Source organism: Oncorhynchus mykiss, chromosome 18, assembly GCF_013265735.2.
Source record: "Oncorhynchus mykiss isolate Arlee chromosome 18, USDA_OmykA_1.1, whole genome shotgun sequence".
NCBI classification, from domain to species: Eukaryota; Metazoa; Chordata; class Actinopteri; order Salmoniformes; family Salmonidae; genus Oncorhynchus; species Oncorhynchus mykiss.
Window position 1 is genome coordinate 31,576,483 of NC_048582.1, and position 144,179 is coordinate 31,720,661.

The 144,179-nt window shown below is 42.2% G+C and overlaps 5 protein-coding genes across 10 annotated transcripts; 3 read left to right on the top strand and 2 right to left on the bottom strand.

The window, feature by feature from the left end:
• Positions 1-1,613: 1,613 nt before the first annotated feature.
• Positions 1,614-3,837, top strand: LOC110496008 (ictacalcin). The gene is made up of 3 exons (XM_021571619.2): positions 1,614-1,767; positions 2,923-3,065; positions 3,511-3,837. Exons 1-3 carry the CDS (start codon positions 1,647-1,649, stop codon positions 3,649-3,651), a joined length of 405 nt encoding a protein of 134 aa, XP_021427294.2. The 5' UTR covers positions 1,614-1,646; the 3' UTR covers positions 3,652-3,837.
• Positions 3,838-10,445: 6,608 nt separating this feature from the next.
• On the top strand, positions 10,446-81,637 carry LOC110496010 (sorting nexin-27). 3 transcript variants are annotated; one of them, XM_036952496.1, is made up of 14 exons: positions 10,446-10,870; positions 22,472-22,703; positions 29,711-29,903; positions 35,778-35,842; positions 35,921-36,025; positions 39,661-39,739; positions 40,059-40,222; positions 45,702-45,791; positions 46,116-46,265; positions 46,417-46,545; positions 46,770-46,829; positions 50,296-50,344; positions 81,249-81,335; positions 81,503-81,637. In XM_036952496.1, exons 1-13 carry the CDS (start codon positions 10,560-10,562, stop codon positions 81,320-81,322), a joined length of 1,701 nt encoding a protein of 566 aa, XP_036808391.1. In that variant the 5' UTR covers positions 10,446-10,559; the 3' UTR covers positions 81,323-81,335; positions 81,503-81,637. The 3 variants fall into 3 exon arrangements, with proteins under 3 accessions (XP_036808391.1, XP_036808392.1, XP_021427296.1); XM_036952497.1 differs by lacking the exons at positions 81,249-81,335; positions 81,503-81,637 and adding an exon at positions 51,042-54,936 and having other exon boundaries at positions 10,447-10,870; XM_021571621.2 differs by lacking the exons at positions 81,249-81,335; positions 81,503-81,637 and adding an exon at positions 51,102-54,936 and having other exon boundaries at positions 10,450-10,870.
• LOC110496009 (neuronal acetylcholine receptor subunit alpha-7) lies at positions 52,381-77,754 on the bottom strand. 3 transcript variants are annotated; one of them, XM_036952494.1, is made up of 10 exons: positions 76,885-77,754; positions 73,490-73,629; positions 73,226-73,270; positions 72,968-73,077; positions 72,776-72,855; positions 67,964-68,131; positions 67,627-67,821; positions 65,803-65,889; positions 64,655-64,764; positions 52,381-60,254 (listed from the first exon to the last, which is right to left on the bottom strand). In XM_036952494.1, the coding sequence occupies exons 1-10, from the start codon at positions 77,057-77,059 to the stop codon at positions 59,553-59,555; spliced, it is 1,812 nt and encodes a 603-aa protein (XP_036808389.1). In that variant the 5' UTR covers positions 77,060-77,754; the 3' UTR covers positions 52,381-59,552. The 3 variants fall into 3 exon arrangements, with proteins under 3 accessions (XP_036808389.1, XP_021427295.2, XP_036808390.1); XM_021571620.2 differs by having other exon boundaries at positions 77,008-77,716; XM_036952495.1 differs by lacking the exon at positions 76,885-77,754 and adding an exon at positions 73,996-75,907.
• A 358-nt stretch (positions 81,638-81,995) lies between the features above and the next one.
• LOC110496011 (small conductance calcium-activated potassium channel protein 1) lies at positions 81,996-120,315 on the top strand. Of its 2 annotated transcripts, XM_021571623.2 has the most exons (10): positions 81,996-82,877; positions 83,395-83,490; positions 83,800-84,081; positions 91,229-91,350; positions 96,225-96,366; positions 104,642-104,752; positions 104,992-105,119; positions 105,364-105,433; positions 105,569-105,793; positions 119,633-120,315. In XM_021571623.2, exons 1-9 carry the CDS (start codon positions 82,023-82,025, stop codon positions 105,791-105,793), a joined length of 2,031 nt encoding a protein of 676 aa, XP_021427298.1. In that variant the 5' UTR covers positions 81,996-82,022; the 3' UTR covers positions 119,633-120,315. The 2 variants fall into 2 exon arrangements, with proteins under 2 accessions (XP_021427298.1, XP_021427299.1); XM_021571624.2 differs by lacking the exon at positions 104,642-104,752.
• On the bottom strand, positions 108,358-116,251 carry LOC100136047 (40S ribosomal protein S27). The gene is made up of 4 exons (XM_021571625.2): positions 116,149-116,251; positions 115,310-115,418; positions 110,889-110,999; positions 108,358-109,462 (listed from the first exon to the last, which is right to left on the bottom strand). Exons 1-4 carry the CDS (start codon positions 116,152-116,154, stop codon positions 109,434-109,436), a joined length of 255 nt encoding a protein of 84 aa, XP_021427300.1. The 5' UTR covers positions 116,155-116,251; the 3' UTR covers positions 108,358-109,433.
• Positions 120,316-144,179: the final 23,864 nt, after the last annotated feature.

Here is a 144,179-nt window from a genome sequence, read left to right on the forward strand (position 1 = left end):
GGAACTCAATTTGCAGAGCTTTGTCTGGAACTAGTATACATGCACATTAAGCTTCCTGACTGAGTCAGACACACACATTCAGAACTAATTGTAAGGAGAACCAGCCCCTCACACAGTAATAGAGAAACTGATTTGTAGGTATGAAGGCAGGGAGTTATGGGAGTGGTACGCAAAGCATGCACCATCTTTCTCTGTCTCCAAGTCAAGATTTACAGTAAAAGAGCCTGGCGACGACGTCTGACTCGAAATGCTAAACTCAATAATCTGTTAGAATATTTTATAGTGTTTGGGTCAGGGTGTCTCTTCTTCTTGCAAGCTTAAGAAGAGTATCACAAGATGAAGTTGATGATAAATTGCTCAAAGCAACAAAGGAAGAGCACGGGACAGGGACACTGCCTAGGACTAACTGTGTGTGTGTGTGTATGTGTCTGTGGCATATCTTTGTGTAATTAACAGCAGAGATAAACGAAAGGCTGCACAAAGTGCTACAATACAATGATGTAAGATGTGTTGGCGAGTAAATACTATTTTCTGCTCTGTAAATACAGTAGTATTAGGTTTATTACAGTTTACCTCATCACATAATTGTAATAAGGCGCACACACACACACTCAAATGTGATGGAAATGGCACTAAACAAGTCTATGCTTTACAGGGTTTATGTTATGCCCTTACATTTGATACAAATCACAATTACACGATTGATACAGAGACTATTTTCATCCAGTCAATACAGCCCATGCCTCCCAGTTAAAAGCTTTGTACAAGATGTTGGCCAAGTTGTGAAGCAATTCCTATAAGTGCATCTAAGAATCTAACTTGTGACTGAAGTTAATCGTGACCAAGGAAACCGCAGGCTTTTGGGACATGTTGTTATTATATAAATGATACTGCATGACTCACACAAACAAGCAGGGGTGTGAAGCTATGTTCATTTCCCTCTGTCAAACACATATCCTATGTAGGGAATAGGGTGCCATTTGGGACGGAGACCTGTGGTGAAATGAAATTCGAGATCTGCTGCCATACTACACTTAAATAAGTGAAATGTTTTCTCAGAAAGTCTACTTTGCAATGTGCTACCTTTTACTTTTTGAATGGCACTCGTGTTACACGTAAACAACAGTATATTTATGGGTATGTTTATCTTATCCATAAGTACCATGTAATACAAGTCTGTAGGACATTACACTGTATGTGAACTAAACCACCAGTGCACAGTATCAATGACGTATTGTACGTAATGCAGTGGATTAAGACATATGGGTTGGCAGATTCAATGTTAGCATCATCTAATTCATTGTAAACAAGTTAAAACACTAGACCTATTTGGAAGCCCATTTTGGGCTTTAATACTTTGCAATCAAATCATTTCTAAAGCAAATCCATTCTCTGTAAACGTACAATAACAACTAAAGAACACTGGTCATAAACTCAAAGTAAACTTAATCTAAATGCATCGATTCACCTGTATTGTGAGAAGGGCAGTGGATTCTAAGTGTATTTGTATTGCATCTGAAGTCAAGGGGAATGAATGGTTGGATATGAGAAATGAATGAAGAGAATAGTTGAAGAGTAAAATAGTTAATGTTACAGAGAGAGAAAGAGAGACAGGGAAGAGAGTGTAGGGAAGAAAAGAGGGAGGGATGGAGGGTGTGGTGATGTATAAAACAACCCTTTACATCCCAACCTCCACCACTCTCTCTCTCTCTCTCTCTTCACTTTTCCCTTTGCTTTCTCATTCCCCACAATTCTTCCTACATCTCGGTGAGTAGCAACTTTAATCTTGGGTTTCTTAATTGTGCACCCTAATGTTTAAACGTCAATGTTACTGTGGTGGTTTTAAAATGTAATCCCTACTCGGTATGTTTTGTTTTGTGCACTTACATTTTTCTCTTGGTTTTTGGATTTAACCCTTCGCTCACCTGACTTCTGTTTCGGAGTTTTGCACTTTTAAACAAAATGTCCTTCTTTTGGTTCCTAATGTGGTTGATTTTATTATGAGGACTTGATTCTGTAACGGAGGCTTGCAAACCAGTCATTCTGTACCAATGTGTTTTGCATTGCGGAGGACAAGTTGGGTTTCACTTATCGCTGTGAGTACTAGTCAGTAGTTGTAATATCGCAGCAGTTTGTGGTTCTCCTATTCTCATTCCCTTTTCCCTACTCCCCCATCTTTCATTATTTCCTTCTCTCTCTGTCTCATCTGGCTAACATTCCCTTGGCTCTACCCTTTGCTCCCTCAACCACATCCTCAAGAGCAGACACACACACGCACACACGCACACACACACACACACACACACACACACACAGAGAGAGGAAGACAAGAAGATTAAAGAAGTAACAATTGGGGTAAACACACAGCATATGGAAAAATATGGTGAGGTGTTATTCAGTAGAAGAGTAATCCAGAAGGGATTTGCCCAGACCGTTACATGTTTCCTCATCTGGAGCCATGTTAATTACCAGGAGAGCATGGCGTTGCCATAACAGTGCTTGTGTTTTTCACCATAGAACCTGTGGTAGAGACCATGGTTGCCTCCCAAATGGCACCCTGTTCACCATGTAGGGCCCTGGTTAAAAGTAGTTAACTATGTAGGGAAAAGGGTGCTACCATGGGCTCAGAGGAAACCAGGTTTTATTTTGATTCCTTTCATTGGAAAATGCAGAGAAACACACAAGAGACAAAAGCTATGATGATGAAGCTACAGTATCATGCAATGCAACAACCATATGCTTTCAGTGAATTCATTGAAATAGTTTAATGCCCCACCGAATTGAGTTTTCATACTTTGAGAGTGAAAGAACGGACAAATAATATTCTTATCTATAGTGAGCAAGAACAGCAATGTCCAGAAATGTTTTTTTTTGTGCTTCACTAGGTTCTGTGTCCCTCTCTGTTTTCCCCTTCAACTATAGTCACCATGTCTGGGATCCAGCAGGCCATGTCTCTCCTCATCGCCTCCTTCCACAAGTACTCTGGGAAGGACGGGGACAAGTTGACCCTCAGCAAGGCCGAGCTGAAAGAGCTGCTCCAGGCTGAACTAGGGGAGATGCTTGGGGTGAGTGAGACTGAGCATACAATTCCTAATGATCTGGGATCAGATTTGTTTTGTTGCACTACAGCAGTGATGTCAAACTGAATTCCTGGAGGGCCATGTGTCTGCAGATTTTTGTTATTTCCTTAAATTAAGACTGAGAGATCCAGGTGAGGGCCCTCCAGGAAGTGTGTTTGACACCCCCTGCTCTAGAGGCAGGGTCAGTGCTCTCTCTTCCGAGATCTGTTGGGTCGGGCAAAATAGGAATGCCGGAAAGATTGGGTCCATTTCTGAATACAGCTCAAATAAACAATGCTTGCTAACTCCAGCAATGGCATCCCAAAATATTTAAATTCACTAAGATGTATATCACCTTTATATCATCTTTGGCCAGAAATACAGCTTGTGTGTCAAGACAGTTTTCTTGTTAAGCTCCCCCTTCTTTCTTCTGCATTCTGTCGGTTTTCAGAAAGCCAGTGACAAGTCAGCAGTGGACAGAATCTTCAAGGACCTGGACTCTAACAAAGACAACACTGTTGACTTCAAGGAGTATGTCACCCTCGTGTCCTGCCTCACAGTGATGTGCAATGAGTTCTTCATAAAGAAGTAGAGCACGTACACCACCTAGTGGCCATAATACAAAACTGCAGGAGGAGACCACTCAATTTAACAGAGATTAAACAGTGAAGCAGTCTAGAGTAGTAATATTGCAGTAATATATAATAGACAGGTTGAATCTGGGAAGTTGTCCTTGTAATGCAAAGTCCATCGATAAAGAAATTAGATGAGTATGTTCCACCTGGTCTGGTGTCATTTTTTTGTGCTGCTGTCACTTCTTCATATCACATGTTTCTTACTGAGGTTTTTCTTACTAAGATTATGTTTAAAGCCTTTCTTGTATGACAATGTGCATCCATTTCACACGATGGGAAATAGTTGGGTTCATTCTATGCATATGCAGTGGCTTAGGCCTACATGCTATTGAGTACATATGATATGAGACATCTGCCTCTGGTGAATGGTATAACTATTAAGCTAAACAAGAGATCGGTGGATCTGTTTAATCACCACCAAAGGGTTTGGTATAGCACATGTGTAACTTGTTAGACCCCTCAAGAATCAGGGCATGTGTCCTCAAACCTCTCTTTCTCTGTCTTCACTGAGAAGAGTTGGGTCCAGGTAGGCATGTTTCTAATAGGCAACTTAATCCTACTCATATTGGAAAATGGATATTGTAATAAGCAATAAGGTACAAGAGGCCGCACTATTATTTAATGAATATCACAGGTAAAATGACTCTGTTCAGTCCGACACAGAAAGACAATGGAGGACAGGTTTAGTATACGGCTGCAGGTAGCCTAGTGGTTAGAGCGTTGGGCCAGTAACTGAGAGGTTGCTAGATCAAATCCCTGAGTTGACTATTTAAAAATCTGTCGTTCTGCCCCTGAACAAGGCAGTTAGATCAAATCCCTGAGCTGACAATGTAAAAATATGGTGTTCTGCCCTTGAACAAGACACTGTTCCTAGGCTGTCATTTGTAAATAAGAATTTGTTTAAGAAATACTTGGACCCTCATCAACATCTCAACAAACATATAGAATTAACTGCAAAAAAAGACAATAGGCCTACTGCAGTGGCATGACTTTCAAATTGGTTCACTCCTACAGACAGTGTAGCTTGCTACGTAAAGCAGGCAGACAAGCATCAAGGCATTCAGTTATTGTTTGTTAGAATGGGCCAAATGAGTGACCTACGTGACTTTGAGCTCGGTATGATCATCAGTGCCAGGCACACCGGTTCTAGTTTCTCAGAAACGTCCGGCCTCCTGGGCACGCAGGACAGGTTCAATGGTTCACCAAGAATGGTGCTACAAAACAAAAAACATCCAGTCATTAGCAGTCCTGTGGACGAAAACAGCTTGTGGATGAGAGAGGTCAAAGGAGAATGGCAAACAGGCAAATAATGTGGTACGTCAGTGGTGGGCAGAACGGCATCTCGGAACGCTTCCTTTTTACTGATAGGCGTTTGCAGCAGACAACCACACAGGGTTCCACTCCTAGCCTTGATGATATCGGAGCAAGTATGTTGTTGCTGGGATCCTTATTATGGGTGATTTTGACCATGTTAAGGTGTGTCTGGACTATTCTCAGGAAATGGATTACAACCATTTGTTAACATTCCAACTAGACAGAATTCCATCATATACTTTGTCATTGCCAACTTTGCAGACTTTTATAGTACCCCTACAACAATGTCACCTTTGGGTCTCAGTGATCATAATATTGTAGTTCTGTCACTAACACAATCATCAAGAAAGTAATTCAACCATTGAAAGAGTTAAGCATCAGTGGATGTGGCTAGTGGTTTTCCCTCATAGGAGGTTGGTGGCACCTTAATTGGGGAGAACGGGCTCGTGGTAGTAGCTGGAGCGTAATATGTGAAATGGTGTCAAATACATCAAACACATGGTTTCTATGTGTTTTGATGCCATTCCATTTACTCTGTTCCAGACATTATTATGAGCAGTCCTCCACTCCGTGTCCTCCACTCCGCGTCCTCCACTCTGCATCCTCCACTGCTTTCCCTCCTTAAATGGCCGGAAGTAACAAATGTGGAGAGCACACAGCAGAAAACAGACCATTTCTATAACACCCTCAATCACGCCATTGCAGCTTACTTCCCAGAACAGGTGGCTAGGATGCATGCACAGGATAAGGAGTGGATTTCACCTAAAATCAAAGAGCTGATAAAAAGCAGACAGAAAGCCTTCAGTGAAAAAGACTGGCCTTCATGGCACGCTCTGAGGAACAAAACCCAGAGAGAGATCAAGACAGCAAGATCAACAGTCTACCACACTGAAATCCAGAAAAACAAGAGGGAGAACCCAGCAACATGGTACCATCAAATTGAATCTCTGACCAGCAGTAAAAAGACCATTTCCATCAAAGTTGACGGGCTCGACCCAGAAAACCATTCTGCTATTGTCAATGCTACACTCTTATAACAAAAGGTTATTCGGCTGTCCCCATAGGATAACCCTATTTGGCTCCAGGTAGAACCCTTTTGGGTTCTATGTAGAACCCTCTGTGGAACTCAAAAAGGTTCTACCTGGAACCAAAATTCAAAAGGCACTCACATCTGAGCTATCTTTGTTGCAGGTGCATGGTAACAGTTGAACAAAATGAGAAAAAATAAGAAACCCGCACACTGCTCTTGCTAGTATCACTGCTCTTTATTAAGCTCTACGTATTGGCCTCTATCTGGAACCAAAAACATTTTTTTAAAGGGTTCTCCCATGGGGACAGAACCCTTTTAGGTCCTAGATAGCAGCTTTTTTTCTAAGAGTGTATAAATTACAAGTTTTAATCTGTCACCACATCAGTACCACAACTAATGCTTTCAGACCTACATGCATCTTACCAGCTATGCCACTCCCTACTGTTGAACCATGGGAAATGCACATGAGACAACTCTCCGTTCAGAAAGGCCCCAGGTCCTGGCCTCATCAGTGGCAGATTCATTAGGCTTGTGAAGGTTTTGTTGCTGAATGGGTAACACAGGATATCGAAAAGAACATCTTCAACCAACAGTTCAGCTGCTTCAAGGGTAGCTCAACCACCCACTGCCTTGTAAGCATGGCAGACCAGCTGACATCAGAAGCACTTGGGTCTTGACAGACTACAGCAAGGCCTTTGATCTTGTGGATCACACCATTGCAATGAAACCTTTTGCAATTATCTGTCCAACCAGAGACCATGGATTTTTTACTTCCTTTTCCGACCAGAGCTAGGTGACAAGATACATAAGACTGTACCCCAAGCACTCTCTTGTGGCCTCCCCCAGGGCACACAGCTTGGTCCAATTGTATTGTGGCTCACATCATGGTGCATCAGAGGGCACCCTGTCCAACTCCTGGACCTTTGTGGAGGATCTGAACCTTTTATTTAACTAGGCAAGTCAGCCTACCCCAGCCAAACCCTAACCCAGACAACGCTGGGACAATTGTGCACCGCCCTACGGGACTCCCAATCACATCCGATTGTGATACAGCCTGGAATTGAACCAGTGTCTGGTTCCCAAAATATAGCAAAACCTTAATCAAGAGTGTGCATGTCACGGTCGTCCTCCTCTTCATCTGAAGAGGAGAGGCGAAAAGGATCAGAGGACCAATATGCGGCGTGGTAAGTGTCCATGGTAAAATCTTTAATAAAGAAAGACTGAACACTATACAAAAGAGTAACAAAAACAATAAACCAAATTTGACCGTGAAGCTACAAAAATGAGACCTGTGCTGACACAAGCCACTAACATAGACAATCACCCACAAACAAACCCAGGCTACCTAAGTATGATTCTCAATCAGAGACAACTAATGACACCTGCCTCTGATTGAGAACCATACTAGGTCGAAACATAGAAATACCCAAATCATAGAAAAACAAACATAGACTGCCCACCCAACTCACGCCCTGACCATACTAAATAAATACAAAACAAAGGAAATAAAGGTCAGAACGTGACAGTGCAGAGCAGTCATCAAGGCAAAGGGTGGCTACTTTGAAGAATCTAAAATGTATTTTGATTTGTTTAACACTTTTTTGGTTACTACATTATTCCATATGTGTTATTTCATAGTTTTGATGTCTTCACTATTATTCTACAATGTATAAAATATTAAAAATAAAGAAAAACCCTTGAATGAGTAGGTGTGTCCAAACTTTTGACTGATACTGTATTTATAATAGTAGAGGAAAGACAATTAACATTAAGGGGCAATGCAAATAGTCTGGGTAGCCATGTGATTAGCTGTTCAGGAGTCTTATAGCTGTTGGTAGAAGGTAGAAGCTGTTGAGAAGCTTTTTGTACCTAGACTTGGCACTCCGGTAGCAGAGAAAACAGTCTATGACTAGGGTGGCTGTAGTCATTGACAATTTTTAGGGCCTTCCTCTGACACCGCCTGGTATAGAGGTCCTGGATGGCAGGAAGCTTGGCCCCAGTGATGTACTGGGCCATACGCACTACCCTCTGTAGTGCCTTGAGGTCGGAGGCCGAGCAGTTGCCATACCAGGCTGTGATGCTCACGATTGTGCAGCTGTAGAACTTCTTGAGGATCTGAGGACCCATGCCAAATCTTTTCAGTCTCCTGAGGGGGAATAGGTTTTGTCGTGCCCTCTTCACGACTGCCTTGGTGTGCTTGGACCATAAAAGTTTGTATGTGATATGGAAACAAAGGAACCTGTAGCTCCCAACCTGCTCCACTACAGCCCCTTTGATGATAATGGGGGTGTGCTAGGTCCTCCTTTTCCAGTAGTCCACAATCATGGGGCGGCCCGTCAGGAAGTCCAGGATCCAGTTGCAGAGGGAGGGGTTTAGTCTCAGTGTCCTTAGCTTAGTGATGAAATATGAGGGCACTATGGTGTTGAACGCTGAGCTGTAGTCAATGAATTGCATTCTCACATAGGTGTTCCTTTTGTCCAGGTGTGAAAGAGCAGTGTGGAGTGCAATATAGATGACATAATCTGTGGATCTGTTGGGGCGGTATGCAAATTGGAGTGGGTATAGGGTTTCTGGAATAATGGTGTTGATGTGAGCCATGACCAGCATTTCAAAGCACTTCATGGCTACAGACGTGAGGGCTACGGGTCGGTAGTAATTTAGGCAGGTTACCTTGGTGTTGTTGGGCACAAGGACTATGGTGGTCTGCTTGAAACATGTTGGTATTTCAGACTCAGACAGAGAGAGGTTGAAAATGTCAGTGAAGACACTTGTCAGTTGGTCAGCGGATGCTCGGAGTACACGTCCTGGTAATCCGTCTGGCCCTGCGGCCTTGTTAATGTTGACCTGTGTGAACACGCTGCAGAGAGCGTGATCACACAGTCGTCTGGAACAGCTGTGCTCTCATGCACATTTCGGTGTTACTTGCCTCGAAGCGAGCATAAAAGTTATTTAGCTCATCTGGGAGGCTCGTGTCACTGGACAGCTCTCAGCTGTGCTTCCCTTTGTAGTCCGTAATAGTTTGCAAGCCCTGCCACATCCGACGAGCATCAGAGCCGGTGTAGTGCGATTCAATCTTAGTCCTGTATTGACGCTTTGCCTGTTTGATGGTTTGTCGGAGGGCATTGCAGGGTTTCTTATAGGCTTCCGGGTTACAGTCCCGCTCCTTGAAAGTGGCAGCTCTACCCTTTAGCTCAGTGTGCATGTTGTGTGTAATCCATGGCTTCTGGTTGGGGTATGTACGTGTAGTTGTTTTTCTTTCAGAGTGTAATGAATTCCTACTAAAGAATAGTAGGCTGATACACATTCAATACATTAGGTGGCACATGCACCTGTAACAATTTGTTTGTGTATCGCCATAATACCGAAGATGAACTCACGGAAGGTGACCTCACGGAAGGCCCTTTTCCTTCCTCTCTTTTTGTGTGGTGTGAGAAAGTGCCCATTTATTATGTTGGAGATAAGTAAATAGTATATTCATATTTTGCATGTAGTTCACTACTCCCCAACACTATAAGCTAAATGTAGTTTATAGGAGGTGCTATGTCCCTGTTCTCTAAGGGGTAACAGTAGAGTAACCATAGTCTTGTGTTTCTCTTTTCCAGCCATGCCTCAGTACTACTTCTATTCCACAGGTGTCGGATCGGGCAGTAGCAGTCTACACTCAGACTGGGGAGGGGAGGGTCACTATTGTGCGCAGATGGGAGTACATCAGAGGGTAAATACCATCTAATCTTCTAATTAAGAAGAGGATGCTGCACTATAGCTGGGTTTAGACAGGCAGCCCAATTCTGATATTTTCTTATGCTAATTGGTATTTTGACCAATCACATCAAGTCTTTCACGTCAGATCTTTTTCAGAGCTGAGCTGATTGGTCAAAATGCCAATTTAGTGACATTTTTTCATCAGAATTGGTCTCCCTGTCTAGATGACCATCAAAATAAAGCACATCTAAAGAATGTTCACTAACTGGCTTGAAATTGAATTGAATAGCAATGTGAGTGCATTTACTCACACCTTTATCCATATTTACAAAGAATTTTGCATTTACAAAAAAAAATGCAATTCAAGAGGTTGTGTGTGGATAGTAAATTATACTTGTGCGTTGTTTTGTTTATGGTACACATTTGTGAGTTGTACTCTATCTCCGTATGGGGTCTCGTGATGCCATCGAGGGGCTGGTTAATAACAAGGAGCTCGTCTGAGTGTATTTCTGAGGGAGTTATTTTACGCTGGCCGGGTTGAATTGTAATCACGTTGGCATGGGAAAACCATAGGCATTAAAACCAGAGGAAAACATCATGCTTCTACGTCACTTTGATTCTGAGCCGACTTCGCCATATGACAGTGGGGGGGGGGGGGGGCACTTGCTTCACGCCCGGGAGGTAGCCCGTCCCCGATTCCAAATCGAATGTAATCTTTCAGCCGGTGCAAAGACGCGTACACGGGCGGGATTAATCGAACTCTCTGTTGTTTTGAATCCGCTAGACACAGACTGGAGGGGGTACGGTTTTGATTAGAAGATGGCGGATGTTGAAGGCGATGAAATTCGGTCGGCTCTCCTTTCGGCTTCCAGTAATGGACCCGCTGCAGGTTCGGTAGTCGGTACCGGAGGCCAAAATGCTACCCAGGTGACGTCAGGTCCACGGATGGTTAGAATTGTAAAGTCGGAATCAGGATATGGATTCAACGTTCGTGGACAAGTTAGCGAAGGAGGACAACTGCGAAGCATTAATGGGGAATTGTACGCCCCTCTTCAGCATGTCAGTGCTGTTTTGCCTGGAGGGGCTGCGGACCGAGCTGGCATATCAAAGGGTGATAGGATTCTTGAGGTGTAAGTCGGCTTTCTTTACCCATAATAGCGGTCGTTAGCTTCCTAGCTGGCATATCCACCAAGACTGGCTAGTTAACGTTAGCAAGCTAGCTAGCTATCTAGCTACGTCTAACTTAGCTAGCTAGCTAGGTTAATTGTCAACTCTACCTCTGATTTTTAAAACTAGCTAGCTAAGTTAGCTGTCCAGAGTCAATATATACTATATATACGCAAGTATGTGGACACCCCTTCAAATGACTGGTTTCGGCTATTTCAGCCACACCAGTTGCTGACAGGTGTGTAAAATCGAGCTCACAGCCATGCAATCTCCATACACATACATTGGCAATAGCTAGTGGCACCGTCATAGGATGCCACCTTTCCAACAAGTCAGTTCCTCAAATGTATGACCTTGTAGAACTTCCCTGGTCAGCTGTTATTGTGAAGTGGAAATGTCTAGCAACAACGTGGTAGGCCACACAAGCTCGCAGAACGGGACCACCGATCCAAACTGCATCTGGACGCAACTTGAGCACAAGAACCGTTCCTCGATAGCTTCATAAAATGGTCTTCCATGGCCGAGCAGCCACACAAACCTAAGATCACCATGTATAATGCCAAATGTCGGCTGGAGTGGTGTAAAGGTCACCGCCACTGGACTCTGGAGCAGTGGAAACTGGTTCTCTGGAGTGATGAATCACGCTTCACCATGGCAGTCCGACGGACGAATCTGGGTTTGTCGGATGCCAGGAGAACACTACCTGCCCCATTGCATAGTGCCAACTGTACAGTTTGGTGGAGGAGGAATCATAGTCTGGGGCTGTTTTTTTATGGTTCGGGCTAGGCCCCTTAGTTCCAGTGAAGGGAAATCTTAACGCTACAGCATACAAATAACATTATAGAACAGGGGTAGGCATCCCTGGTCCTGGAGTGCTGCAGCATGTTCATGGTTTTTGATTTAACCAACTTGGACCAGGTGTGTGGAATTTAGTCAGTCACTGAACTGATCATTTAGCTCAGTTGGTCAGGTGTGGTGCCTAGTTGGACCAGTCCTGAGGCACTCGAGGAACAGGGTTTACTTACCCCTATTGTAGATTATTCTGTGCTTCCAACTTTGTGGCAACAGTTTGGAGAAGGTCCTTTCCTGTTTCAGAATGACAATGCCCCCAAGCACAAAGCGAGGCCCATACAGAAACGGTTTGTTGAGACTGGCGTGGAAGAACTTGACTGGCCTGCACTGAGCCCTGACCTCAACCCCATCGAACACCTTTGGGATGAATTGGAATGCTGACTGCAAGCCATACCTAATCGCCCAACATCAGTGCCCGACCTCACTAATGCTCTTGTGGCTGAATGGAAGCAAGTCCCCCCAGCAATGTTCCAACAACTAGTGGAAGTCTTCCCAGAAGAGGGGAGGCTGTTATAGCAGCTCCATAGTAATGCCCATGATTTTGGAATGAGATGTTCGACGAGCATGTGTGCACATACTTTTAGCCATTTAGTGTATGTATCTGGGGAGGACATTTCTCAATGGACAATTATCATTGTTAATTGCTGTAAATATGGACAGTACCAGTCAAAAGTTTGGACACACCTACTCATTCAAGTTTTTTTTACATTTGATTTACTATTTTCTACACTGTAGAATAATAGTGAAGACAAACTATGAAATAACACACATGGAGCACATGGAATCATGTAGTAACCAAGTTCTAAACAAATCCAAATGTATTTTATATTTGAGATTCTTCAAAGTAGCCAACCTTTGCCTTGATGACAGCTTGGCATTTTCTCAACCAGCTTCATGAGGAATGCTCTTCCAACAGTCTTGAAGGAGTTCCCACATATGCTGAGCACTTGTTGGCTGCTTTTCCTTCACTCTGCGGTCAAGCAAAGCACCATCACACCATACATGCTGAGATCATCCGTTCACCTACTCTACGTCTCACAAAGACACAGCGGTTGGAACCAAAAATTGCAAATTTGTATTCTTCAGACCAAAGGACAGATTTCCACTGGTCATGTTTCTTAGCACAAGCAAGTCTCTTATTATTATTGGTATCCTTTAGTAGTGGTTTCTTTGCAGCAATTCAACCATGAAGGCCTGATTCACGCAGTTTCTTCTGAACAGTTGTTGAGATGTCTGTTACTTGAACTCTGTGAAGCATTTATTTTGGCTGCAAACTGAGGTGCATTTAACGATAATGAACTTATCCTCTGGAGCAGAGGTAACTCTGGGTCTTCTTTTCCTGTAGTGGTCCTCATGAGAGCCAGTATCATCATAGCGTTGGATGGTTTTTGCAACTGCACTTGAAGAAACTTTAAGAATAGAGTTCTTAGTAATGATGGACTGTCATTTCTCTTTGCTTATTTGAGCTGTTCTTGCCATAATATGGACTTTGGTCTTTTACCAAATAGGGCTATCTTCTGTATTCTACCTCTACCCTGTTACACCAACTGATTGGCTCAAATGCATTAAGAAGGAAAGAAATTACACAAATTAACTTTTAACAGGCACACCTGTATATCGAAATGCAATTCAGGCGACTACCACATGAAGCTGGTTGAGAGAATGCCAAGAGTGTGCAAAGCTGTCATCAAGGCAAAGGGTGGCTACTTTGAAGAATGTCAAATATAAAATTATATTTTGACACTTTTTTGGTAACTACATGATCCCATATGTGTTATGTCATAGTTTATGTCTTCAGTATTATTCTACAATGTAGGACATAGTAAAAATAAAGGGATCTGTGTGTAATATATATAAACTTTTAGTGCATTTACGAGGCATTACAATACATTGTGAGATACACGTTGCCGACTTCAGATGAGTACCGTGGGGCTTGGACTCTAGACATTTTTGTGAGAAGACCGATATCTGGTATGTCTCATGGTCTGACAAACAGTTGTAGCTCAGCCATCTTCCACTGCAGATGCGGAAGGCCCACATAGTTGGATGCGAATTGAGATGCAGCCCTTGCCAAAAAAACTATAGCTTAAACGGACAGATTTTGATGGTTATTTAAAAAAAAATAATATATATATATATATATATATATATATACCGTTCAAAATTTTGGGGTCACTTAGAAGTTTCCTTATTTTTCAAAGAAAGAACATTTTGTGTCCATTTTAAAATAACATCAAATTGGTCAGAAATACAGTGTAGACATTGTTAATGTTGTAAATGACTATTGTAGTTGGAAACAGCTGATTTGTTAATGGAATATCTACATAGGTGTACAGAGGCCCATTATCAGCAACCATCACTCCTGTGTTCCAATGGCACGTGGTGTTAGCTAACCCAAGTTTTATAATTTTAAAATGCTAATTGATCATTAGAAAACCCTTTTGCAATTATGTTAGCACAGCTGAAAACTGTTGTGCTGTTTAAAGAAGCAATAAAACTGGCCTTTAGACTAGTTGAGTATCTGGAGCATCAGCATTCGTGGGTTCGATTACAGGCTCAAAATGGCCAGAAACAAAACTTTCTTCTGAAACTCGTCAGTCTATTCTTGTTCTGAGAAAGGAAGGCTATTCCATGCGAGAAATTGCCAAGAAACTGAAGATCTTGTACAACGCTGTGTACTACTCCCTTCACAGAACAGCGCAAACTGGCTCTAACCAGAATAGAAAGAGGAGTGGGAGGCCCTGGTGCACAACTGAGCAAGAGGACAAGTACATTAGTGTCTACTTTGAGAAACAGGCGCCTCAGGTCCTCAACTGGCAGCTTCATTAAATAGTACCCGCAAAACACCAGTCTCAACGTCAACAGTGAAGAGGCGACTCCAGGATGCTGGCCTTCTAGGCATAGTTGCAAAGAAAAAGCCATATCTCAGACTGGCTAATAAAAATAAAAGATTAAGATGGGCAAAAGAACACAGACACTGGACAGAGGAAGATAGGAAAAAAGTGTTATGGACACACAAATCTAAGTTTGAGGTGTTCGATTCACAAAGTACATTTGTGAGACTCAGAAAAAATGAAAATATGCTGGAGGAGTGCTTGACGTCTGGTGTGTGCTTTGGTGGTGGTAAAGTGGGAGATTTCACCAGGGTAAAATACATTTTGAATAAGAAGACTATCTCTCCGTTTTGCAACGCCATGCCATACCCTGTGGATGGCGCTTAATTGGAGCCAATTTCCTTCAACAGGACAATGACCCAAAGCACAGCTCCAAACTATGCAAGAACTATTTAGGGAAGAAGCAGTCAGCTGGTTTTCTGTCTATAATGGAGTGGCCAGCACAGTCACCTGATCTCAACCCTTTTGAGCTGTTGTGGGAGCAGCTTAACTGTATGTATGTATGTATGTATGTATGTATGTATGTAAGAAGTGCCCATCAAGCCAATACTACTTGTGGGAGGTGCTTCAGAAAGCATGGGGTGAAATCTCTAGAGATTTCCTCAACAAATTGACAACTAGAATGCCAAAGGTCTGTAAGGCTGTAATTGCTGCAAATTGAGGATTCTTTGACAAAAGCAAAGTTTGAAGGACACCATTTTTTATTTCAATTAAAAATCATTATTTATAACCTTGTCAACGTCTTGACTATATTTTCTATTAATTTTGCAACTCATTTGATGTATATTTTCATGGAAAACAAGGACCTTTCTAAGTGAACGGTAGTGTATATATTACTTAGATTGATGCACGGGTGTGTCAATACCCTTCAGCATTCAAATCAAATCTAGCTAGCTAACGTTAGCTCGTGGTTTACAACAGGATTTTTGGAGTCAACTCCGACACACAGAAATGGATGAGCACACACATTACCTAATTATTGCGGAGTCTTACTAGGAAGACTACATTTGCATTCTAGAGGACTGACATGAGCATAATGCTGCTCATTTGCTCATCAATTTAGCATATAAAAGGCCTATTTTGTTTGAATATAGCTGGTCTGTAGGAACTAAAATATTTTGGTGATATTTTTGCTCTGCGCAGCCTTGACGAATCCTATGGGATGATGTGGCGCACTATACTCCAAGCCTATTCTTTGCCACTTTATAGCCCTATTCGGACCGGTATTACTAGAGACATTGGTTATGTAATTATTATCCAAGCATGCACATTAAACCTCTAACTAGGGGGCACCTGATGGCTCTCAGAGAGATTCTTGCGTAAAATACAGAGGTAGCCATTTTTCCTCTTGGTCCTACTGAAAAACCAATTGTCCCGGTGGATATATTATCGAATAGATATTTGAAAAACACCTTGAGGATAGATTATAAACAACGTTTGCCATGTTTCTGTCGATTATTATGGAGCTAATTTGGAATATTTTCCGGTCGATTTCTCAGCCAAACGTGAAGAACAAACGGAGCTATTTCGCCTACAAAAATAATATTTTGGGAAAAAAGGAACATTTGCTATCTAACTGGGAGTCTCGTGAGTGAAAACATCCGAAGCTCATCAAAGGTAAACGATTTAATTTGATTTTCGTGACCAAGTTGCCTACTGCTAGCTGGACATAATGCTATGCTAGGCTATCAATAAACTTACACAAATACTTGTCTTGCTTTGGCTGTAAAGCATATTTTCAAAATCTGAGATGACAGGGTGATTAACAAAAGGCTAAGCTGTGTTTCAATATATTTCACTTGTGATTTCATGAATAGGAATATTTGCTAGTAATATTTATGTCCGTTGCGTTATGTTAATTAGTGTCAGATGATGACAACGATCCCGGACACAGGATGGGTAGTTACAACATTAAGGGGACAATACACACAATTTTTTTCAAACTGAATTGACTCATGATTCAATCATGGAGGTTTTAATTCTAGACGGGAAGATATTTCAGTCATTCTAGAAGTTAATAGGCTACACTAACTCATGCTTGGCGGCCAAATGTGTAGGTTTCCCCATCCATAATATTTCAATTGAAGTGTGATCATAATCATTATTTTAGCCAAATCCCCCCAAATCTTCCCTACAGGAAGGTAGCTCTCCAGGAACAGGGTTGGAGAGCCCTTCCCTAGGATATCAACAGCCAGCCAGGGTTTCTTTAAATAAGCTATAGCCAAAATACTTTTTATTGCACATTTTAGACCTAATTAAACTGATGCATTTGGTGACGTTCGACTTCAATTCACTGGCACTGAATAGCTTAGCCATATTAATTAATAGCCAAATGTCACACACATGCATACAGTACCAGTCAAAAGTTTGGACACATACTCATCCAAGGTTTTTTTTTTCTCCTTTTTTCTATGTTGTAGAATAATAATGAAGACAAACTATGAAATAACAAATATGGTATCATGTAGTAAGTAAAAATGTGTTAAACAAATCTAAATATATTTGACATTCTTCAAAGTAGCCACCCTTTGCCTTGATAACAACTTTGCACCTTCACCTGGAATGCTTTTCCAACAGTCTTGAAGGAGTTCCCACATATGTTGAGCACTTGTTGACTGCTTTTCCTTCCCTCTGCGGTCCAACTCATCACAAACCATCTCTATTGGGTTGAGGTCGGGTTATGGTGGAGGCTAGGTCATCTGATGCAGCACTCCATCACTCTCTTTCTTGGTCAAATAGCCCTTACACAGCTTGGAGGTTAATTGGGTCATTGTCCTGTTGAAAAACAAATGATAGTCCCACTAAGCGCAAACCAGATGGGATGGCGTATCCCTGCAGAATGCTGTGGTAGCCATGCTGGTTAAGTGTGCCTTGAATTCTAAATAAATTACAGTGTGTCAGAAGCAAAGCACCATTTTACCACCTCCATGCTACACGGTGGGAACCACACATACGGAGATCATCCGTTCACCTACTCTGCATCTCACAAAGACACAGCAGTTGGAACCAAAAATCAGACCAAAGGACAGATTTCCACCAGTATAATGTTCATTGCTTGTGTTTCTTGGCCCAAGCAAGTCTTTTTTCTTATTATTGGTGTCCTTTAGTAGTGGTTTCTTTGCAGCAAAGTTCTTGAAATTTTCCACATTGACTGACCATGTCTAAAAGTAATGATGGACTGTCGTTTCTCTTTGCTTATTTGAGCGGTTCTTGCCGTAATATGGACTTAGCCCTATTTGGTAAAAGACCATCTTCTGTATACCAACCCTACCTTGTCACAAAACAACTGATTGACTCAAATGCATTAAGAAGGAAAGGAATTCCACAAATGTACTTTTTAACAAGGCATACCTGTTAATTTAAATGCATTCCAGGTGACTACCTCATGAAGCTCTTTTGAGAGAATGCCAAGAGTGTGCAAAGCTGTCAAGGCAAAGGGTGGCTATCTCAAATATAAAATATATTTTCATTTGTTTAACACTTTTTTTTGGTTACTACATGATTCCATATGTGTTATTTCATAGTTTTGATGTCTTCACTATTATTCTGCAATGTAGAAAATAGTAAAAAAAAATTAAAAAAGAAACCCTTGAATAAATGTGTCGTGTGTGTGTGTGTATACATACAGTTGAAATCGGAAGTTTACGTGCACTTAGGTTGGAGTCATTAAAACTCGTTTTTCAACCACTCCACAAATTTCTTGTTAACAAACTATAGTTTTGGCAAGTCGGTTAGGACATCTACTTTGTATTTGGTAGCATTGCCTTTAAATTGTTTAACTTGGGTCAAACTTTTTGGGAGCCTTCCACAAGCTTCCCACAATAAGTTGGGTGAATTTTGGCCCATTCCTCCTGACATAGCTGGTGTAACCGAGTCAGGTTTGTGGGCCTCCTTGCTTGCACATGCTTTTTCCGTTCTGCCCACAAATTTTCTATAGGATTGAGGTCAGGGCTTTGTGATGGCCACTCCAATACCTTGACTTTGTTGTCCTTAAGCCATTTTGCCACAACTTTGGAAGTATGCTTGGGGCCATTGTCCATTTGGAAGACATTTGTGGCCAACTTCCCGACTGATGTCTTGAGATGTCGCTTCAATATATTCACGTAATTTTCCTCCCTCGTGATGCCATCTATTTTGTGAAGTGCACCAATCCCTCCTGCAGCAAACCACCCCCACAACATGATGCTGCCACCCCGTGCTTCATGGTTGGGATGGTGTTCTTCGGCTTGCAAGCCTCCCCCTTTTTCCTCCAAACATAACATAGTTCTATTTTTGTTTCATCAGACCAGAGGACATTTCTCCAAAAAGTACAATCTTTGTCTCCATGTGCATTTGCAAACCGTAGTCTGGCTTTTTGATGACGGTTTTGGAGCAGTGGCTTCTTCGTTGCTGAGCAGCCTTTCAGGTTATGTTGATGTAGGACTAATTTAACTGTGGATATATATACTTTTGTACCTGTTTCCTCCAGCATCTTCACTGGGTCCCTTGCTGTTGTTCTGGGATTGATTGGCACTTTTCTCACCTAAGTACGTTCATCTCTAGGAGACAGAACACGTCTCCTTCCTGAGCGGTATGATGGCTGCATGGTTGGTGCTTATACTTGCGTACTATTGTTTGTACAGATGAATGTGGTACCTTCAGGCGTTTGTAAATTGCTCCCAAGGATGAACCAGACTTGTGGAGGTCTACAATTTTTTTCTGAGGTCTTGGCTGATTTCTTTCGATTTTCCCATGATGTCAAGCAAAGAGGCACTGAGTTTCAAGGTAGGCCTTGAAATACATCCACAGGTACATCTCCAATTGATTCAGGCTAATTGACATCATTTATCAGAAGCTTCTAAAGCCATGGCATAATTTTCTGGAATTTTCCAATCTGTTTAAAGGCACAGTCAATTTAGTGCATGTAAACTTCTGACCCACTGGAATTGTGATGCAGTGAATTATGTGAAATAATCTGTCTGTAAACAATTGTTGAAAAAATGACGTGTCATGCGCAAAGTATATGTCCTAACCGACTTGCCAAAACTATAGTTTGTTAACAAGAAATTTGTAGAGTGGTTGAAAAATGAGTTTTAATGACTCCAACCTAAGTGTATGTAAACTTCCGACTTCAACTGTGTGTGTGTGTGTGTAATATATAATATATATATATCTATATCGTTCCTGCTTTTGTGGCACAGTCCTCGGGCTAGAAGGTCGGGCTAGAAGGTCGAGGGTTCGAGACCTGCTCCCTGCTGTTTCATTACATTGGTGTCAGAAGTGATTGGACCTTGCATCCACAACAGAGCGTGTGCTTGGATGGTGCGCGTTCGTGTAAGACGTAGAGTCGCAAGCTAGCGTGAGGACACGCTCTTTGAAAGGAGGGAGTAGTGTAACGACCCTGGGTTTATAAGCGAGGAAATCAACCCTGCTGCACGAGCATGCTTTTGCGGCACAGTCGATAGCGCGCCGGACCTCGGGCTAGAAGGTCGAGGGTTCGAGGCCTACTCCCTGCTGTTTCATTACTATATATATATATATATATATATATATATATATATATATATATATACATATATACATATTTACATATACATTTAGTGAATTTACAAGATGGCACAACTGGCGCTGCAGGCCACACCCCTGCCATATTTCTGAGTGTATTTGTGTGCAAGTCGGTGTGTCTGGGTGGAGTTGAAACAGGCATGGCTGGACCCTTGAGACACTGTACAACAATGTTTTTTTTGCCAAGGCCAACACCTTAAGTCATAAATAGCCTATTTTAATCAACCTCGGAGGAGATAATTAACTTTTCATACCATCCTTTAAAAAAATAAAGGCTGCAAAGGATATGGTCTTTCTGTACCACATTACTCCATTTATGTCTCTTCAGGGCGCACATTTTTCTGCTTTTATATGAAATATTAGTTTCCCTTACTCTTGAATAACATGAGTGGAAAATGGAATTGATACCAAACTTTTCTCTCTCAATGAAAAATCGAGAGAAAGAATGAGGAACATGGTAGACCCAACTTGAATCATCAACAGATTTACTGTGTCCCAAATGGCACCCTATTCCCTACGTAGTGCACTACGGGCCCTGGTAAATATATAGAAAATTAGGTGCCGTTGGGATTGCCTTCCTAACGCTAGGCTATATTTTTATCAACAACTAGTGCAACTTGCCACTCTGCCTGTGTCGTGTGATCGATACTGTTCATGTGACACATTAACCAGCTACTTCTGCTTTCCCAACGGTTGGAAATAAACTTTGTGTGGTCATCAAGTTATTCTCCCGGTGCCGACACCACCTCTAGCTCACATGTCAGTGGATCAGGCCTATAGGTTGACCAAAGTTGGTTTTATTTGTGCATGCACATTCTCTGTTTTACCAGATGGCTTTAGGCTGATGTCAGTCGCCGCTATTGATTGTGCAAAACTTAAAATCTAGGCAATGTTTTAATTCGCGATTTCAATTAATTTAGATCCACCCTTGTCAATGTGTGAAACATGTCTTATGAAGTAGCCTAGTATCAAGAAGTTGGGCAACTCTTTCTTGGTACTTTTCCTGTTTATTTTGTCTTCATCCCTATTCAGTTCCCTACCTTCTCGTTTCTCTTTAGGATATTCGTGAGATGAATTTGGTGCTTCACTTAATTGTATTTCTGATTTGATAGAAGGATTAGGCTACATCAAAGCTGTGTTGTGGAGAGGGGTTATCCTACACCAGGGATGGGCAACTGGTGGCCCTCAGATCAATTCAAAATTTGTTTGTGCATCAGCCCCTCATGAGTTCAGATTTTGTGGCACCCACCACCATCAGTTGCCCATCCCTGACCTACACCCTCTAGCCCTTTTTGTCTCCCATTCTTTTGAGTACCCCTGAATAAGCTTGAGGAAAGATCCAATTTCCCCTCAAGTCTTGTTTCTTTCTCTTTCATATTAAACTCCTTTCTCTTCCATCTCCCCCCCCCCCCCCCACCTCTCAGCCTCTGTCTCTCTCACTCTTTTTGGTTGTTGTTGGTATTACTGAAATGAATAAGTAATGATGGAAACAGTGTGTATGGCAAGCAGGTGCTGCCCTGCCCTCTCTCCACCCCCTTGGTTCTGATAAGCAGATTAGCCAATACACCTGCTGCCATCTGGCCTCAGTACTGTTAGTTAGGCTTGGGCGGTATACGGTAGGGATGTGGCAAATTGTCAATTTTGCTTTTTAAATTGGGTTTCCATTCAAACAAAACAAATCATACAATTGCACGTCAATTCACAATGTACACTGAACCAAAATATAAATGCAACATGTAAAGTGTTGGTCCCATGTTTCATAAGATGAAATTAAAGAACCCAGAATTTCCATTTACACATAATGCTTATTTCTCTAAAATGTTGTGCACATGTTTGTTTACATCCCTGTTAGTGAGCATTTCTCATTTGCCAAGATAATCCATCCACCTGACAGGTGTGGCATATCAAGAAGCTGATTAAACAGCATGATCATTACACAGGTGCACCTTGTGCTATGTACAATAAAAGGCCACTCTAAAATATGCAGTTTTGTCACAACACAATGCCACAGATGTCTCAAGGTTTGAAGGAGCACACAATTGGCATGCTGAATGCAGGAATGTCCACCAGAGATGTTGCCAGAGAATTGAATGTTAATTTCTCTACCATAAGCCGCCTCATGTCATTTTAGAGAATTTGGCAGTACTTCCAACCGGCCTCACAACCGCAGACCATGTGTATGGGGAATAGGCCTAACCAAAAACTACCATCATGAATAGGCATAACATGAGCACTAATTCCATTCCGCCATCTCTCGCTCTATGCGTCCCACAGTAATGGAGTGAGCGTGGAGGGGGCCACCCACAAGCAGGTGGTGGATCTGATCCGGACCGGAGAGAGGGAGCTGGTGCTGTCCGTGCTGTCTGTGCCTCCCCAGGAGGCCGACTGCCTGGAGGCCGGGGATGAGAGCGCGGCCCAGCTCAGCTACGACTACAGCGACAAGCAGGCCGTACCCATCTCCATCCCCACCTTCAAGCACGTGGAGCAGCACGCCGAGAGGTTTGTGGTAAGTTAAAAAATGTATTACAGTGAGGTTTCTGGACGGCCTTGTTTACTACAGATGTGGGCTTTTAGAAAAGTTTAGTCGGTGTCTTTTCCGGTGCAGATTTCGGCCAAGCCAAAATGTGTAGGCCACTGCCAGTTAACACATGTACAATGCAACCTATATTTATCCCTTCCAAGTTAAATAATGTGTATGTGCAGGGCTCTAAATTAAATACATTAATTGGTGGCACTGCTGCTTCTAACTTAAAAATGTAGGAGCACAATATAACAATATAGGAGTACCAGAAAATATGCTTCTGCCTTCTTCTGAAACACATGTTGTGCCCTACAAACAAATATGTAACCCTATAAATACATGTTTTGTTTTAAAATGTTGATACAAATACCTAATCATTGAAATAAGTCATTTGTGGAATATTAGGTTTCAACATGATGTAAATGCAATGTTTTCACACTGTGATGCATTACATAAATTGTACACTTGCTTTTTTCACAAACCTTTTTCTCATGGCATGTTCATAATGAAACTGTAACCGCATTGGCAACCTAACACACTAGACAACTACATCAAAACTTGAGTTGCGTGGGGATTTGCTAAATTAAGGACTTCAAGAGCAGCTTGAGCCGCCACTCGCGCTACTGAAAACAGGTGCATCTTTCTTAATGTTCACCATTTATACTCACGTTTTAAGAGGATGTTATTCCCTTAATACTGGGAGTTGAGACAGTTAATAACATTACAAAGCTAAAATGGGGCACTATAAAATCTGTGTTTCAGAGAACGCGGTATAATCACGGACTCCAGACATCAAAACGGAATGTATTGAATTTAGTATGGAGTCAACTAAAATGTATTGAACCAAGTTAATGTTAAGTCATTAACAAAATCCATCTGGGATTTGTATTTTCGTGCACATTTCTGAAACTGCAGAGACATGCCCCTGTTTGTGTATGCGGTGCGTGTAGATCTACACTTTGTGGTAGCAGTTAGCGATTATGCTAATGATAACCTTCTGGTAGAGATCAAATCAAACTTTATTTGTCACATGCGCCGAATACAAGTGTAGACCTTACCGTGAAATGCTTGCTTACCCATAACCTTAACCAACAGCGCAGTTCAAGAAGATGTAATAAAATATTTACCAAATAGACTAATGTAAAAAATAATAATAAAAAGTAACACAACAAGAATAACAATAACAAGGCTATATACAGGGGGTACCGAGTCAGTGTGCGGGGGTACAGGTTAGTTGAGGTCATTTGTACGTGTAGGCAGAGGTGAAGTGACTATGCATAGATAATAAACAACGAGTAGCAGCAGTGTACAAAAGGGAGGGGGGGGGGGAGGGGGGGGTTCAATGTAACTAGTCCGGTGGCGAATTTCATTAATGGCTTGGGAGTAGAAGCTGTTGAGGAGCCTTTTGGTCCTAGACTTGGTGCTCCGGAACTGCTTGCCGTGCGGTAGCAGAGAAAACAGTCTATAACTTGGGTGGCAATTTTATGGGATTTCCTCTGACACCGCCTATTTTATATAGGTCCTGGATGGCAGGAAGCTTGGCCCCAGTGACGTATGCACTTCCCTCTGTAGCACCTTATCTTACAAGATGCTGAGCAGTTGCCATACCAGGCGGTGATGCAACCAATGCTCTCGATGGTGCAGCTATAGAACCTTTTGAGGATCTGGGGTTTTGTCATGCCCTCTTCACGACTGTCTTGGTATGTTTGGGCTATTATAGTTGGTTGGTGATATGGATACCAAGGAAACTCGACCCGCTCCACTACAGCCCTGTCGATGATAATGGGGGCCTGTTCGGCTTGCCTTTTCCTGTAGTCCACAGTCAGCTCCTTTGTCTTGCTCACATTGAGGGAGAGGTTGTTATCCTGGCACCACACTGCCAGTTCTGACCTCCTCCCTATAGGCTATCTCATCGTTGTCGGTGATCAGGCCTACCACTGTTGTGTCGTCAGCAAACATAATGTTGTAGTCGTGTTTGGCCACACAGTTGTAGGTGAACAGGGAGTACAGGAGGGGACTAAGTACACACCCCTTAGAGTTATGGATCAGCTTGACAGACGTGTTATTTTCTACTCTTACCACCTGGGGGCGGAAGTCAGGAAGTCCAGGATCCAGTTGCAGAGGGAGGTGTTTAGTCCCAGAGTCCTTAGCTTAGTGATGAGCTTCGTGGGCACTATGGTGTTGAACGCTGAGCTGTAGTCAATGAACATCATTCTCACATAGGTGTTCCTTTTGTCCAGGTGGGAAAAGGCAGTGTTGAGTGCAATGGAGATTGCCTCATCTGTGTATCTTTTGGGACGGTATGCGAATTGGACAGGGTCAAGGGAGTCTGGGAGGATGCTGTTGATGAGAGCTATGACCAGCCTTTCAAAGCACTTCATGGTTACCGACGTGAGTGCCACGGGGTGGTAATCATTTAGGCAGGTTACCTTCGCTTCCTTGGGCACAGGGACTATGGTGGTCTGCTTGAAACATGTAGGTATTAGAGACTCGGTCAGGGAGAGGTTGAAAATGTCAGTGAAGACACGACAGTTGGTCCGGTCCGCGCATGCTTTGATTACATGTCCTGGTAGTCCGTCTGGCCAGCAGCTTTGTTAATGTTGACCTGTTTAAAGGTTTTGTTCACATCGGCAACCGAGAGTGTTATCACAGTGCTCCAGAACATCTGGTGCTCACGTGCATGCTTCAGTGTTGCTTGCCTCGATACGAGCATAAAAGGCATTTAGATCATCTGGTAGGCTCACGTCACTGAGCAGCTCGCGTCTGGGTTTCCTTTTGTAGTCCATAACAGTTTTCAAGCCCAGCCACATCAGATGATTCAATCTTAATTCAGTATTGATGCTTTACTTGTTTGGTGGTTTGACTGAGGGCATAGCGGGATTTCTTGTAAGCGTCCAGATTAGTCTCCCACTCCTTGAAAGGGGCAGCTCTAGCCTTTAGTTCGATGCGGATGTTGCCTGTAATCCGTGGCTTCTGGTTGGGATATGTATGTACGGTCACTGTGGGGACAACGTCATCGATGCACTTATTGATGAAGTCGATGACTGAGGTGTTGTACTCCTCAATGCCATTGGATGAATCCCGGGATATATTCCAGTCTGTGCTAGCAAAACAGTCCTGAAGTGTAGCATCCGTGTCATTAGACCACTTCCGTATTGAGCGAGTCACTGGTACTTCCTGCTTTAGTTTTTGCTTGTAGCAGCCAGCATGCTCCTGTACTGCCCACGTCTGAGTGATGAAGGAAGATGGGCGAACAGGCCATGGCTCGGGTGGCTGGGGTCCCTTATTTTATCTTCTTGGCCTACCTTCGACATCTGGTGTTGTAGGTGTCCTGATGGGCTGGATAGTGATGCAGCCTGACAGTATGGTCTCTATAGTGCTCCTGTAAAACTCTGAGTGCCCTGTAGGACAGGCTGAATTCTTTCAGCATCCTGAGGTTGAAGAATCGCTGACGTGCTTTCTTCACCACAGTGTACGCGTGGTTTGACCATTTCAGCTTCTCGGAGATGTGCACGCCAAGGAACTTGAAGTTTTGGACCGCCTCCACGTCGGCCCTGTTGATGAGGATGGGGTGTGTCCAGCCTGGTTCCTCCTGAAGTCTACAGTCTGCTCCTTTGTTTTGTTGAGGGAGAGGTTGCCTACCTCCTCCCTATAGTCCGTCTCATCATTGTTTGTAATCAGGTCTACTACTTTTGCGTCGTCAGATGAACTTGATGATAGCGTTGGAATTGTGAGGCCACGCAGTCGTGGGTGTACAGGAGGGGACTGTGGACGCACCCTTGTGGGACCCCGTGTTGAGAATCAGTGTGGAGGAGGTAACAGGCCACCAGGGGGCGGCCTGTTATCCAGCGTGTCCTGCATTGCATATAATCAATGCAAAGCATGGGGATGATTTAACAAAAGCTCATTTGCGAGAAAAAAAACAATCGTTGCACGACTTTACCAAACATAAACACCAATGCCTTTCTTAAAATCAACACACATAAGTATATATTTTTAAACCTGCATATTTAGCTAAAATAACTCCAGGTTAGCAGGCAATATTAACCAGGTGAAATTGTCACTTCTCTTGCGTTCATTGCACGCAGAGTCAGGGTACATGCAACAGTTTGGACCGCCTGGCTCATTGCAAACTTTTTTGCCAGAATTTTACGTAATTATGACACCGATTAATGTAACAATGTAACAGCAATATTTAGACTTATGGATGCCACCCGTTAGATAAAATTCCAAACAGTTTCGTATTTCACTGAATTAATAAACGTTTTGTTTTCGAAATGGTAGTTTCCGGATTTGACCATATTAACCTCTCTGGGATATGTGGGACGGTAGCGTCACACCTCGCCAACAGCAAGTGAAAGTGCAGGGCGCCAAATTCAAAACAAAAATCTCATAATTAAAATTCCTCAAGCTTTCAGTATTTTACACCATTTAAAGATAACATTCTCGTTAATCCAGCCACAGTGTCTGATTTCAATGCTTTACAGCGAAAGCACCACAAACGATTATGTTAGGTCACCACCAACTCACAGAAAAACACAGCCATTTTTCCAGCCAAAGAGAGGGGTCACAAAAAGCACAAATAGAGATCAAATTAATCACTAACCTTTGATCATCTTCATCAGATGACACTCATAGGACTTCATGTTAAACTATACATGTATGTTTTGATCGATAAAGTGCATATTTATATCAAAAAATCTAATTTTACAATTGCTTGTTTCTGTAAATAGAGCCACATACTCTATTTACAGAAATACTCATTATAAATGTTGATGAAAATACACGTGTTATACATGGAATTAAAGATATACTTCTCCTTAATGCAACCGCTGTGTCAGATTTCAAAACTTTACTGAAAAGCAAACCATGCAATAATCTGAGTACAGCGTTCATACAACAAAGCAGCCGAAAATATATTGGGTAGTCAACATTAGTCATAAATAGCATTATAAATATTCACTTACCTTTGATGATCTTCATCAGAATGCACTCCCAGGAATCGCAGTTCCACAATAATGTTTGTTTTGTTCGATAATGTCCATTTATGTCCAAATAACTTATTTTGTTAGGGCGTTTGGTAAACAAATCCAAAAGCGCATTCAGGTCCAGCCGAAAGACGGACGAGAAGTTCAAAAAGTTCCGTTACAGCCCGTAGAAACTTGTCAAACTAAGTATAGAATCAATCTTTAGGATGATTTTATCATCAATCTTCAATAATGTTCCAACCGGAGAATTCCTATGTCTGTAGAAAAGCAATGGAACGAGAGCTAACTCTCTCATGCCCGCGCCTCAGAGCCTGTGGCACTCTGCCAGACACCTGACTCATTCCTCTCTCATTCGGTCCCACTTGACAGTAGAAGCCTGAAACAACGTTCTAAAGACTTGACATCTAGTGGAAGCCTTAGGAAGTGCAACATAACCAATGCATACTACAATAGGGGCTGAGTTAAACTACAAGCCTCAGATTTCCCACTTCCTGGTTGGATTTCTCTCAGGTTTTCACCTGCCATATGAGTTCTGTTACACTCTCAGACATCATTCAAACAGTTGTAGAAACTTCAGAGTGTTTTCTATCCAATACTACTAATAATATGCATATATTAGCATATGGGACAGAGTAGCAGGCAGTTTACTCTGGGAACCTTATTCATCCAAGCTACTCAATACTGCCCCCCTGTCACCAAGAAGTTAATGACCAAAGGCTCGTATTTCTGTGTGTTATTATGTTATAATTAAGCCTATGATTTGATATTTGATAGAGCAGTCTGACTGAGCGATGGTAGGCACCAGCAGGCTTGTAAGCATTCATTCAAACAGCACTTTTGTGCATTTTTCCAGCAGCTCTTCGTTGTGCTTCAAGCATTGCTCTGTTTATGACTTCAAGCCTATCAACTCTCGAGATTAGGCTGGTGTAATCGATGTGAAATGGCTAGCTAGTTAGTGGGGTGAGCGCAAATAGCGTTTCAAACATCACTCACTCTGAGACTTGGAGTAGTTGTTTCTCTTGCTCTGCATGGGTAACGCTGCTTCGAGGTTGGCTGTTGTCGATGTGTTCCTAGTTCGAGCCCAGGTAGGAGCGAGGAGCGGGAAGGAAGCTATACTGTTACACTGGCAATACTAAAGTGCCTATAAGAACATCCAAGAGTCAAAGGTATATGAAATACAAATGGTATAGAGAAATAGTCCTATAAATATTACAACTTCAACCTAAAACCTCTTACCTTGGAATATTGAAGTCTCATGTTAAAAGGAACCACCAGCTTTCATATATTCTCATGTTCTGAGCAAGGAACTTAAACTTTAGCTTTTTTACATAGCACATATTGCACTTTTACTTTCTTCTCCAACACTGTTTTTGCATTATTTAAACCACATTTATTTTAGCCTAAATTGATTTTTATTGATGTATTATATTAAGTTAAAATAAGTATTCATTCTGTATTGTTGTAATTGTCATTATTACAAATACATTTCTTTTTTAATTGTCAGATTAATCGGTGTCGGCTTTTTTTGGTCCTCCAATAATCGGTATCGGCGTTGAAAAATCATAATCGGTCGACCTCTAATTTGTATCCGCTCTCGTTGGATTTTATTACAATCTGAAAACGATGTGAAGCCACGCCCACTTTTTTAAGAATTGCATTATTGGCTTTAAAGGCATGAAAATAATGCTGCTTGAATACTTCGTATTTTGACGAATGTAGTACGACATCAGGGAACTTTTGGCATACTAACTATATCCATACTATGACAAATAAGCATAATATATACTCAATTTACGACACAAATAGTATGATTAGTGTGGTTAGTATGAGTATTCGAACACTCATGTCGCTTCGGCAAAACATTTAGGAGCATATGTAACCAAAAATGTCACACTTAAGATTCCTGTGTACATGTCAAATCTTTTACAAGTGAATACAGTGCATAATTTCCCCAGTGTTCTGTCGTATGATGCCTTCCCGCTCACCTCGGTCTGTCCCCTACAGGTGTACAACGTGTACATGTCGGGCAGGCAGCTGTGCTCCAAGCGTTACCGAGAGTTTGCTATCCTGAACCAGAACCTGAAGAGGGAGTTTGCCAGCTACATCTTCCCCAAGATACCCGGGAAATGGCCCTTCTCCCTGTCTGAGCAGCAGCTGGACGCACGCCGCAGGGGCCTGGAGGAGTATCTGGAAAGAGGTGAGGTGTTCGACGAGAATAAGGGAGCAAAGGTAGTGAAGGAGGTATTGTAGAGAATTGAGGAGAGGTAAATAAGGAAAACACTCTAGGTTCAGGATGGCAACTTAATTCCATTCAATAATGTGTAACGCTGACTTGCGGATAGTGCCTATAGATCCAGCACCACAGGCATCATATTACGCAGATGTATATTTCACATATATACTGAGAAAACCAAACATTAAGAACACCTTCCTAATATTGAGTTGCACCCCCAAATTTTGCCCTCAGAACAGAAGGCCAGCATCCCGGAGTCGCCTCTTCACTGTTGACGTTGAGACTGGTGTTTTGCGGGTACTATTTAATGCAGCTGCCAGTTGAGGACTTGTGAGGTGTCCGTTTCTCAAATTAGACACTCAAATGTACTTGTCCTCTTGCAGCGGGGCCTCCCACTCCTATTTCTATTCTAGTTAGAGCCAGTTTGCACTGTTCTGTGAAGGGACTAGTACACAGCGATGTACAAGATCTTCAGTTTCTTGGCAATTTCTCACATGGAATAGCCTTAATTTCTCAGAACTAGAATAGACTGATGAGTTTCAGAAGAAAGTTATTTGTTTCTGGCCATTTTGAGCCTGTAATCGAACCCACAAATGCTGATGACCCAGGTACTCTAGTCTAAAGAAAGCCAGTTTTATTGCTTCTTTAACTCTTCGAACCACCCATCCCGGATCCGGGAGAATTATCATCAACAACGCTGAATAGCATAGCGCCACAGTCAAATAATATTACTAGAAAATATTAATATTCATGAAATCACAAGTGCAATATAGGATAACACAGTTTTTTGTTAATCCACCTGTCGTCTCAGATTTTTAAATTATGCTTTACAGCGAAAGCAATACAAGCGTTTGTAAGTTTATCGATTGCTCGACAAAACAATAAGTACACCTAGCATCAGGTAACTTGGTCACGAAAATCAGAAAAGCAATCAAATTAATCGTTTACCTTTGATGATCTTGGGATGTTTTCTCTCACGAGACTCCCAGTTAGACAACAAATGTTCCTTTTGTTCCATAAAGATATTTTTTATATCCAAATACCTCCCGTTAGTTTGGTGCGTTATGCCCAGGAATCCACCGGAAAGAGCGGTCACGACAACGCAGACAAAAATTCCAAATTAGCTCCATAATGTCCACAGAAAAATGTAAAACGTTTTTTTATAATCAATCCTCATGGTGTTTTTCAAATATCTATACGATAATATATCAACCGGGACAGTTGGCTTTTCACTAGGACCGGGAGTAACAATGGACGCCTCTCTCTTTTGCGCACAAATCACTCTGAGAGCCCCCACCTGTCCACTTACGCAATGTGGTCGTTCACGCTCATTCTTCAAAATAAAAGCCTGAAACTATGTCTAAAGGCTGTTGACACCTTAGGGAAGCCATAGAAAAATGAATCTGGTTGATATCCCTTTCAATGGGCAATAGGGATGCATAGGAACACAGGGATTTCAAAATAAGAGTAACTTCCTGATTGGATTTTTCTCAGGCCTGCAATATCAGTTCTGTTATACTCACAGACAATATTTTTACAGTTTTGGAAACTTTTGTGTTTTCTATCCTAATCTGTCAATTATATGCATATTCTAGCATCTGGTCCTGAGAAATAGGCCGTTTACTTTGGGAACGTTATTTTTCCAAACATAAAAATAGTGCCCTCTAGCTTCAAGAGGTTTTAATCAGTACAACAGTTTTCAGCTGTGCTAACCGAATTGCAAAAGGGTTTTCTAATGATCAATTAGCCTTTTAAAATGATAAACTTGGATTAGCTAACACATCGTGCCATTGGAACACAGGAGTGATGGTCGCTGATAATGGGCCTCTGTACGGCTACGCAGATATTCCATTCAAAACCAGCCGTTTCCAGATACAATAGTCATTTATAACGTTAACAATGTCTACACTGTATTTCTGATTAATGTGATATTTTAATGAATACAATGTGCTTTTCTTTCAAAAACAAGGACATTTCTAAGTGACCCCAAACTTTTGAACGGTAGTGTACATGTAGAAAAAGGTAAAGTTACAATGCATGAATAATAAACAGAGTAGCAGCAGCATGACAATGTGGGGTGGGGACAATGCAAGTAGTCCGGGTAGCAATTTGATTAACTCTTCAAGAGTCTTATGGCTTGGTGGTTGAAGCTGTTAAGAAGCCTTTTTGACCTAGACTTGGTTCTCCGGTGCCGTGCGGTAGCAGAGAGGAACGGTCTATGAATAGGGTGGCTGGAGTCATTGGCAATTTTTTGGTCCTTCCTCTGACACCGCCTGGCATAAAGGTTCCTGGATGGCAGGAAGCCTGGCCCCTGGATGGCAGGAAGCCTGGCCCCGGTGATGTACTGGGCCGGACACAATACCCTTTGTAACTGCGGTCGGAGGCCGTGCAGTTGCCGTACCAGGCGGGGATGCAACCATGCAATCTCGATGGTGCACCTGTATAACTTTTTGAGGATCTGAGGACCCATGCCAAATCTTTTCAGTCTCCTGGGGTGGAATAGGTGTTGTCGTGCCCTCTTCATGACTGTCTTGGTGTGTTTGGACCATGATCGTTTGTTGACTATGTGGACACCAAGGAACTTGAAGTTCTCAGCCTGCTCCACTACAGCCCTGTCGATGAGAATGGGGGCGTGCTCGGGCCTACTTTTTCTGTAATCCACAATCATCTTTTTTGTCTTGATCACGTTCAGGGAGAGGTTGTTATCCTGGCACCACACTGTCTCTGACCTCCCTATAGACTGTCTCATCGTTGTCAGTGATCAGGCCTACCACTGTTGTGTCATCGGCAAACTTGATGGTGTTGGTGTTGTGCTTGCCATGCAGTCATGGGTGAACAGGGAGTACAGGAGGGGACTGAGCACGCACCCTGAGGGGCCCCTGGGTTGTGGACCAGCGTGGCAGATGTTGTTACATACCCTTACCACCCGGAGGTGGCCTGTCTGGAAGTGCAAGATCCAGTTGCAGAGGGAGGTGTTTAGTCTCAGGGTCCTTAGCTTAGTGATGAGCTTTGAGGGCACAATGGTGTTGAACGCTGAGCTGTAGTCAATGAATAGCATTCTCACGTAAGTGTTCCTTTTGTCCAGGTGGGAATGGGCAGTGTGGAGTGCAGTAGAGATTGCATCATCTGTGGATCTGTTGGGGCGGTATGCAAATTGGAGTGGGTCTAGGTTTTCTGCTATCATGGTGTTGATGTGAGCCATGACCAGCCTTTCAAAGCACTTCATGGCTACAGACGTGAGTGCTACGGGTCGGTAGTCATATAGTCAGGTTACCTTGGTGTTCTTGGACACAGGGAATATGGTGGTCTGCTTGAAACGTTGGTATTACGGACTCGGTCAGGGACAGGTTGACAATGTCAGTTAAGACACTCCGAGCACACGTCCTGGTAATCCGTCTGGCCTTGTGAATGTTGACCTGTTTACATTTACATTTGCACTTTGAATGGTACACATACACAATCCATGTCTTTAACCTGTATCCTCCCCTTCATCTGCACTGATTTGAAATGGATTTAACAAGTGACATCAATAAGGGATCATAGCTTTCACCAGGGCGGTCTTTGTCATGGAAAGAGCAGGTGTTCTTAATGTTTTGTATATTTGGTGGATATTATTATTACTTTCTATTTAATTATGTGTTATTACACCCCTTCCATCTGTCAGTGCTGGAGATGAAAAGTCAGTTGAGGAGAGATTAGAAAACATTTAGCACATGTTATAATTTTTGGAATGCCTGTGTGAGTTCAAGTAGGGATACCTAGTCAGTTGTATGACTGAATGCATTCAACTGAAATGTGTCTTCTGAATCAGAGGTGCGGGGGGCTGCCATAATCGACATCCATGTCTTCGGCTTCCGGGAAACAGTAGGTTAACTGCCTTGCTCAGGGGCAGAACGACAGATTTTTACCTTGTCAGCTCGGGGATTCGATCCAGCAATCTTTCGGTTACTGGCCCAACGCTGTAACCACTAGGCTACCTGCCGAGTGTTTCGAGAAGTGAGAAACCAAGTATGCTGTAATGCAGTGTGTTGAACTTCGACATAGCTCTCTATCTCCTGCAGACGTATCGCTAATCATTGCAATACTTGTTGAATGCCCTTGAATGTGTATGTACGTTAATGTACTTGTATGTACATGTACAGTTGAAGTCGGGAGTTTACATAATACACTTAGGTTGGAGTCATTAAAACTTGTTTTTCAACCACTCCACAAATTTCTTGATAACAAACTAGAGTTTTGGCAAGTCGGTTAGGATATCTACTAAGTCATTTTTTCAACAATTGTTTCCAGATTATTTCACTTTTCCAGTGGGTCAGAAGTTTACATGCACTAAGTTGACTGTACCTTTAAACAGCTTGGAAAATTCCAGAAAATGATGTCATGGCTTTAGGATCTTCTGATAGGCTAATTGACATAATTTGAGTTAATTGGAGGTGCACATGTGGATGTATTTCATGGCCTACCTTCAAACTCAGTGCCTCTTTGCTTGACATCATGGGAAAATCTAAAGAAATCAGCCACGATCTCAGAAAAAAAATTGTAGACCTCCACAAGTCTGGTTCATCCTTGGGAGCAATTTCCAAATGCATGAAGGTACCACGTTCATCTGTACAAACAATAGTATGCAAGTATAAACACCATGCGGCAGGGTAGCCTAGTGGTTAGTGTTGGACTAGTAACCGGAAGTCTTAACTGACTTGCCTAGTTAAATAAAGGTAAAATAAAAAATAAAATAAAAAATAATACCACTCAGGAAGGAGACGCATTCTGTCTCCTAGAGATGAATGTACTTTGGTGTGAAAAGTGAAAATCAATCCCAGAACAACAGCAAAGGACCTTGTGAAGATGCTGGAGGAAACGGCTACAAAAGTATGTATATCCACAGTAAAACGAGTCCTATATCGACATAACCTGAAAGGCCGCTCAGCAAGGAAGAAGCCACTGCTCCAAAACCGCCATCAAAAAGCCAGACTACGGTTTGCAACTGCCAATGGGGACAAAGATCGTACTTTTTGGAGAAATGTCCTCTGGTCTGATGAAACAAAAATAGAACTGTTTGGCCGTAATGACCATTGTTGTGTTTGGAGGAAAAAGGGAGAGGCTTGCAAGCCGAGGAACAACATCCAAATGTGAATCACGGGTGGGCAGCATCATGCTGTGGGGGGGACTTTGCTGCAGTGGGGACTGGTGCACTTCACAAAATAGATGACATGAGAAGGGGAAATTATGTGGATATATTGAAGCAACATCTCAAGACATCACTCAAGAAGTTAAAGCTTGGTCGCAAATGGGTCTTCCAAATGGACAATGACCCCAAGCATACTTCCAAAGTTGTGGCAAAATGGCTTAAGGGCAACTAAGTCAAGGTATTGGAGTGGCCATCACAAAGCCCTGACCTCAATCCTATAGAACATTTGTGGGCAGAACTGAACCAGCTCTGTCAGTTGGAATGGGCCAAAATTCACCCAACTTATTGTGGGAAGGCTACCCAAAATGTTTGACCCAAGTTAAACAACTTTAAGGCATGGCTACCAAATACTAAATGAGTGTATGTAAACTTCTGACCCACTGGGAATGTGATGAAAGAAATACAAGCTGAAAGAAATCATTCTCTCTACTATTATTCTTACATTTCACATTCTTAAAATAAAGTGGTGATCCTAACTGACCTAAGACAGGAACTTTTTACTAGGATTAAATGTCAGGAACTGTGAAACTGAGTTTAAATGTATTTGGCTAAGGTGTGTGTAAACTTCCGACTTCAACTCTATGTGTATGTTCAAAGTGTACATGTGAATGCAATATGTTAAGATGACATTTTGCTCTCTTCTTCTGTAGTTTGTTCTGTGCGGGTGATTGGGGAGAGTGACATCATGCAGGAATTCCTGTCTGAATCAGATGAGGTACGTTTGTGCAGGCAGGTTCCGTAGCTGTGTGTGACACACACACTGATGCTCACCCTTTCTTTCTCTGTTTGTCAGAATTACAATGGTGTGTCAGACGTGGAGTTGCGGATAGCCCTGCCAGACAAGACCACCATCTCTGTCAGGGTGCGCAAGAACAGCACGACTGACCAAGTCTACCAGGTATAACAAAAAATACCTATTGTAAAATTGACTGTCTGTAAAATGTGTATGCGATGTACAAATTGAAGGTAAAAGCCGAAGTGTTTATTAGTTTACTCCATTTGGGGGATTGGTGGTAGGGTTTGCGGGGAATAATAAAGGTTTATTCTTTATAAAGTATGTATGTCTATAGACGTATGTATAAAATGTATTTATATAGCCCTTCTTACATCAGCTGATATCTCAAAGTGCTGTACAGAAACCCAGCCTAAAACCCCAAACAGCAAGCAATGCAGGTGTAGAAGCATGGTGGCTAGGAAAAACTCTCTAGAAAGGCCAAACCTAGGAAGAAACCTAGAAAGGAACCAGGCTATGAGGGGTGGCCAGTCCTCTTCTGGCTGTGCCCGGTGGAGATTATAACAGAACATGGCCAAGATGTTCAGCATGGTCAAATAATAATAATCACAGAAGTTGTTGAGGGTGCAGCAAGTCAGCACCTCAGGAGTAAATAATTAACAGTATCTCTACCGCTCCTGCTGTCTCTAGAGAGTTGAAAACAGCAGGTCTGGGACAGGTAGCACTTCCAGTGAACAGGTCAGGGTTCCATAGCCGCAGGCAGAACAGTTAAAACAGGAGCAGCAGCACGCCAAGGTGGACTGGGGACAGCAAGGAGTCATCATGCCAGGTAGTCCTGAGGCATGGTCCTAGGGCTCAGGTCCTCCTCTGAGAGAGAGAATTAGAGAGAGCATACTTAAATTCACACAGGACACCGGATAAGACAGGAGAAGTACTCCAGATATAACAAACTGACCCTAGCCCCCCGACACATAAACTACTGCAGCATAAATACTGGAGGCTGAGACAGGAGGGGTCAGGAGACACTGTGGCCTCTTCCGATGATACCCCCGGACAGGGCCAAACAGGAAGGATATAACCCCACCCACTTTGCCAAAGCACAGCCCCCACACCACTAGAGGGATATCTTCAACCACCAACTTACCATTCTGAGACAAGGCCGAGTATAGCCCACAAAGATCTCCGCCACGGCACAACCCAAGGGGGGGTGCCAACCCAGACAGGAAGATCACATCAGTGACTCAACCCACTCAAGTGACGCACCCTTCCTAGGGACGGCATGGAAGAGCACCAGTAAGCCAGTGACTCAGCCCCTGTAAATAGGGTTAGAGGCAGACAATCCCAGTGGAGAGAGGGGAACCGGCCAGGCAGAGACAGCAAGGGCGGTTCTTTGCTCCAGTGCCTTTCCGTTCACCTTCACACTCCTGGGCCAGACTACACTCAGTCATATGACCCACTGAAGAGATGAGTCTTCAGTAAAGACTTAAAGGTTGAGACTGAGACTGCGTCTCTCACATGGGTAGGCAGACCATTCCATAAAAATGGAGCTCTATAGGAGAAAGCCCGGCCTCCAGCTGTTTGCTTAGAAATTCTAGGGACAATTAGGGGGCCTGCGTCTTGTGACCGTAGCGTGCATGTACGGCAGGACCAAATCGGAAAGATGGGTAGGAGCAAGCCCATGTAATGCTTTGTAGGTTAGCAGTAAAACCTTGAAATCAGCCCTTGCCTTAACAGGAAGCCAGTGTAGGGAGGCTAGCACTGGAGTAATATGATCACATTTTTTGGTTCTAGTCAGGATTCTAACAGCCGTATTTAGCACTAACTGAAGTTTATTTAGTGCTTTATCCGGGTAGCTGGAAAGTAGAGCACTGCAGTAGTCCAACCTAGAAGCAACAAAAGCATGGATCAACCTTTCTGCATCATTTTTGGACAAAGTTTCGGATTTTTGCAATGTTACGTAGATGGAAAAAAGCTGTATATATGTGAATATGTATACATGCATGTATGGATATATATACATTTACCCAAAAAATAGGGACTGGAAATGATGCAGACAATTACTTTGATGGAAGCAACATTCTTTCTGCAATATTAAGCTGATCTTTAATAAAACATTATTTTTTTTTTTAAGTCTACCAGGTATATTGAGCAGTGCCGTGTTCCTCACTTCTAGTCCTAGAGGCAGGGCTCTAAAGTGTGACGGCACAAAGCACGAATAAGGCAGAGAGGGAGATGATATGGCAGCCCCTGATAGGACTGGGCTATGGTGTGTGCATTTTCCACCTCTCAAAACATGGTGCTAATAAAGTTAACAAAGCACTCGCTAGTTTAGCTAGCTAGCTACTGTAATGAATAGCTACAGTGCCTTCAGAATGTGTTCATACCCCTTGACTTATTTTGACACATTTTGTTACAGCTTGAATTCAATATTGATTAAATTTATTTCTCACCCATCTAGACACAATAGTCCATAATGACAAGGTGAAAACATTAGATTTTTTGGGGCCAAATGAAATACAGCAATATCTCATTTACGTAATTCACACCCGAGTCAATACTTTGTAGATGTGTCGTTGGAGGCGATCCCAGCTTTGAGTCGTCTTGGGTATGTCTATCAGCTTTGTACAGATTTTCTCAAGCTCTGTTACGTTAGATGGGGAGCAGCAGTGAACAGCAGTCTTCCACAGATTTTCAATGGGATTCAAGTCTGGAGTGCACTCTGAAGCATGTTCTTATCAAAGATTTTCCAGTATTTGGCTCCATTCGTTGTTCCTCTATCCTTACCAGTCTCCCAGTCCCTGCTGCTGAATAGCATTCCCATAGCATGATGCTGCCACCACCATTCTTCACAGTAGGGATGGTGTTAGACAGGTGATGAGCTGTGCCTGGTTTTCTCCAGACATAGCGCTTTGCATTCAGGCCGAGGAGTTACGTTTTTCTCATCAGACCACTTAATCTTTTGCATTATGTTCTGAGTTTTTCACGTCACTTTTTGCAAACTACAGGCGTGCTGTTATTTGCCTTTTTCTCAGGATGGCTTCCGTCTGGCCACTCCCATAAAGCCCAGATTGGTGAAGTGCTGTAGAGACTGTTGTCCTTCTGGCATATTCTCCCATCTCAGCCAATGAACGCTGTAGTTCTGTCAGTGGTCATTGGGTTCTTGGTCACCTCCCTGACCAAGGTCCTTCTTGCCTGGTTGCTCAGTCAGTACACCACTGAATACACCCTTGATTCAACCAATCAACTTCTATATTAATAATACATTTTATTTTAAACGCTTTTCGAGACACCCAAAGTCACTTTATATGCACAAGAAAATCTGCAGGATAAATATAATAAAATCTCATATTAAAATAAGTGTACATAAAAGTACACTAAACATAAGGACAGACGAATAATGAAGATATTAATGAAATCATCATGGGGCGGCAGGGTAGCCAAGTGTTGGACTAGAAACCGGAAGGTTGCAAGTTCAAACCCCTGAGCTGACAAGGTACAAATCTGTCGTTCTGCCCCTGAACAGGCAGTTAACCCACTGTTCCTAGGCCGTCATTGAAAATAAGAATTTGTTCTTAACTGACTTATATAAAAATAAAATAAATTAAATAAATAAAAATCAAGACCCTGGTTAGTTGAATCATCTGGTGGGTTAATGCTGGGACAAAGTTTGCACTCATAGGACCAGAGTGTGTAACACTAGATCAATATCAATGCATGCATAGCTCTTATGTGACTGAATGGTGCATGCATATAAATAACTTATGGGCCGCCACTGTACTTTCCCTCTCTCCATCCGCCAGGCTTTAGTGATGAAGGTTGGTATGGACAGCATCATGGCCAGCTACTTTGCCCTCTTTGAAGTCATCAACCACTCCTTTGGTAAGACCATTCATCTGTAAATTCATTCATTCCTCTGGAGTCCACAGCTAGTCCATGTACCGACCCCTTTCACCTTTACTCTTCTGATTACAGTTGCATCTCAGTAGTCTAAAGTGGCTTCCTCTCCATGTCTCCTTCCCCGTAACTGCACTGATCTTCAAACACAGAGAAATTTAAATGAAAGTAGCCACCAAAACATGTTTCCGCCATGCCGTCTCCTCACAGCCTATGTTTCTCCAGATCTGTGCTGATGACAGGAAGGTGAAACCTCTATAGTCTATTGAGACGCGCCCTTAACCACCTCTCCCCATTTCCCTAGTGAGAAAACTGGCCCCCAACGAGTTCCCCCACAAGTTGTACGTGCAGAACTACACATCGGTCGTGCCGGGTACCTGTCTGGCCCTCCGCAAGTGGCTCTTCACCTCTCAGGAGGAGGAGCTGCTCAGGGACAAACCTCTGGCCGTTCACTACTGCTTCCACCAGGTAAGAGCTCTCTCTTGACTGTCGTTCCAACTATCGGTTGGAGGCTTAAAATACTTAAAACTTTCAAATCTGTCTGACAATTGTTGTAGTCCAGACCAATGCTCTGCCATGCAGAAGAAATATGAGCCCGCTTAGAGAAGCATGAGATTGAACTTCATTAAACTTTCTAGAGTTTTCTCCTTTAGTTAACACTATCAACATTTTGCTCTACTGTTTGAGTGGCGCAGTGGTCTAAGTCGCTGCATCTCAGTGCAAGAAACGTCACTACAGTCCCTGGTTCAAATCTAGGCTGTATCACATCCGGCCGTGATTGGGAGTCCCATAGGGTGGCGCAAAATTGGCCCAGCGTTGTCTGGGATTGGCTGGGGAGGGCCGTCGTTGTACAGTTGAAGTTGGAAGTTTACATACACTTAGATTGGAGTAATTAAAACACGTTTTTCAACCACTCCACAAATTTATTGTAAACAAACTATAGTTTTGGCAAGTCGGTTAGGACATCTACTTTGTGCATGACACAAGTAATTTTTCCAACCATTGTTTACAGACAGATTATTTCACTTATATTTCACTGTATCACAATTCCAGGGGGTCAGAAGTTTACATACACTAAGTTGGCTGTCTTTAAACAGCTTGGAAAATTCCAGAAAACAACGACATGCTTTAGAAGCTTCTGATAGGCTAATTGGAGGTGTACCTGTGGATGTATTTCAAGGCCTACCTTGAAACTTAGTGCATCTTTGCTTGACATCATGGGAAAATCAAAAGAAATCAGACAAGACCTCAGGAAAAAAAAATGTAGACCTCCACGAGTCTGGTTCATTCTTGGGAGCAATTTCCAAATGCCTGAATTTACCACGTTCATCTGTACAAACAATAGTACGCAAGTATAAGCACCATGGGACCACGCAGCCGTCATACCACTCAGGAAGGAGATGCATTGTCTCCTAGAGATGAACGTACTTTGGTGCGAAAAGTGCAAATCAATCCCAGAACAACAGCAAAGGACCTTGTGGAGATGCTGGAGGAAACGGGTACAAAAGTATCTATATCCACAGTAAAACAAGTCCTATATCGACATAACCTGAAAGGCCGTTCAGCAAGGAAGAAGCCACTGCTCCAAAACCGCCATCAAAAAGCCAGACTACGGTTTGCAACTGCACATGTGGACAAAGATCGTACTTTTTGGAAAAATGTCCTCTGGTCTGATGAAACAAAAACAAAACTGTTTGGCCATAATGACCATTGTTATGTTTGGAGGAAAAGGGGGAGGCTTGCCAGCCAAAGAACACCATCCCAACCATGAAGCACAGGGGTGGCAGCATCATGTTGTGGGGGTGCTTTGCTGCAGGAGGGACTGGTGCACTTCACAAAATAGATGGCATCCTGAGAAGGGGAAATTATGTGGATATATTGAAGCAACATCTCAAGACATCAGTCAGGAATTTAAAGCTTGGGTCTTCCAAATGGACAATTACCCCAAGCATACTTCCAAAGTTGTGGCAAAATGGCGTAAGGACAACAAAGTCAAGGTATTGGAGTGGCCATCACAAAGCCCTGACCTCAATCCTATAGAACATTTGTGGGCAGAACTGAAAAGGCATGTGCGAGCAAGGAGGCCTACAAACCTGACTCAGTTAAACCAGCTCTGTCAGGAGGAATGGGCCGATATTCACCCAACTTATTGTGGGAAGCTTGTGGAAGGCTACCTGAAACGTTTGACCCAACTTCAACAATTTACAGGCAATGCTACAAAATACTAAATGAGTGTATGTAAACGTCTGACCCACTGGGAATGTTGATGAAATAAATACAAGCTGAAAGAAATCATTCTCTCTACTATTATTCTGACATTTCACATTCTTAAAAAACAGTGGTGATCCTAACTGACCTAAGACAGGGAATTTTTACTAGGATTAAATGTCAGGAATTGTGAAACACTGAGTTTTTAAATGTGTTTGGCTAAGGTGTATGTAAACTTCCGACTTCAACTGTATGAATGTGTATGTTCTTAACTGACTTGCCTAGTTAAATTAAAGGTGAATATATATATATATATATAACTCAGCAAAAAAAGAAACATCCCTTTTTTAGGACCCTGTCTTTCAAAGATCATTTGTAAAAATCCAAATAACTTCACAGATCTTCATTTTAAAGGGTTTAAACATTGCTTGTTCAATGAACCATAAACGATTAATGAACATGCACATGTGGAACGGTCGTTAAGACACTAACAGCGTACAGACAGTAGGCAATTAAGGTCACAGTTATGAAAACGTAGGACACTAAAGAGGTCTTTCTACTGACTCTGAAAAACACCAAAAGAAAGATGCCCAGGGTCCCTGCTCATCTGCGTGAACGTGCCTTAGGCATGCTGCAAGGAGGCATGAGGACTGCAGATGTGGCCAGAGCAATAAATTGCAATGTCCGTACTGTGAGACGCCTAAGACAGCGCTGCAGAGAGACAGGACGGACAGCTGATCGTCCTTGCAGTGGCAGACCATGTGTAACAACACCTGCACAGGATCCGAACATCACACCTGCGGGACAGGTACAGGATGGCAACAACAACTGCCCGAGTTACACCAGGAACACACAATCCCTCCATCAGTGCTCAGACTGTCCGCAATAGGCTGAGAGAGGCTGGACTAAGGGCTTGTAGGCCCGTTGTAAGGCAGGTCCTATCCAGACATCACCGTCTACAACGTCGCCTATGGGCACAAACCCACAGTCACTGGACTAGACAGGGCTGGCAAAAAGTGCTCTTTACTGACGAGTCACGGTTTTGTCTCAGCAGGGGTGATGGTCGGATTCTTGTTTATCGTCAAAGGAATAAGCGTTACACCAAGGCCTGTACTCTGGAGCGGGATCGATTTGGAGGTAGAGGGTCCGTCATGGTCTGGGGTGGTGTGCCACAGAATCATCGGACTGAGCGTGTTGTCATTGCAAGCAATCTCAACACTGCGTTACAGGGAAGACATCCTCCTCCCTCATGTGGTACCCTTCCTGCAGGCTCATCCTGACATGATCCTCCAGCATGACAATGCCACCAGCCATACTGTTCCATCTGTGCGTGATTTCCTCCAAGACAGAAATGTCAGTGTTCTGCCATGGCCAGCGAAGAGCCCGGATCTCAATCCCATTGAGCACGTCTGGGACCTGTTGGATCAGAGGGTGAGGGCTAGGGCCATTCCTCCCAGAAATGTCCGGGAACTTGCAGGTGCCTTGGTGGAAGAGTGGGGTAACATCTCACAGCAAGAACTGGCAAATCTGGTGCAGTCCATGAGGAGATGCACTGCAGTACTTAATGCAGCTGGTGGCCGCACCAGATACTGACTGTTGCTTTTGATTTTGATTCCCCCCTTTGTTCAGCGACACATTATTCCAATTATGTTAGTCACATGTCTGTGGAACTTGTTCAGTTTATGTCTCAGATGTTGAATCTTGTTATGTTCATACAAATATTTACACATGTTAAGTTTGCTGAAAATAAATGCAGTTGACAGTGAGAGGACATTTCTTTTTTTGCTGAGTTTATATGTATTAGTTATAAATCAAATCAAATCAAATCAAATCAAATTTTATTTGTCACATACACATGGTTAGCAGATGTTAATGCGAGTGTAGCGAAATGCTTGTGCTTCTAGTTCCGACAATGCAGTAATAACAAGTAATCTAACTAACAATTCCAAAACTACTGTCTTGTACACAGTGTAAGGGGATAAAGAATATGTACATATGGATATATGAATGAGTGATGGTACAGAGCAGCATAGGCAAGATACAGTAGATGGTATCGGGTACAGTATGTACAAATGAGATGAGTATGTAAACAAAGTGGCATAGTATAGTATAAAGTGGCTAGTGATACATGTATTACATAAGGATACCGTCGATGATATAGAGTACAGTATATACGTATGCATATGAGATGAATAATGTAGGGTAAGTAACATTTATATAAGGTAGCATTGTTTAAAGTGGCTAGTGATATATTTACATCATTTCCCATCAATTCCCATTATTAAAGTGGCTGGAGTTGAGTCAGTGTCAGTGTGTTGGCAGCAGCCACTCAGTGTTAGTGGTGGCTGTTTAACAGTCTGATGGCCTTGAGATAGAAGCTGTTTTTCAGTCTCTCGGTCCCAGCTTTGATGCACCTGTACTGACCTCGCCTTCTGGATGATAGCGGGGTGAACAGGCAGTGGCTCGGGTGGTTGATGTCCTTGATGATCTTTATGGCCTTCCTGTGACATCGGGTGGTGTAGGTGTCCTGGAGGGCAGGTAGTTTGCCCCCGGTGATGCGTTGTGCAGACCTCACTACCCTCTGGAGAGCCTTACGGTTGAGGGCGGTGCAGTTGCCATACCAGGCGGTGATACAGCCCGCCAGGATGCTCTCGATTGTGCATCTGTAGAAGTTTGTGAGTGCTTTTGGTGACAAGCCAAATTTCTTCAGCCTCCTGAGGTTGAAGAGGCGCTGCTGCGCCTTCTTCACGACGCTGTCCGTGTGAGTGGACCAATTCAGTTTGTCTGTGATGTGTATGCCGAGGAACTTAAAACTTGCTACCCTCTCCACTACTGTTCCATCGATGTGGATAGGGGGGTGTTCCCTCTGCTGTTTCCTGAAGTCCACAATCATCTCCTTAGTTTTGTTACAGTTACAGTTCTATTTCTTGTGTTTTTGTTCTACTTGACATTTTGTATGCATTTTTTTGTATTTTTATAGTACTACTGATATTCATTACTGCATTGTTGGGAAAGGGCAAGCAAAGGCATTTCACTGTAGGTCACATGACATTAACTTGATACATAGGCCTAATTCAATGTAAAAGCTCAGCTGTTAAATTCAAATTTATACCGGTATTATAAACCACGCTGTCTATGATATTGCAAAAATTAAATATATATATACATATACACACACACACACACATACATACATACATACATTGAACACCACACATTTGGTGCTACTGTAGGCAGAATGATAGAACAGCTATTTCCATGTCATAATGTTATGGGATGCATTTCTCTCCATTGCTTTTGATGGTAGGCCACTGGTAGATCTACATTGATTAAATAGCCACAGTAGCCAACTTTAACTTAAAGCAGGTACAGCCTCTGTGTTCACAGTAAACGCGTGGCAGAAGTTGCACAGAATTTTCACATAGTTCAGGTTTGCACTCAGCAGACCTGAAATTTGCTCAGGGCCCCCAAAAAATGGAGGTAATATTGCTCCAGACCTACTCTGTCATATAGCTAGCTTTATGTTTTATTTTGTTTGTTTTGCTTTTCTAGAGCTTTGAGATTCTGTCTGTAGTTGAAACATTTCTGGGTGACTTACTGGTCCTGAGTCAGGGGTAGCCTACTGTGTCAAAACTGATCTGTGGTCAGTTTGAATGAGATTACATATACGTGCCACTGCTCTTTGCTAGTTTAGATGAAATGTGGCCTCTAACAAAAGCCCCTTTCTCTGTCTGCTAAGGCATTGGATGACGTGAAGAAGGGATTCATCAAAACAGAAGACAAGTCTTACCAGCTGACAAAACTGGCAGAGCAGCGCAAGATGGCCATGGTTAGTCCCTTTTTCTAATCTCTTCTTTCTCTTCTCTTCCCATTGTAAGTGGTCCTCTGTAAGCTTAGTTGGTAGAGCGTGGCGCTTGCAACACAGGATAGTGGGTTCGATTCCTGGGACCACCCGTACATAAAATGTATGCACTATGTCGCTTTCAATAAAAGCATCTCATAACGTACAGTGTGAGTGTGCCTTTCTTGTCGCTGTTATCTGTCCATGGCTGACATAATGTGTAGGTGTATTAATCTGTATATTGTATGTGTACGTTCCTGTTTGGTGTCTATCTGTGTGGTTGATGGCGGTCTGTTGTCTTGTATCTGTCAGTATCTGAGTCTGCTGCGCTCCTGTGAGGGATACAATGAGGTCATGTTCCCCCACTGCTCCTGTGACTCCCGGAGGAAGGGCCACGTCATCACGGCCATCAGCATGCACCACTTCAAGCTGCACGCATGCACAGAGGACGGCACGCTTGAGGTGAGTGAGATTGGAGTATGAGTACCCTGACTTATAGTGTGTGTGCGGCGCTTCTATCACACACAGAACCAAAGGAAAAACATTTGAGTGTGTACACACTGGCTCATACTGTGTGTGTGTGTACTTACCATTCTCTCTTCTGCTTCATCAGAACCAGGTGATATCGTTTGAGTGGGCGGAGATGCAGCGCTGGGACACCGATGAGGAGGGCATGGCGTTCTGCTTTGAGTACGCCAGGGGGGAGAAGAAACCTCGCTGGGTCAAGATCTTCACACCATACGTGAGTCTACAATACACAACAGACATAAAACTCTGGGTTAAGATAGCCAGCCATTAATGGAATACAACAGGATATAGAAATGGAGAGTGGTGTCTGTCCCAAATGGCATACTACTTTTGACGAGAGCTCTGGGAATAGGGTGCAATTTTTGGGACATTGACATTGTTGATAAAAAAATAGATTTGGAGCTTTCTTCTAACAAAGTGAGTGTCGTCTCTCCCCAGTTCAACTACATGCACGAGTGCTTCGAGAGGGTCTTCTGTGAGCTCAAGTGGAGGAAACAGGTAAGCGCCACACCCTTCTCCTCTAATACACAACTAATTGGATGTATCCCAAGTGGCACCCTATTCTCTTTATAGTGCACTACATTTGACAAGGGCCCGTAGGGCTATAGGGCCTCATAGCTGTTGCGTGAATTTTACAATTTACATTTAGAAACTTGCTGCATGTTTCCCGTTCTAAATCAGCATTGTCGTAAAACTGTGAACGAGCATTAAAACTCCGCCTGGAAAACGCCTCTGTTCACCTTTCGTGGTGACAATAACGCCCTTTATTTGCTGTATGCAAAAAAAAAAGGAATTGTGGTTCAATATTTAGTTTATCAATAGATTATTATCTGGTTGATATGCCCTGCCTTGGTCTAGGCTCTGTGATGAATTGGGCAATGATGTCGCGCTCCTATCGAACAGCAATACTGCCTACCAGTACTGTCAAATATTTTCTATAAGCTACTGGTCTATTGACTGTGTTGGCAGAAAGTTCTAATCTTTAGCAGTAATTTATACTCTATCTGGAACAATTAAAAACTTGATACATACTTCAATGTGAAAGATCAGCTGTTAAATTCGAATGTATACTGGTATTATAAACCACGCACAACTTGAAATATATATATATAACCTATCTAGTTACTCTAGCTATTTACAATTAAATGAGATGTGCATGGTAAATTGTTGTATGTCTCCTTCGGAAATATGAACCCATTACGGCCAGAAAAGATGGATTATAAAATAGGAAAAGATGCCAGTCAAAGGTTTGAACACACCTACTCATTCCAGGGTTTTCATTCATACTATTTTCTGCATTGTAGAATAGTGAAGGCATGAAATAACACATGGAATCACGTCTTAAACAAATCAAAAAATATTGATCTTCTGTTGATTCTAAATATAAAACACAGATGTTTGCTCTTCTCACAAATGGCAAATGGTTGCATTCTTGTTAATGCTGTAGTTTTTTTATGGATAACCTTTTCATCATATCCTCCATTTGCACAAAATACTTACTTGCCAGCTTGCAATACAATATTTCAACCACTAGCAGATGTGCGTACGCATGGTCTAAAGTTTGCAGGGAGGTGAGCACATACGTAAAGTTAAAATTTCAACTTTTGTGTGAACTGGCGCATGCACATTTTGGGGTATATTTTGTAAGTGAGGCCCCTGGTCAAAAGTAGTGCACTAATATAGGGAATAACAGGGTTTTTTTCTGCATCAAAAAGGGTTTAGGCATGGGGTGTGGCAATGAGCACAGTCGGAAAATACTATTCATGCATACAGGGAATGTCCGCTTTTCATTACGAGCTTCATGGAAACATGCAACAATAGCAAGTCTTACAGTCAAAGGCTGTCGGCCTACCAGAGTGGCGTATCATAAAAAAACATGGAGAAAAATGCATCCCATTACATTTTAACATGGAAGTAGCTGTTCTATCATTCAGCCTACAGTAGCAGCCAATATGTGGTGTTCAGTGCCTACATTCCATCATACTTTTGGTGGGGGAAAAAACATGCAGGGCTTGACATTTAACTTGTTTATCCACTTGTCCTTCAGACAAGGTGACTGAAAATGTTGTTTGATGCAAGAAACCACTTTACAAAATACAATCTATTATTTTTCCCATCCCATCATTACAGAAAATCTAATTATGCTACCCTCTGCCTGTTGGCTGCTTAGCTTATTCAAGTCCGTCTGAAATACAACACTTCCCTTTTAGACATAAAAAAGCTCTTTACCTGAAATGCACACATTTTGTGCTCTTGTTGGAAGCAACTACTCCACCATTGTTGACTAGAAATTAACTAGAACTGGGCTAATAACTCACTAACTAGCAAAGAATATGAACAAATGTGCACACGTGGCTACTTGCAGCTCTCACTTTGATCTCGAAACAAGGCATCTACTCGCAATCACTCATACTGTAGCCTAAACACAGTCCAGTTCAGTGTGAATTGCACAGATCCATATATGGCAATGGCTATTTGCATATAGAGGCCTACTGCAGCTCTGATTGGTTATGGCGCACCGGTCTGTGTGGAGTATTGGCCCTGAGTTGTGCCTGTCAATGCAATAGAATCCTACTCCAATGTGCTCTGCCTACAAGAAAATCTCTTGCAGTTAGTTTTGCATCCTAAATCCTGCGTAGTTCGTTTTGTTTCAGTATGTTACATTGAAACTAGCTAATATTGCGTTGATTCGATCACAATTGCCACAGAAGAGTGAAATGTTGATTTGTTAACTAAAGGGGAAAACTGTAGAAAGTTGAGTGATGTTCAATTTCGGGCTTCTCTGTGCGGGCTCATATTTCTTCTGCGTGGCAGTCCGAGGTGGAACCGCACGCAGCTTAGAGGGAACATTGTTGTACATGCAACTCCTGTAATGAAGCAGCTAATTAAACGTAATTTGCCAAAATGCAAATCGTGGGACAGCGCAGTTTTAATCAGCGCACCTAATGCGAGAGGTTCCATATGTGTAAATAAAGGTTCAATAAAATGTAAAAAATGTGACAGATGAAAATCTCTTCAACTCAGAAAAGGGGGGAATGTAAATATGCAACAACTAGGATCGGTTGCTAATATGACTAGGATTGTGCCTTTGGTGCCTGGACAATGAGAGAAAGTTGATATGAAAACCAATAGAACAGTAGACAAATGATGGTTAATGGCATTAGGAAGTCTTTATAAAATAATTGCCCCCACGTTTTTGCTAGGCTACTTTGAAGCAAGGTAAGACATACCTCATTAAGTAAAGTAAAACGTTCCGTGTTTAAATTATTATACTGCCTCAAGCTCACATTTCAAAGTTGCGCCTAATGTCGACTATAGCCTATGCACTCGAATTATGAGTTGAGAATGAGAAATAACAATGGTAGTCCTTTTTAAATCGTGGCCATCAACGTTTTTAACACGCGATTGCATTTAGAATTGTTGGGCTTATAAATGCACGTTTCACTCCAGTACTGTCTTTTTTTTTAGGCGCTCTCACGTTATCTGACAGGTGATAGGCTATTTCCCGCTTCTCGAATTAGACTCTGTATGCTGTGCGTGTGATAAATACGGTACATAACAACTAACGAATACCCATGCACCAATTCAACTCACACAATTATGCAAAGTCCTTGAACAGGATGCCATTTGGGACACAGCCGTTGTCTTACAATGTTATATAAAAATACATGTTTTATTGTCACATACACTGGATAGGTGCAGTGAAATGTGTTACAGGGTCAGCCATAGTAGTACGGCATCCCTGGAGAAAATCGGGGTTAAGTGTCTTGCTTAAGGGCACATAAATGACGATCATTTTTCACCTTGTTGGTTCAGGTATTCGAACCAGCGACCTTTCGGTTACTGGCCCAAGAGTTTTAGACAATGGATTTTACGACATTAGGCAGTCTAAATGTCAATTTTCCCCTCTCTCTGCCGATGGTTCTTGTCTCACACTTGTCTCCTTTCCTTATCCACATTTTAGATTGAAAAAGAGGCCTCTGACAAAGACAACCAGAACTGCAGTAACAATGGTAAGTGTGGTCTGGGAAGATCCTGTCAGCCTTGTTGTCCAACATAAACCTCACGAACCCTTCACAATGCTACTGTTTCCAGTAAGTACATGGTGGATGTGAGAGAGATAAAGATTTTATGAGTTTTAACAGCCCACTATACTCAGTGACATAAAAGCTTAAAGCACCCAAGTCCAACACTCCCAGTGAGTGAGAACAGAACAAAGTTAATCATCTTCTGAGGTGAGTTGTACAGGAGCACAAATACAGGTGTATTCTTATGGGCATAAAAAAACAGCAGCCATGTGATCCACATCAAGGTCACTTCACAAAGATGAATAGACACAGACTGATAGGTGTTTACCCTGTGGGAGAGTCTGATACAGCAAAGGCAAATTAAGAGCAAGGAAATATGAAAGCCAGATGCAAAATGACCAGTAAAGGCAAATTAACAGGGGAGACAAGTGAACAGCAAAGGAATATTAATGGCAAAGGAAAGTGAACAGCAAAGGAATATTAATGGCAAAGGAAAGTGAACAGCAAAGGAATATTAATGGCAAAGGAAAGTGAACAGCAAAGGAATATTAATGGCAAAGGAAAGTGAACAGCAAATTAACAGTAAAGGTAAAGTGCATCAAAGGCAAATGAACAGCAACAGCAGAAGTGTAGAGTGAACATTGGACACCGTCTGCTCTGATTGTTACATTTCTATCTGCAGCTTTACTGGTCAGGAAGTGAGCGGTTGAGTTTGGTTTCTTGAACCTTCTCTCTATTCTAGAATATCTCCCTGCTCTGGAGACACAGAAGGGATGGCGCCATCTAGGGGGCGAGATCGCCACATCCTAAATACTCCACCAGAATCGGTCCACTCGCACCATCACAACCGAGAACACCATCTGCAAAAGAAACAAAAAAAGAGAACTGAGGTGATTCACTCCAGAAACTGGAAATCAATTTATTTATTTTTGTTTTTTAATGTATCACACAAACCCAGGAATTCGCAGATAGACGACGAGCAATGAAGGAAAAAAAACATGTCTTTACTAGATGTTCATAGAACAGCATATTCTTTTTCCTCCGTGCATCACCCCTGACATGGGGCGGGACACTAGCTGAGTTCTTCCACCCCACTGGTTGAGGAAACCGAACAGTACAGTGCGTTTGGTCAATGTTCACAGCAGCCTGCGACACCATTGGACGAAGGGAACACCTTGACGTGATCAACAGATGACACGCCAGCGAGGAGGCCAGCCGGCATCTGCGATGTGATTGTTTAGGCCAGTTCTACAACACGTTTGGTCCGGGCCAATGCTTTCAATGTGCCTCTGGTCTGCTGAACTACAAGATGACATGCTGGGAAACATGATAGAGGGTGGGCTGGACACCATTGTCACTGGCAATGCTAAACGGGATATAGCATAGTTTTCACTGATGCAGGACATTATCAGATTATGTTTTTTGGACAAGGAGGGTAAGAAACAAAAGGTTATCTGTCAAAAGCCTAGGAGGCTGTAGTCTACAAAAATAGTCACACAATCTGTATATAAGCTCCCAGTAATGAATTGGGTGGTTTACCCAATCAATTACTGGGAGTGTGTGTGTGCAACTCTATTTTTATAGTCTACAGTTTACTCGGCATTAGTCAGCGCCTCTAACTTTTTTGGGTGTGCGCCAGCTCATGCTTTTCAAAAGAATAGGAGACAAAAGTAACTGATGCAATGTGTTATGTTCATAAAAACAGTACACTTATGTTTTAGGAAAACCTGCTTTAGGTTATCTGTCAAAAGCCTAGGAGGCTGTAGTCTACAAAATTAATATATGATTAATATAAGAGCTCAAGAAATGACTTTCTTATTCTAACCGTGTAGAAAGTTGACAGGGGAGCTTCCTCCTTGGCTTCTCATCCTTGCTCTATTTTTCACATTTTCTAACCTATCTAATACACTCTTGTTTAGAATGTCTGTTGGCAGTTCACCACAACTGAAAGTGTGACCATTTATCCCCTTAAAATTGTTGTGGTAATTCAGTAGAATCTCCAAGTTCAGAGATAAAATGTGTTTATCAGTGGTGTTTGCATCTACTCAATGAAGTGAGGGCTTGACCTTGAACTAAACATTCAGAGAAACAACGATCAAAGTGAATATTTCCCCCACTCGGAGTATTGATCGACGTATACAGACTGGGAGAAAGGGATGGAAGTAGTGTGTTGTGTGTGTTCGGGTGCAGTGCCTAGTGCAACCAGCAGACAGCAGTAGAGTACTACTAAAGTACCACTCCGTACTACTGAGTCAGTGTTGAGGGGACCAAGCGAGGGAAAGGTCTTTCAGGACCTTCCGTAGAGATTGCTTCCCTGGGCTCAGTAACTCACCACTAAGTACTGCTCTGCAGTTTAACTGTGTCAGGAGGACAAGTGGTGCATGCATGTGTGTGCACCTGTGTCTGCCTGTGTTCCTGCGTAGAAGTAAGTGCATTAACAAGTGGGAGCGTGGCCACAACAGCCCGAGCAGGTACAGTTATGATGCAGGATGTCTCTCTGTTGCCCCTCATTGCACCTTGCCTAACCAAATGGGTATAGTATTAGGCTGGTGTGAGCATGCGTTTCCAGTCTTTCCTCAGTATTGCTAAGGCGGTAGGCCCGATTGGGGCGTGGCCATGGGGGTTTAGGTGGCCATGGGGGTTTAGGTTTTGAGGCAGCAGATAAAGACTCAAGGCGGCATCCCAAATGGCACCCTATTCCCAAGGAAGTGCACTTCTCTTGGCCGGGGCCCATAGGGCTACATAGGTAATAGGGTGCCATTTGGGATGCAACCCAGAGGGGGTTATGCAGGGTGACAGCTGTGCAGATAGAGATGGATGGGTGGCATTTCCCCTCCCCTAGCGAGTTATGCCTTGCAGCCTTTTCAGGCTGTATAAGGTTAGCCCACATCCCTTCCATGCCTCAACTATGTTGAAATGAAGGCTATTACTGAAGTTTGACAGGTGTAAAACTGTACCATTCTTAATTGCATGGTTCTGCACTCTTGCCTCCCGAAAGGAGAATTGGCAATGACAAAACGATACACTAGCATGTCCGTTATAAATGCCACTGCTGCATTCTGAAAGTGCTGAAGATGTGCAATTGAGGTGCTGCCTATTCGTTTTGACAGCCAGAGTAATAGCCAATTTAGAGATGGATGACATAAAGATAGCAGATGCTCTACCAGAACGTGTGTGTAGTTTTGAGAGAGGGGAGAGCGACAACTAGCGTGTGCGCGCCTCCTTTCAGTGTGCCAGTGTTCCATTCCTCCACTCCAGGTTGGTCTGCCATCAGACTAGATGTGGTTGCCTTGGCAGCACTACGCTGTCTGAGCATGCCCAGTCTAACATCGCCCCAGACCACGTAACTGACTCACTCACACTTATAACATATTCATGTTAATGTTCTTTAATGTTTGTCATCATAATGGTATGTGTCCTTGAGCTAAAGCATTTGACAGACTTCGGTGTACGTCCCTAGGCTGAAGCAGGTGCTCTCTTAGCTTTTATACCCTGGGAATACAGAGGCACAGACACGCATACAAATACACAGGTGCACACTTGTATGTAGAGTGGGGTGTCCTTGTCATCAGTGTTCCATCGTCATGGTAACAGCGAGCAGGAGCCGGCAAGAGGGCAGTGATACTAAGATGTCTTTCCCTAATTTGCTCAGAGAAACAATTACGCTAGTCACCTGCACATACTTTGCTTTATCTCTATAATGTCCGTTTTAAGAGAATTATCATGTCTCCCCTATCGAATGGATTTTAAAGGTCAGTCAGTCCTGTACCTTTTTTTGTTGCGGTATTATTAAAAGGTCAGTGTCCTCCTCTAATAGCAGCTTGACACTGTTGTAGTCCAGTTACACCACCCTTCTGAACGGAACAATGCCACTCCAGGGCTACTTTCAGTAGCCAAACAATGTCGAACTTGAGCTGGTCACTTATTCTGCATGTCAGAGAGGGGTGTTTGTTCTACAAGCTGTATTTCTATCTGAACGTTCCAAAAATGTTCTGGACGCACCCCAGCGATAAAGGACATCACACACTTTTTTCCATATGAGCTAGATGTTCTAAAAGAATAACATGGTAGGCCTTTGTGTAGTTAAAACGTGTTATTTCTGTACCTTACGCTTCAGGTGAGCAGGGCTTTCGTTCGATTGCAAGTATAGGCACATTAAAACCAAGACTTGTTTCTTCTAAATGTAAATTATTGCAAAATTGTAATTTGGATAAAAATGCACTTTCTCGATTGAAAACGTATAATTTATTTCATCAAATTATTCTAGTTGTGGGAAATCATAGTGTTGTGTGCTAGCACCACTGTTGGTCAGTTATTTTGTGTAGGGTATTTGGCGACGCAAAAGCTAACTTAAATATACATTAAGTCAAGTTCTGGAAATAAAGCAGTGTTGCATTTACTCAAACTACGGACACGAATTAACAACCGATACTGAAACTCAAATGGGAAGTTTTTTTTATATCTTAGAATATATGAAGGTTTACTAACCAATGTAAAAAGGAAAAACTGGTTTGAAAATGTAATGTAGAGTAATAAATTGTAACGTTATTTTAAATAAAATGATATATTGAAAAAAAGTGTTCCAGATGTTTTGTTTAGTGTACTTTTATTCCTGTTCATCCCTAGGGCAAAGACTAATTGATTGTGGTCACACACACACACACACACACACACTGTCTTGTTTTACTAAACTTGTGGGAACATACAATTGATTCACATTCAAAATCCTATTTTTCCTAAACTTAACCTTAACTCCAACTTAACTGAAATTCGAACAACACTAATTCTAACCCTAAACCCCATAGAAATATTATTTTTCCTTGGGGACCGACAACATTTTCCCAGTTAGTCTCATTTTTGTTAGTTTACTATTGTGGGTACTTGTGGTCCCCAAAAGTATGGTTAAACACTGAATTTTAAAGGAAAAATCCACCCAAAATAACCAATTCCTATAACTTATGTGAGAACAATATTTGTGAACAAATGTTTAAATTTGTTGTTTATAAGGTTGGTAGCAATGTGAAAATCGTTGTGGAAATCTGTTGCAGCTCAAGTCCACTACAAAACCCACAATGCAATGCTCTCTTTATGGGCTAGCTAGCAAATGTAGCTACACACAATAATACAAGTCAATATCACCATGTGAAGGAACTGTAATATCGCCTAAAACTGAATTATCAATTTAGGAGTCTACAATCTCACCATGTTCAACCTGCAGATCGATGTGCCTCTGAGTGGAGCCTGACATTCGTAACGGCACCATGCAATGCACCCTGGACTGAAGAGGCAAAAATACGTAGTTAAAGAGCACTGACAAATAATAAAGGTCCAATGGGCACTCCATGCAAAGGTCTTTATTGTGCTGTCAGTCAGTCTGTGATGGCACTGACTTAAGGCAGCTGGCTAGCACAAGCAAAGGTGAAATGGACTCCTACCTGAGCAAAGTAAAAGGTTACATAAATTATCTGGAATTTATCCTTGATCGCTCCCCTTTAGCCTTAACAAATGGCTTATTTGAATTTCTCATTATGGTAGAGGAATTTGGTTTGTTCAGGTAGATTTATATAGGGCTCGGGACATTATTTAGGAGATTACAACCGTCATCAGTGTGGCTCTAATTGAGAGGCTGCAGCTGTATGTCAAATCTGGCACCCCAGTGGTAATGGGCACCAATGAAGTCCCCGACTGAGTCCCAAATGGCACTCTATTCACTACAAAAGCTGGATTTTCACAGGCAAGCCAATTCTGGTCTTTTGCCGATAATTGGGCAAAATATCAGAATTGGGCTGCCTGTCTAAACGCAACCATTTTGCACTACTTTTTAGGCCAATGGGCCCTGGTCAAAAGTAGTACACTATATTAGGAATTTTTACTTGACAGTACATTTTAGGTTATCGTGATAAAGCAGGTACTTCTGTCTTCAGTTGGAGTTCAACATTTAATTAGTTCATGAACAATTTTCATTGATTCTCTTGATTTCTGTTTTATTTATTTCCCATTGATCATGGAAGTCTGAGCTACAATTGAATTCAACCCACGTACACTTTGAACCCTGACCAACCTAGCTGTTCCAGGTGAGATTCTCTCCATCTGCAAGTCCATTTCTACCTAAAGAATAATGTTCCGGACTTAATCAACAAAGACACACAGTATAAAAATCAACTGACCCATGTTTCAGTCCACCTCAAACTGCCCAATTTTGACTTACGGCCAGACTACAGTTGGCTCACTAATCGCCCGCGAACAGCTGGCCACTTAACCTTGTGACCGCAGAGGTCTGGGACAGCTGAATGACACTCAGCTCGGTGAGTGAATGTGGCTTGGCAGGCTTAGGTTGTATTTCAAATGGCACCCTTATATGGTTCACTACTTTTGACCAGAGCCATAATTTGGGACTCATATTTAATCAAGGCTAACGATGCATCCCCAGGTGGGACTGGGCGGGTACAAGCATTAATCACGGTCCTGAGCAGGTCTGCCGCTCTCTACCTCACGTCAGCGCTTCCGTCCAGCCGGTAATGAAAAGGCATTGATCAGCCGCACAACATTGGGAATATGGTCGTATTGTACAGAACTGTCTTAGGGAAACTGAGCAAACGGTGGGGGGGTGCTGAGAGGGTGCAATTTACAAGGTTGTTGACCTACAAGCCGTGTGTGTGTGTGTGTGTGTGTGTGTGCTATGTAAATGGTGTGTGTGTGTGCAGTATTAACAGTTGTGTGTGACTGGAGTTTATTTAAGTGTGCCTGCCACAGGCATGTGTTTTAGGTCTCTATTCAAGCTGTAGGTTTTCATTCCGCCTGTGCACTGCAGTAATATGCCTTTTTAATGTGAAATTGCAGTGCCCATTCACACATACTCAAAACAATCTTTCTAGACACTTGTACACTTCTATTGGCCTTCTTGAGAAAAATCTCTCGCCGCGGAGAGGGCCTTGGCTCCAACTGCTCATTAACTGAGAGACAGAAAAAACAACTGATTCAAAGCTTACACACGCAAGCACACATTCCTCTACACACAAACAGCACGGACACACACACACATTCTCCCCTCATCTACTCTCTTCTTTTTCCATCTGAGTGAACCCAGTAAATCTCGGAGCTCAGAGTGCCAACGCTGCACATTTGTCGACCCCAGTGCCTCGGAAAGAGGATAGAAAGAGAGAATTACCCAGTCAGACAACCTGCAGTAGGAGAACAGCCTCTATAAATATAGCCTCTCCATCCGTCTGACACTGAGTAACATGCTAAAACTCAAACACTGACTACACACACAGAAGGAGAGAGAAAGGAAAAATAGAGATGAATGGGAGGGGGAAAGATATGAATAGAGCGAGTGAAAGAGAACCAGTGTTGATTATACTGACAGAATAAAACATACTGTATGGACTGGAGAGAGAACCATATACCTGAAACTTACACAATGTCAGAGACGCATAATGAGCATCCTAGTCAATAGATGCTAACCCATTTGACATTGAAAATGTGCATTTACCAAAATGTACTATTAATATACTACATATTTTGCATTATTGTGTGACTGAGTTATGCTTTGTCGAGTGGCTATTTCCCTGGTCCTCTCTTATAAATCCATTGAATTACCGAGCATGGCCCGTCTACCCCCTCCTTCCTCTCTTCCTGAAGGAGTAATCAATTAAAACCCTGTCCGGTGCACGCTGTGTCAGCACTTTCTCTGCCCCTCTGTCATTTTTCTCTTGCGTATATCAGCACCAGTGTCCGTTGAGGAAGGCAAGGATGGTAGAAAAATAATACTTTATTTCGGGATGGGAAATGTTTCTATACATGTGTGTGCCAGAGAGTCAGTCCAACTCCCAGCTTGAGGTTTCCACTGAAGGGAGGAGATGCGTCAGTTTATAGAGCGAGCAGGAGATGTGAGATCTTCCAGGAGCTGTCTCAGGTCTTTAAAATAACGATAGGAAATATATTTTAGTAAGTATATGTTGAATTTGGAAAATATGAAAATATCGAAAAATAAAACTCCCATCAATTGTCAACCATATTGTGCAATATAAAAATTTGTGTTATTCCAATCATCCAAGTCATTTGTGTGTTCATCTTGAGGTTTGAGGATCACTTTCCTTCACATTCCTCTTAAAGTTGCTGACCTCACATACAGTATATTAAGATTTCACTTTGGAGCTCAATGAGATCAGCCTTCTCTATTAGGACCTGCCAAATTCTATTAGGTGACTGTTTGATGGGTCATTATTGGATCGACCCTCCACTGTAACACAATTACTGGCAATTACACTGATTACACACTAATGCAGTTGCCCAATCACAAGGAGCGCTACACACCGTAGGACAAAAAGTGGAGATTGGTATACACTGGCAACCCACTGACAGATAAGGCCTGGGGAAGGAAATGGGGCTGTTAAATGGGAATTCATTTGGTGCCTCAACTGATCTGAAATCGGCTGCATGTTATTTAAGGCCTTTCAATTTGATGCCCATGAAACAAATGACAGAATGAAAGATTAGATATTATTTTCATTCCTCTAATCCGCTTTGTTCTTCTTTCTATCTCAGAGACGAGGCCAAGTTCAGTTTGTTTGACCCTCCCACCTTCACTGTCACCAGGGAAAACCTCTGTCTGTTCACACACTCATTCCTTGTCTTTCCTTGTAAAAGTCAGTCTCTCCCCCTCCCTCCTGGTCCCCTGTTTCAGTAAATGATGCAGTCTTTCTTTGCCTTTTTTTCTTTTCTGGGATTTGACATCAAATAAAACAGCCCTATCCATCTGTCTATTTCCCTCTCTCGCTTTCTGTAAGTACTGCAATCTTCCCAATCTCAGGTTGAATTATCCCATGCTCCACTTTTCTTATTGCCCTTCCTGTTCACTTTCACTTCTTAAAGGTCTTTGAAAACGCCTCATAATTCAGTACAATTTACTTCACCCTGTACAGTCGTTGAACCATGCCTTTTTGGATTCTTCGCCCATAAACTCATCGCGCCCCATCCTGTTCCATTTCATCAGAGGTCATTGATAGACTTCAAGAGAACATCTTGAGATGTTCTATAGTCCTCTCCAAAGAACCCCCCTCATCTTGACAGGAGGGTCCCTGACAATAGCCCTCTTGGACTAAGCCCCAAATCATTCCACATCCTGCTCTTTCTCCCCTACATCTCTTCTCCCTCATTCTTTCTCTTCTCCTCTGCCCCATCCTCTTCTTCCTCAGAAGAAGTCCTTGGAGGCAGCCTCGACAAAGTTGGGAGCGGACATGAGGATGGCGATGGTGCAGATGATGTTGAACATACTGAAGGCCACCAGGCAGAGCCGGTCAATGACAGCTGCCGCAAACTTCCACTGGTCGGCCACGCTCTCCGTCTCATCCTGTTCACGGAAGCGGTCCGCCATGTAACGCACCTCCTCCAGAATAGCCTGGAGCTGAGGATCACCTATACCCCCTCCCGAGTACTGTCCTCCAACCCCTATTCCAAAGCCTCCGCCACTGGAAATAGTGCTAGGGCAGCCCACAGTGTCCTCGTTGGGGGTGGGGGGTGGTGGAGGGGGGCTGCCTGCTACTCGAGGAGGCCCGGCTGAGATGCTGTAACTCTGGATGTGGTCTGGGAGCAGTGGGGGGTCGTCCAGGTTCTGGAAGCCGATGTAGAGCAGGTTTCCGTTGTTGTTGGCGCTGGACTGGGCGTGAAGGTGGGGTTGACCCGCGTGCAGGGGGCCAGCCTGGAGAGGGGCCAGGTTTTGGGGGTGCAGTGGGTTGAGCGTGGGGTCTGGAGGGTTAGGGATGCTACCGCTCTGGGAGCTTGAAGAGCAGCGCCGTAGGTGGGGGGCGCAGGGTGGTCGCTCTGGGTCATCACTCTCCCCTGGGCGCTTCATACGTAGGAACCATGCTACCCACTGCAGTAGGACCACATTAACCTGAAAGGAAGAAAAGGGAGAATCAATCAGAGAAGGATGTTATAATATAGATACATAGCAAGGGAGGAAAACGCATCTAGTGAGGAATACACTTACTCTAACAAAGGGTAGTGCACTTGGTAATACACTTGGGGGGGAAAACCTTTAAGCCAGTTAAAGCTTGACACAGTGGGTTGTGTGTGCGGATGCTGGTATATTCAACTTGACCTTTAGGATTCAATGCTACTTTCATGAGCACAAGAATGAGAAAATTGCCTAAGGCAGGAATTTTACAATTACCTTTTGTGGGATATAAAGCTATATTTAAATTCTAACCACAGAATTAATTAAGACACAGCGGCATCTGTCTCCTCCTTACATATCTTTTATCCCTTTTTATATCTAGACCAAAACCAGTCTTTACATACCGTCTTTTCTTTTTATATCTGAAAGGGCTATGGGGTAAAAACGTGGTACATTAAAACCCGCCTCGAGAACTAGTCATTGCTGCGGTATTTTCTTAAATTCTGCCTATGGCTCTGTGAAAACCGAGCAGTTCAACAAGTCCCGGCTTTGGGACGACGCTCACCTGGGTGAACCAATCACAAAGCTTCACAGTAATACTTTGGCATGTATTCTCTCTGTTCACTTGCTTTTTATCGCTTGATAATTTCACCAGTAATTTCTTCTTGCATGTTTTGCTCCAATTGCTACTGTCTGCTGCTACTATTATACATTAGTTGGTGAAGATGTTTTCTAGCAAGTTATCAATGTGCATAATATATTTAAAGTGGAGAGAGGCTAGGAAAAAAAATGAAATGCCGATCTGCATTCTGAATGCAAGTTTTGAGAACACAGACAATTCCGCTGCTTCCTTAATTTATATACACTCAGTGGTTCGCTCCTACAGACAGTCACGTGGCTGTGGCTTGCTATATAAAGCAGCCATTGAGGCATTCAGTTACTGTTCGATTGAACGTTAGGTTACTAATTTTTTCCATTCTAAGTGACTTTGAGCACGTGGTAGGCGCTTCGGTTTCAGTATCTCAGAAACAGCCGGCTTCCTAGGCTTTTCACGCACAACAGTTTCTAGGGTTTACCGAGAATGGTGCGATGAACAAAAAACATCCAGTCAGCGGCAGTCCTGTGGGCAAAAACAGCCCGTTACTAAATGGGTGTACCTAATTGAATTAGAGGGCTATGCCGCTGGAATTTATACACTGAGTAGGTGAAGTTATGGAGATTGTACTCTTATTAAAGAGACGGCGAGAGAGACAGTTCTTCGGTTTAGGGTTATTTAATGTTGATTGGACATTAACAATGTTTGCAATTCTGTGCTATTTCACTCAGCTGTGATCATCCAATTAACTGTCCATTTATCCGCCAACCGTGATGTCCTAGCCGTGTCTAAATCATGGCTTAGGAAGGCCACCAAAAATCCTGACATTTCTATCCCTAGCTATAACATCTTCCGACAAGATAGAACTGCCAAAGGGGGCAGGGTTGCAATCTACTACAGAGAGAGCCTGCAGAGTTCTGTCATACTATCCAGGTCTGTGCCCAAACAATTTGAGCTTCTACTTTTAAAAATCCACCTTTCCAGAAACAAGTCTCTCACCGTTGCCGCTTGTTATAGACCCACCTTCAGTCCCCAGCTGTGCCCTGGATACCATATGTGAATTGATTGCCCCCCATCTATCTTCAGAGTTCGTGCTGTTAGGTGACCTAAACTGGGATATGCTTAACAACCCAGCCGTCCTACAATCTAAGCTAGATGCCCTCAATCTCACACAAATTATTAAGGAACCTACCAGGTGCAACCCTAAATCCGTAACCATGGGCACCCTCTTAGATATCATCCTGACCAACTTTCCCTCTAAATACACCTCTGCTGTCTTCAACCAGGATCTCAGCGATCACTGACTCATTGCCTGCATGCATGATGGGTCCGTGGTCAAACGACCACCCCTCATCACTGTCAAACGCTCCCTAAAACACTTTAGCGAGCAGGCCTTTCTAATCGACCTGGCCCGGGTATCCTGAAAGGATATTGACCTAATCCCGTCAGTAGAGGATGCCGGGTTGCTCTTTAAAAGTGCTTTCCTCGCCATCTTAAATAAGCATGCCCCATTCAAAAAATAGAACTAAGAACAGATATAGCCCTTGCTTCATCCCAGACTTGACTGCCCTTGACCAGCACAAAAACATCCTGTGGCGTTCTGCACTTTTCAGGGAAGTCAGGAACCAATATACTCAGTCAGTTAAGAAAGCTAAGGCTAGCTTTTTCAAACAGAAATTTGCATTCTGTAGCACTAATTCCAAAAGTCCATGGAGAATAAGAGCACCTCCTTCCAGCTGCCCACTGCACTGAGGCTGGGAAACACTGTCACCACCGATAAATCTACGATAATTGATCATTTCAATAAACATTTTTCTACAGCTGGCCATGCTTTCCACCTGGCTACCCCTAACCCGGCCAACAGCTCAGCACCCTCTGCAGCAACTTGCCCAAGCCCCCCCTGCTTCTCCTTCACCCAAATCCAGACAGCTGATGTTCTGAAAGAGCTGCAAAATCTGGATTTCTACAAATCAGCTGGGCTAGACAATCTGGACCCTCTCTTTCTAAAATGATCTGCCAAAATTGTTGCAACCCCTATTACTAGCCTGTTCAATCTCTCTTTCATTTCGTCTGAGATCTCCAAAGATTGGAAAGCTGCCGCGGTCATCCCCCTCTTCAAAGGGGGTGACACTCTAGACCCAAACTGTTATAGATCTATATCCATCCTGCCCTGCCATTCTAAAATCTTCGATAGCCAAGTTAACAAACAGATCACTGACCAGTTTGAATCCCACCGTACCTTCTCCACTATGCAATCTGGTTTCCGAGCTGGTCATGGGTGCACCTCAGCCACGCTCAAGGTCCTAAATGATATCATAACCACCATCGATAAAAAACAGTACTGTGCAGCCGTCTTTATCGACCTGCCCAAAGCTTTAGACTCTGTCAATCACAGCATTCTTATCGGCAGACTCAAAAGCCTTGGTTTCTCAAATGACTGCCTCGCCTTGTTCACCAACTACTCAGAGTTCAGTGTGTCAAATCGGAGCGCCTGTTTTCCGGACCTCTGGCAGCCTCTATGGGGTTTCCACAGGGTTCAATTCTCGGGCCGACACTTTTTTCTGTATATATCAATGATGTCGCTCTTGCTGCTGGTGTTTCTCTGATCCACCTCTATGCAGACGACAAGATTCTGTATACATCTGGCCCTTCTTTGGACACTGCGTTAACAAACCTCCAAACAAGCTTAGAATATGTGGACAACTACAAATACCTAGGTGTCTGGGTAGACTGTAAACTCTCCTTCCAGACTCACATTAAGCATAACCAATGCAAAATTAAATCTAGAATCGGCTTACTATTTTGCAAACAAAGCCTCCTTCACTCATGCTGCCAAAAATACCCTCGTAAAACTGACTATCCTACCGATCCTTGACTTCGGCGATGTCATTTACAAAATAGCCTCCAACAGTTTACTCAGCAAACTGGATGTAGTCTATCACAGTGACATCCGTTTTGTCACCAAAGCCCCATAAACGACCCACCACTACGACCTGTATGCTCTCGTTGGCTGGCCCTCACTACATAATTGTCGCCAACCCCACTGGCTCCAGGTCATCTATCAGTCTTTGCTAGGTAAAGCCCCGCCCCGCCAAAATGATTAATCATATCACTTTAGTAAATAATTTTTAAAGGGTTAATGACCTTAGATTTGAGCATATTTTGCCTCGATTTTAGAAAATTCTCAATTACCTCATTTGTCATTGGTATTACCATCACTACTCCTCCTGGTGGTGCAATGTTATCATAATGGTACAAAGGATTTCAAGTAATTAAGCTACCATATTAGTTGATTTAGAAGTGGAAGATGGACCCAAATACATTTTAAATTAAATAAAATTCTAAAATTCCATGCCCAAATGCCACTACAATTCAATAACGACCCACACGTGTTTGGCCAGTTGCAACAATGAGAAAATGGCTATACCAAAGGGGTATGGCAAACCAAGAGTTATCTTGTTAGCATTAGCCATAATGGGGTAAAAACTGTTTCATTGTGGTATACCAGGAGACCAGCCATGGAAGGTTTGGTGGGTTAGCGCATGGCGCTAAGAGTGCCGTGTTTTCCTATGGGAAATGCTCATAGTTAGTAATGAATGGCGGCAGGTAGGTTAGCGGTTTAGACGTTGGGCCAGTAACTGAAAGGTTGCTGGTTTGAATCCCGAGCCTCCTAAAGTGAAAAATCTGTTTGTGCCCTTGAGTAAGGAAAATTGCTCCGTAAGTTGTTCTGGATAAGAGTGTCTGCTTAATGACTAAAATGTCAAATGTAACCGTCTTTGGACAGCATGAGGTCTGGCCTTACCCATTTGGGCATCTGGCCTCCGTTTGGGTCGTGGTGATGATACTGCAGCACCACCGTTGTAGCTATGACTGACATCCCAACAATGATCATAGTACTAGCAAAGTACTGTCCTGAAAGGGGGGCAGGAAAGAGAGAAAACAATTAGAGTAGAGAGAGGAAGCCATTTGTAATAACAATAATGCTAACAGTGGTTTTCTTGCTGATCATGACATTTTTCTTGGGCTTTAATGGGCTGGATTTGTGTTTTAGTAGTCAAAGGGGGGCAACTCATCTGTCTGGCTGCAGTGAGCTCACCGTACATCATTTCCACCATTGAATCTTTACGATTTATTTAGTCAATTACAGTTAAGGACAAACAGATGGTTAGATCACCAGTGCCTAACCAACATTTGGGACAATTATTTCAAACACACACACACTACACTCTTAACAGACATACAGTGAGCTCCAAAAGTATTAGGACAGTTACATGTTGTTTTGGCTATATACTCCAGCACTTTGGATTTACTTCTACAATAATGTGGATGCTACCATGATTACGGATAATCCTGAATGAATCGTGAATAATGATGTGAGAAAGTTAGACACACATATCATACCCCCATAAAATTCTAACCTCCCATGTTATTGTACGGGTGAGGGGTTAGCATGTCTTGGGGATAAGATATTTGTGCCTCTAACATTCTCACTCATCATTATTCATGATTCATTCACGATTATCTGTAATCATGGTAGCATTCACATTAATGTAGAAGTATTTAGAAACACATTCTATTCTTATTAACAAAAGTGACTCCAAAAAGACACAATACATTATTTAGAATTCATTTCTATTAGGCCCAAAATAATCTGAAACAAACCGCAAATGCATCCAACAAATTTGTGGAGTCACAAGCTTGATGTAGACATTGCGTGCTATCAATATGGGACCAAATACTGAATTTTTTTCTTCTTTAATACATATATAAGTGTATTGGTCTGCTTAAAATGGGCGGACTATGCACAAAAAGTGCTGTAATTTCGAAATAGATGAAAATACACTCAAATTAAAGCTGACAGTCTGCACTTTATCCTCATAGTCATTGTATCACTTCAAATCCAAAGTGCTGGAGTACAGAGCCAAAACAACAAACTGTATGAGAACACACCTATGAGAGGGATGGAATCTGAAGTAGCTGGCATGATCTCTGCCACCAGCAACATGAAGACTGTGAGCGAGAGCAGCACAGTGATACCTGAACAGAGAGAGGAAGATATTGAAAATGTATAAAACCGTGAGTGGCTGCTGAGCACAATCTCCATTTTAACTGACATGGGGTAATAAAATGTGTGTGATACTCAGTACAACTACAACACACACCACTCCTCACACATTTATTAACATCTGTGCCTCAATCAGGTTTGATCCCGGGCGAGCCTCCAGAAATCGACATTTGTAAAGATAAACCTTACAGGCATCTCGTTTGGCAAATATTTTATGTTCTTTGCCGGTCAAGCCAACGTAATTGATTTCAACTTCATACGAGTAGATTTGGTTCGATCTGATGCAAATTGCAAAGTGTGACAGAGTAATATACTCAAAGTGAATTACTTTTGGACCATTCCTCTTCTCCAATTGCCCTTAGTAGAGCCTTACTTCTAACCCACACATATGCTTACCCTATATTAGCAATCCATCTACCCCGGCTGTCTCTGCTCCCTCTCTCTTCCCCATCTCACTCTTCATTCACCAGATCTAATCTTCATCTCCTCCCATTACCTCTGTCCCACTTTCTTCCCCCCCCCCCACATTTTCCAAGTGCTTTCTTGGCATAACTGGTACCGTGCAGAAGCAAGCCGATAAAACAAACATCTTTCAAGTGAGTCGGCCCTGTTCGCTCAATAGATTAAACAAGTGTCACTTCAAGGGTCGAGAGGAAATGTAGAATTTAACTTTAAAGAATGTCACAGAAGAGATGGACAGTGGCTCTCATGTAAGGCCATATGCTTATCTTGGCAAGCCTGGTTGATACCAAACTCCAAGTCCTCCTGACTTCAGCATCTGGAGAGGCTCCTTTGATGTTGGCACCCTATTCCCCATTTAGTGCACTACTTTTGACCAGAGCCCTTGTCAAAAGTAGTAGATTAGAAAGGGAATAAGGTGCCATTTGGGCCACAGACGGTGCCTCAATAATGAAGGGGGCTGTGCTTTTACACTGGTTGGTTCCCCTCTATGTCCGTCTCGCTGAAACACCCATACAAATAGCCCGTGAGCATTGCCCCCTTGCTTTACAACTGTTAGTTTTCAAATCTAAACAGAAAGAGGTCTCAACTTCCCTGGGGGAATATTTTTGGGGGTGATAATCAATCAGCGCCAAGGCAAAACTGGGTGCAATATCTACCCTTAACATGAGACTCGATGAGAGTTTAAAAGAAAACTGCCTCTCCACACCACGGTGGGTTTTGGGTACATAGCTTGTGTTGCACAACATAACCAGGTATCAGCCAGGCTGTATCTTGGCACCAAATTCCTTAAAACCTGTTCATCTAGCATGGTATCAAGCTGAATTCCTGGAAGGCTGTGTGTATGTACGCTCTCTCTCCCTAATCAATTCCTGGGCTTAATTATATCAATAGGTTAATTGGCTGTGGTGTGTGAGGGATTATGCATCTTTTCCAGTAATACAATGCACTGTAATGCATCCTCAAATTAGGTTAAAGGTTTTGCACATCCCCAAAACTCTTCTAGGTCTTCTTTGTTTTCCTCCGCTCTTTAGTTTTCACCCTTTACTAGAATCAATCTACTCTCTCTCCCCTGTCATCCTTTCTTCCCCATCACCATTATTCCCCTGCCATCCTCTTCTTATTCCTTCACTCTCTAATGCCTTTCCCCTTCTCCTCCTCTCTATGCTGCTGTCCTCCATCCTCATCTCTGTTTCTTTTAGAAAAATATCTATCCCTCTTGGATCATCCACCCTCTCCTCTCTGCTCACCCAGAGAGATCTTCTCCCCAGAGTCGGCAGGCAGTAGGAAGATAAGCAGGGTCATGGAGGACAGCAGCACACAGGGGATGAGCAAGTTTAGAGCGTAGTAGAGAGTGCGCCGGCGGATGGTCACAACGAACGTCACATCGGGGTAGGGCTCCTTACAGCAGTCATAGAACACCTCGCTACGAGTGCCTGGCACTCCTTGAGTGAGTGAGGTGAGAAAAAAAGAGAAAAGTAAGGGACAGAATAAAGTGGGAATTTTCATAAAACTTCTAGCTTAGTTAACAATTTAAGTTGAGCAATTGATAACAGAAATTTAGGAGGGCAGTCCAATCCCACTCACCCACTAGGTCCCATTCCCCGTTGGACATGTAACCGGAGATGTCGGCCTCGTTCATTTGTAGGTCCATCAGCCAGCCATCGTACGTCCATGAGCCAAACTTCATCTCACACTTTTGGATATCGAAGGGGAACCAACGTACGTCCACGTTACATGTGCTCATGAAAATCCCTGACATACAGGGAAAGAGATTGATAAAAGGGATGCAAAGAGTGACATATAGGAGATATACACTGAGTGTACAAAACATTAAGAAGCTCTTTCAATGACATAGAGGTGAAAGCTATGATCCCTTATTGATGTCACTTGTTAAATCCACTTCAATCAGTGTAGATGAAGGGGAGGGGACAGGTTAAAGAAGGATTTTAAAGCTTTGAGACAATTAAGATACGGATTGTGTATGCGTGTCATTCAGAGGGTGAAAAGGCAAGACAAAAGATTGAAGTGCCTTTGAATGGGTTATGGTAGTGCCGGTTTGAGTGAGTCAAGAACTGCAACGCTGATGGGTTTTTCACTCTCAACAGTTTCCCATGTGTATCAAGAATGGTCCACCACCCGGACAGGACATCCAGCCAACTTGACACAACTGTGGGAAGCGACTGTGGGAACGCTTTCGACACCTTGTAGAGTACATGCCCCAACAAATCGAGGCTGTTCTGAGGGCAAAAGTGGGTGCAACTCAATATTAGGAAGGTGTCCCTAATGTTTTGTACACTGTGTAGACATCCATACAGTGGGAGATTGTGAGAGCAAATTAGAGACATTTTACTTGTTGTTCACTTACAGTATGTGCAAAGGAACATTTGTAAAAGTGTATCTTCTTGTTCTGGCACCTATTTTTAAGCACTCTGGAGGAGGGATCAGTACTTAACCACAGTTAAACATGACAACAGTACAAGAGTGAGTGACTACGTCCCAATTATCTCTCCCTCTTACCATATTGCACTTGTTCATGTCCCTTCACTGATTTTAAAGGAAATGACTGGTGTAAATTCCCTCTAGCCTGGCCCCTGCCTCCACCAATCCAATGCTTTTAGATTTGTGGAAAGTAGTGGATGAGTCTACACTTCAGGAGACAGGAGATATATTGGTGGGACGCACCCAGAGAGTGTCATATAGAAAGTGACACTGATCTCTACTCTGCAGACAGCTTATCCAGACTATTCAGATCAACTTTTTCATTATACAGAACCACACACAGACACACAAAGTACAACACAATCGATGCACAGAGTAAAAACTGGCAAAGTAAAAACTGAAATGAACAAATCAAGCCTGTTGAGTTGTCCAGTAGTGCACACAACCAAAATGCCAAAGTAGTCTTCCAAACAGCACTCAAAAATATGAATTATGAGTCACAAGACATGCAAATTAAGCTTTAGAAAAACAGAGAAAGGTCTGAAAAGCAATTTTAATGGTTTAGAAGTTGACAATCAAACCAAATTAAATCCAGCATTAATTATAAAACGTAGTCACTTCACATATCAAATTCCCAATGCAAGATTTAAAATGTAGTTTCATTCAGTAGTTGTTTTTTCCCCGCTCATAATGGCATTGCTTTATAGTCTCTGAGCCGTGAAATTGTCAAGAATGAACAGTCCAATATACAATTCACCTCTTTGTGCTGTTGTAAGGGCTCTGTAATAACTTATTGTTTTCTCTAGATTCATTAAACCTAAAACTAAACCGATTTAGCTAAAAGCTACATTTACTTCCATTTGCAATTCACTGCTCTCCTGCAGCTCTGTAACAGATCCTCTAAGCTAATAATTAGGTTACTCTAAAAGCTGATCCGACAAGCAACAATGCTTGACCAAAATGTCCTCTAAAACTGCAACCAATATCTCAAGATTCTTTACTTCATACTGTATTTTTTATCTTAAATCTCTGGAGAATTCCCTGAAAAACAAGCTCTGCACAGGAAACAAGATGGATCACCCCAGCATTCAAAATCTATTTCCTTTCGTTCCCATAGTGTTTGTCCCAAACGGCACCGTTTGGGAACCAGCCTAAGACACCATCCTGCCAATACACCATGCATCATATCTGAGCTATATATGAAAACTATTTCCAAATGTTACCATCCACCTAAAGTTCTATCATATATCTCATCTGAGCTACGAAAACTATTCCTAAACCATTAAAAACCACGAGAGCTCCAGAGGGTTGCTGCTTTTTAATTATTTACCCAGGAGTCAAGCTCCCAAACCCTCCCTGGCATACAGAGCCCATAGTCTTTTATCTCCAGACCAAATGGAGGCCAAATGGACCCCAGTAATTACACAGGCTTTTATGACGAGAGGCCAGATCAGATCTTTGATATTCTGTATAGTATAGTGTTCCTGTGTGTGTCGCAGTCCCAATTCTCCATGCACGACATCATCATGATTTCAACCCAAATGGCACCCTATTCCCTACGTAGTGCGCTACTTCGACCAGCGCCCTATGGGACCTGGTTAAAATGTGCGCACTATATAGAGAATAGGGTGCAATTTGGGACACAGCCCCATATCACCCCTTCTGACAACATTTAATTATCCAACTGTGTTTATATTCACCACCTTATAAATAAACATATCCACTGAATAAGAAATGATGGAATTTCTTTGCACCCATTCCTTGACTTGACTTCAAAAGGCCATTTTGGTTTAGTCTGGCACAAGGGACTGAACCCCAGAAGTCTTTAATGTGAGGTTGGGGGAGAAGTCTGAGAGGATTCAACCAATTTGGTCTTAAAATTTGAGAGGGGTAAATATCTCCCATAGAGAAGAAACACTGCACATTGGGATTTGTTGCTACAGTAGCTGAGGATGCTGTTTCAAATATTGATGTCATAATTAAGAATAATGCGTAATTGCGTCAGATGCTCAATTAAGTTCTTGGTGCAGATGTGTTAGAAAAGAAATTCGAACGAACAGCAGAAGCAGATCGGTAGCTCCACCCCACTCCGTCTGCAAGTTTTGGACAAGTCTATGGGCCAAATGTCCCCTCCCCTTCAGAAATTCAAAAGATGCGAACACCTGCGAAATCGTGATTTTTCCAACTGATCAGTGACAAAATCTGCGCACCGGAACAAAGTTCTCCGTTAGTTGTGTGATCCCACAGTCTGTTGACAGACACTGTGACACCATTTATGTTACATGTGTCTGTCCACGAGAGATTATACAAAACAGATAGGGAGACACACATACCCACTGATACAAAAAAGGCCACTACCAAAGTTTTAAAAAATACATGTATATATACAGTACCAGCCAAAAGTTTGGACACACCTACTATATTTTTGCTATTTTCTACAGTGTAGAATAATAGTGAAGACATCACAACTATGAAATAACATATATGGAATCATGTAGTACCCAAAGAAGTGTTAAACAAATATATTTTATATTTGAGATTCTTCAAAGTAGCCACCCTTTGCCATGATGACAGCTTTGCACACTCTTGGCATTCTCTCAACCAGCTTCATGTGGTTGTCACCTGGAATGTATTTAAATTAACAGGTGTACCTTTAAGTTAATTTGTTGAATTACTTTCCTTAATGCATTTGAGACAATCAGTTGTGTTGTGACAGGTAGGGGTGGAATAATAAAAGACCAAGTCCATATTATGGAAAGAACACCTCAAATAAGCAAAGAGAAACGGCAGTCCATCATTACTTTAAGAGATGAAGGTCAGTCAATCAGGAAAATTTCAAGAACTTTGAAAGTTTCTTCAAGTGCAGTCGCTAAAACCATCAAGTGCTATGATGTAACCGGCTTTCATGAGGACCGCTACAAGAAAAGAAGACCCAGAGTTACCTCTGCTGCAGAGGAGAAGTTCATTAGAGTTAAATGCACCTCAGATTGCATCCCAAATAAATACTTCACAGAATTCAAGTAACAGACACATCTCAACATCAACTGTTCAGAGGAGACTGTGAATCAGACCTTCATGGTTGAATTGCTGCAAAGAAACCACTACTAAAGGACACCAATAATAAGAAGAAACTTGCTTGGGCCAAGAAACACAAGCAATGGACATTTGACCAGGGGAAATCTTTTCTTTGATCTGATGAGTCCAAATTTTAGATTTTTCATTCCAACTGCCGTGTCTTTGTGAGACGTAGAGTAGGTGAACGGATGATCTCCACATGTGTGGTTCCCATTGTGAAGCATAGAGGAGGAGGTGTGATGATGTGGGGCTGCTTTGCTGGTGACTGTCTGTGATTTATTTAGAATTCAAGGCACACTTAACCAGCATGGCTACCACAGCATTCTGCAGCGATACGGCATCCCATCTGGTTTGCGCTTAGTGGTACTATCATTTGTTTTTCAACAGGACAATGACCCAAAACACACTTCCAGGCTGTGTAGGGGCTATTTGACAAAGAAGGAGAGTGATGGTGCTGCATCAGATGACCTGGCCTCCACAATCACCCGACCTCAACCCATTTGAGATGGTTTGGGATGAGTTGGACCGCAGAGTGAAGAAAAGCAGCCAACAAGTGCTCAGCATATGTGGGAACTCCTTCAAGAATGTTGGAAAAGCATTCCTCATGAAGCTGGTTGAGAGAATGCCAAGAGTGTGAAAAGCTGTCATCAAGGCAGAGGGTGGCTACTTTGAATAATGTAAAATATATTGATTTGTTTAACACTTTTGGTTACTACATAATTCCATATGTGTTATTTCATAGTTTTGATGTCTTCACTATTATTCTACAATGTAGAAAATTGTACAAATAAAGAAAATCTCTTGAATGAGTAGGTGTGTCCAAACTTTTGACTGATACTGTATGTAATATCAACAGAGTAGGAAAGATAGAAAGGGACTCACCTGGAGGGAGATACTCCGCGAAGCCACTGGAGTTGACCAACACGTTGGTCTTGAAGGTGGAGTCAAAGTCATCGTCTGCACTGAGGAAAGAGAAAGGAAAGGGTGGATCAAACTCTGGACAGTAGTGTTTTAAAACCATAAAACACATGCATGTGATGCATGATGATATGAATAGGACCATAGGTGTATTACCTGTTGTAGAGGAGGATGTCTGGCGTCCACACCTGGTCAGTTGTGAACCGAAGGTTTTTCACTCCAGGGTATTCAGTCTGGTTCCACTGAAGATAATGATCAAACCAGCTCTGGAAGATAGACTCAGACTGGATATATTGGACATGGCAATTTAATTCAACTTCAACTGAATATATAACTAAGAAGGTCCACTGAGAAGGATACAATAAATTCACTCTCACTCCGACAGCTGTTCACTTGAAGCTGTGCTGTGCTTACCATCCGAAGCCAGATGTTAGTGGTGAGGACCTGATTCTTCTCATCCTATAATATGTAAATCATTGAGTCAATTCTTCTTCTAAGGAGCTATATTGAGAGACATGCCTCAAAGAATTCTGAATCATTTTTGAAGTTGCAGTGGAATATTTACTTTAACAGAGCAGAGTTTGCACAGGTATAGACGAAGACACCAACAGACAGGTCGACGCACTGACAAGCAGACGGATAAAATAACATAAATGTAATATGAACATTGATCCCTACCACATCCATGATCTGCATCAGACTGATAGTGAAGAAGACTGTGAGGGAGTGTGAATCATTGCCCACCGGCCTCTCCATTCGATTGTAGTCCTTCAGAAGGTTCTTCAACAAGGTTCTCTGGTGAGGGCCCTGAATCGACACTGAGTGAGGAAGGGAGGAGAGGGAGATGGAAAGAAAGAGATAAAAGGAGAGTAGAAGATTTCAGAATAGAGGTGATGAAGACAAATGAGGGGCCATGGAAAGGGGAATATGTACGGAGAAGAAGGGAGCAGAGAGAGAAGATTTAAGAAAAGATTTCAGAAAAGGCGATATAGAAGAAAAAAAAGAGGATCGGCATGAAGAGGACCGCCCACTGGGCACATGTAATTTCAATGTCTAGTTTTGATTTACATTTGGTTGAGTTATCAACTAATGTGAATGCAACGTGAAATCGACAAAAGATGTCACCATGTCATTGATTGAATTTAGGTTAAAAGTTGGGTGAAAAAAAATTGAAATCCCCTTACGTTGATGACTTTTTGCAAATCCAATCAGTTCTCCACATTGATTCAACATCATCACATTACATGTTTTTGTTGAAGTTATGTGAAAACAACGTTAATGCAACCAGTTTTTGCTCAGTGGGAGGAGAAAGGAAAATGGACAGAGAAGAATGGAGCAGAGAGAGATGAGGGAGAAGGAGAGTAGAAGATTTCAGAAGCGAGGTGATATACAAAAGAGGGGGCATGGACAGGAGAGGAAAGTATGTGGGATAAGTAAAGATGAAGAATAGCGGAGGAGGAATCGGGGAAATTAGTGGAGGATGAGAGGAACCTCAGCGAAAGTTGTAGGCACACCTTCTCAATGCTTAATTAATGAATAATCAAGCAGTTTCGTAAGTGTAAAACCCGTGAAGCACTACAAATTTAAGTAAGCGTGGGTGAATCATTAAATAAGGCATGATGTTCAAAGGATTTGCTTCATAATAGTGTTGTGGAGACTCATGTTACAGTCAGGTCAAATTATTGGCACCCTTGATCAAAAAAAATGAACAAAAAAGAATGTATAAAATAAATAATACAAATACTGAGCTATATTGTATGCTCCAAAAAATTGGGACATTTTGTTTAACTATTAATAAAAACAATTCTCAAAAAGATAGGGGTCATAGTCATTAGCACCCCTCCTTTCAATACCTCGACTTGCGAGGATATCGGCAATGAGCTTTTTTCTAAAATGTTTTATTAGATTGGAGAACACATCTTAGAGACCATTCCTCCATACAGAATATTTCCAAAGAGCTCTATTTTCATGTCATCTGACCACAGCATCAGTTCCAATCCAAGTTCCAATGCCATTTAGCAAACTCCAGGCAATTACATTTGTTGGAGGACATGGAAATAGAGCTCTTTAGCCACACACACCAGTGGTAGGTTTTGTGTCCAAAGAAAGATTAATATGCAGAAACTAACCCTATACCTACTGTCAAATGTGATGGACCTTTAATGTTATGCGGCTATTTTCCATCCACTGGTCCTGGGGCCCTTGTTAAGGTCAACAGCATCATGAACTTTACACATTACCAGGATAGTTTTGTCAAAACCCTGGTTGATTCTGCCAGCAAGACACTGACACTAAACAAACATCAAAACCCACAAAAAAAGTATTATTTGGCCACAAAATCAACAGTCTCCGAACAAACCTGTGGTTTGAATTGAAGGTGGCAGTCCATAAATGCAAATGAAGGATATCAAGGATCTGGAAATATTCTGTATGGAGGAATGGTCTAAAATCCCTCCCAATGTGTTCTCCAATTTTCAACTGTAGCTAGTATTGACATTATAATTAAATCCCAATGGATTAGTTTCCATGAAACAGCTGCCGGTGTTGGCTTCCGAGTTAGAGCAGTGTCCTTAGCTAGCTAGTTAAACATTTGGCTATGGGTTAGCACTGGCAGTATGGGATTATGGAGAGTGAATTAAATTGTTTCTTCGTCATCTTGCTAGGTAGTTACCTAGCTGTGACCATATGGTTAGTATCAACAAGGGCTTTCTACAAAATAATAACATTACTGCAGCTAGCTAGCTAACATTGAAATCTAGACCATAAACTAAGCAGCACCTTCTGGTTTGGAGTATTTTAACGAGGCTGAGTGGCTGACGACGTCAAGGTCTATGCTGTGTGATCACAAAAGAGATTGACTGTCGACACTCTGTTCAGAGGTGCTAAGTAAGTACTGTCGGCAGGCAAACATTTGACAATCCGATGTGTCAGCTAAAAAGTCAGTGGATTTTAAATATTTTAGATGTGACTTAGCATATTCTTGTCAGCGTCTTTTATATATTACTTTTTTTATGTAACTAGGCAAGTCAGTTAACAACACATTTTTATTTACAATGACAGCCTACCCCGTCCAAACCCTAACCCAGACAACGCTGGACCAATTGTGCACCGCCCTATGGGACTCCCAATGACGGCTAGTTGTGATACAGCCTGGCATCGAACCAGGGACTGTAGTGACGCCTACTAGCACTGAGATGCAGTGCCTTAGACTGCTGTGCCACTCAGGTATTGTCTTGTCTAGAGTATTTGCTTTTGTCTTTTAACCTCCTAGCCCATAACTTTAGTCCTACTATTTTGCCCTATATGTGTTTAGTTGTTGCGTGTCATTTCAAATCCATTTGGTGTACAAACAGATATTAAGCGCTCTGTCAGTGGTCTGTGTACTTCTAGCTGTTTTATTATCCTTTACCACTGTGTGTCAATAGTCCCAAGGACTTTAACCATTTTTCACCGGGAAAGTAACAAGAATCTCTACAAAAGGTTACGGTCAGGAAATGATTCACGATTTTGCGTTAAGGAAAGTTCAGTAGCTCTTTACATAGTTGCAGGGCAGGCAGCCTCTGATATAATGTAGTAATACCTCTCCTCTCCCTTAGCGACCTATCTATCCTGCTGCTTACAGTTATACTCTGCTCTCTCTGTTGCAGCAACATGTCCATACATAACAAGGAAGCAAGATCGAACCAGATCTATAATGGTATTCAATTGACGTGCCACCATTGATAATAGTCTGTTCCCTGCTGGTTCAATCCCATTGATACTGCACTCTGTCCACAGAGATTTTGGAGAAAATAGAGGGTGAAAGAGTGAGGGAGGTTGTGAAATTTATGATTGCAGCGTTTTCTCTAATAAAGCATGTCTCCCCATCTCTCTCGCTTTATATACCAACTCTCTCTCTTTCTTTTTCTGTCCGTCCCTGCAACAGACAACATGTAATTTACGTTGAGGACCACATCACATCAGGTTCTGAATAACTGTAGACGTCTGTATTCACTAGGCACACAGGTAGGCATATACACACAGACCAACATAAAACAAGAGCACAAACACTGAGAGAACACAAAAATACTCACACACACATACACTTCTCAATCCTCCTCTCCTCCTTTCCAGTGATCCTTTCCTAGTCTTTCCCTCTGGCTTTGTAACTCTAATCTTGCAATGTAGTCTGAGAGTAAATAGAGAGGCAGACCTACCCTGGACCAAAGCAGAGAATCCACAGACAACCAGAGCCACAGAGCACCACATTTCTAATGGAGCTGAGACCGGCTTTGGAGGGTCCTGGATATAGGGATAAGAGGAGAGGCTGCACGGACAGAGAGATTGGATTCAAAGGCAGGAATTCCCCTGATTCGCATCCACAAAGCATGAGAAGGAATGAATGAGTTAGTCAGAAAGAAGGGTATAGAGAGAGAGCAGGACAGAGAGATAGGGGGTAGGAAATGAGGTCCAGAGCCTAAGCTCGCACATGCCGTCTGGAAAAATGCAGTGAGTGAGTGGAAGAAAAAAACAACTGATTGATTCTAGACACAAGTCAGCTCTCCCCCCACTCTCTCTTGCTCTCTCTCTCTCCTTATCCCCCTCCCTAATCGTGTCCCTCTGCTTCCCTGGGAGGTGGAGCCAAGGAGGAGAGCATGAGAGGACAAAAAGGGATGGGGACCTTTTTAAGAAAAATAGCCCCACCTGATTGATTTGAGTAAACATCTTAATTGACAAAGTGTGTGTGCGTGCGTGCATAAAAATATGCCTCTTGGGTCCAATCTCCGGATTTGTCTGTGCTGCACAGTGGGAAACACAGTCTACTGGAGCAGAGAGTTGATGGAGGGGAGAACTAGTCTGTGTGTGAGTGAGCGAGCGAGGTGATAGATAGGTGAGGTGGTTTTGGCTGGGATGTGTGTGGTGGGGAAGTAGCTCCGTTGGGGGAGGGGGGGGGGGTTGAATCAGCAGGACAGATGGTCTCTCGTCTAATTGAGAAAGTGCTGGGCTCTGCATGGGGGCCCAGGAATGTGCATAGTTAAACTCCACTCCTCATTCGTTCTCATGAAGTGCTGATGCAAGGAAGGGGAGAGGAGAGAAACTGAGATAGGGACCGTATAATAGATTACACTATTACTTCTGCTGCCCTTTGCTATCCACGGCTCTTGGGGGGTTGTCAGACATCCCATGTGCCCTAGAGGCACAGATTCACTCATGACTCATGGGTGCACACAATGAAGAATGGCGTGTAGAATGCGGGGAGAAAGCATCGGTATCGGTGAAGTAAAGAAAACTGCACCAAGCATGAAACAACAAGGATATACAGGTAACTGCCAAAATAAAGGAAACACCAACATAAAGTGTCTTAATAGGCCGTTGGGCCATGACGAGCCGCCAGAACAGCTTCAATGCGCCCTGGCATAGATTCGACAAGTGTCTAGAACTCTATTGGAGGGATGCAACACCATTCTTCCACAGGTTTTTCCACAGGTTCCGCTGTCTAGGGCGCCCCTTCAGAATCTCCCATAAGTGTTCAATTGGGTTGAGATCTGGTGGCTGAGACACACACACACACACCCTTTAAACCCCCTATGCTCCTTTGAGACCCGCATTTTTAAACATAACCCTTAGCATGATGGGGATGTTTTAATTGAAATTGTTTAATTAACTCGGGAACCACACCTGTGTGGAAGCACCTTCATTCAATGTACTTTAAATCCCTAATTTACTCAAGAATTTCCTTTATTTTGTCAGTTACCTGAAATAGATAATGTTAGATGAATCCTGTTGAAACTACATACCTCCATCATTTGAATGTGTACAAAATTAACTAAAGTCTGATTAAAATATGGTGTCTGTCCTATTACGTACTATTATATTGTGCCAAAATCAAAACCATAACACCTTAGCTATAAATAAAAAAATACGCATGGCAGCCACTGGGGTGTGGCTGACATCTGGTGGTTTATACAAAAACTACATTCAAGATAACTATTTCTGACCAAGCTGTGATGAGGTGAGGGTGAAGGAAAGGAGGCTCTGGTCAAAAGTAGTGCACTATAGGGAATAGGGCATAGCCGCGGGAAGATGTTTAGGGTCTGATAATACAGGACTAGTAAAGGCCCAGTGCACTATAGGGAATAGGGCATAGCCGCGGGAAGATGTTTAGGGTCTGCTAATACAGGACTAGTAAAGGCCCAGTGCACTATAGCGAATAGGGCATAGCCGCGGGAAGATGTTTAGGGTCTGCTAATACAGGACTAGTAAAGGCCCAGTGCACTATAGGGAATAGGGCATAGCCGCGGGAAGATGTTTAGGGTCTGATAATACAGGACTAGTAAAGGCCCAGTGCACTATAGGGAATAGGGCATAGCCGCGGGAAGATGTTTAGTGTCTGATAATACAGGACTAGTAAAGGCCCAGTGCACTATAGGGAATAGGGCATAGCCGCGGGAAGATGTTTAGGGTCTGCTAATACAGGACTAGTAAAGGCCCAGTGCACTATAGGGAATAGGGCATAGCCGCGGGAAGATGTTTAGTGTCTGATAATACAGGACTAGTAAAGGCCCAGTGCACTGCTTTTGTGAGACATTTACTTAAATAACTTTTTTCTCTGTTCAGATTCTTCAGGGGATGCTGCAGTACCCTCAGCACCCCTACTTCCCACGCCACACCATTAGTCATTGTGCTGTGCTTTGGGTTTTTAATTACTCTCTTGATTGGATTAGGGAGTTACTACGCTAACAACTCCCCCACCTAATAGGGTATTATCGACAACAAGTATATTATCATATATCTGTGGCCTTGACTTCTCACTTCAAAGTAGCCTTTTCCCGATGGATTATCTCTCGATGAATGCCTTTCACCTGTCCCATTGCATTCTTCTGGTAGGCTACTATCTACATTTGAGAGGTTCCTGTTTGAATGTTTTGTCACGTTTGTTTAGAGATGGATTGGACCGAGGTGCAGCGTGGTAGGCGTACATCTTTCTTTTATTTAAATGACACCGAAAAAACAACAAAATATAAAATGACCGTAACGCTACATGTAGTGCAGAAAGCAACTACACACAAACAAGATCCCACAACTAAAGGTGGAAAAAAAGGCTGCCTAAGTAAGATCCCCAATCAGAGACAACGATAGACAGCTGCCTCCGATTGGGAACCATACCCGGCCAACAAAGAAATAGAAAAACTAGAATGCCCACCCAAATCACACCCTGACCTAACCAAATAGCGAAATAAAAAGGCTCTCTAAGGTCAGGGCGTGACATGTTTCCTATCTTCTTCACTAAGGATGCCTGCAATAAGTGAAGTTGAGTCTTTCGCTTTGGTGTGGCTGTTGGATTCCTGTTCTATAGTCACAGCATAGCATGGAGCGATGGGAAGTGAACCATAGTGTTTTGGGGTTCAGCTCCCAGTCCCAGATTGCATACCCTGGCAGTGTACCCTTGAACAGAGTACTTACCCTAATTCATATATTTTACACCCAGCTGTGTAACTGTAATATGGGCTAGATGATTAGACCTCTGTGTACATCTCTCTCTCTCTCTCTGAGTATGTGTTGTATTTTGATTACACAATACCTGTCTTTATCCTCCTCTCTCTACCCCTCCTCCTTGACTTCCTCTGTTAACTGGAGCCCCATCTGTCAAATATTAATAGATAGAGATAAATGTTGGCGAATGTCATTGTTATGACTTTAATTCCAAAACCATTTTCCTCTCCACATTGTCAGGCTAAAGGGTGACATATTTAATATTTCATAAGCTCCTAAGTATCAGATATCTGACTCTCAAACCAACTTGATTAATCTGCCATATTTCTATAATCTCCTTCCCTGCATTGATACGCAGGACCATCACTCACTCTCTTAGATTAAATGGGAAAAGATCCAAATTGCCAGCTTGGAGAGCTCCCTTGGATAAAAATAAAACCCAATAAAATAGTAATGCCTATCCTTCAATAAAACAATAAAATAAAATGTCAACTATTCTTCCCTTCTTCAACACACACACACACACACACACACACACACACACACACACACACACACACACACACACACACAAGCAAAAGAGCTGTCCAACTTGATGAAAAATTATGTCAGAGGAAACTTTGCCATGTAACCAGGGACAACTGAAACTGTGGATCTTACAGTAATAAACCCAGCTTAAACAAAGACGTCATGATGGACAACTTAATACTGGAAAATAATTAAATAAACGAGTCATAATACAATTGATATCCATGGACATATGGTTTATATGCTGCTATGTGGATTATAGTTCATAACCCTTACTTATGTCTGCTGGATGGGAGCTGGATTCTTATAAATTATTTCTGAGAGAGACTGAATATATTTTGATCTGAATTACAAGTAGTTTTGTCACCTAATTATCCTAAGGTAATAACCAATATCTATTTAACTGATGCTTCATTTAATTTGTGTTGACTTTAAGGAGATGGACTAAAGGACAATCTGAGGAAGTTAACCAACAACAGTGGAATTGAAAACTTAATTGGAAGTAACTGAAATACGTGGAGAGGTAAGACTGAGCAGAATCAATTCGGTTTTAACAGTAATTTGGCAAGAATATTTATGACTGTAAGATTACCAGGTGCTGCAATAACTTAAATGAGGGTTTTATACAATAATTCTACAATGTTTCTAGATCAATGTTTCTGACAGAATGTCATTGTTTTTTTCCAACAGGTTTCCATTGTCTTATCATATTATCTTGGATGGAAAACCCATAGGGAAATTTCTATATAATGTCAACCATTATCACAGAGGAACATTCCCACTGCGCACAGACATCAGTTCAACGTCTATGTCATTGTATTTAGGTTAAAAGTTGGGTGAAAAAAATACTAAATGCCTTTCACGACTTTTTGCAAATCCAATCAGTTTTCCACATTGATTCAATGTCATCACATAGTTTTGGGGGGTTGAAATTACATCGAAACAACATTGATTCAACCAGTTTTTGCCCAGTGGGTTTGTGTTCATGTTTACTGTGAATAGTATGAATGTCTTCTGTGAACTCTCAGCATTCCACAGGCATATCAACGTCCCCTTTTTTACAATAGAGTTTGTGTTTTTGTATGCTTCCCACTCATACATTTTCATTGTTTTCACTCCATAAACTGTCTGCACTCTCTCACAGTTGTCTCTTTCCAAACCCCATAAAATTGTTCAAACATAATAACTCAACACCTCTAACAATCTCTAGATGGAGCCCTCTCCCTCTATGAACTTGACAATGCAGCATGGAGATGAGGAGGAGGAGCAATATCCCCTCCTTCCATCAAAAGTGGTCCCTCCCCCTCCTGCTTTTGGCATTCAGTGCGGAAGAAACTACTCATGTCAAAAAGGGGGAAATCACTCAGTGTGGCTCGATGGAACCCAGTCATCACCCACCCTCTCATATTACAACGGCTGCCAATATGTGTCACCCTCACCCCGCTCCTCGCCCCGAAGGGGAGACAATGAGGAAAAGGTTAGGGGGAAGGAGGTCCACAAGGAAAAGAGAGGCAAGAAGCCAGCAGAGAATGAACAGAATGCAGGGCACAAAGATCGGATTTGGGGGAGTAAAACCAAAAAGACAAGCCCACAGAGGCGCCAGCAGGACATGACATCCACTCAGTCACCCTACAAAGGACTCCGCATGTCTCAAATGGACTTAAGGGAGACAGAAAGTGGGCCACCCAGTGAAGGAGGTCGAAGGCTAGAGGTCCCATCAATGAAGATGCAGGACCGCCAGAGTCTACCTGAGATCATCATTACAACCAAAGATGACTACCAGCCACATTCCCCCAACCAAACACCCAGTTCTGACAAGAATCACCCGAAATCTGAGGACAAGGGCGCCTATGGTGGAGGTGAGGAGACCAGTGGTGCGCATCACAAGGATGGTGTCCATAACTGCCCTCACAAGAAGACCCAGAGCATCGGTCGTAGGCTGGTCCGCCGAAGGGCGCTGTTTGAGAGGAGGCAGAGGCTGAATGACTGTGCACTCGCTGTGGGGATGTTTGGAGTGGTGGTCATGATCACCGAGATAGAGCTCTCCTGGAGCGTCTACAGTAAGGTCAGCACTGGGGACTAGACCTGGGTTCAAATGCTTGATATATATTCAAATATATACTTTGAGTGTTTGCCTGAGTCTGTCTGGAGTGCCAAATTTGCAGTTTTGGGACTTTTTTATAGCTTTATTAAGCCATGCAAGTTCAACCAGGCACAGATCAAGTATTTAAAATGCTTTTTAAATTATTTGAAACCCAGATCTGCTGGGGACACCTGGGTGATTATTGAGTTCAAACTTACAGAACATTATTTGAAGGCCTTCAGTATTTGTTGCTGACTTAAGGTTACTGTGGCCAGGAATCAATCAGAGGCACATTGTGGAGCGCTGTGGACAATGTGCCTTTTAAAGGAAATGTTCCTGTGTTCGCGGAGATCGTATAAATCAGAAATTACCTTTAAATATCAAGCGCGCTATAATGTGCCTTGAATTGAATCCCAACTTGTTAAAATAAGGCATATATGCCACAATGAAGCTTACTGTATGTTAAGATAAGTGTGTCCACGACATGTTTCCCCTACAGAGCTCTATATACTCTATGGCTATGAAGTCTGTTATCAGCCTGTCCTCTCTCATCCTGCTGGGTCTGGTAATTGCCTATCACATCTGTGAGGTGCAGGTAATTTCACCTCTCTGACTACTTACTACACTGCCCATACTCTCACTATCTTAAACTAGCTTATGTGATCCCTCAGCTTAGATACGTTGAAGTCATTCTACTCTGCAATATTTTTTGTTATATACCAGACTATAGTAGTCTGGAGTAGTTCTATTGCTAATGGGGAAAGTAGATGGTGACAGGGGGCAACCTTGTCTGGTACTACTCGTTATATAATTTATTACACTTTGACTACACTCTCAGTGAACTGTACTTCCTCTATGCTCTAACTCTGACATGGCTGTGTACCCATACTCCCATCACTGTTAGCTCTACATCCATGATAACGGATCAGAGGACTGGCAAATTGCCATGACAACGGAGCGGGTGAGCCTGATCGCCCTTGAGCTGTTTGTTGTGGCGGTGCACCCGTTCCCAGTGGGTCTCCCATTGTCATGGCAAGCCATGTCCCCCACGCTGTCAGAGACGGAGCTGGAGATCGTGCTGGCTCTACCCATGTTCCTGCGACTCTACCTCCTGGGTCGTGCCTTGATGCTGCACAGCCGACTCTACACAGACACCGCCTCGCGCAGCATTGGCGCCCTCAACAAGGTCAGGGGTCAACATTTGTCACCATGCAAGTTATGCAACCTCTCCCTCAAATGTTAGTTACTTACTTTTTTATTTATTTATTTAATTTAACCTTTATTTAACCGGGTAGGCTAGTTGAGAACAAGTTCTCATTTGCAACTGCGACCTGAACAAGGTAAAGCGTAGCAATTCGACACATACAACAACAGAGTTACACATGGAATAAACAAAACATACAGTCAATAATACAGTAGAACAAAAGAAAACAAAAAGTCTATATACAGTGAGTGCAAATGAGGTAAGTTAAGGAAATAAATAGGCCATGGTGGCGAAGTAATTACAATATAGCAATTAAACACTGGAATGGTAGATCGGCAGAAGATGAATGTGCAGGTAGAGATACTGGGGTGCAAAGGAGCAAAATAAATAAATAAATACCAGTATGGGGATGAGGTAGGTAGATGGGCTGTTTACAGATAGGCTAAGTACAGGTGCATTGATCTGTAAACTGCTCTGACAGCTGGTGCTTAAAGCTAGTGAGGGAGATGCGAGTCTCCAGGTTCAGAGATTTTTGCAATTCGTTCCAGTCATGGGCAGCAGAGATCTGGAAGGAAAGACGACCAAAGGAGGAATTGGCTTTGGGGGTGACCAGTGAGATATACCTGCTGGAGCGCGTGCTACGAGTGGGTGCTGCTATGGTGACCAGTGAGCTGAGATAAGGCGGGGCTTTACCTAGCAGAGACTTGTAGATAACCTGTAGCCAGTGGGTTTGGCGACGAGTATGAAGCGAGGGCCAACCAACGAGAGCGTACAGGTCGCAATGGTGGGTAGTGTATGGGGCTTTGGTAACAAAACGGATGGCACTGTGATAGACTGCATCCAGTTTGTTGAGTAGAGTGTTGGAGGCTATTTTATAGATGACATCACCAAAGTCTAGGATCGGTAGGATGGTCAGTTTTACGAAGGTATGTTTGGCAGCATGAGTGAACGATGCTTTGTTGCGATATAGGAAGCCGATTCTAGATGTAATTTTGGATTGGAGATGCTTAATGTGAGTCTGGAAGGAGAGTTTACAGTCTAACCAAACACCCAGGTATTTGTAGTTGTCCACGTATTCTAAGTCAGAGCCGTCCAGAGTAGTGATGCTGGACGGGCGAGCAGGTGCGGGCAGCGATCGATTGAAAAGCATGCATTTAGTTTTACTTGCGTTTAAGAGCAGTTGGAGGCCAAGGAAGGAGAGTTGTATGGCATTGAAGCTCGTCTGGTGGTTAGTTAACACAGTGTCCAAGGAGGGGCCAGAAGTATACAGAATGGTGTCGTCTGCGTAGAGGTGGATCAGAGAATCACCAGCAGCAAGAGCAACATCATTGATGTATACAGAAAAGAGAGTCGGCCCGAGAATTGTACCCTGTGGCACACCCATAGAGACTGTCAGAGGTCCAGACAACAGGCCCTCCGACTTGACACACTGAACTCTATCAGAGAAGTAGTTGGTAAACCAGGCGAGGCAATAATTTGAGAAACCAAGGCTGTCGAGTCTGCCAATAAGAATGTTGTGATTGACAGAGTCGAAAGCCTTGGCCAGGTCGATGAATACGGCTGCACAGTAATGTCTCTTATCGATGGCGGTTATGATGTCGTTTAGAACCTTGAGCGTGGCTGAGGTGCACCCATGACCAGCTCTGAAACCAGATTGCATAGCGGAGAAGGTATGGTGGGATTCGAAATGGTCAGTAATCTGTTTGTTAACTTGGCTTTCGAAGACCTTAGAAAGACAGGGTAGGATAGATATAGGTCTGTAGCAGTTTGGGTCTAGAGTGTCACCCCCTTTGAAGAGGGGGATGACCGCTGCAGCTTTCAATCTTTGGGAATCTCAGACGATACGAAAGAGAGGTTGAACAGGCTAGTAATAGGGGTTGCAACCATTTTGGCAGATAATTTTAGAAAGAGAGGATCCAGATTGTCTAGCCCGGCTGATTTGTAGGGGTACAGATTTTGCAGCTCTTTCAGAACATCGGCTATCTGGATTTGGGTAAAGGAGAAATGGTGGGGGCTTGAATGGACCTCTACATACTCAGGTTGTACAATAGCCAGAATGATTTTGACTTGAAGTTCAGTAGTTAGTTGAAACGATGCTAAAGCAGCCCATTGAATTCCACAACACTTCCAGCAGATACTCACACCAACGCTAGGTGTTGCATTTTCATGGAATCCAATGTGCTGCTTTAGCATTCGCTAGCCGAGCATGCTGACGAAAAAATAGTAGTTCTTTCTTGAGTTGGGCTCTGGGATGTAACAACCGTTGAGCATCTGAGCTTATGGTTGATTGTGGAGGAAAGGGGTTGAGTGTGTAAGTAAGTAAGTGTGTGTGTGTGTGTGTGTGTGTATCCCACATCTGTTGCAAGGGGATCAGGATGTTTGGGGAAATATAGGAGGAATCACAATAATTGTTTGCTAAAATAATAATTGCTTGACAAAAATGTAATGTGATGCAAGGACAATCCTGGTTACAGGTAACAATCATTTGCACAAACTGCCGATATTATTACGCATATTAATTGTAAATGATGGAAATTAAGATACGCAAGATATTTTAATATATATATACAATTTAAAAAATAGCTATATATAAAGCAAATTGAGGTGCGAGCATTGGAAATACTTTTAACGGTTGTTATGTGGGTGGCACTGTGTGTTCTTTTCAAAGGATGGGTCATGGCCTTTCAGGGGACCTAGGGATCCAGGGGGACGGGGGTGGTCTGCCGGTCACTGGGATGACAACCCAACTTGGGAGGGGCTTTGGCGGGTGGAGTAGTGGAGAACAATTGGAGGGTTACTTATTAGCAATGCAAATATCATGGTACACTCTATCACTATGGTACTTTTTAATGGTAAATTTACAAACATATGATGAATGGATTTGAAACTTGTATCTCATTATGGTAAATGGTGAAATAAATATAGCCAGTTTTAATTGTAATGGCTTAGCAGATAAGAAAATAAAAACTATATTTACCTGGCTCAAAGAGAAGGAATATAATATCTATTGTTTACAGGAAACTCATTCAACAATTTTAGATGAAGGTGAGTGCAAAATATACTTCTCTCATGGGCAAAGAAACTCAAAAGGGGGGATGACATTAATTAACAGTAATTTTGATCCAAATGTGCTAATTGTCCAGATCTGCAAGGTAGATGGATGATTTAAAATATGTTATTGGACCATAAACAGATATGGCTCATTAACCTTCAAATTGGAACTAGCCGATATATGGAGGCTTAAATTTACTGACCTAGTGAGATATACCGGGAGGAGGCTCAATCAAGCTAGTCGTCTTGACTTCTTTCTTATGCCATTCTCGTTGCCACCAAAAGTGAAGAAAGTGTTGATAGGGGATAGAATGCGGCCGGACCATCAGATAATTGGCATATACACTTATCAAGGCACAAGGCAAGACCCAAATACAGACACAGGAGGCAGATGGTTGGCGTCTTACAATGTTTATTAATCCAAAAGGATAGGCAAGAGAATGGTCATGGACAGGCGAAAAGGTCAAAAGCAAATCAGAGTCCAAGAGGTACAGAGTGGCAGACAGACTCGTGGTCAAGGCAGGCAAACATTTCAGGCAGGCGGGTACATAGTCCAGAAACAGGCAAGGGTCAAAACCAGGAGGACTAGAAAAAGGAGAATGCACATACAAGATGAACTGACACAGAGACAGGAAACACAGGGATAATACACTTGCACAGAGAGACAGGAAACACCGGGATAATACACTTGCACAGAGAGACAGGAAACACAGGGATAACTACACTGGGGAAAACAAGCGTCACCTAGAAGGGGTGGAGACAATATCAAGGATAGGTGAAACTGATCAGGGTGTGACAACACTACTGTTCAAAAGTTTGGCGTTACTTAGAAATGCCCTTGTTTTTGAAAGAAAACTATTTTTTTTGTTTATTAAAATAACATCAAATTAATCAGAAATACAGTGGACATTGTTAATGTTGTAAGTGACTATTGTAGCTGGAAATGGCAGATTTTTTATGGAATATCTACATAGGCCCATTATCAGCAACCATCACTCCTGTGTTTCAATGGCACGTTGTGTTAGCGAATCCAAGTTTATCATTTTAAAAGGCTAATTGATCATTAGAAAACCCTTTTGCAATTATGTTAGCACAGCTGAAAACTGTTGTTCTGATTATTAAAGAAGCAATTAAACTGGCCTTCTTTAGACTAGTTGAGTACAGCATTTGTGGGTTTGATTACAGGCTCAAAATGGCCAGAAACAAATAGCTTTCTTCTGAAACTCGTCAGTCTATTCTTGTTCTGAGAAATGAAGGCTATTCCATGCAAGAAATTGCCAAAAAAAACTAAGATCTCGTACAACGCTGTGTACTACTCCCTTCACAGAACAGCGCAAACTGGCACTAACCAGAATAGAAAGAGTGGGAGGCCCCGGTGCACAACTGAGCAAGAGGACAAGTACATTAGAGTGTCTAGTTTGAGAAACAGACGCTCACAAGTCCTCAACTGGCAGCTTCATTAAATAGTACCCGCAAAACACCAGTTGCCAAGAAAAAGCCATATCTCACTGGCCAATAAAAATAAAAGATTAAGATGGGCAAAAGAACACAGACACTGGACAGAGGAACACTGCCTAGAAGGCCAGCATCCCAGAGTCGCCTCTTCACTGTTGATTTTGAGACTGGTGTTTTGCGGGTACCATTTAATGAAGCTGCCAGTTGAGGACTTGTGAGGAATTTGTACGTAGAGCTCCGAGACAGGATTGTGTTGAGGCACAGATCTGGGGAGGGTACCAAAACATTTCTGCAGCATTGAAGGTCTTAAATGGAAGAAGTTTGGACCAACCAAGACTCTTTCTAGAGCTGGCCGCTCGGTTAAACTGAGCAATCGGGGAAGAAGGGCCAGGGAGGTGACCAAGAACCCGATGGTAACTCATACAGAGCTCCAGAGTTCCTCTGTGGAAATGGGAGAACCTTCCAGAAGGACAACCATCTTTGCAGCACTCCACCAATCATGCATTCATGGTAGAGTGGCCAGACAGAAGCCACTCCTCAGTAAAAGGCAAATGACTGCCAGCTTGGAGTTTGCCTAAATGACTCTCACACCATGAGAAACAAGAATCTCCGGTCTGATGAAACCAAGATTGAACACTTTGGCCTGAATACCAAGCGGCACGTCTGGAGGAAACCTGGTACAATCCCTACGGTGAAGCATGGTGGTGGCAGCATCATGCTGTGGGGATGTTTTTCAGCGATGAACACTAGTCAGGATCGAGGGAAAGATGAACGAAGCAAAGTACAGAGAGATCTTTGATGAAAACCTGCTCTAGAGCACTCAGAACCTCAGACTGGGGTGAAGGTTCACCTTCCAACAGGACAATGACCCTAAGCACACAGCCAAGACAAGACAACGCAGAACTGGCTTGGGAACAAGTCTTTGAATGTCCTTGAGTGGCCAAGCCACTGTATGCTGGAAACATGTAGTTTATATTAACTAAAGCAAAACCAATCTTTGTTAAACATAAATACCAAACTTGTTTTTGCATGGATTCTGCGACGTGGTTAGCGTTTAACAGCTAGGATCGCTATTTCTTGTTCCAGAATCCCGCTTAACTGACGGGTTAAAATCTGCTTGAAAGAGACACTAACCTAGCTAAGCTGCTAACATTAGCCATCAAGCTAACGAAGTAGTCCCAGATGACACTTGGCATTCTCTCAACCAGCTTCATGAAGTATTCAACTGGAATGCATTTCAATTAACAGGTGTACCTTGTTAAAAGTTAAGTTATGGAATTTCTTTCCTTAATGCATTTGAGCCAATCAGTTGTGTTGTGACAAGGTAGGGGGTTATACAGAATAGCCCTATTTGGTAAAAGACAAAGTCCATATTATGGCAAGAACAGCTCAAATAAGCAACGAGAAACATCAGTCCATCATTACTTTAAGGCATGAAGGTCAGTCAATGTGTATAATTTCAAGGACTTTGAAAGTTTCTTCTCAAGTGCAGTTGCAAAAACCATCAAGCGCTATGATTAAACTGACTCTCATGAGGACCGCCACAAGAAAGGAAGACCCAGAGTTACATCTGCTGGAGAGGATAAGTTGCTAAGAGTTAACTGAGCCTCAGATTGCAGTCCAAACAAATGCGTCACAGAGTTCAAGTAACAGACACATCTCAACATCAACTGTTCAGAGGAGACTGTGAATCAGGCCTTCATGGTCGAATTGCTGCAAAGAAACCACTACTAAAAGGACATCAATAAGAAGAAGACACTTGCTGGAAATCTGTCCTTTGGTCTAATGAGCCCAGATTTGAGATTTTTGGTTCCAACTGCCATGTCTTTGTGAGATGCAGAGTAGGGGAACGGATGATCTCTGCATATGTGGTTCCCACCATGAAACATGGAGGAGGAGGTGTGAAGGTGTCGGGCTGCTTTGCTAGTGACACTGTCTGTGATTTATTTAGAATTCAAGGCACACTTAACCAGCATGACTACCCAATCATTCTGCTGCTATACGCCATCCCATCTGGTTTGTGCTTAGTGAGACTATCATTTGTTTTTCAACAGGACAATGACCCAACACACCTCCAGGCTGTGTAAGGGCTTTGACCAAGAACGAGAGTGATGGAGTGCTGCATCACATGACCTGGCCTCCACAATCACCCAACCTCAACCCAGTTGAGATGGTTTGGGGTGAGTTGGATCGCAGAGTAAAGGAAAAGTGCTCAGCATATGTGGGAACTCCTTCAAGACTGTTTGAAAAGCATTCCAGTTGAAGCTGGTTGAGAGAATGCCAAGAGTGTGCGAAGATGTCAAAAATATATAATATATTTTGATTTGTTTAACACTTTTTTGGTTACTACATAATTCCATATGTGCTATTTTATAGTTTTGATGTATTCACTGTTATTCTACAATGTAGAAAATAGTAAAAATAAAGAAAAAACCTTGCATAAGTTGTATTTTTAAGTGAGTATTTTTTTATGGAATATATACATAAATATATATATATATATATATATATATATATTATTTTCAATATATTTTGGGGGGTATTTTTAATTTTTTTATTCTTCTTTTCCCCTAACCCTACCACTGTGGATATTAATATTATTATTATTTGGACTTGTATCCAGATCCACTTCAACAGCCGTTTTGTGGTCAAAACCCTGATGACCATCTACCCTGGCACTGTGTTGATGATCTTCAGCGTCTCTCTGTGGCTAGTTGCTGCCTGGGGCCTACATGTCTGTGAGAGGTGAGTGACTAAGAAGGGAAAGGGAGTAGAGAGAGGAAGGAGGGAAATAGGTATCAGACTTTTGCCAGGATTCATTAAAAGCAGTGTTATTTTCATCAACTAAAATAGTACTCTACAATATTCGTCAAACACCTATTTTTCAGTGGCAATTGATGACTGAATAAATAGACCTAGAAAAAAGAAAAACTAAACAAAAATGATTTTTAATTTCAGTTGACTAAAATGAGACGAGACAAAATTATCTCTGTGACCAAAATCTGACTACTAAATGGACTGGGCAAGAGATTTTGGAGAGATTGAGAGCTTTTCGGTGATATGCTAAAATAACAGGACAGATGCGCAGTGCAGTTCTGTTCAGCAGTGGGATGGACTCAACCAGCAAACACAGGCTACTTCAGTGGTGAGCTGCAGGGAGGCAATCACTGTGGACAGACAGGCAGCCAGGCTCTGCTCTGGCTCGGCCTCCGATTATAGCCTGCCTACACATTGCGCAGGCGACTCTCTTGCTTCACCACCAGCCTTCTAATTAGCAAGCCTTGGCCTGGTTAAGAAACACAAGCTGCTTTACGAAATCAAAAGCAATAGCTGCATTGAGTTTAATTGTAAAATAACAGTCAAGCTATGTCTTCCTTTCTCTTTAGTAGACTATGGAAAAGTAGTCTCTCTCTCTCTCAACCCCACTGCATTTCATACACAGATTATGTTGCCAAGTCTCCCTCTTTTACTCAGAAAAAAAAACAGTTTGATTCTACTGCTGAAAAGACATGACTCTTAATACTGGCGCTACGATTTTTTCTTTCTTTTGTGCATTAGCACAATAGAAAGACATACTCTATGTCGGCTCTATTCATGTAATTTCTGTCTGCAATGTTCAAGAACGTTTTTCAACTGAACCTGGCTCTGGGAACATTATCAGTAGTGTATATGCAAACATTTTGGTGGAACAGAAAGAAAGGAAAAGGGATAGCAAACTATTTATTGACAAAATGTATCTTACCACTACACTATTTCTGAATTAGTAAATAACTTTATTTTGAGTTAAAGCTGCGATATGTAACCTTTTGGGCGACCCGACGAAATGCACATAGAAAATGTTGAGTTATAGATCTGTCATTCTCATTGAAATCAAGTCTAAGAAGCGGAAGATATGTTCTATGTGCGCTATTTCTATGCTTCCCGTTCTTCAGTGTTGTTTTTGTATACCAGCGTGAAACAGCTGAAAATACAATATGTTTGGTTATGGAAAATATGAGTGATGCACCGATATGACATATTTGGCCGATACCAATTTCCAATATTTTCCTGGCAAAAAAACTATACCGATAACCGATATTTAAAATTGTTGCGGTCTTTTAAGCATTCTAGTACATTTAAATAGTTAACACACACAGACATGGATGCAGCATTCTAAGGCACTGCATCTCAGTGCAAGAGGCGTCACTACAGTCCCTGGTTCGAATCCAGGCTCTATCACAACCTGCAGTGAGAGTCCCATAGGGCGGCGCACAATTGGCCCAGCGTCGTCCGGGTTTGGCCGGGGTAGGCCGTCTTTGTAAATAATAATTTGTTCTTATCCTGACTTGCCTAGTTAAGTAAAGGTTACACACACACACCACTGACCCCAAACATTTTTTGTTGGTATGTCCCCATTACCAGTAAAACATAATCAAAACCTATTTCTTTCACTTACTTGCTGTGCTGTTTCGTTGTTCATTTCTACAGTCGTTTCATTTTCAAACAGGATTTCTATGGCAGGCCATTTTGGTCTTTGCTTGTCAAAAACGATACACGTCAAATAACACTAATTGACGTGTCAAATAAACTTGTTGACCAATCAGGACCTGAATATGACTACACGTCACAAAATAATTTAACCCATTCATACATTTTTTACGTAGTTACTACACATTGATTACACTATCACTCGTATTTCATATGTCACAACAATTCATCGACACGTATGCTATGATGCTGATAAAGCTGTCTTGCCACCTTCAGTGCTGGTCATTAAAAAAAAAAAAACTAGCTCATGGATGCAAACAATGTTCTTCCCCAAAAACACAGCAAAACGACAATCTGTTTCAGTAGCTATAGTTAGCTAGCTAATAGGTGTCATCATCTAAAATAACCCTAATTTATAAGCCAGTTCTTATTTGATTAATGGTGGTCGGACCCATCTATGTGAAGCTAGCCACAATATGGATTAGCCACAATAGTGGACATTGAGGTTAGCCTTCAAAATAAAAGTATGGCATAATTCTACTATTTGTATTCATTTGCATCACTGTCAATGTCATACTTTTATTTTGAAGGCAAACCGCAAATTCCACTATTGTGCGTAATTCTTATTGTGGCTAGCTTCACAACACATAACCCGATCCAGTCGAGCCTCACTAGCCAGATAAAGCTAGCAGGCTGCTTTTAACGTTAGCTTTGGGCAACAGGGTTAAGTAGCTGGCTAGCTATTTATTTTCATGAACTGAAGTTCAATTTCAATAGGCGAACAACAAGTGGCAGCCTAGCTAATACTTACTCACAAAGATTCCTAAATCATTGCTAAGAATAATGAAAATGACTGCAATTTCTACTGGTCATTGTTTTCAGGCTGGTTGTATTGGTGCTAGCTAGGTACCAAGCTAAAGCTAGCTACCCCAGAAGTTGCAGTCAAACAAATGATGCTTTATTACCAACGCGGTATTATAAACACATTGTTCGTTGCTGGTGTTTCCTTGTTTGCAGACTTTTTTGTACAGCTTTGACAGTGCTACTGTATCTTTTTTGACACGCAAAGACCCAAACGGCATTCCATAGTATGTATGTCGTGAAGCTAATAGCAGTGACGCTATCACTGTGCAACTCTGGTAGGGCAACATCTGAAAAATAGCGCACTTGGTAGTGTGTACCGGTGCTCGACCAGTCATTGAAAGCCAACATCACCCAGGTGAGAGAACGGTTGATTGTCAAGGGCAATGTATTCCATTTTCTTGGCTTTCTTACTCTTTCAAATGACTGCTCGACTTGTTGACTGCTCGATCCACACAGCAGACATTGTGGGCTAGGTTAGGGATGCTGTGTTGCAAGTGTAGTGTATGTTCTATAGGTATGCACGGCAGCTTTGACATCGTTTTTTAACATCACGTTAAACTAGATCGGGCCAATACTGATGTTGGCATTTTTAGCTAATATCGGCCAATTTCGATATGTTCACCGATATATTGTGCATCCCTACAAAATATATTTCACAGTGGTTTAGATGGTACAATGATTTTCCACATAACAATGGCTTGTTTTGTCACATAAACAAAAATTAGGCAAACTATTAGAATTTTTGCAACCAGGAAATGGCGCAGCGATTTCTGTATATTGCACCTTTAATGTGGACTCAGTGACTCAAACTTGAGCACAAGGACCAGAACTCGTTCACTGGGAGTCAGACTTTAGCCATAGGGACTCGTGACTCGACCATTGGTGACTCGGACTTGGGACCTGAGGTTCAGTGATTCGACTACATCACTGGGCGAAAGTCATTAGCTCCCGTTCAAAGTCATTAGCTTTATTCTACTTTTGGACATCCATGTGGAACGTTGATAACAATGGCAATGACGCGACCGAGTGATGGAGGTGAAACACATACTACTTCGAGGCATCTTCTAGTGATTTTCTCTCTCTTTCTCTCTCTGCTTGTGTGTGTCTGTTTGTTTTGTATGTAATGTGCTGTGCTGTAGGCTGAATTAGAAATGTTCATGGCCAGATAATTCTTATATAGGTGAATATAATATTATTCTTATGTTTTTTCATATTTCTGCTGTTAGGGAGAAAAGTAGTATGTTTGTGCACATGGAATTCAGTGATTTATGTTTACTATAGGTTAATGACTAAAATTAAAGGGCATTTAGTTGAAAAATTGCCCCCTGTTTTTGTCATTCTTTATTTTTTAAATTATTATTTTTACCCCCTTTTTCGTGGTATCCAATTGTTAGTAGTTACTAACTTGCTATACAACTCCCGTACGGGCTCGGAGAGACGAAGTTCGAGAGTCCTCCGAAACACAACCCAACCAAGCCACACTGCTTCTTAACACAGCGCGCATCCAACCCGGAAGCCAGCCGCACCAATGTGTCGGAGGAATCACCGTACACCTAGCGACCTGGTCAGTGTGCACTGCGCCCGGCCCGCCACAGAAGTCGCTAGTGCGCGATGAGACAAGGATATCCCTACCGGCCAAACCCTCCCTAACCCGGATGACGCTAGGCCAATTGTGCGTCGCCCCATGGACCTCCCGGTCGCGGCCAGCTGCGACAGAGCCTGGGCTCGAACCCAGGGTCTCTGGTGGTCTTAGACCACTGCGCCACCCTGTATTCCCTGTATTTGTCATTTTGACAATAACTAGACTTAATCATTATTCAAATGACCAAAATTTGACCTAATGATATTTTAGTAAAAATTTGACTAAATCTAAAAAAAGTGCCAAAATTAACACTGATTCAAAGGTGCAGTGCACACTACACTACAGACAATGCACCTTTTAAAAGGTCATTTATACTTCAGCCGACATCCGCAACGTTTACTGTGAATGCAATCTCTGCAAACATCTGGGAAATTACCTTTAAAAGATGCATTGTCGGTAGTACAGTGCGCCATGCTGCAACGCACCTTTCAATGAATCCCGGCCTTGGTGACTATAATGACTTGGACCAATCTGTGCTGTGGCTGACATCAGATGGGCCCATCATAAGTTGTCAGTCATATAACAAATACAATCAAATATCATATTCCTAGACTGAAACTAGTTTATTTGTTAAATGTTAATGTTAATATGATGAGTGGACAAGACAGGGGAAAAGCTGAACCATCATCCCTCCCCTGTCCTATAGACACCACAACTATAAGGACCTGAGCAGTAACTACATGGAGGCCCTGTGGATGGTCTCGGTCACCTTCTTGTCCATTGGTTACGGGGATGTTGTTCCCCACACCTACTGTGGCCGCAGCATCTGTCTACTCACTGGCATCATGGTAAGCAGTTTCTGCAAAATAGGAAAAGTTCTCGCACAGCTGAGTCGACTTGTTGTAGGTGCGTGGGAATAATTCAATGACATCTTTAAAGAAAATTGAAGTAAAGGGGATGGGCAGGTACAGTGCCTTCAGAAACTATTCATACCCATTGACTTATTCCACATTTGTTGTGTTACAGACTGAATTCAAAATGTATTAAATATTTTTTTAAATCTCACCCATCTCCACACAATACCCCATAATGAAAAAGTGAAAAGGGTTTTAGAAATGTTTAGGGCCTACATAAAGCTGTCCCAACAGCAGAGCTTTTCTTCAACACCATGCAGTGAATCCTTACCACCGCTACACCTTGCTATCAGCGGAGCCTTGTCTGGCAGCGAAACAGTTCAATCAGCCTCAAATCATAGCTGATATGCCTGACTTGCTTAAACAAATGTGGTTACTACTGACTCCTTGTGGATTTGTTTAAGTTGATAAGGAAAATACAATCATGAGGATCCACTTTTATATACAATATACCGACGCACAGACAGCGCATTGTGCAAACAAAACAACCCTTGCAATGGAATTGCATGGGTCTATTACTGAACTTTTTGTTGAAAACAAGTATTTGAATGGGAAACATGGTTACAGACCCAACAACATTATATACTATCTCCTCCTCGTCAAGAAAAGCACGAGCTAATTATAATACACAAAGTAAGCAAAACAATTAAATAATTCCAACATTGCCTAAAATGATGTAGGCAATAGGCCTATAACAATTGAGATGTACAAACTATGGCATAAGGGAACGACGAGCAGATAAGAGGTCATCCGTAATTTAGACTAAGACATTAATAAGCGAACTAACATGGGCGTAGTCAATATAACTATTTGTTCAGCAGTTATGAAATGTACTGCGACAGAATTCAGAACATGGGCCGTTCTTACAGTATTCTCCCTGTACACCAAGTCAGAACCGTAGGATAAATAAAGGGGACATGTACCGTAATTTCTGGACTATAAGCCGCACCCACTGAATTTTTTTTAAATATGTATTTTGTACATAAATAAGCCGCACATACATCTATAAGCCGCAGGTGCCTACCGGTACATTGAAACAAATTAACTTTACACAGCCTTTAAACGAAACACGGCTTGTAACAAAAATAAATAGGCTTTAACGAAACACGGCTTGTAACAAAAATAAAAAAAATAGCAGTAAGCAGTAGCCTACCAAGAAAGTCATTGGTCACTATCTTCCTCCTCCTGTGCACTGAAACCACTGAAGTCATCTCCTTCGGTGTTGGAGTTGAATAGCCTCACAATTGCTTCATCCGATGTTGGATCGTTGTCATTGTTGCTCTCGTCACTTTCATCCGGAGGCAAATTCCCCGCTGAGCTCATGCTGCCCTCTTCAACACGTTAATGATAGTGGATTTTTTGACAATGCTCCACGCTGTCAGGACCCACTGGCAGACTTGACCATAAGTTGCTCTTCGCATACGGCCCGTTTTAGTGAAGGATTTCTCCCCACTTGTCATCCAAGCCTCCCACTGAACACGGAGCGCCACCTTAAATGCACGATTTACACTGATGTCGAGTGGCTGAAAATACTTTGTTGTTCCCCCAGGAATCACAGCTGGAATTGAGTTTGTCCTCTTGATGGCTTCTTTCACAGAATCTGTTATGTGGGCCCTCATGCTGTCCAACACGAAAAATGCCTTGTTCTTGTGAAAGAATCCTCCCGGTCGTTTGCCGTAACACTCCGTATGCCATTCATGCATTAGGCCTTCCGTCATCCATCCTTTCTTGTTGACTTTCACAACAATTCCTCTCGGGAATTTTTCTTTTGGCATCGTCATGCGTTTAAAAATCAACATCGGTGGAAGCTTTTCTCCCGATGCCGTGCACATCAGAACACAGGTGAAGTGCGTTTTTTCATGCCCAGTTGTTTTCAGCGTGACGGATGATTCGCCTTTCTTGTTGACAGTCCGAGTGAGAGGCAGGTCAAACGTCAGAGGAACCTCATCCATATTTATGATGTCGTGCGGGCCGATGGAATGCTCCGCTATCTTTGCATCAGTGAATTTGTGGAAGTTTGAAACTTTTTCCTCGTAGTCGGGAGGGAGGGAGCTGCTGACACAGACTTGTCCGTACCCTGATGGACAGGCCTTTACGTCTCATAAATCTTAAAACACCACGATGGTCCACCTCTAAAATCCTCAAACTTCATTGCGGTGGCGATTGTTTTGGCTTTCAGTCGGATCTGCACAGTTGAAACACCTCGGCCGTCTGCTCTCTGTGTGTTGACCCAGTTTTCAAGCTCATTTTCTAGTTCAGGTCATCTGCTTTTCTTCACTCTGAAAGCTGTTGTTGTCTTTTTGCACTGAGTCCGTTCCTCACGCTGCTGTTTCCAACGTCTTATCATCGAATCATTAAAGCCAAGCTCCCGTGCAGCAGCTCTATTTCCTTTTCCAACAGCCAGATCGATCGCCTTCAACTTGAAAGCTGCATCATATGCATTTCTCCGTGTCTTTGCCATGATGAGGGTGACAAAATGACTACCGTAATCAGAATGATGGGAAGTTTGAGCGCACTCGATTTACGTCACATTATGTTCAGGTTCAAAGCGTGGGAAAAAAGTAGCGGCTTATAGTCCAGAAATTACGGTAAGCAGAAAAAGAAAGCTCTTAAAATATTCGATGATGACATTTCTCTAAAATAGGCTATAGGCTACATGTGCACCACGAAGTCAGTTCTGAGTGGGAAAGGGACCAAATTATTAGGGTGAGGCACATGGACTACTAACAGCTTACTACACAACACACTTAGTATTACTTTCTTAGCTACAGTATACATACAGTGGGGCAAAAAAGTATTTAGTCAGCCACCAATTGTGCAAGTTTTCCCACTTAAAAAGATGAGAGAGGCCTGTAATTTTAATCATAGGTACACTTCAACTATGACAGACAAAATGAGAAGAAAAAAAATCCAGAAAATCACATTGTACGATTTTTAATGAATTTATTTGCAAATTATGGTGGAAAATAAGTATTTGGTCACCTACAAACAAGCAAGATTTCTGGCTCTCACAGACCTGTAACTATCTTCTTTAAGAGGCTCCTCTGTCCTCCACTCGTTACCTGTATTAATGGCACCTGTTTGAACGTGTTATCAGTATAAAAGACACCTGTCCACAACCTCAAACAGTCACACTCCAAACTCCACTATGGCCAAGACCAAAGAGCTGTCAAAGGACACCAGAAACAAAATTGTAGACCTGCACCAGGCTGGGAAGACTGAATCTGCAATAGGTAAGCAGCTTGGTTTGAAGAAATCAACTGTGGGAGCAATTATTAGGAAATGGAAGACATACAAGACCACTGATATTCTACCTCGATCTGGGGCTCCACGCAAGATCTCACCCCGTGGGGTCAAAATGATCACAAGAACAGTGAGCAAAAATCCCAGAACCACACAGGGGGACCTAGTGAAGGACCTGCAGAGAGCTGGGACCAAAGTAACAAAGCCTACCATCAGTAACACACTACGCCGCCAGGGACTCAAATCCTGCAGTGCCAGACGTGTCCCCCAGCTTAAGCCAGTACATGTCCAGGCCCATCTTAAGTTTGCTAGAGAGCATTTGGATGATCCAGAAGAAGATTGGGAGAATGTCATATGGTCAGATGATACCAAAATATAACTTTTTGGTAAAAACTCAACTCGTCGTGTTTGGAGGACAAAGAATGCTGAGTTGCATCCAAAGAACACCATACCTACTGTGAAACATGGGGGTGGAAACATCATGCTTTGGGGCTGTTTTTCTGCAAATGGACCAGGACGACTGATCCGTGTAAAGGAAAGAATGAATGGGGCCATGTTTCGTGAGATTTTGAGTGAAAATCTCCTTCCATCAGCAAGGGCATTGAAGATGAAATGTGGCTGGGTCTTTCAGCATGACAATGATCCCAAACACACCGCCCGGGCAACGAAGGAGTGGCTTCGTAAGAAGCATTTCAAGGTCCTGGAGTGGCCTAGCCAGTCTCCAGATCTCATCCCCATAGAAAATCTTTGGAGGGAGTTGAAAGTCCATGTTGCCCAGCAACAGCCCCAAAACATCACTGCTCTAGAGGAGATCTGCATGGAGGAATTGTGACGACTTACAGAAAACGTTTGACCTCTGTCATTGCCAACAAAGGGTATATAACAAAGTATTGAGATAAACTTTTGTTATTGACCAAATACTTATTTTCCACCATAATTTGCAAATAAATTCATAAAAAATCCTACAATGTGATTTTTTTTTCTCATTTTGTCTGTCATAGTTGAAGTGTACCTATGATGAAAATTACAGGCCTCTCTCATCTTTTTAAGTGGAAGAACTTGCACAATTGGTGGCTGACTAAATACTTTTTTGCCCCACTGTATCTCTCTGGCATATTACATTGTTTATGCAGCAGCATACAATACATTTTTGTGCTCACTTGCTCACTTGAGCGATCCTTCTTGTGGGCAAATTTTGTCATCAAAATGTGTCATTCTCTGGATTTATGGTGCTTTCAAGACAACTGGGAACTCTGCAAAAAAACAAGGTTGAATCATGACGTCAGTGATCTTACTAGAAAGAGGCCCAAGTTCCAAAATTGGAATTCCGAGTTGGATGACCGTTGAAAATGTATTTTCCCAGTCAGAGCCAGTTTTTTCCCCGAGTCCCAGTTACCTTAAACCCACTAAGTCTGAGATTTCCTAGTTCCTAGTTTCCAGTTGTTTTGATCGCGGCAGAAGTCATGCTGGATTGACAGCATGGCCAATGGATTCAACCTTTTCTGGCCCATGGTGTTGCGTGTGAATGTTTATCCTTTTAAGCTTGGAAAAGAGATACTTTCAGACATATGTTTTAAATCCTTAAACCCAGACTTGGACCACACACCCTCTCCACTGAATAACAGGCAGAGGAAGCAAAATAATGATTGTTGTGTAATGTTTATGTCCAATGGCAGTTGAGCACCGATACGTTTTATAATTTCTCTTCATATGACAAGGATTGAAAAAGATTTGCCAGGAGATTGTCGACGTGATTCATGATGATTGACATGATCAGTCCAAAGCTATGGTAGACACAACGTGATTTTGCATAATTTTATCTGTGTCCAACAACCTTTAGCATTCTTGGATGGACACTTCTATGGCAGCACCCAAGGGGGCTTGAACTGCCAAGCTCTCCCTGTAGATTCTGCAGTGACATAGTGTCCCCATGAGTTACCAAACACTGAACCAATCACAGTGCAACTAAAGAAGATTACCAACGCCTATGGTCTGTATTTTCCGCTGGATGCCCCTCCACCACAGAAAGCCCTGAGCTAGGCTGAAAAACCTGCATTTTGGAACTGCCTTACTCAAGAAAGCAAGTAAGAAACCATGTTTGTATGCAACTTTATTCACTCAATAAATTTGTTTTTACATTGTTTGCAAACTGACATGTGACACAAATTAATGCCAATATAACATGCAAAACAGGCAACAAACCTATAGCTAAACAGGTGTACCCTGAATGACAGGTCTCACCTGGCCAAGTTGGTTGTTGATCATTGCTAGATGCCATTTTCAAGTATTTTTAGTCAAACCTGTAATTAGGCCACTCAGGAACATTCAATGTCGTACTGGTATGCAACTCCAGTGTATATTTGGCCATGTGTTTTAGGTTATTGTCCTGCTGAAAGGTGCATTTGTCTCCCAGTGTCTGTTGGAAAGCAGACTGAACCAGGTTTTCCTCTAGGATTTTGCCTTTACTTAGCTCTATTCCGTTTCTTTTTATTCTAAAAAAACTCCCTAGTCCTTGCCGATGACAACCATACCCATAACATGATACAGCCACCACCATGCTTGAAACATAACACTTTGGATTCAGGACATAAAGTTAATTTCTTTGCCACATATTTTGCTGTTTTACTTTAGTGCCTTGTTGCAAACAGGATGCATGTTTTGGAATATTTTTTATTCTGTACAGGCTTCCTTCTTTTAATGCTGTCATTTAGGTTAGTGTTGTGGAGTAAGTACAATATTGTTGCTCCGTCCTCTGTAACTGTTTTAAAGTCACCATTGGCCTCGTGGTGAAATCCCTAAGCGGTTTCCTTCCTCTCCGGCAATTGAGTTAGGAAGTATTTTTGTAGTGACTGGGTGTATTGATACACCATCAAAAGTTTATTTAATAATTTCACCATGCTCAAAGGGATATTTAATGTCTGCTTTTGTCTTTTTTACCCATCTACTAATAGGTGCCCTTCTTTGCGAAGCACTGGAAAACCTCCCTTGTCTTTGTGGTTGAATCTGTGTTTGAAATTTACTGCTTGACTCAGTGACCTTACAGATATTTGTATGTGTGGGGTAGAGATGAGGTAGTCATTAAAACGCTACGAGTACATTTTTACTCCTGAACTTATTTACGTTTGCCATAACAAAGTTGACTCAAGACATTAAAGCTTTTCATTTTGTATTACTTTTTAAACATTTCTAGAAACATAATTCCACTTTGACATTATGGGGTATTGTGTGTAGGTCAGTGATACAAAATGTCAATTTATTTCATTTAAAATTCAGGCTGTAACAACAAAATGTGAAAAAAAATCAAGGGGTGTGAATACTTTCTGAAAGCACTGTAATTGTGGTCATTAGCACAGTCTTCTTTTCCAATGCAGCCGTTTTTATCTCAATATCAAATAATTTCTGTGTAACAATTAAGTACCTTACTGTGATTGTTTTCAATTAAAATTGTCAAAAATAGCTTTTTAGGGGAGGGGGAACTGATAACTAGCTGTCATTGGCAGAGCATTTTGGAACTCCTTTTGTATTGGTCTATTAACTAATTCACCAGGCAGGCCAAAAGTCCATCCCACCAAAGCAGGCTGAAATTTCAGGCGGTCTTTTCAAACAGCTCTGTCATCAGTCTTTTTTATTTAATAACACATTTTTACAGTAACCCTCCAAAAAGTTATTCATAAACCTTTTTAATTTCCATGTGTACTAGGAAGAAGCTAATTGTTTGTTTCTTGGGCTTCAGGAATGTGACTGAAAAAGTTCCTCAGGCCAGAAAAAGTATAAGGGGAACAAATTCCTTGGTCAAGGATACGACAGTGCAAATGCAATTAGGGGACCTTAGTCTGATTCAAAAGCGCATATCAGACCGAGAGCCTAATGCTTCTTAGTTAGTTCTTTAAGAGTTCTAGTTTAGAAGCGACAGTTACAGGGATGGTATAACAGCCTGATTGCCGTAAAAACATTAGGGAAACTGGGCAGAAAGCAAATGCTGATTCAAATACAGCAGTTCTGCAAAATCTTTCATTTAGCCTCTCATTCTCCTTAATTGCCGGCCTCAACACGTTACGGAAAGAGAATAACTGTATAGGAAGCTCTGGGGACAGATCATCTGGATACTGAACAGACAATAAATTGGTAGATACAGATTATCATCTTGAGTGTTTGAGGGCTTGAACAAAATAAGTGTTTTGTTTATACTGGTGAACCAGCGTTGAGTTGTGTGATTGCAATATCAACAGTCCCTTATCTCTGATATATCTTGGCGTGCCTCATTCAAGACTAAGTTTAAATTGTGTTCAGGGCAATTTTTTCCCCATTGTTAGGCTATTTGATGTGTAATTCTTATAAAAAGTTTATAAATATAAGCTAAATACAGTATATAGGTATAGCTATTACACTGCAGAATTAAACACAAACTAGTAAACTAGTGTTTTGAAGGTGGACTGACTATTATTTGGCATTAAGACTGGTTTTACGCACAACAACTTTATCCAAGCTCGGAGATAGCGCAAGGACGGCTTATGTCATGCAGGTTCAGGTAGCCTATACAGGACAGTAGTTGTATATTTAAAAAAAGGAAAAACATGAATTGGTAGCTGATTAGTATACTGTTGCATTAAATATATTTAATTTACAACTTCAATTACTGAATAAGTAATTCAATTATTGCCACCAGCCAGCAGTCTAACATTGTGAATTTATGACCAAATAGGCCGACCAATAAACATTTATCAATGAGCTAAAGCAATGCTATACATGCCCTGGCACCACAGAAAGCCTATCATCGATTCAATAGGCATGCAGCCGCATAGACCTTGCAGACGTCCAGAGAAAATGTGTTACTCCAGTGAGGGCAGTATCATAATTTCACAGTATTATTCCAACCTCCTAATATGGAAATAAATTTGACTGCACTGGGCCTTTAACCTTTGTTTATTTCTCTTTCACACACGTGCGCACAAACACACATACACAGGGGGCTGGTTGCACAGTGCTGGTGGTTGCTGTGGTTGCCAGGAAACTGGAGCTGACTAGGGCAGAGAAACATGTCCACAACTTCATGATGGACTCCCACTTTACAAAAGGGGTAAAACTCACCTGATTTAACACGTGACTGTATTCAATAGTGGTCTTTGGAACCTTGACTTAACATGTGATGTGAGATTGAGTCAATGGTGGCCTGTAGTTGTATGAATCATGGCACCATGTTCCCTATATAACAGTGCACCGATCTAAAGTAATACACTACGTAGGGAATATGGAGCCATTTGGGACACATCCATAGAAAACTGAGTGTTGGACGAGGAAACAATTGTTCTCTTCCAGATAAAAATTGCTGCAGCAAATGTACTGAGAGAGACTTGGATGATCTACAAACACACCAAGCTTGCCAGGAAGAGAGACCACTGCAGAGTACGCATGCACCAGAGGAAGCTGCTACTCGCCATCCACCAGTAAGGCACCAATCAGAACACACTTCCCCAAGTAACCCACCAATCAGCTTAGATATTCCCCTGAGATATCGATACGGTCACACATTACATCACATGCCCAGGTGTTACAACTCTAGAACTTGTGAAACCCCAACTGTAATATAGAACTGTAGAAATGGTCATTCTCTGGTTATCATGAATTATATTTTCAATTTGTTGTACCTGTCCTGTGATTATTTCTGAATGTTAAATGTCTTCTCCCCAGGCTGCGTGATGTGAAGATGGAGAGGAGGAAGTTGGCTGACCAGGCCAACACGCTTGTGGATCTCTGCAAGGTGGGACGGGCAGTCACCCCATAGGTTAATCCGCTACTGTTGCAACCAATATTCTAGAGAAAGTAGCAATCAACTTTCTAAATGTTCTCATTGTCCCCTCATTCTTGGACCACTCTGCACCTCTTTCCCATGTAGATGCAGAATCTGATGTATGACATGCTGTCCGAGGTGAGTGGATTACGAGGGGACCTGGAAACACACATAAACAGTCTGCAGCAGAATGTGGAGGAGCTGAGACAAGGCTTCAGGACCCTGATACCCCTCCTCTCCAGCACCCTCTCCACACAGAACTCTTCCATCCGCCACCTGCTAAGGGAGAGGGAAGAGCAGGCAGACACGGAGAATGGGAGGGCAGGATAGGTAAGATAGCAAGAAAATGGCAGGTATGAGTTGTGCATCATCACGGGAAGAGGTAGAGAGTGATGAGGAACAGTTGGGATCAGGATAATTATGGGATTTAGGTCAGGCTAGAATGAAATTAGATTAATTTTAGGCAGGAAATAAGGCTACATCAGGGATGCAAACTGGTGAGGGCCCAAACTGGTAACATTCTTTTTTGCACTGAAACATGTAATAAAAAAAATTAAAAGGTTAAAATGCAGGTTCTATCTAATTAAACAAAGAATATGATCTAAATGATCAGTCTATGTGTGTAAAATAGTGGTTAATGTGAACCTAACAACTAAACAAATGTAAAGAAAGCAATCCAATGTTATTTGTTGCCTAGACTTTACTGCAAATTACACTTGAGAAAAACAACACACTAATATTGCAGTTAGCCATGAAAGCCTTTATAACAGAACGCTTGTGACCACAAACAGACATCTAAATATTTCACTTGGGGAAAAAAAAACATATTTATGTAGAAATAGAATGAAACAAACAGGCGCAAGGCTACATGTGTGCAAAAATAACGTTCACTGAGTAAAACATGTAATAATCCCCCCTCACACATGTTACTATCAAATTCAAAACATCAAAAGCCATATATTTGGGCTACACTGCATTGTACACTTTCTGCCTGTGGACATTTCTTCTACAATGTCCCAGTAGAGCATGATACCCTTTGTTGGCATAACTGATCTCTTTCAGGCAGAGTTCACCTGGCATAACCCTTTTTATCAACTGTATTGAAACAGTGAGAAAGAGGGAAAGTGTGTGGTGTTTCTTTCACCTTTATAGTGGCTTCCAGTTTAAGCCAGGCCCAGCTCCAGCTACACTTGTTTAACAAGCAACGTCTCATTTTCACCTAATTCTCTTATTCTGAAAATGAATCACATACTGTAAAGAGAAAACATTAGTTCACAGATAACTTTAGTAGTTAGCTAGTTAACATGTCACACAGATTGTCGGGGTCCAGTAAGCAACTAACACGTTATAACTTGAGGAACGGCAAGCAGTCGTATAATGTTACCAGTTAATATTATAGCGAATTGGTTTGGTTACTAACTTTAAGCTCATCTGATGTAACGTTAGCTATTTTCACACCATGAAGCTAGCAAGATACTTAACCATGTTAACAGTATTTGTTCCACCACACTTTCTCCCTCACCTCAAACTTTCCAAATACCAGTTGTTTTCGGTTACAGCTCATGAAGTATGCTTCATCACCGTCTCACCGACCTCTTAGCTATCGTTCAGGGGACGAGCTGTTGTAAGTTAATTGGTAAACTGCCTTTCCACTCTCCCGCGGTCTTTCCAGAGCGCGCTGACGTTGTAACTAGCCAATCTCTTCAGCCGCGTGCTGCATTGTTATGTGAACTCTTGGTTGAGCCTTAGAGACAGACATTATTGTGGTCAGGTTTCTCACCTACCTCTTATCTATCGTTCAGGGGACGGACGGGCTGTTGTAAATTAATTGCCTTTCAACTCTCCCGCGGTCTTTCCAGAGCGCGCTGATGCTGTAACTAGCCAATCTCTTCAGTCGCGTGCTGCATGTGAACGCTTGGCTGAGCCTTGGATACGCGCATCACTAGTTCGCTTACAACCAGTAGTCATCCAAAGCTCCCCCACCCGCCCAAACTTTTCATCGGATCTACACGAACCACGTAGGTCACCTATTTTTGATTCAAACGGCGAATTTCGCCAAAAGGTGACTCGTTTGCATCACTGGGCTACATACCATTTTATGGGTGTAACATTTTTATGCAATTTCATAAGAGTAACTAAATAAAGCAACACATGGATGGAATTTAACTGTAGAATGCATATTTCACCCATTTTGGAAATCTTTCAACAAAAAACACTACTCTTGATTGCAACATTATCCGAATAACAATTCAAGTGTATATTGTTTTGTTAGCCAGCATGTGCACGGAGTGTCTACTAATAGGTTGTAAATATATTTTCCAGAGCTTCATAATTGTAATTATGAAAAATGTATTCAGTTGTAATTTCACAGTAAGTGAAAGGTACGTTTCCGTATTATCTCCAAATATCTGCTTTTTACTGAAAATCGTTCAAAAGAACTGGGAAATCAGGGGGGGTCATTTTGAACGGTCAGCAAACTCAGAATTCCAAGTCGGAAACTCTGGCATCTTTCTAGAGCTCAGACACGTCATGTAGTCTTAAAGTACAAAGTTATTTTCAAAACATTGCAATGAGTTTCTAGCCCAAGGGAGGGTGTTTTCTTGCTCCCCACTTCACCACAAATCTCAGTTGGAAAATCAGTTCTTAAAATGGCTTAACGTTTGATTTCATCAGGTAGAACTTGGCATTTATTTCTACAAAACTTAGAAATGTGCCATTTTCACATTGACACTTGTGCTGGATAATGAAAAGTGGTGGAGCTTCCCTTTAAGTAGCCCATGACAAATTGTTAGTTGATATTTTCTTTAAATTAAACACTCACCAAATTGTAACTGGCTATGACAAATAGCCCAAATGGGTAATTATCACAAAACTAACATTTGACACCAAAAATGATCAAGTGTAATTTCACAAAATTGTCATAGATCACTGAGATTAGGATCTGTACTTGCCCATTTCCTTTATCAGATTATGCAGTTGACAATTTCCACAACTTTCTAATTACCGCAACAGTTTGTCCAATAAAAGTAAACAAATCCATTTCCGATAGAACATTGTTCCCCCTGTGAAAAGACCAGAATTAAACTGAAAATACAAATATCGAAATTTAAATTACACAATAAAATTCACATCACTCTTTCCTAATTGGAGCTTTTCTTGCCGTTTCAGTATTGAGAAGGCCAAGTTGGTTAAAGGGGTTGTTTGAAAATAAGAACCTCATTCTGAAGGCGTACAAGCAAATACATGTACTTGTGCTCATCTAAGGACTACTCCTCTTGATCATGCATCATATGTGTTTAAACACTTAACTGATTTTAAACTTCCTGTAAAAACTCCAAAGTGAGATGCATGTTGACAGACATTGTTTAATGTATACTTATACTAGTTTATCGTTTTGTTATTTATGGACAAACTACAGCAGTTTTATTCAAAGAAATTATGTTTTTCTAAAGTAAAATGGTATTAAATGACTCGAAGTTAATCCAAAAAAGGTAATGAAAACTGAAAATGTACAAAATTCAGGTGAGAACGTACAATTTAAAATAAGACACTTGGCCAAAAATGTTGACCGTAGTCCTCATAATCATAGTTGATTTTTGCAAACACATGGTTTTGTAACACAATTTGCTACAGACATGTATAAAAATAAACTGGTTTCATGTGAATTACCCAACTGATGTAGATAAAAACATTTCAATCCCAATTTAGGCAAATATTGAAAAGGAAACAAAAAAGTACAAACCACCCATTCTTTAGCCAAAACAATTGTATTAAAAAAGATTGGGTTGAAGAGTTCAGTTACTAAAAACAAAGTGGACTATCACATTGAATGAGTAATCCCTTCTGGTGTCCAGGCGTCATGAGCACTTCTGGATCAATCTTTCTTGGGTGCTGTATCGAGGCTGGAGTCGCTGAAATCAACATGTCCAACCCCTCCTCTTACATTTTTACCGGGGCATCAGAAGTACAACTAATGCTGCTTCCTCCTGAATGAGCACCCTGAAGGAAAGAGAAAATGACAGAGTCAGGCCACTAAGAAACTGAGGAGAGTTGCGGGGAGCAATGTGAAACCAAAATGAACATTTATAGCACTTAGTGCTAAACTGTCAGATTGAATGGCACTAAAAGCTTTCACTGCCAAAACAATAATTTCAAATCTTCTAAGTCTATAGTAAGGTTACGCAATTTTTGAATGGAATAGTTCAACATGATTGTGTTCAGGTGCTGGGCCTCACGAGTGGGGCAGCGGTCTGAGGAGTCACTACAGACCCGGGTTCGATCCCAGGCTGTGTCACAGCCAGCCGTGAACCAAGACCCACGAGGCGGCGCACAATTGTCCCAGCGTCATCCGGGTTAGGGGAGGGTTGGTGCGGTTGGCTTCCGGGTTAAGCGAGCAGTGTGTCAAGAAGCAATGTGGCTTGGCAGGGTCGTGTTTCGGAGGACGCATAGCTCTCAACCGTCGCCTCTCCCAAGTCCGTGAAGTTGCAGTGATGGGACAAAACTGTAACTACCAATTGGATATGACGAAATAAAGGGGGTATTAAAGTTAAAAATGTTATCTAATATACCTTTTTTAAATGATCGTGTTAAAGTGCTTTTAAAGTCAGAAAAATTCTTCAACCAATACGATTCAAGCTAGCTAACGTTGCTAATAATACAGTTAGCTAGCTTGCTTAACATTGACAATGTTCAAATTAGCTACATTATCCACATTAATACGTTTGTAAAAAACTACTTTGTCATCATCTTTTGGTTGAAAGGGTGCGAGGTCAGGGATGAAACATCACAACTCAGGTAACATTTTCTCTGTTCCCCACTTGTAATAACGACTTGGAGGACCACTCAAGTGAAACTTTCCAGTCGGAACTCAAACTTCCAATAACTCTGATTGCACATGAAGGCCCTTAACTACATAAATAAATAAGACATTGCTGCTGTACCTAAAACTGCTGGAGACAACCCTCCACCCCCCCAAAGACATTAAATTATTTAAGAGACTGTCCTCTCCAACTTGAGTTGGAAAATAAGGCAGATGGGTGGCGGGCGGGTTGAATGAGGTAAAAACAATGCAGTAAAATCCATAATTGTGAGATTAATATCTATAGGCAGACCTTTAGTTTTTTTTCCAATATTTTTTATCTGGAATTAGTGTATAAGCCTAAACTTTAGGGCCTAATTTTACACGCGCCAACTTGCCAAATGCTTTTCGAAACATGGGAATAAAAAGTTTTTTTTTTTTTTTAATCGACCCACCGAAGCAAAAAAAGGACAAAAGGGAACCAACTGTAGAGCACATTTTCTATATTTGCAGGTTAGGGTTGTGTGCAGCCTTCAGATTTTCTAACAGATCGGGCAGTTACAGACATGTTATTAGCAATTGCTAGTGGGTGCAGGTGAACCCACACAAAATTATGAGACTACTGACCCTCTGTGAGACGTGCTTTGCCTCCAGTGGGCTGACACAGAACTGTGGAGCAACCCACACACAGCACAACCGTCTGGGCGTGGCTGAACACCGTTGTGATCTTGTAGCATCCTGACGGAAACAAAAATACAATCATTAAGACACCAGGGCTCTAGACGAGGGCTGTGGTGGTTACATACAATCAGCCGCTGGTGAGTGTCAAGCAAATAACTATCGTCTCATGGTAATTGACCGTTAATTAACAAACATTTAGAATCTCCTGGCTTCCACACGCAGCATACAAGCCACTGATGTAGACCTTTGGAACATCTACATTTTAAGAAGTCTAATAAATCCTTGTAATATTGCCTACACCTTCACAAATCCATTATTTTAGATAGGTCTAAAGAAACATGAAAATGTAGTCTATTTCAAAAGTAATCCATTTCAAATCAACAGAATAGCATACTCCGAGTTGTCCTTGTGTTAGGTCCTAATCTGGCTATGCCATATGGCTGTGGGCTGCACTATTTGTTTAGAATTCTGTGGCATTTTATGGATATTTTCTCCAAAAGATTTGAGGGAGCGCGTACATGAGGCTATTCTGTGTTGAGCAGTTAAAGAAATAGGTACTCCTACAGTGCATTCAGAAAGTATTCAGACCCCTTAACCTTTTTAATTAAAAAAAAGTTAAGAGCCTTATTCTAAAATTGATTAAATAAACATTTTCCATCATTAATCTACACACAATATCCCATAATGACAAAGCAAAAACAGGTTTAGACATTTTTGCAAATGTATTAAATAAAAACATCTTATTTACAAAAGTATTCAGACCCTTTGCTATGAGATTCAAAAGGTGCTTCCCGTTTCCATTGATCATCCTTAATTTTTCTACAACTTGGAGTCCACCTGTGGTAAATTCAATTGATTGGACAGGATTTGGAAAGGCACACACCTGTCTATATAAGGTCCCACAGTTGACAGTGCACATCAGAGCAAAAACCAAACTATGAGGACGAAGGAATTGTCCATAGAGCTCCAAGACAGGATTGTTGAGGTACAGATCTGCGGAAGGGTACCAAAAATGTTCTGCCGCATTTAAGATCTCCATTATTCTTAAAATGGAAGTTTGGAACAACCAAGACTCGTCCTAGAGCTGGCCGCCAGGCCAAACTGAGCAATCCGGGGAGGAAGGCCTTGGCCACTCCTCAGTAAAAAGGCACAACAGCCCACTTGGAGTTTGCCAAGAGGCACCTAAAGGACTGACCACGAGAATAAGATTCTCTGGTCTGATGAAACCAAGATTGAACTCTTTGGCCTGAATGCCAAGCTTCACATCTGGAGGAAACCTAGCACCATCCCTACGGTGAAGCATGGTGGTGAGAGCATCATGCTGTGGGGATGTTTTTCAGCTGCAGGGACTGGGACACTAGTCAGGATCGAGGGAAAGATGAATGGCGCAGAGTAGAGCGATATCCTCTATGAAACCCTGCTCCAGAGCAATCAGGAACTCAGAATGGGGCAAAGGTTCACTTTTCAACAGGACAATGACCCTAACCACACAACCAAGACAACGCAGGAGTAGCCCAACCAGAGCCCAGACTTGAACCCGATCGAACATCTCGGGAGAAAACTAAAAATAGCTGTGCAGCGACACTCCACATCCAACCTGACAGAGCTTGAGAGGATCTGCAGAGAAGAATGGGAGAAACTCCCCAAAGACGTGTGCCAAGCTTGTAGTGCCATACCCAAGAAGACTCAAGGCTGTAATGGCTGCCAAAGGTGCTTCAACAATTTAAAGGGTCGGAATACTTACACTACCGTTCAAAAGTTTGGGATCACTTAGAAATGTCCTTGTTTGAAAGAAAAGCACATTTTTGTCCATTAAGATATCAAATTGATCAGTGTAGACTTTAATGTTGTAAATTACTATTGTAGCTGATAGAATATAATGGAATATCTACATACACGTACAGAGGCCCATTAACAACCATCACTCTTGTGTTCCAATGGCACGTTGTGTTAGCTAATCCAAGTTCATCATTTTAAAAAGGCTAATTGATCATTAGACAAGCCTTTTGAAATTATGTTAGCACTGCTGAAAACTGCTGTTGTTCTGATTAACCTCTTGGTGTTAGGGGGCAGTATTTTCATTTTTGGAAAAAAAACATTCCCGTTTTAAACGGGATATTTTGTCAGGAAAAGATGCTAGAATATGCATATAATTGACAGCTTTGGATAGAAAACACTAACGTTTCCAAAACTGTAAAGATAGTCTGAGTATAACAGAACTGATGTTGCAGGCGAAAGCCTGAGAAAAATCCAATCCGGAAGTGCCCCAGGTTTTGAAAGTGCTGCGTTCCAATGACTCCCTATTCAGCTGTGAATGTACCATCAACGAGCTTGCGCTTTCTACGTATTCCCCAAGGTGTCTACAGCATTGTGACGTAGTTTTACACATTTCTGTTGAAGAATAGCCATAGGCGGCCACATTGCGTAAGTGGTCACATGGTGGCTGCGAGAGAGATTCTCGCGTAAAATACAGAGGTAGCCATTACTCCAATCGGTCAGAGTGAAAAACAAATTGTCCCGACTGATACATTATCAAATAGATATTAGAAAAACACCTTGAGGATGGATTCTAAACAACGTTTGCCATGTTTCTGTCGATATTATGGAGCTAATTTGGAATATTTTTCGGCGTTGTGGTGACCGCAATTTCCGGGCGATTTCTCAGCCAAACGTGAAGAACAAACTGAGCTATTTCGCCTACAAAAACAATCTTTTGGGAAAAAATGAACTTTGGCTATCTACCTGGGAGTCTCGTGAGTGAAATCATCCAAAGTTCATCAAAGGTAAACGATTTAATTTGATTGCTTTTCTGATTTCCGTGACAAGTTTCCCTGCTGCTAGCAAGGCATAATGCTATGCTAGGCTATGATAAACTTACACAAATGCTTGTCTAGCGTTGGCTGTAAAGCATATTTTAAAAATCTGAGATGACAGGGTGATTAACAAAAGGCTAAGCTGTGTTCCAATATATTTCACTTGTGATTTTCATGAATAGGAAGATTTATGTCCGCTGCGTTATGCTAATTAGTGTCAGATGATAACGGTCCCGTTCACGGGATGGGGTGTCACTAGAGGTTAAAGAAGCAATAAAACTGGCCTATTTTAGACTGGTTGAGTATCTGGAGCATCAGCATTTGTGGGTTTGATTACAGGCTCAAAATGGCCAGAAACAAATAGCTTTCTTCTGAAACTCAGTCTATTCTTGTTCTGAGAAATGATGGCTATTCCACGCGAGAAATTGCTAAGAAACTGAAGATCTTGTACAACACTGTACTACTCCCTTCACAGAACAGCGCAAACAGGCTCTAACCAGAATTGAAAGAGTGGGAGGCCCCGGTGCACAACTGAGCAAGAGGACAAGTACATTAGTGTCTAGTTTGAGAAACATACACTCAAGTCCTCAACTGGCAGCTTCATTAATTAGTACCCACAAAACACCAGTCTCAACGTCAACAGTGAAGAGGCGACTCTGGGATGATGGCCTTCTAGGCAGAGTTTCAAAGAAAAAGCCATCTCAGACTGGCTAATAAAAATAAAAGATTAAGACGGGTAAAATAACAGACACTGGACAGAGGAACTCTGCCTAGAAGGCCAGAATCCCAAAGTCAGCCTCTTCAGACTTAAATAGCCATCACTAGCACCTTAGGGGCTGCTGCCCTATATACATAGACTTGAAATCACTGGCCACTTTAATAATGGAACACATTTTGCATCTCATATGTATATACTGTATTCTATTCGAATCTATGCCGCTCCAACATCATCCAAACATTTATATATTCTTAATTCCATTCCTTTAGAAGTGTGTATTGTTGTGAAATTGTTAGATACTACTGCACTGTTGGAGCTAAAAACACAAGCATTTCACTACATCTGCAATAACATGTGTATGTAACCAATCAAATTTGATCACAAGGCCTACTTTTCAGTCAACGTTTAATTGGATATATATATATATCTAACTGAACAAAAACTAATGTGATCAGATACATTTTTCCCCGGGCACCCTAGCGACCAATTCAAAATTGATTTGTCGCACTGCCAAGTCAAAGTGTCGCAAATGCCAGTGTTCTGGTCGCAGTTGAGTCCTGCACACATGTAGTACAATTACATGCCACACTGCATCCTCTGAGACCAGTGTCATTAGTGCCTGTGGTGTATTCACTAGAGCACACAGTAGCAAAAGGACCAAAAACAGGGTTATCTTAATGGACAAATACTGCCAGGTCCCTCCTCGTTTCAGCAAATATGCTTCACAATAAATACACAGTCATAAGTACTGAACTCAATTATGCCACTGAATTCAGAACAGACAAGGTGGCTGATTCAAATGCATAAATGAAATGAAGGAAACAACTGGGACCTACCTGGGCACTTAACATCCATGAAGTAGGAGTTTGGGCTCTGGACAAGACGCTTCTTCTTGTGGCTCCTCTTCTCCTCCTCAGGGGATGGGTGCAACAAGTCTTTTGCGAGCTGCAGGATAGAGTGGACAAGCAAGACTGCTTAGAAAATTACATTTAGTTTGAGTAGATAAGCAATTGTCACTTGTCAGCAGTTGTCCTACAAGTGACAATAAGGCAGTGCATTTAACATTTGTCAATTAATTGACAACCTAATCCAGAGCAAACTATGAATGATATCGACATGCAGTCAGATAGGTACACAACACATGCGATAGTTTTGCTCACAGCCAGATGAGTTGCACACGAAAGAGAAAATGTCATTAGAACACGGACCTTCCTGCGAGTGATACTTCCCAGGAATTGCAATGAATTTGCAATCTAAAACCTCTCATACTGCCTAGATGTCTTTGACCAATGGTCTTCCCTTTCCTTATGCGAGGAAATAAAATACATGTCACCTGTTATTTGTGTTATACCTGCACTACACTTTCTACGAGATCATTCAATATAGTGGATGCAATTGCACGTATATTCAGCCATATGGTAGCTAGTGTTACATTCTCAGGTTACTCATCTCCATGTTTGCGATATGTACGCCGCCATCTTGTAATCACACTGCGCTACTAATCAGAGCGTAAATGGAATATTATGATCAATACCTCGACACTGACTGGAACGACAGAGCTCAAACACACAACAGTCAAAACACGAATTAATTATGCATTGACTGACTCCAAGATTTTCACCCAAAGCCCCATGTTAACGATAAAAGTGTGATTATGTCAGGCTCGGGTACTCACTGGCATGTTTGCGAAGAAATAGCCGTTGCCTGAAAGAAGGCATGATCGGAAACAAGGGGTTTCTATTGACGCTACTTTGGTGCACGGGCAGGAAGTGAGTGAATTGAATGAGGTTGGTGGACATATTTGTAAGGTCAAAACTAATTTATTGACAGATGTTTTCAATTAAGGTAGATATTAAGCCACCAGGTGTATTTTATTGATCAGACCTCTCTTGAAATGTCATATCCCCAGCCCCATGAATGACAGAATACGTCACAGTCCATAGGCCTAACCTACATAACATTCAAAATAATGATTGTGAGGGATTACACTCATCACAATGAGTGATTGTGACACTGACTGTTCACATACCTAAATATGAACATAGATTTGCTATTTTACTACTAAATCAATGTTCCTTACTGTAAAACATATTACAGCATCCCTGCTGTAAATGTACAGGGATGCTGTAATGTTTTACAGTAAGGAAAATAGTACTGTAAATTATATTACAGCATCTCAGGTGTAAAGAAAAATATCACTATTAAGCTGGCAGCTCTGGTGCCAGTAGAATGCTGTACATTTACAGGGGAAAGTTCTACAGTGTAGGATTCTACAGTGTAGGTAAAAAGACAGGTGACTAGGGGACCTTATTAGCTAACTAATAAAACATTGCTATAGCCTAATACCACAGATTATTTTACAAGACTCAACTTTTTCCTTTCTTTCTGTGGCGCCAAATGTTTGCATACTACTGGTAAAGTGAATAGGTTTAGCTAACACATTATGGGACAATGTTATTTAAATTAAACAAATGGTTAGCGGGGAGAGGCTATAAGGACACTCCTGGCCTGCAAAACACTGACTTATGTCGCAGCTGAGGGCAGAATGAACTCGAATCACACAGGGTTGTGTGACAGCTGGGAGGACTCTCACTGTGTCCCAGTGTTGTTGCCGTTCATGCTCTCCCCGTTGAGTAGTAGACTATAATACCGTGACATCTAGATCGCTACCAATATTAGCTATTTCTTATGTAGGCTGCTTTTCTACTTGAAATATAATCCTTGTAAGGGAAAAAAATGGCCATGTTACTATACCGCTGGCAACACTAAGTGTCATAGGCTACAGCTGCCTAGTGCCCACTGCACCTTAGGTCAGCATAAATACTTTTTCCCCAAAAAATTCTTCATGGAAATCCCCCCCCCCCCCCAGGTCTTCAGGGCTGAGCCCCGGATATTCGGAATGTCTAGTGACGTCCCTGCTTCCAACTCTAACCAAAGCTGCTTGGGGGTAAGGAGGAGGAGGCTAATCCCCAGCATGGGCTCTTGTCAGAGCGGAGACTTCAGCTGGCCCTTCGCTATTTATGGTGCTTTCAAGACCGCTGGGAACTTGGAAAAAGCCATGTCAAAACATAACTTCATTGATCTTCAGGTCAGGAAGTCGGGCCTCTAGAAAGATGCCATTTTGACAAAGCAAATTTGAGGAAAAGGCTCCCGAAATTCTATCAACATATTGATTGTTGTACTCGCGCTGCTAAAACTCTCAAAAATTGTTATACTACCTTCCAGAATGCATATAAGGCCCTCCCCCGCCCTCCATTCGACCACAATTCTATCTTTCTCCTCCCCTCCTATAGGCAGATGCTCAAACAGGAAGCACCCGTGGTGAGGACTATTCAACATTGGTCTTACCAATCGGAATCCACGCTTCTAGATTGTTTTGATCACGCGGACTGGGATATGTTCAGAGAAGCTTGAGAAAATAATATCAACACATATACCGATATGGTGAATGAGTTTATCAGGAAGTGCATAGGATATGTTGTACCCACTGTGACTATTACAAGCCATCAAATAAAGCTGAGCTGCTTGAATTTTTACCCCAGGAGTGGCATGAAGTCACCCAACATCAATGTGAAAGACTGGTGGAGAGCATGCCAAAACACATGAAAGCTGTGATTGAAGATCTGGGTTATTCCACCAAATATTGATTTCGGAACTCTTCATAAGTGTCACAATCATCGTAATAACATTCAGACCAAAGTGCAGCGTGATATGGGTTCCACATGTTTAATGAATCAAACGCACAAAAACAATAACGCGCAACCGCCACGTGACACTATGGTGTGCTTACAGGCAACTACACATAAACAAGATCCCTCAAAACTCAGTGGGGAAATGGCTGCCTAAATATGATCCCCAATCAGAGACAACGATAAACAGCTGCCTCTGATTGGGATCCATACCAGGCCAACATAGAAGTAAACAACCTAGACACACCCCGACCTAACCAAAATAGAGAATAAAAAGGCTCTCTATGGTCAGGGTGTGACAATAAGTTAAAACATTAGTATTGCGTTGTTTAAAAATGAATATTAACTTATTTTCTTTGCATTATTTGAGGTCTGACAACACTGCATCTTTTTTTTGTTATTTTGACCAGTTGTCATTTGTAATTTTCTGCAAAAAAATGCTCTAAATGACAATATTTTTATTTTGAATTTGGGAGAAATGTTGTCAGTAGTTTATAGAATAAAACAAAACATTTCATTTTACCCAAACATATACCTATAAATAGTAAAACCAGAGAAACTGATCATTTTGCAGTGGTCTCGTAATTTTTTCCAGAGCTGTATATACTGTATTGTATTCTATACTACACCACTGACTGTTAAACAGCCATCTCCAGCACATCAGAGGCTGCTGCCTACAGACATAGATTAGGAATCACTGGCCACTTTAATTAAGGAAATGAAACACTAGCCACTTTAATAATGTCTCCGTATCTTGCATTTACTCATCTCATATGTATAAACTGTACTCTATACTATTCTACGGTATCTTAGTCACTTTAATTGTGTGTAATCACCCATCTCATATGTATATACTGTATTCTATATTATGCCACTGTATCTTATCTTAGTCCAATGTTGAATTGAAGATGCAGCTCAGCTAACACAGAGACGGTTGTTAAATGTGCAGGAATAAATTAGTAGATTGTGTGTGTATGTGTGTGTTTACAATATACAATTATTTAGCATCTAGGTGCATAGAGATGGGTTGGCTGACAACGTCACATAAACGATGTGCGCGCTTCTATGGGTCATAAGTCAGCCTGTTGTGATTCTGGATGGTCAGATTGCTAGCAAGAATGACACTGCCATGTGTGGGATTCATAAGTGGCTTATTTCAGCATGTTTCATCATGTTATTGATACCATGTCTTGTTTTGAGGTGTTTTGAGTTTTGACTGATTTCATGTCAATGCAAAATGGCTAAAATTCACTAGCTAGCTAACCAACAACTGTAACAATGTATTTGAAATCACAAGTGGTCATTGTGCAAATGTATTTGTTTTCAATGAACATTGGAGACTAAATATAGCTTTCATGTCAACAATCTAAGTGTGTGTGCGTGCATATATTGCATTTGTGTGTGTTTGTCTGTTCAGAATACTCCATACTGCTACGGCACTGATACTTTGTCGTCTCTGTAATAATATAGGAAATCCAGGAAAGCAGAACATCAGACAGCAAGGAAGAGAGGGGAGCAGACAGGACAGAGCGCGAACACAGGAGAAGATCTAGGGGAGGCCCACACAAGACAAACATGGCATATTCCTCTCAAGCCAGAAGTAGTCCTTGCTAAACATTACCTCTCAAAGAAAGTAAAGATGCCACTTCTGACATGTGCTGTGTATATAAATTGTTAAGCCCTGATATGTTCCTATCACTGAAAGCAATCATACAAGCCGCGCTGACCATTCCAGTTAGCAGCTGTGAGAGGTCTTTCAGTGTATTAAGACGCCTACAAACCTGGTTTAGGAGCCCAATGACCGAAGATAGAATGCATCATGACAATGCATACTAACACGCTGGGAAAGAGTGAAGTCATAGACAGGTTTGCACCTACAGTTTAATTTTGTTTCATTTCTAATCTTGATGGATAGACTAACATCCTGGTACTGTGTTATATAACTCACAAACGTTGTGAATATTTAGTCGGAGAAAGGGTTGCATGCTCGTATGTACATGTGTGTAAAATTGTGAAGTGTTGTTCCTACAGGGGTGTTGGAGGGTGTGTATTTGTTTTTGTATAATTAATTAGGTAGAAATATTGTCCTGTAGCTAATTGACCTTGGAATATGTGATTTATTACCACAAATGCTATAAAATCATTATTTTCAAGCGTGTTTGGTGCCTGCGTTTGTAAATATTATCTGCAAAAGTTGTCCCCTCTGCCCCCACTCTAAATTATAGTACAAGCCTATTGCTAATGTGACTTCATGCAGTTTGTGCCCAAAAAATTACATATTTACCTGATTTGCTTGATATTAATAGTTAACAATTATATACTTAACAAATAGTAAGACATTTCTGTTCTATTAAATGCTGTGTTTCTGTAAAGGGATGGTTTTCACTCTAGCTTCATGCAGCTAATCTGGGTGTATGGTCACTAGAGATGGCTTGAGTTGACAAATGAGTTAAAGACTGCATTCCATAGACAAGATGTGGTGGGTGTAACCGGGATAGGGATAGCCTGGAGGAGTAGAACACAATCCTTAGTCTCAAAATCATCCTTGCATCTGGGAGACTAAGCGGTTTAAAACAACACCCCCCTGTGTAGATAACGACAGGATGAACCCAGGGTGGCTTATTATGCCCCAATCTGAATGGGATGGGTGGAACCAGCCAAGACTAAGCATTTTTAGATCTACTATATAAAGAACTGCAATTCTGTAAAGGTTAAGATATTGTGGCTCTAGGAAAAATGGAAATCTCTTCTAACCCAAAGGCAACCCCGAGGTTAAAAACAAACAAAACATTTCCAGGCCTTTTCAATTTGGTAGAAATATGCCTCTCACTCGCTTACTCCAAGATTACAGCCCCAGAAAACATTCCAAAGAGAGACAATGAAACACTACTTTTCCCAGAAAAAAAACACAACCACTTGCTCAGCATTTATTATACTACACCGATTCAGTAGCCCAAACGTTGACTACAAACAAAACCTAATAATAATGATAATTCCATTGTACTCCCTCCAATCATTAGTTTCAAACTTCCCCAATGGTTATATGTACTTAATTGAACATGCGCTACCCTTGGATACAATACTGTACCTCAAATCTATGAAATTCCCCTAATTAACATATTACTTGACTAATTTGGCCCAAGCTTGCTTTACAATTATTAAAACCCAAAACAATAATTCCTTACAGCCAAAGCCCAGCGAGCACAACTAACTCACCTATTCTTCTCATTAGGCGAAAATATAACCCCTGCTCAGACAACGTTCTGCCTTACCTCTATCGTAAAGTTAAAAGCACATTTTTCAACTTTCTCTTCCGGCTTCACACTTATGAAATGTCCAAGACTTAAAAGTAACATGTAAATCGCCAAATTTATAACATGCATCAGTCATTTGTATAAAAACATTTTGGTGGGCAGAACTCTATTGCCATTACCTATCTGCATTAGATTTAGGTAACTGTCTCTTCTGTGATTCAGTTATTTAAATACGACTCCTATTCTCAATACGTTATTCCAGCAGACCATTTAGGCAACAGACAACGTATTACATCGAAATCGCCTCGCTATTATTTTGAATGAATTAGTCTTTTAATTTCACCTAAACAAGTTATTAAAACGTTCAGTTTATATCTTAAACACTAACAACCATATCTTTCCAGGCAAAACATACCAATAGTTGAATTACAATCAGAAACCCAGATTTTAGTCAATTGGTGCATAGGCTGGGAAATGAAACCGAGTCTCCCGTGTGGTAGGCAGGAATTATATCACTGGACTACCAACATTATTAAAATGATGGAGACTCCTCTCAAATAAAATCAGGCACATATTACCGAGACAATTCCCAGAAAATAGCCCTAATTTAAAGGTTCTGTCACGGTCGTCCTCCTCTTCATCTGAAGAGGAGAGGCGAGATGGATCAGAGGACCAAAATGCGGCGTGGTATGTGTTCATCATTAATTTTAATACAGAAAACACTGAACACTGAAACCCTGTGCAAAAACAATAAACGAAATAACAACCGTGACGCTAAATGCAAACTGCGCTGAAACAAGCAATCAACATAGACAATCACCCACAAACAAACAGTGCAACCCAGGCTACCTAAGTATGATTCTCAATCAGAGACAACTAATGACACCTGCCTCCTACTAATACTAATGAACCATACTAGGCCGAAACATAGAAATCCCAAATCATAGAAAATCAAACATAGACTGCCCACCCAACTCACGCCCTGACCATACTAAATAAATACAAAACCAAGGAAATAAAAGGTCAGAACGTGACAGGTCCAAGCATTTCTCTGGCGATAATCCTCATTACTCTCTCTCTTTCTCTCTCTATCTTTCTGTATGTCCCCTTATCTTCTCTTTTCCTTTCCTCTCTTGACTTTTGTCACTCTCTCGATCTCCTACTCAGAATTTAGGAATAATTACTATTGTGACTTTTGATGAGTTATTAGGTCTCACAAGCACATCATTTTCCCCCTGCTTGATATCCTTCTTGAAACTTTCTCTCACCCTTTCTCTACACTTACCTTCTTACCTTTTTTTCCGGGCTTCAGACCGCCAGGTATCTAACCCTCGACCTGCTGTTTCCCTTGACGATCGACACATGTCTTATGTATCTACTTTATCATTAATTCAAATTTGTCTACATCTAGACGTCTCTCAAATTCATACTTCTTTCTCCATTTTGGGCATTAGGTTTACCTCTCATCCCCGGTTAATTCCGGGACCTCCTTTGAGGATTTACCACCCATGTTATTCAATTACCTTTCCTTGTTATTCTGCTTCTGTCACGCCCTGACCTTAGAGAGCCTTTTTATTTCTCTATTTAGTTCGGTCGGGGTGTGATTTGGGTGGTCATTCTAGTTTTTCTATTTCTTTGTTGGCCGGGTATGGTTCCCAATCAGAGGCAGCTGTCTATCTTTGTCTCTGATTGGGGATCATACTTAGGCAGCCTTTTTTCCCACCTTAGTTTGTGGGATCTTATTTTTTGTGTAGTCCCTGTGGGCACTCCAGTCGTTGGGCACTCCATGCACACTGCGCCTTGGGCCGCTCATTTCAACGAACGTGACAGCTTCTTCTCACTATCTATAAGTAAGTACTTTTATTCACTGTGTGTGTGCTTTCTACCGTTATTATCCTTAACCTATGTTGATAAATACCTCCCATTAATCTCCCCTAGAATTTTTGAATAATTATTTGTATGAATCCTGATATTTTATTTAGATCTCACACGTATACATCCACAAGTTCTACTTATTTTTTGTTTTTTGTTGTTCCTTGTGACTTTAGACTGATCAATATATCTATCTCACATGCAAATAATTATTTTATTCTGTGTGTGCTTTTAAAACTCTTCTCACAATCTGTCTCACAATTGATGTGTATGTCCCTCCTATGTATGTGCGTTTTCCTATCTTGAAACTTAATCTATAGAGGTGTCTTTCGATCGGACATTAGGTCTCACACGTGTAAGCTATATCCCAGGGTTTGTAAAGTCTTAGTTAACAGCCTATTTTTCTGTTCCTTGTGCTTTTTGACTCGTTAATACCTCGTATCTCACTCCGCTATATTAGGCTTCCCTCCAATGGATAATCATACCTAGATGTGCGCCTCCTAAAGATCTGACCATCCCCTCCTACGCCTTACTCAGACAGTCTGTGTTTTTCCACTACATAGATGCATTGTTTCTTTAATCTGCAACACGTTTCATAATCTTCTGCAAGCCTAACAGTTTCTCCCCTCCACAGGTGGAGACAGAATGTCCTGTAAGGAACACAGTAGTACAACTTGTATGTCAATAGCTCCTCTTATCATTTGTTTCCCACTTGCACCCTGCTTACATTCTAAAAAGGTCCTTGTTCTGACTAAAACTACACACACCATCAGATTATAGATTTATGATTCTTATAAATTTCATACAGTTATATGGTTTCAGGGTAGAACATTTTAATCATTACCTTTAAGCATATAATTCCCTTATCAATAGTTGAATATTTTAGAGAGAGAGTTGTCTCAGTTCGCATGCTGCTTGGCTGGCTAAACAAAGGTTCCAGACACTTTGGGAGCTAGTTTGGGTTTGTTGGACATTGTTTTTTGGATGCATGCAGGGCACTTTCTGCCAATTAGATTATAAAAAGGTAACGGCCTTGGAACTGTTGCTTTCAAGGGATTTTCTACGAAACCGTGAGTATCTGTGGGGTTAGCCTAATGTAGCTCCAACAATGAACATTTTCATATTAGCACCCGGGTTTAGGCTGTCTTAAAATTTATATTGTGTCATGCATACAATCTGCATTTTTTTATTTTACTTTTTTTTACCCTGTTTTCTCCCCAATTTCATGGTATCCAATTGTTTAGTAGCTACTATCTTGTCTCATCACTACAACTCCCGTACGGTCTCGGGAGAGACGAAGGTTGAAAGTCATGTGTCCTCAACCCAACCAAGCCGCACTGATTCTTAACACAGCACGCATCCAACCCGGAAGCAAGTGTGTCCGCACCAATGTGTCGGAGGAAACACTGTGCACCTGGCAACCTTGGTTAGCGCACACTGCGCCTGGCCCGCCACAGGAGCCGCTGGTGCACGATGAGACAAGGATATCCCTACCGGCCAACTCCTCCCTAACCCGGACGACGCCCACCATGGTCCCTGACGTCTCCGCATTCATCGCCGCTTGCAAAGTGTGTGCTCAGAACAAGGCTCCTCTGCAAGCTCCGGCTGGCCTTCTGCAACCTCTGCCTGTCCCTCACCGTCCCTGGTCCCACATACCAATGGATTTCATCACGGGTCTCCCCCTGTCTGAAGGCAACACTGCCATCCTGACTGTGATCGACCGGTTTTCCAAGGCCGCCCACTTCATTCCTCTCCCCAAACTACCCTCGGCCAAGGAGACGGCCCAGCTCATGGTGCAGCCCATGGACATGGTACCTGACCGGGGTCCTCACTTCTCATCCCAGTTCTGGAAGGCGTTCTGCACCCTCATTGAGTCATCGGCCAGCCTGTCCTCTGGGTTCCACCCCCAGTCCAATGGCCAGTCAGAGCGAGCCAACCAGGACCTTGAGACAACACTGCGCTGCCTGGTCTCCGCCAACCCTACCACCTGGAGCCAGCATCTTGTGGGTGGAATTCACACGCAAACCCTTCCCTGCTCTGTCATGGGCCTATCGGCCTTTGAATGTTCCCTGGGGTATCAGCCCCCGCTCTTCCCTGAGCAGGAGGAAGAGGTCGGCGTACCTTCTGCCCAGATGTTTGTCTGCCGCTGTCCTTGTACCTGGAGGAGACCCCGATTGTCCTTCCTCAAAACCTCCAGGTATCAACGTCAAGCAGATCGCTCCCCGGTACCGTCTCGTCAGAAGGTATGGCTATCCACCTGGAATCACGCAAACCCTGCACATCCCGCCGGTTCATTGGCCCGTTTCCCATCTCTAAAATGATTAGCCCCTCTGCTGTTCCTCTTCTGTTGCCCCGTACCCTTCGTGTACACCCCACCTTCCATGTGTCCCCAGTTAAACCCATGTCTCACAGCCCTTTGTCTCCTGTTTCCAGGCCCACCTCTCTCCCTTGTCTCAGTTCACTGGTTACGATGGCAACACCCATCCGTAGCACGCGCTCCAGCAGGTGTATCTCACTGATCATCCCCAAAGCCAACACCTCATTTGGCCGCCTTTCGTTCCAGTTCTCTGCTGCCTGTGACTGGAACGAATTGCAAAAATCGCTGAAGTTGGAGACTTTTATCTCCCTCACCAACTTCAAACATCTGCTATCTGAGCAGCTAACCGATCGCTGCAGCTGTACATAGTCTATTGGTAAATAGCCCACCCATTTTCACCTACCTCATCCCCATACTGTTTTTATTTATTTATTTTTCTGCTCTTTTGCACTCCAATATCTCTACCTGTACATAACCATCTGATCATTTATCACTCCAGTGTTAATCTGCATAATTGTAATTATTTGCCTACCTTCTCATGCCTTTTGCACACAATGTGTATATATAGACTCCCCTTTTTTCTACTGTGTTATTGACTTGTTAATTGTTTACTCCATGTGTAACTCTGTGTTGTCTGTTCACACTGCTATGCCTTATCTTGGCCAGGTCGCAGTTGCAAATGAGAACTTGTTCTCAACTAGCCTACCTGGTTAAATAAAGGTGAAATAAAAAAAATTGACAGCCAACCGTAGCTAGAACCCAGATTGTTCTGTACTGGAACTAGTCACTCCTCAAGTCTGTGTTCGTGTACAATAAACATCGCAGAAACAAGAATCTCATCACGGACAACTTTAGAATTTAGAAACAACTTACTTACTTAGCTACTTTGCAACTACTCAGCATGTTAGCTATTCCCCTAATCCTATCCCTTCAACCTAACTCCTAAACTTAACCCTAACCCAACTAACGTTAGCCACCTAACTAGAATTCCTAACATATTGTACATTTTGCAAATGTAGTAATATATTGTACATTTGGCTAATTCGTAACATATAATAGGAATAGTAATTCCTAACATACTGTATACAAAATGGGTGATTGACAAATTAATACATACCATATGAAATATAACATAGTAAATGGAGTGTTTTGGATTTACATACAGAATAATACGAAATGCTCTGAGACCAGATTGGCTGCTGAGGTGATTGAGCATTAGCTAGCTAATGTTAACGCATACTCATAGTTTTCACCTGCAAAAAAGACAACATGCCAGACAAGCCAGTGTATGAATCAAATGTATTTGCATTACACATTTTCTTTGCTATTTCCCAAACGTAGCCATGTTTAAGACATTAACTTCCTGTTGTAATATTAACAAGCTACCCAAAAGTAGTTTGAAGTAACATTTTCATCTTATTAGCTAAACAAAGTTTGTATAAGCAGTGAAATTGTTGCAGAAAGCTGCTTTGTTTACATAGCGGGATGAAAATAACATGATTTTGGCTGTAATGATCTCCAAAATTTTACGCATTAGTTCGACACAACGTTGATATAGCAACGGACAAGCACTCCAAGTCAATGTTTATGTAATAAGGAATTCCCCTCGACCAGGCCCACAAATTGGGGAAAACCAACATTCTTTCCCATTGAACCACAGTTTAAAAGAGCCAATTTTGTCAGATTTTTTTGTTATACAGAAATTACCAAAACAATGCAGAAAAGCTGTTGTATTTTTCCATGTACATGTAACCAGGTGAAAATCCTGACCTACGGTTCGCAATACTCCCACTTGGACATAGAGCCTGGGAGAAAAAGCCCTGTGGCTGAAGGCCATAGATTGCATGCATAAGCTTCTTATTCTACGATATAATGGCGGTCCGCAAATCAACCCTAAAGGTGTATGCCGCCACGTACTGTGCTGGAGTGTGTGGTCAATCATGGTTTACAACATTTCCAAATCATTCTACCTAACTCAGTACTTCTAAGAACCAAAAATAGCCCTACTAACTTCTAATAGACCCTCCCCCATTCCCCTAATCCCTTCCCACCGCCCCCAACCGCAATGACCCTACTCTTCAATCTTTCCCTCTCTTCAACATACTTACAACAATATAACAACACATGCTCCACCGTTTCATCGAGCATACACTCCAGACACGAACCATTCACATGCTTGCCAACCAGATGTAATGACAAGTTCAATGTACAATGTCTTAAACTCAATCGAGCAAACACCACCTCTTCCTTCCTAATCTGGCCTATGAATCTTGGTTCACCAACCTTTCTTAGGAGGACATATAAATGACGGCCCTTGAGTCCCATCGCTTATGCCACACTATCAAAATGTCTCTGATCTTACATTTGGCCTCACCTCTACCCAGAGGACATTAATATAAATGATATCTCGTTTCAAAGCTCTTTAGGCTAACTGGTCTACAATTTAATTTCCTTCCACACCCGGATGTGCTGGGGCCCAGCAGAATCTCACTACTACACCCATTCTCTCTCCATAATAACATGAATACCTCCAATAGTAGGTCACTCCTATTAGATTTACCAGTTGAAAAACTATTCAATACAGACAGAGAATCTGAGCATACTATAATTCTAACAGGTTGTACATCCTCCACCCACTGGAGGGCAACTATTATCGCCAACATTTCAACTGAGTATACTGACAGTTCATCTGTTCGTTTTCTACATATCTGCACAAATTCAGGAATGTAAACACCTGCTCCTGTGCGCCCACTATCTGGGTCCTTGGATCCATCTGTGAAAACCGGTAAAAAAGCAGAACTTCTACCAATCTAATTGTCAACCAGTTTCCCAATATCACTGACTTCTGGCCAATCCCTTATTTTCTCTACCAAGGTTAGATCAACAACAGGATCTGGGTGTAACCCAGTAACCATCCTATATCACCACAGAAGGGCCAACCTCTAACTCCTTCAAACCACCCTCATCAGCAAGCTTTTGCAACTGTCCAACCAAAACCACTCCCTTATCTACCTTTTTTTTTTTTTCTTCCAACGGTCATCTAGAACAGTAGCAGTGGGATCTTCAACCTTAAAGCTTTTCAACCTAACCCAATAGCTAATGACAATTTTTTTTTTTTTACGCCATATATCCAAAAGCATCTCGCCTGCCTCCACTAGTAAGGCACATACAGATGTTAATTTAAATGCACCAATACACATCCATAAAGCTATATAATGGTTTCTGTCCAGCTTCTGAAACCAAGTCTTTGCCGCTGTTCCATAACCTATACAGGCGAAATTAACTGTTGTCCTGATCAGAGCTCTATATAAGTTTACACCGTATACCTTGTTTCAACATTTATGACATGACCTTCCATTTCTATCGCTCATTGAACCATAGGCTGTCCATACAGAAACAACTGTTTATTATCAGCAACTTTCTTCTTCGAGAAGAACATACAACAAGACTTGCCACTGACAATTTTAAAACCCTATTGACTCATCGTTTCCATCAGTTTAGAGGTCAGTGCTATTGGTCTATCAGCACATGAAGGTTCCTTACCAGGCTTTACAAAAGGTAATATTACTGCACGTTTTCAACCAGAAGATATAACCCCCTCTCTCCAAATCTTATTAAATTATCCCAGGAGAACATGTATGACCTCATCAGGTAGATGCTTAAACATTACGTAGCACGACTGATCATGACCTGGGGCTGTATGTCCACAGCCTATTTAATGCTGAATCTCATGTATAGTAAAATCAACATCCAAAGATGAGTCAGCAGTATCCCTTTTCTTATATACATTAACATGAGCATTTAAATCTCACACCTGCGTTGCTTATATACTTCATCTAAAGTAACCCCACTATGTACCCCAGAAAATGTCTTCCCCAACAAGTCAGCTTTTTCTTTATGAGTTACAGCACATACATCAACCGGCCTCTCTAAAGACAACTGTCCAACAGCCTTAGCAATGATCACAAATCTTTTCCCAGTCTGCTTCATGAAAGCACCATCATCTGAATGGTACCCTATCTAGAATAGTAACATCAAAGATCATGATACACAAAATCGGGAAATGATCACTTCCAACAGTAGAATCATTCATTACATTACATTCACACATAGATGCAATATAGTTAGAAGCCATTGAGGTCCAGGCAGGATGTAACCCATCTAACAACTCTTGTACCACATCCAACATTAAGACATACTAATGCTCGTTTCCATCATATCTTCCACAATAGTACCATTAGCATCTGTATGTGTGCTTCCCCATGAACTATTACATGCATTAAAGTTGCCATACCATATCTCTCTAGAGCCCAATTCTCTAGAGCCCATACCATATCTCTCTAGAGCCCAATATGGTTCCCAATCAGAGACAACGATAAACAGCTGCCTCTAATTGAGAACCAATCTAGGCAACCATAGACATACATAACACCTAGACTAGTAAACACCCATAGACATACAAAACCCCTAGACAGGACCAAAAACACATACATCACCCATTGTCACACCCTGACCTAACCAAAATAACAAAAAATACTAAGGTCAGGGTGTGACAAACAGAGAGTAGCAGCATAGTAGAGGGGGGCGGGTGGGGCAATGCAAATAGTCTGGGTAGCCATTTGATTAGCTGTTCAGGAGTCTTATGGCTTGGGGGTAGAAGCTGTTTAGAAGCCTCATGGACCTAGACTTGGGACTCCGGTACCGCTTGTCGTGCAGTAGCAGAGAGAACAGTCTATGACTAGGGTGGATGGAGACTGACAATTTTTAGAGCCTTCCTCTGACACCACCTGTTATAGAGGTCCTGGATGGCAGGAAGCTTGTGATGTACTGGGCCATACGCACTACCCTCTGTCGTCAGAGGCCAAGCAGTTGCCATACCAGGCAGTGATGCAACTCGTCAGGATGCTCTCGATGGTGCAACTGTAAAACCTTTTGAGGATCTGAAGAATCATGCCAACTCTTTTCAGTCTCCTGAGGGGGAATAGGTTTTGTAGTAACCTCTTCACAACTCTCTTGATGCGCTTGGACCATGTTAGTTTGTTGGTGATGTGGACACCAAGGAACTTGAAGCTCTCAACCTGCCCCACTACAGCCCCGTTGACGAGAATGAATGCTCAGTCCTCCTTTTCCTGTAGTCCACGATCATCTCCTTTGTCTTGATCACGTTGAGGGAGAGGTTATTGTCCATGCACCACACTCAGGTCTCTGACCTCCTCTCTATAGGCTGTCTCATCGTTGTCGATAATCAGGCCTACCACTGATGTGTCATCAGCAAACTTAATGATGGTGTTGGAGTCGTGCCTGACCTTGCAGTCATGAGTGAACAGGGAGTACAGGAGGGGACTGAGCACGCACCCTTGAGGGGCCCCCGTGTTGATGATTAGCGTGGCAGATGTGTTGTTACCGACCCTTACCACCTGCGGGCGGCCCGCCAGGAAGTCCAGGGTCCAGTTGCAGAGGGAGGTGTTTAGTCCCAGGGTCCTTAAGCTTAGTGATGCGCTTTGAGGGCACAATGGTGTTGAACGCTGAGCTGTAGTCAATGAATAGCAATCTCACATAGGTGTTCCTTTTGTCCAGGTGGGAAAGGGCAGTGTGGAGTGCAATAGAGATTGCATCATCTGTGGATCTGTTGGGGTGTTATGCAAATTGGAGTGGGTCTAGGGTTTCTGGGATAATGTTGTTGATGTGTGCCATGACCAGCATTTCAAATTATTTCATGGCTACAGACATGAGTGCTACGGGTCGGTAGTCATTTAGGCAGGTTACCTTGGTGTTTTTGGGCACAGGGACTATGGTGATCTGCTTGAAACATGTTGGTATTACAGACTCAGACAGAGGTTGAAAATGTCAGTGAAGACACTTTCCAGTTGGTCAGCGCATGCTTGGAGTACACATCCTGGTAATCCGTCTGGCCCTGCGGCCTTGTGAATGTTGACCTGTTTAAAGGTCTTACTCACATCGGCTGCGAAGAGCGTGATCACATAGTCGTCTGGAACAGCTGATGCGCTCATGCATGTTTCAGTGTTACTTGCCTTGAAGCGAGCATAGAAGTTATTTAGCTCATCTGGTAGGCAGCTCTCGGCTGTGCTTCCCTTTGTAGTCTGTAATAGTTTGCAAGCCCTGCCAAATACGATGAGCGTCGGAGCTGGTGTAGTACGATTCGATCTTAGTCCTGTAGTGATGCTTTGCCTGCTTGATGGATCGTCGGAGGGCATAGCTTCAGGCTGTTCTGCATGGGAGAGTATTTTTCTCCTTCTTTGGGGTTTATCGGCGATTGGCATTCAATATGTTGCATTACCGCCCCCAAGTGGACTATAATATAAACTCATCAAAAAAAGAAGTGTCCTCTCACTGTCAACTATGTTTATTTTCAGCAAACTTAACATGTGTAAATATTTGTATGAACATAACAAGATTCAACAACAGACATAAACTGAACAAGTTCCACAGACATGTGACTAACAGAAATTGAATAATGTGTCCCTGAACAGATTTGCCATTTCTTGCTGTGAGATGTTACCCCACTCTTCCACCAAGGCACCTGCAAGTTCCTGGACATTTCTGGGGGGAATGGCCCTAGCCCTCACATTCCGATCCAACAGTTCCCAGACGTGCTCAATGGAATTGAGATCCGGGCTCTTCGCAGGCTATGGCAGAACACTGACATTCCTGTCTTGCAGGAAATCACGCACAGAACAAGCAGTATGGCTGGTGGCATTGTCATGCTGGAGGGTCATGTCAGGATGAGCCTGCAGGAAGGGTACCACATGAGGGAGGAGGAAAGGAACGTTTATTTTCTTTTGTTGAGAATACATCCAATATACTTTGATGCAAAATGGGAAAATAGTAAAATAAATAATAACTTCCAACTCATGAAAAACCCACTTCCCAATTACACTACTTTGTCCCTATCTGCTCCTGCACCATGCCTACTGCCTGGGAGGACAGGACACCACCACTCAATACACCCTGCAACTCTTCTGAAGTCAAATCTTGTATACCCAAATACTTTTCTGCTGCTGCCACCACAACATCTATTTTCTGTGATTTCAGTTCCATTTCTGTGGTACAGTTGATGACCATTGATTGCTATGATTGCTAAGAAGCAAACCTTACTGAAGCATATATCACTTCTTGGTCAATCCCTCTGTGCTGGCACAGATCTACTACTCACAGGGATCCCTCACCCTTAGGATCCCTCACCCTTGACCCATCCTCCTCTACTTTCTTCACTGCTTCAGCATACGACACCTTCTACACTACTCTGACAGCAACATGGTTATCCCTTTAGTTGACACACACAACTTTATCCACCGAAACTACACAATCCTCTGTCCCATGCCCTCCTGCATACTTCCCAGATCTTGGAATCTCCCTCCTGCACACTGCTGCAACATGACCATTAATGATGCACCTGAAACAGCACAGTGGATTTGGTATAAAAGCTCTAACAGGATAACTGATATACCCTAACATGACTTTGTCGGTTAAAAACTGACTCAAAATTCAAAAGGACTGACTTTTTCCATCATGGTCTGGGGTTTCACCACGGTCTGCATCGCACCAAACAGCGGCGCGTCATAAACAATATGATTCTTCAACTTCAATTGCTCCACCTCCACACTTAACGTTACCCCAGAAATCACTCCTTTCAATGATGCCCTGTTCCAAACAGGGCACCACTACAGGTTACTTTCACTGATTCAACTGCACTCAACTCCTTTCCCACCCACACTGAAACTGTGAACTGCTGTTGTGAAGGGGTCTGAGCAGCATGTGCATCTTGAGTTCACACCCAGTGCCGGGCAATCAATTGGGGCTCCCGAGTGGTGCAGCAGTCTAAGGCACTCAATCTCAGTGCTAGAGGCGTTGCAACCTGGAATCGAACCAGGGTCTGTAGTATCACAACCGGCCGTGATTGGGAGTCCCATAGGGCGGTGCACAATTGGCTCAGTGTCTTCCAGGTTAGGGTTTGGCCGGGGTAGGCCGTCATTGTAAATAAGAATTTGTTTAACTGCCTAGTTAAATAAAAACACAAATGTATCCACCAAAAGGCAATGATCCACTTTCTCCAAAAATGTCACTCCTACTGGACCAGATTCTTCTTAATCATGTCCATCGATGCCAGGCTAGGGCTTCGAGCTCTTCACCTCCACTTCACTTAACTCACCCTCATTCACTTCCATTTTACCTCCAGAACACTATGGTGCACGATTCACTCTGTTTGCGCTTGACACCAATCTTCTTCAACACCCCATCTCCATTTCTATTGCCATCTTCCACAAATTAAAATCCAACCTCTGCTTTCCTCATTACATTCAACCTCTTCTTCCTCTTTTTCCCCTCCATTCCTCCTCAGATATACACCTTTCTATGTATTTGTCCCAATATTTTGCTTGTGGCCCGGTGGCCACGTAACTCGTCTTGCTCATCTAGGAAACTTGTCTTCTCTGTGCGCCAACATTTTGATTGCATGAACAGTGGCACAATTGTTCTCCAAAAACCTTTGTCCCCCCATGTGGAAGAGTGGGAAATTGTGGGACGCAGGTGTCCAAGTACAGCCTGGTCTCATAGACTAGACGTAACATAGTAAATGTAAATCCGGGACAGTCAAATTATACTGAACAAAAAAATAAACGCAAAATGTAATGTGTTGGTCCCATGTTTCATGAGAGATCCACAAAAAGCTTATTTCTCAAAAATATCAGACAAATTTGTTTACATATCTGTTGGTGAGCATTTCTCCATCCACCTGACAGGTGTGGCATATCAATAAGCTGATTAAACAGCATGACCATTACACAGTTGCACCTGGTGCTGGGGACAATAAAAGGCCACTCTAAAATTTGCAGTTTTTTCACACAACACAATGCCACAGATGTCTTTAATTTTGAGGGAGCGTTCAATTGGCATGCTGACTGCAGGAATGTCCACCACAGCTGTTGCCAGAGAACTGAATGTCCATCCGGCCTCACAACCGTAGACCATGTGTAACCATGCCAGCCTGCTTATTCACCAGCTGATGAAATTGGGTTTGCACAACCGAAGAATTTCTGCACAAACTGTCAAACTGTCTCAGGGAAGCTGATCAGCACTGGCATGCTGGAGAAGTGTGCTCTTCACAGATTAATGCTGGTTTGAACTCTACTGGGCAGATGGTAGACAGTGTGTATGGCGTTGTGTGGGCAAGCAGTTTACTGATGTAAACTTTGAGAACAGAGTGCCCCATGGTGGTATGGGCAGGCATAAACTACAGACAACAAACACAATTGTATTTTATCAAATGCACAGAGAAACCATGATGAGATTCTGAGGCCCATTGTTGTGCCATTCATCCAACGCCATCACCTCATGTTTCAGCATGATAATGCATTTCAGCATAATAATTCCTGGAAGCTGAAAAGGCAAATGGTCATCACACCAGATTCTTACTGGTTTTCTGAACCACACCCCTACCTTTTTTTACGGTATCTGTGACCAACAGACTCATATCTGTTCCCACTCATATGAAATCCATAGATTGGGGTCTAATGGATTTATTTCAGTTGACTGATTTCCGTATATGTGACTCGTTTCAGGAAACTAGGCATATGTCGCGGGTCACTGCGTCACAGGATAGCCATTTGAACTTTCTTTTTTTTTTATAATCAAAATGTGTTTTTTGGGAGAAATGCCTTCTGGAACGTGAAGTTTCATGTGCCTTAATAACAGACCTGTATGCCATCTGTAAATATGAATAACATTCTTAAATTACGAGCCTCGTTAGTTTAGCCACAGAAAAAGAATGCAACCTTCCAGCTAGCCATGATTGGCTGAGATAATGAGTGGGCTGGACATGCCGAGCAATGAGTCAGTGTTTGTATGTAATCCTGTCTAACGCAACTTTTTTTTAAAAATGTATCAGGTAGTAGAACTGCATAAGTGTTGCTCTCCACTTTCTGGAGGACCGAGTGGAATAAGAGTATGATAGCTAAAGAGATGGAGAAAACACCTGTCTCCGGATTACATCTTCAAACTAAGGGCAACCAAGGCATCCGTGACAGGGAGAACCATCCATCCATGATGTATACAGGTAAGATAGTCTAGCTAGCTACATTTTCAGATATAACACATTTCTAATTTTGACAAAGTCATTTTCATTTCAAGTTAGTGTACTGTTAGCTAGCTAGTTGACATTAGCTGTCTGGCTCGCTAGCTAACATTACATGTATGATCTTAATATTCGTATCTCAGAGCCGTTTGCTTTGCTAGTTATAGCCTAATGTTATCTAGCTAACATTGAACCTGGTTGGTTAGCTATCTGCAGATTCATGCAGGGAAGTAAAGTCATGAGTTGAGATTATGGTTCATTGTTTAGCTAGCTAGCCACATGACTTAACAAAAGACTCCACTGCGCAAGTATCCATTTCAATAGAATAAAATAAAATAAAATAAAATACAATTTTATTTGTCACATACACATGGTTAGCAGATGTTAATGCGAGTGTAGCGAAATGCTTGTGCTTCTAGTTCCGACAATGCAGTAATAACAAGTAATCTAACTAACAATTCCAAAACGACTGTCTTGTACACAGTGTAAGGGGATAAAGAATATGTACATAAGGATATATGAATGAGTGATGGTACAGAGCAGCATAGGCAAGATACAGTAGATGGTATCGAGTACAGTATGTACAAATGAGATGAGTATGTAAACAAAGTGGCATAGTTTAAAGTGGCTAGTGATACATGTATTACATAAGGATACAGTCGATGATATAGAGTACAGTATATACGTATGCATATGAGATGAATAATGTAGGGTAAGTAACATTATATAAGGTAGCATTGTTTAAAGTGGCTAGTGATATATTTACATCATTTCCCATCAATTCCCATTATTAAAGTGGCTGGAGTTGAGTCAGTGTCAGTGTGTTGGCAGCAGCCACTCAGTGTTAGTGGTGGCTGTTTAACAGTCTGATGGCCTTGAGATAGAAGCTGTTTTTCAGTCTCTCGGTCCCAGCTTTGATGCACCTGTACTGACCTCGCCTTCTGGATGATAGCGGGGTGAACAGGCAGTGGCTCGGGTGGTTGATGTCCTTGATGATCTTTATGGCCTTCCTGTGACATCGGGTGGTGTAGGTGTCCTGGAGGGCAGGTAGTTTGCCCCCGGTGATGCGTTGTGCAGACCTCACTACCCTCTGGAGAGCCTTACGGTTGAGGGCGGTGCAGTTGCCATACCAGGCGGTGATACAGCCCGCCAGGATGCTCTCGATTGTGCATCTGTAGAAGTTTGTGAGTGCTTTTGGTGACAAGCCGAATTTCTTCAGCCTCCTGAGGTTGAAGAGGCGCTGCTGCGCCTTCTTCACGATGCTGTCTGTGTGAGTGGACCAATTCAGTTTGTCTGTGATGTGTATGCCGAGGAACTTAAAACTTGCTACCCTCTCCACTACTGTTCCATCGATGTGGATAGGGGGGTGTTCCCTCTGCTGTTTCCTGAAGTCCACAATCATCTCCTTAGTTTTGTTGACGTTGAGTGTGAGGTTATTTTCCTGACACCACACTCTGAGGGCCCTCACCTCCTCCCTGTAGGCCGTCTCGTCGTTGTTGGTAATCAAGCCTACCACTGTTGTGTCGTCCGCAAACTTGATGATTGAGTTGGAGGCGTGCGTGGCCACGCAGTCGTGGGTGAATAGGGAGTACAGGAGAGGGCTCAGAACGCACCCTTGTGGGGCCCCAGTGTTGAGGATCAGCGGGGAGGAGATGTTGTTGCCTACCCTCACCACCTGGGGGCGGCCCGTCAGGAAGTCCAGTACCCAGTTGCACAGGGCGGGGTCGAGACCCAGGGTCTCGAGCTTGATGACGAGCTTGGAGGGTACTATGGTGTTGAATGCCGAGCTGTAGTCGATGAACAGCATTCTCACATAGGTATTCCTCTTGTCCAGATGGGTTAGGACAGTGTGCAGTGTGGTTGAGATTGCATCGTCTGTGGACCTATTTGGGCGGTAAGCAAATTGGAGTGGGTCTAGGGTGTCAGGTAGGGTGGAGGTGATATGACTAGTCTCTCAAAGCACTTCATGATGACGGATGTGAGTGCTACGGGGCGGTAGTCGTTTAGCTCAGTTACCTTAGTTTTCTTGGGAACAGGAACAATGGTGGCCCTCTTGAAGCATGTGGGAACAGCAGACTGGTATAGGGATTGATTGAATATGTCCGTAAACACACCGGCCAGCTGGTCTGCGCATGCTCTGAGGGCGCGGCTGGGGATGCCGTCTGGGCCTGCAGCCTTGCGAGGGTTAACACGTTTAAATGTCTTACTCACCTCGGCTGCAGTGAAGGAGAGACCGCATGTTTTCGTTGCAGGCCGTGTCAGTGGCACTGTATTGTCCTCAAAGCGGGCAAAAAAGTTATTTAGTCTGCCTGGGAGCAAGACATCCTGGTCCGTGACTGGGCTGGATTTCTTCCTGTAGTCCGTGATTGACTGTAGACCCTGCCACATGCCTCTTGTGTCTGAGCCGTTGAATTGAGATTCTACTTTGTCTCTGTACTGGCGCTTAGCTTGTTTGATAGCCTTGCGGAGGGAATAGCTGCACTGTTTGTATTCGGTCATGTTACCAGACACCTTGCCCTGATTAAAAGCAGTGGTTTGCGCTTTCAGTTTCACACGAATGCTGCCATCAATCCACGGTTTCTGGTTAGGGAATGTTTTAATCGTTGCTATGGGAACGACATCTTCAACGCACGTTCTAATGAACTCGCACACCGAATCAGCGTATTCGTCAATGTTGTTATCTGACGCAATACGAAACATCTCCCAGTCCACGTGATGGAAGCAGTCTTGGAGTGTGGAGTCAGCTTGGTCGGACCAGCGTTGGACAGACCTCAGCGTGGGAGCCTCTTGTTTTAGTTTCTGTCTGTAGGCAGGGATCAACAAAATGGAGTCGTGGTCAGCTTTTCCGAAAGGGGGGCGGGGCAGAGCCTTATATGCGTCGCGGAAGTTAGAGTAACAATGATCCAAGGTCTTTCCACCCCTGGTTGCGCAATCGATATGCTGATAAAATTTAGGGAGTCTTGTTTTCAGATTAGCCTTGTTAAAATCCCCAGCTACAATGAATGCAGCCTCCGGATAAATCGTTTCCAGTTTGCAGAGTTAAATATCACTACGACAACTGTTGATAGCCAGAGCGAATTTACCAGCTACGTCTATCTACTCTGAATTCAGAGCACTCTCATCTGTGTGTGCCAGAGAGCAGAATAACTGAAGAATTCAACATATTCAACACCTGTTGAATATGGCCGGTGTCAGTAAACGTTGGCAAAAAAAAGTGTAAATTGTTGCCAGCGGCTTTAACAGCTCTCGTTGGTGGTAGGAAGCGTAGACTAAAGCGCAGTGTGGATAGTGTTCATGATACCTTTTTTTTTTTTTTAAACACTCAAACAAAATAACAAAAGCGAAAACAAAAGTGCACAGTTCTGTCAGGCTAAGACACTAAACAGAAAACAAGATCCCACAGCATATTGGTGGGAAAAAGGGCTGCCTAAGTATGATCCCCAATCAGAGACAACGATAGACAGCTGCCTCTGATTGGGAACCACACTCAGCCAAAAAAACAAAAAACAGAAGACAGAATTTCCCACCCGATTCACACCGTGACCTAACCAAACATAGAGAATAATAAGGATCTCTAAGGTCAGGGCGTGACAGCGGCACAGTTGCAGTCACCAACGTGCTTGATAACATAAAAACCAGCTCTGCTAGTGCGAGTTAAAATGGTCAGTGATCTGTTCTCTCATTTGTTTCTGGAATTAGCTAGCAAGCTAGCCAACATTAGCCAGTTAGCTTGGGTGCTTGATTGTTGTTGTTAGGACAGAACACTTGGATCAAAACAAGAAGAGATGGGTGGGGCTAAAGTTGAAGAGGGTGTGAACGATGCTGAATGGGTGTAGACAAAAGAGTTCTCCAGTAGGTATCAAAACATTCAAAGGCAATTTTCTCAAAATTTAGGTTACAAGTTGATCAACTTTTAATTACTTTCCCATTGTTCCTCAAATCCAGTGTGTGATATAGCATTTTGTAGCTCTGTGTGTCTGCTTTCATCCAATGTAAAAATCACCCTTTCAAATGTTGCTACATAAGACCAAATCAAGGCGGTCGGTCACATATGAACTCTACCTCAGTAAAAGCTTTGAAATTGTTGCAGGTTGCGTTTATATTTTTGTTCAGTGTAATTTAATTCCATACTCAAAAGAAAACAAAAAGTGCTAGTGCAAAGTCGTTTTTAAGTGTTGAACAGAAAGAGAACACTTCTTTTTGTTTAGTACTTTAGTACCACATGGACACCACAGAGCGTGTAAACAGGCTGTGTGAAGGCAAAGCTTCTGAAAGGCACGGACGGTGCTGCTGTCTGGAGCTGCTGTTTCTGTGTGTGTTTCTCAGTTTCAACAGAAGTAATTTAACTTGGCTAGTCAGTTGTTGTACCATTAGAGCCAGCCAAAAGTTGGCTAACATTAGCTAGCTAGCTCACTAATTTTAGCTTTTACTTTTGCCTCAATCACACTAGACCTGAATCAAACGATGAAACCAGTGGCTAAGCGATTGAAGACCGATATTCTGACGTTCTTTGACAGCGCAATGTGAATTTTTATTAGGGTCAGTATAGCAATGTAATGTTATTGATCGGCTAATTTCCAAATTTTCACACTGACACAGTTTAAGAAGCTCAACAGGCCACACTGTCAGGGTGCACAGTCAGTACGCAACACTATGCTCATCATGTCTTAGCAGGATCAGATGGTGACAGATGTCCCAGCAGGGTCAAACAGCCAGGGAAGACCAGTCTACACAGCTCAGGTGAATCTTGCAGTATATTATAACAATCAGTGAATGGATTCAAAGTTCCATCTTGAGTTGATGGGTAGGCTATAGTCTAGGATCTGTCAATGATGGTCATTTATATTTTTAAACCATTGATTCTATTCTTGGATAATAAAATGTATAAATGTACACCAAGGGAATTCTTTGTCATGCCTCATCTGAGCAGGATCAGATGGTGATAGGTCTCAGCGGGGTCAGGCAGCCAGGGAAGACCAGTCTGTGATGGAACTGAGGTGACCTTTTGCAGATGCAACACTTTATTCTCTCTGTGTAGCAAACACTGGACAAGCCAGATGCTTCAAAGATTGAAACTATTTTAATACAGTCTGACAAACCTGACGTTGATTTCCAAACTGTATCAAAGGCTGATAGAGGCTTTTCCCGATGACACAAAACATGTCAAACAAAAATGTGAGGAAGACCTGGGAGACACTATTGATGATGAATGGATACAGATATGTTCGAATGCCCAGTCATGTTCATGTCATCTCAGACATAAATTACTGCAGTTTAAGACCATCCATAGAACATACTTTATGCCAGTGAAACTGAATATTATGCACTCAGAAATGTAATTCCTTTGCTGGAGGTGTAAAACACAAAAGGGAACATATTTGCATGTTATGAACTTGTGAAGGCTGGCTGAATACTGGCAAAGAGTATGTTATTTTATCTCAGCATGTCTACAGATTCTCTGTTCTCCCTGTTTTTGTTTGTTTGGAAATGTTGATACTGGAGACTGTTATCTGAAAAAACTGTGTAACCTAGGATTTATAGCAGCTAAGAAATGCACTGCCATTAATTGGAAGGTTGGTTATCCTCCCACAATGGATGGAAGAAATGTCAAGTTATGTATTTGATTCATTAAAATATGATGGGTATAGTGTGCAACTTTCATATGGAATACTATATGACAAAAGGGGTCTGTACTGAAAACATGCGATTTTTTTTTTTTTTTTTAGTCCGGCAGTTGCAAATAGTTACATTTTTTTGTGCCTGTCTCAGTGGACTAATCCATTGAGGAAGCCGCGGGGATGACACGGTCCAGGAATACGGGGATTGTGGCTCAGATGCAAAAGGCATGTCTCTCTTCAGAATGCGCTCTCTCCCGTCATTTTCGTGGGTATTCATTATTTCATAACTTAATTGTATGCATTGTTTGTCTATCAATTGCCCATTACATTTATCACCAGTAGTAGCCTACATTAATGGTTAATTCCCATCATTTCTAATCTGCGATGTTTGTCAAATGGTTGCGGATATTTCTGTTAATGCATTGCACCCTTGATCACTAGGATCCACTTTTATAGATAATATAGTGACACACATTGTGCAAACAAACCAACCCTTGCAATATCAACTGGAATTACATGTCTATTGCTGAACTTTTTGTTGACAAAATAATAACTGAAAGGGAAGAGTCACTGACAAACATGGTTACAGACCCAACAACATTATAGGCCTGTAGTATCCCCTCCTCGTATAGAAAAGCATGAGCTAATAATAATACACAAGGGAAGCAAAACAATGAAATACATAATTCCAACATTGCCTAAAATGATGATTAAGATACTAATGAGATAGAACTATATTCGCAATATAACCTATGAAATGTACAAACAATGACATAAGGGAATGATGAGCGGATAAGAGGCAAGACGTAATTTCAATTAAGACATTAATGAGTGAGAGTTGAAATGCCCATTTTTGTTCAGCACTTTTGAAATGGAAAGCTTAAGAATAGGCCTTACAGTATTCTCCCTGTACACCGAGTCAGAACTGTTGGATAAATAACGGGGGCATATAAGCAGAAAATGAAATCTCTTACAATATTCAATGACATTTCAGGGACCAAATTCTTATGGTGAGACATGGGCTACTACCGAACAGTTTACTACACAACATACATGTAGTATTGCTTTCTTAGTTACACAATACATATCCTGGCATATAGCAGCATTGTTGGACTCAACGTTGTTGTGCTGTGCTCACATGAACAGGAAGGTGGCGCGGGGGTCTTTCTTGTGGGCAAACTTTGTCATCAACCTTTGTCATCAAAGTCTGGTATTCTCTGGATTTATGGTTCTTTCAAGACAACTGGGAACTCAAAAAAAATTATCATGACGTCAGTGATCTTCAAGTCAAAGCTTTAGAAAGAGGACATAGTTCCCAACTTGAAATTCCGAGTTGGATGACCGTTCAAAACGTATTTTCCCAGTCGGAGCATGTTTTCCTCCGAGTACCAAGTTGTCTTGAACTCACTGAAGTCAGACGTTGGAAGTTTCCAAGTTCCGAGTTGTTTTGAATGTGGCAGGAGTCATGCTGGATTGATAGAGTGGTCAACGTATTCAACCCTTTCTGGCCCATGGTGTTGCATGTGAATTATCCTTTCAAGCTTAGAAAAGAGACCCTTTCAGACAGATGTTTTACATTTTTAGACTTGGACCACACACCCTCTCCACCGAAGAGCAAGCAAAATAGTGATTGCTTTGCAACTCTTGCAGTTAGCCACTGATTCCTTCCATACCAATCATTGTTGAATTTAGGATTTTGTACATGTGCAATTTTTATGTCCAATGGCCAATGAGCAGCGTTACATTTTATCTACAATTTCTCGGCATATTACAAGGATAGAAAAGGATTTGCCAATAGATTGCCGACGTAATTAATGATGATGACTGTTTGTCTAGCTAGCTAGCTTGCATGCTAAGATTTTCAAAGTATGACGTTGACATGATCAGTCCAATCAAAGCTACAGTAGATATAATGTCCTTTTATCTGTGGACAATGACCTTGAGCCTTCTTGGACGAGCACTTCTAATGTAAATCTATAGCAGAACCCAAGGGGGCTTGAACTTAGAACCCTGAGCCAGTCACAGCGCAACTAGAGCAGATTGCCTACACTCTGAGCTTTCTCTGGCTGCCCCACCAACACAGGAAGCATTGATCACTGAAACACCTGCATTTTTGTAGCAGCCTTACTCAAGAAAGCAAGAGACCATGTTTGTATGCAGATACATTTTTTAAAAATACATTGTTTGATACATACCTTGATACAAACTGATACATACCTTGAATTAATCTCAAAATAACATGCAGGGTCGCCACTGATTGAGACAAACGTTAATGGAAAAGGTGAACAGTGGATCGCATAGAGCAAAATACCGGTAGTTTTATCTAGCCTATTCACTACCGTGAAGTGGGTCCAATCCTAACTTGTAGGCCTATTTGCTATTTCATGAGTATGAAACCATCACACCCAGAAAATATGAGGAATTTATTCTGCAATGATTATGGAAATGAAATAATCTTATTTTAAAACGCAAAGAAAATAGATTTTCGCTCTTCTCACTAAGAGCAAATGATTGCATCTTGTTATATTTAGCTACCTCTTTTGTTATGATATGTCATGATATGTTCCCCATTTGCACAAGACTACTAGGCTACCTTTGCCTTCTTGTAAATGCAATAGAAAGTGTGTGTACATATGGTCTAACGTTTGCGGGAAGTTTAACGCATTCTCAAGTCAAGTTCAGTTTTTATAAATGCCAACTTTTGCGTGAAAACTGGCGCGCGCATGTTTTGGGGTATATTTTGTGCGCACACAATGTTTATAAATGTGGGCCAATGTGATCTAACCAGTTGGGGGACGACCTGCACAACCTTGGACCTGGCCACATCCGCCCGGGACCTGGCCCAGAATAGGACGGCATGGAGATC

What these genes read in the sequence shown, in the direction of transcription:
- LOC110496008 (XM_021571619.2), top strand. Translation starts at nt 1,647, where the DNA reads ATGGAGGGTGTGGTGATGTATAAAACAACCCTTTACATCCCAACCTCC. An exon ending in ACAATTCTTCCTACATCTCG is followed by an intron (nt 1,768 to 2,922) that starts GTGAGTAGCAAC and finishes CTTCAACTATAG; the next exon opens with TCACCATGTCTGGGATCCAG. An exon ending in AACTAGGGGAGATGCTTGGG is followed by an intron (nt 3,066 to 3,510) that starts GTGAGTGAGACT and finishes GTCGGTTTTCAG; the next exon opens with AAAGCCAGTGACAAGTCAGC.
- LOC110496010 (XM_036952496.1), top strand. Translation starts at nt 10,560, where the DNA reads ATGGCGGATGTTGAAGGCGATGAAATTCGGTCGGCTCTCCTTTCGGCT. An exon ending in GGTGATAGGATTCTTGAGGT is followed by an intron (nt 10,871 to 22,471) that starts GTAAGTCGGCTT and finishes TGCGTCCCACAG; the next exon opens with TAATGGAGTGAGCGTGGAGG. An exon ending in AGCACGCCGAGAGGTTTGTG is followed by an intron (nt 22,704 to 29,710) that starts GTAAGTTAAAAA and finishes TGTCCCCTACAG; the next exon opens with GTGTACAACGTGTACATGTC.
- LOC110496009 (XM_036952494.1), bottom strand. Translation starts at nt 77,059, where the DNA reads ATGTGGTGCTCTGTGGCTCTGGTTGTCTGTGGATTCTCTGCTTTGGTC. An exon ending in TGATGCAGATCATGGATGTG is followed by an intron (nt 73,271 to 73,489) that starts GTAGGGATCAAT and finishes TACATATTATAG; the next exon opens with GATGAGAAGAATCAGGTCCT. An exon ending in GAGGCCAGATGCCCAAATGG is followed by an intron (nt 60,255 to 64,654) that starts GTAAGGCCAGAC and finishes TCTTCCTTTCAG; the next exon opens with GTTAATGTGGTCCTACTGCA.
- LOC100136047 (XM_021571625.2), bottom strand. An exon ending in CATGGATGTTAAGTGCCCAG is followed by an intron (nt 111,000 to 115,309) that starts GTAGGTCCCAGT and finishes TGTTTCCGTCAG; the next exon opens with GATGCTACAAGATCACAACG. An exon ending in CAAAGCACGTCTCACAGAGG is followed by an intron (nt 109,463 to 110,888) that starts GTCAGTAGTCTC and finishes TCTTTCCTTCAG; the next exon opens with GGTGCTCATTCAGGAGGAAG.
- LOC110496011 (XM_021571623.2), top strand. Translation starts at nt 82,023, where the DNA reads ATGGAGCCCTCTCCCTCTATGAACTTGACAATGCAGCATGGAGATGAG. An exon ending in CCTGGAGCGTCTACAGTAAG is followed by an intron (nt 82,878 to 83,394) that starts GTCAGCACTGGG and finishes TTTCCCCTACAG; the next exon opens with AGCTCTATATACTCTATGGC. An exon ending in GGCCTACATGTCTGTGAGAG is followed by an intron (nt 91,351 to 96,224) that starts GTGAGTGACTAA and finishes CCTGTCCTATAG; the next exon opens with ACACCACAACTATAAGGACC.